Consider the following 144179-nt stretch of genomic DNA (forward strand, 5'->3'; position numbering starts at 1 on the left):
GGTAGAAATCAACGAGCTTTGCTTTCTGTTTGTACGTCCACTGTTGACATTTTTATCACTGTGGGACCATACAACGCTTGTCTTTTTATGGTCAACATATTTCACTCAGCATATTATTGTTAGGTGCCATCAAGTCCGTTCTGATTCATAGTGACCCAACTCGCATCAGAATGAAGCAATGCCAGTCCTGAACCATATTCAAAATTTTCATTATGTTTGAGTCCATTGTTGAAGCCATTATGTGAGTTCATCTTGTTGAGGATCTTCCTCCTTTGCACAGCCCTCTACTCTACCAAAAACGGTGATCGGTTCCAGGCATGGGTCTCCCGATAACAAGTCCAAAGTATGTGATACCAAGTCTTACTGCTAAGGAGGCTTTGGCTGTACTTCATCCAAAACAGGAATGTTTATTCTTTTGGCAGTCCATAGTACTTTCAATATTCTTCACCAAACCATAATTCAAATATTTCAATTCTTCTTCAGTTTTCCTTTTTCAAAGTCCAATGTTCACTTGTATTCAAGGCAATTGGGAATTCTGTGGAAACTGAAAATATTCAAGCACACCTTAGTCCTCAAAGTAACACCCTTGCTTGCCTTAACGAGGTCTTGTGTAGCAGATTTACACAATGCAATTCAATATTTCATAATCAGTTTATGATCATGAAGCAATGAAGTCATGCTCTCATTACTGCTACTTCCATGAGCATTAAATGTGGATCCAAGCAAGACAAGACCTTTTCCAACTTCAATTTTTCTCCATGTATTCTGCTGTTACATATTGGCCCATTTGTGAAGATTTTTATTTCCTTTACATTAAGTTGTAATCTATATTAAGGCTAGAGTCATTGATCTTCATCAGCAAGTCTTCAACCCTCTTCAATTTCAACAAGCAAAGTGTTGCCATCTGCATATTGTAGGTTGCAAATAAGTTTTCCTCCAACCCTGATGTGGCATTATTTTTCATATTATCCAGCGTCTTTTTTCTCAGCACACAGATTGAACATGTACTAAGTGAGAGAATATAATCCTGATAGACACTTTTCTTGATTATAAACTGCTGATGCTGAGTTTCTCTATTGTGTCTTCCCACAGATGTAGTGAATTTGATTTGTATGAATTCCATCTGGAGACATCCACAAGTATAGTCATCATTTATGTTATTGAAAAAGTGTTTTCAACGAAGAAGCCACTAGTCTTACAAAGTCCCATCATGCATATCATTAATTTAAAGCATGTAAAATAAAAAATTCAATCCCTATGTCATACTAACCACATAAAAAGTGCCTGATAGTCACATGTGGCTAGCAGATATGTTTCACAGTGCAGATGACTAATTAGCCTTTATTTAGAAAAGTTCTATTGAGCAGTGTTGTACAGCCACTTTGCTTAAGTATCTGACTGCTACCTGAAAGGACAGCTGCCCGAGTCCTCCAACCAGTCCCTGAGTAAAATCTAGTTGATGCTAATGGGTATGCATACACAAATCTGATGACCTGTTAAGTTTTGGACTCATTTTTCTATTATTTACTGGTAATGAAATTGTCACTTGGAGTCTAGTTACTTAACTAGGACAAATATTTGGGTTGTAGACTAGGCCAAACATAAATTTTTGCTATGTAAACCTAAAAAAATTGTTACATTAATATTGAGCTTCATTTCTATCACCAAAACCATATTTTACAACCACTATCGCTTCCATTTATTTCCAACGTTTGCATCCCTATCACCAATATTATCAATGCCTCATGGTTGTATGTTTGATCATTTCAGACTGAAGATGATTAAATTCTTCAATTTCTTCAGAACTAGCTTTAGCAATTAATGCATACATTTGAATAATAATTGTATTGACTAGATTTCCTTGTATGCAGATAGATATTTTTCTATTACAGCAGCTTTTTTACCTCAAGGCAGTTCTTGAAATGTCCTTTTTGACTGAATATGTTGCCAATCTTCTTGAATATGTCATTCCATATCCTGTAAGGCACATGACATCTAGATTTAAAATGGCCAATACCAGTTCATTTCAGCTCACTAATACCTAGGATATTGATATTTATGCTTTCTATCTCATTTTTGATGACCTCCAATTTTCCTAGATTCTTACTTCATACATCCCATGTCCGCTTATTAATAGATGTTCACATCTATTTCTTCTCATTTTTAGCCTGCCCCCTGAGAAAGTGAAGTTCCTGAAGACATTACTCATTCCATGTCATGATGGTCAAGTCTCCTGGGAAAGAGATCCTGCATCTCATGTGCTGAATGCCTTCTGACCTGGGAGGTTCATCTTCTGGCATTAGATTTGACAATATCCCACTGCAATACATAAGGTTTTCAGTGACTAATTTCTAGAGGAAGTTCTGCTGGAATCTGTTTGCTTTGTGTTGGCCCCACTAGTATTTGAAATGCCAATGACATAGCTTCATAGCCACAAACAAGCCATCACAGTATGACAAACTGACCAACACGTGGTGATCACTCAGCATCATACCTTCCTAATTCAATCATGCTGTAAGATGTTTCATAGACTCCTCATTACTCTTTATAATTACATTATGCTCCATTATATGTATGTAGCTCACTATTTATCCATTCATACACTCCTGGGCATTTAAGTTGTTTTCATCTTTGTTGTAGTGTGAATATTGCTTCAATGAACATGAACGTGCAGATATCCATTCATGGAATTGTGCTAATATCTCTGGAATATATACCTAGTAGTGGAATTTCTGGGTCATAGGGTATTTAGATTTCTAGCATTTTGTTTAACTATCTGAGGAAATATCATAAAGTTTTCCATAGGGTTTGTGCCATTGTACAATCCCATGAGCATTATGTGAAAGTTAAAATCCCTCATAACCTTGCTAGTATTTGTTGTGTTTTGTGTTTCCTTGCTTTGTGTTTTACATTTTATTGGGAGCTCTTACAGCTGTAACAATCGATAGTTCAATTAGATCAAACATAATAGTACAATTGCTGACACACTCATTTTCAAAACACTTTCTTTCTTCTTGAACTCTTTGATAGCAGATCCCCTTCATGCCCTCCCTCCCTGACCCTACCCCCGAAGAACCCTTGTTATTATATTATACATTATTTTATTCATTTATTCCTCTATCTATCTATCTATCTATCTATTTCGTATTTATTTAACCATATCTATTCCATCCAATATATCCATTGACCTACAAATCTGGTATTTGTTCTCCTTGAGTGGGGTTATATAGTCATCATTGCTATCAGTTGACCTTTCTCCCCGCCCTGACCCTCAGGAATCATTACTATCATTACTATTTCTGAAAGGTGTCTCTATCTTGGAGTTCATGCATCGAACGATCTTAATTATACACATGAACATACGCAGGTCTCATTAATGAGGTAAAACCAAGACCATAATGGTAAAGGGAGAAAATATTAAAGAAGTAGAGGACAGTTATGTTTCATGTGCACCCAGGATATATCATCCCTTCCACGTGCCCTTCTGTGAGGGATTAGGACTGATGTGGTACATCATAATTCTGATTCAATTTACACTACTCTAATGGTTACTGAAAGGATTCTTGGTAAGGCAGGGGGTTAGACACCAGGCAGTTCACTGTGATATGTGGGGTTCAAGCCTATACGCCGCTCAGAGGGAGGCAGATGAAGCTGGCTCCTTCAATAAAAGTGTACATCCTCAGAAACCTTCCAGAGCAGGACTAGTCTGTCCTATCAGGGTCGCGATGAGTAAGAAGAGACTTAAAAGCAGTGGTTTTATTGGTTCATGATAATGAGCATCGTTTTATGCATTGCTGGTTGCCTGAATATTCTTTTTGTTGAGGTATCTGTTTTTCTAGTTGTTCATTGTCGTTCAGTTGTTTTATATTTCCTATGGGTTTTAAAGATTAGACTTTTATCAGATGTAACTTTGCCAAATATTTTTTCCTAGCCTATAGATTCTATTTTTACTCTCTTGATAAAGCCTTTGATGAGCATTAAGTATTTCACTTTTAGGGGTTACCAGTTATCTAATTTATTTTCTTTCATTAATGCATTTTAGTTTAGTTTGATAGGCTACTGAAGTCAAAGATTAAGCACACTAGTTCTAACCCTATATTCATATTCTCTTTCAGAAACTGTATAGTCTGTGTGTCCATACGCATATGGATCTGTTCAAAGAGATGATTTATTCCTTACAGAGTGGATTTTGACTATTTGTTGACTACCAGCTGCCCATAGATGGATGAGTTGACTTCGGGGCCCTCAATTCTATTCTATAAATCCATGTGGTGCCAATGTACAAGTCCTAGATTGTTTTGATTACTGTGACTGTGTAGTAAGTTTCAAGATTTGAAAATGTGATGTTCCTAACTTTGTTCTTTCCCTTCAATATTGTGTTAGCTACTAGAGGGCTCCTTCCACTTCAAAATCGAGCCTTTGTGACAAGCAGACTTATTCTTTGGACAGTTAATAAAGCCAGTAGTTTAAATTCACCTTTATGCTCCCATGAAGATTCATAACCTCTGAAACCCTTATGGGGACACAATTAGTTAGAATTAACCCAAAAGCAGTGTGTTTGGTTTGGGTGTTGATCTTTTCCAAAATCATATGTAATGTGATATTTTGTTTTAACAAACTTCAGAGTGAATATAAACATGGATATTTACATCAGAAATTACCTGCCAAGGAACCTGAGTGTGCAAGTATCCAATGACATAACAGACAGAGACATGTTTACAATCAGAATATGTATTTGCATTATTTACCTACCCAGGGATAAAATCAACCACATTCTAAAGGAACCCACTTCTCTAGAATGGGAATTTGAATGAAATTAGTTAGGGTAAGTGCGGTAGTTACATAATCTGGTGTCAACTTGAGATTATTAAGAATGAAAGGGTGGGATTTAGCCTGTTAATCAGGTTGCAACTTGATGACCTCATTTGGGGGCATAAAGGAGATAAATAGCTCACTGGAGGCAGAACACACAGAGTCTCTCTGCTAGACAGTCCTGTTAACAAGCCACATGGAGCTATGCTGATTGCAGCCAGAGCTCTGGAACTGGAGGAGCCACATGGAGACCCATGTCAGTGCTTAGATGCTTCCACTACCACTTCCACCCACTGGCCTGTGATTGTCCTGCATTTGACATCATTGTATGGCCTATGTGAGTCTGTAGAAGAATTTATGGACTAGTATCAAACATATGGGCTAATATTGGATTTATGGGCTAATATAGAATTTATGGACTTTATTTTGACTGAGCCAGGATGTTTTCTTAATATACAATTGCTCATTTATATAAAGCCCTTTCTTATACATATATGAGTGTCTATGAATGTGTTTCTCTAGTCTACCTGGACTAACACAGACTCATGAAGCAGAAGTGTTTAATACTTCACCAATTCTAAAGAATGGTTTGGTTGTATTTCTTCTAAGATTGGGTTATTCACTGCTTTAGTAATGGCAATATAATCAATGTTCTTCATCAACACTGCAATTCAAATGCATCAATTCTTCTGTCTTCTCTTTATCCAGCTTTCACATAGATGTAAAGTGAGTGAAAATTATAATAATTATGTGTGCATGAAGTCACAATATCATAACCATGAGAATAACCATGTATCCTCTTCCTGCACCCAAAACAGAATTTTCCTTTCCTTTCAAAATACAATCATAAACTAGTTTTTAGTAGACTGAAGAAACATAATCTCTGAATAATAATATTAGTATTCTTTTGGGTTGGATTTGCACATTGTTTTCACAAAATAGTCACTTGCCAGGAATACTGGTGCATTACATTTTCCTGTTTTATAGATTTTTAAACTGAGATTCACCAAGGTGAGAACTGACATGACTCCAATAAAACAAGTAAGTGATAGAAATGGACTAGGACTCGCACATATGACAACTTCAAGATAAGAGCAGGTTATAACTAAGCACACATGCTATGCTTAAATATTTTCTATAGCACCATTCTAAAAACTGTGCCTGCTTGGGATTGAGACTGGGGGACTGAGACTGTATTATCACTTCTTCCAAAGAGATTCTAGTCCTGTAGTTATGATTCACTCCACTAAGATTTTTCAGATGTTCGATTGCAGACATCAGAAATATCAGCCAAGCTGGTAAACGGATTGCTTTACTTTTACTTTTAAGTGAAGTTAGTTTCCAGAATGAGTGTGGTACCTTTATCTTTATTTACCTAAAATCTCCTTGTCAGAAAAATGTTTACTGAACACAGAATTCTAGGTTGATTAAATAATAAAAGTTTATTTAGGGAAACAAAATTTGAATATTTGAAGAAAAGGAATTTGTTGAGTTTTTAGTTTAAGGTTTCCTCATTAAAGACCACAGAAAAATGAAGCCTGATGTTTTGCACAGTTCAAGCTTTGGGTAAGTTCAGAAATGGGATAGCTACCTGACTCTGCCATTGCCCACTTCATGGTTGGCACTCCAGTGAGGATGGTATAGATGAGGCCAGAACTGTTGCTTATGGTTGGCTTATTCCTAAAAGCCAGGCTGCAAACCTCAGATGGTTTATCTCAGCGAATACTCATGTATCCTAATAGACTTCATAAGAGTGGGTGGGTAGTTAAGATACTTGACAGCTAGATGAAAGGCTAGGGGTTCAAGTTTATCCCCAAGCACCTCAGGAGCAAGGCCTGGTGTTTCTGAAATACCAACCACTGCAAACCTATAGAGCACAGTTCGACTCTGACATGCATGGTTTGGGATGAACTGGAATCACCTGGGTTTTTAAAATACGCTTCATGATCATTTTTTGTCTTCAATAGATGAGAAAAGTGGTTCCCTTACACTTCATCCTCAATTTCTATATCTGTGTAGTGAATGTAGTAATGTCCAGCATCAGAACTTCTGTGAGAATTAAAAGCAACAAAGCCCAAAGTGACCTTTAAGGGGCCATCTGTGCTAAGTTGAGCTCTCGTGCAGATTTGAACTTCGGTAAACATTATGTTGCTGTGGACATTAGGGCAGGATTGAAGAGGCACTGATTTAAGAATTTGTTATAACAAAATTCAGAGGAAATTGGAAATCAACCACAAATGAGATCTTTATCTAAGCATAATTAAAACTTCCAAGTTGCAGTTAAAGATCATTTTTTAAAATGAATTTGAGGTAAGAAACTCATTATACAACATACAATCCTTTTTAGAAAGAAATAAGTATCATTTAACACATTTTCCCATGTGATATGGTTCCAGATTGTAAAATGACTTTTTCTGTATTGGAGTTCACTCAAATTCCATCTTGGGTGCAATGTGCTTACAGATCAAATTCTAAAAATATCCTTTTGTATTTTGAAACTTTAAACTAGTCTATCAAGTAGGGGGAGGGAGGGATTTAAAGTTTCTCATTCGCCTATTGTTCCTGTGTGAATTACTATGAAGTACATAATTTTTTATTGCTTTTCTGCTAGTTGGATAAAATTTGAAAGATTTGGGGAAAGTACTTGGTTGTACAGTAGTTTGAGGTTCATACTTCTGTGGGGCATCCTCCTCCCATATCTGCTAAAAGAGCAGATCTTTCACTTCTGAATAGATATCACAACCCTCCTGAAGTTTGTTTGGTTGTTTGCTTATTTTCCACTCAAACATTTGTTATGTTGCACACAATACTGTAGATGTTAAACCTAATGCCAGACTATGGAAAGTCCCATAGAATCAGCTGCTCTCCATAGAGTAATCAAATGGCCTTTTCCTGAAGCTGACTTAGATGAAAGTTTTGGAAAGCACTGTCACTTTGGATTTTCATGCAGGATGTTTCTTGCATATTTTACAGTACGTTAAGTAGAAAAATAAATCCTCTAGTGCCATGAAAGTGGCACTAAATTAAAACAAAGGACGTTCTCCTGTTCTGAAGACAACCTTAATTTGAAGAAACCACAGAACCAGCCAAGCCCAACAGACAACTCTATACCAATTCAAGCAGAGGAAGAGCTGATATTAGATTGATGCTCTTTGGGGTACCTACTTTGAATAATAGGATGCTCTTCGAAGAGAGAAACTTTGTTCCAAATGTAAAATTGGCAGAAAGAGAGGAGTAACCCTGTTCAATTGCCTACAATCGTCTTTCCATTGAAATTTCAAGAAAAGTTCTGAGCATAATATGGACTCCACTCCTTGCCTCTGAAAATCTGAGGTTAATATTCCCTGCTCTTCAACACAAGTAACTACTAAAATTTAAATAAAACAAAAATTAAAAGTTCTATTAAGAAATGTACAGCCACCTCGATTAAGCCCCTGAAAGTTCAGCTGTCCAAGCCCACCAGTCAGGCACTATGACTCATGATCAAGTTCATGTCGAGAAGTATGTATACACTGGGTCTGGTGACCTGTCAAGTTTGGGACTCATTTTTCTATTATTTCCTGATAACAAAATTTCTCTTGATGAAATTGTCACTTGAATGTCTATTTCTTCTCTGAGATCATTACATTGAGTTATAGTACAGTCAAAACAAAGGTTTTTTCTATGTAAAGCTATAGAGATTGGTACATAAATTAGTCTATCTTTTGTAATAAAGAAATCATCCTTGCAACAAAACTAACATATGTGGCACTGATTGAGCATTCAAGCTGTAGGCAGCAAGATAACCAGTACCAGACGGGAGACTGGAGGACCCCTTAATTCCAGGGACACATTTTAACACATGTATTATTCCCTTGAAAATTTGAAATGATAATAAATGTCTCCTGCACCAGAAACCAAGAAGTCTGTGGTCTATATTTTAGATGTTACTTACTGTCTCCCCTGAGCAAGGCTCTATAAGGAAAAATAAGTTCTCCTGAATGGTAGTTAGAGCAAGAATAGTGTGAGACCAAAAAAAGCTTTCGTGTGTCTATTCAGGGAGGGTGGGAAGATGTATGTGGCAGCTTAGGTGTGTAAAACCTGAGGTTCTAGGTTCAAATCAGTAAAACACAATCCAGAAATGCTTTAACGTATATTCATTAGAATTCAACACTGTCAAAAAGTAGAGTAGGAATGTAGTTGCCACTCAAGTTTTTAACTCAGAAAGATAGAAGGTAGCAAAATTAAGCTTAGATGGAGAGATGTGTGGGCCAGAAATATATATGCTTGAAAAAAATATGCATCGCTATAAGATAGTATAGTGGGTTATGAATTGTGCTGACAACTGCAAAGCCAGTCGTTTGACTGGAAAAAGACCCAGACATCTCCTCCTATAATGATTTACAGTCTTGGACACCCGAGGGACAGCTTCACTCTGCCCTGTAGAGCTCTGTGAGTTAGAATCAGCTTCGTGACACTGGGTTTGGCTTTCTGGTTAATTGCCGTGAAGAATGACAAGCTGGAAACTTATCCTTAAGAATTTTATGGTCAGAGAGATATGAGCGTGAACAATCGATCTGTAACGAATAAATACCTAAGTGATGCTAGCTGGCACCATTATGCTGGTTGCTAGGTGATGTTGAGGCAGTTCTGATCCATAGCAACTCAGTGCACAACAGAAGGAAACACTGCCTGATCCTGTGGCAGCCTCACAATTGTTCCTATGTTTGAGCCCATTCTTCTGTCTTCCATATTTATTGTACAGTAATATCATGTCTTGGGTCGGGCTGACCTCAGCCCCCAAGCCAATCTATTTGCTCTTTACCACTTTAAAGGTTCTTTGTAATAAACTTTACTAAAGCAATATGTCACTTGATGTGACTGCTGTTTGCATAAACTTTGATTTCATATCCACATAAAATATCAAAATGTTGACAGTATCAATCTTTTCTCCATTTGTCATGATGTTTATGGTTGAGGATTTTTGTCTTCTTGCTATTGAATTGTTATCAGTTGTGAATGCTGGGCTCCTTGATCTTCTTCAGTATGTGTTTTGAGATGTCTTGGCTTTCAGCAAGTAAGGTTGAGTCAACTGCATACAGTATGTTGTTATTGAACTTTTCTCAAATCATGAGAACAAGTTCTTCAAATAGTCCAGCTTGCTCTACACACAGAATATGTGTGCAAAAAACACAATGCTGTCCAAACCAAAACCAAGCTCACTGCTATCAAGTCTATTCTGTGAACAACTGCCTCTTGGTCTACATATAATTTCCAAATGAGCATAGTTGAGTTTTCTGGAAACTTAGATTTCTTCCTCCAGTATCATAGGTACTTGGACATATGCTAACTCTTAAACCAGTGGAGTGTTGACTAGTTCTTTATGATACAGTGACTCCGTGTTCCTGCCATTTTCTTCGGATGCTTCCTACATTGTTCAATACCTGGCCCATACAATCCATCAATAAGTTCTTTAGTTCTTTCAGCTTGCAATATGTTGAGTGTGTCGTTTGTTTTCTCACTCCAGGTCTTTGTACATTTCATTATAACACTTTACTTTGCCTTCTACAACTGTTCTTTGTAATTCACTTAGTTTCTTCCATTTGCATTAGCTACTCTATTTTTAAGAGCCAGTGTCAGATTCTCTTCTGACACCCACTTTGGTCTTTTTTCTATTTCTTGCCTTGTAAATGACATTTTGCTGTCTTCATGGATGATGTTCTTGAGGCCACTTAAAAGATTTTTAAATTTCCAACTCTATCCTTGAGATGCTCCCTAAAATCCAATGGGATGCACTCAAGTTTATATTTTTTCCTCCTGTCATCTTGATTGATATTTCTTCAATTTCATTCGGAGTTTGCATATGAACAATTAATGGTCTGTTCCACCATTGGCCTCTGGCTTTGTTTTAACTGATGATAATAAGCTTTTCCATTTTCTCTTTCCACAAATGTAAAATTGACTCCTGATTATTCTATCTGTGATTGTCCACTTGCACATCTATTGTTTATTTTGTTGAAATGGTATTTCCAATGAAGAAGTTTTTGGTTTTGCAAAATTCTATGAAATGATCTCCAACTTCAGTTCTATCACAAGGTCATGTTTTCCAACTTTTGCATTCCAATTACTAGTAATTATCGATGTACCTTGATTGCATGTGTGATCACTTTAGCACTTATAATTGTTCAGTGTCTTCATCACTTACTTTAGTAGTTGGTGTGCAAATTTAAGTAATAGTCATAGTAATTGATGTTCCTTGATTATATATAGATATTATTCTATCACAGACAGCATTATACTTAAATAATGAAATGTTATTTTTGATGCATATGATGTCATTCCTCTAAATTTTTCATTTCTAACCAAAAGGCTCTCTATTAGTTGGCATTTGCAAAACATTTAGTTCTTGGTTTTGGGCATAGTAAATTGTATGTATGTCTAATTCAAAAGGATCAACCCTAGTCTTGGCTCACTATTGCCTAGGGTATTTATCTTTATGCGTACTATATAATTTTTTACTACTTTAAATTTTCCTAATTTCCTATTTTGTATGTCCTATATTACAATTACATTTTATTTGGAGCTCTTACAGATATTATAACAATTCATAATTCAATTACATCAAGCAAAATTGGATAATTGCTGCCACCATCAGTTTCTTTTTTTTCTTTGTCTTGAACTCTTTGATATCAGCCTTCCTTTATCACCTCACTCCCCCATCCTATTCCCCAGGAACCCTTACTATTATGTTTTATATTATCATTGTTGCTGTTAATATTATTTTTATTTATATTACACTATTCAGTGTATCTATTTGCCGACAATTCCGTTATCTGTTCCCCTCGAGTGGGGTTATATAGTCATCATTGCTATCAGCTCCCTCTCCCTGCCCCCTTCCCCACCTCTGTTCCTGTACCCTCAAGGAATCATTACTTCTGTTACTGTTTCTGAAGGGTTATCTACCTTGGCTTTCATGCATGAAAGAACTTAGTTATACAAATGAATATATGCAGGTCTAACAAGATTAATAAGGTAAAACAAAGAATATGATCATACGGGGAGGAAATATTAAAGAACTAAAGGATAGTTATGTTAAATACTAAGGAATTAGAGGATAGTATCAACACTATACCACACCCTGGACATGCCATCCCTTCCTTGTGACCCTCCTGTGAGGGACGTCCGATTGTTTTTTTTACAGGTGGGTTTTTCCATGCTCCTTCACATCAATTTGATTGCTTGTTTTTGAACTTGTCCGAGGTCAGTGGCACTACATGCTACACCATAGTATTTATCTTTAAGTTAACTAACAGTGACACTACAATAAAGTGATGGTTCTTTTTTTTTTTTTTTTTCATTCAGCCTATTTTATTTAGACAGACCTGCGGAGATAATAACATGCACAAAAACAAGACAGAGCAAAACCAAGGAACAATATGCAACAACAAACCACTGACAAAGAACAAAACAAAACACAAGAAAGAAAAGCTTGTAGTTAGTTCAAGGATCGTTTGTTGGCCTTTAGGAGTGTTTTCCAGTCCAGTCTGTTGGGGCACCAGTCCCTGGCCCCAAAGTCCACCTTCAGCATTCCCTGGGGACCTTGCCTCTCCATTCCCTTGCTGTTCTGCTGCACTCCCCCAGTGCTTTGCCTCCGTGTGGCAGGATCAGGTCAGGTGCAATTACCACACTGTGTCTCTGGTGCTGTCCCCTGTAGGGCCATGGGTCAGTGAGGGGGCGTCATGTCTCATGGTGCTGTCCCCTGTAGGGCCATGGGTCAGTGAGGGGGCGTCATGTCTCATAGTGGGGATTGGCCATGTGGTCCTCTCTGTGGACTGGCTGCTCTAATTGGGGTCATTGTCCTCAAAGCCTGGTGGGCCAGGATGTGCTCCACTCTCTCCTACTCCCCCTTCATCTGCTCCTGTGTGTGCAGATCAGATATGTTCCTCTCCCGGAGCTGCAGAATCAATGTCGTCTTTTCTTTTTTTTTTTAAAAAAGTTCATCTTCAAATTTACTAATGGCTGTTTGAGGCTGTCTTCATTTTGAGTGATTCCCATAGCAAATGAAAGTTTGAGGAACTTCCTTCCTAATCACATCACTAAGGCTGACTTGCTTTGAGGTGTCAGCTCTTCCTCAGTCGTATTGTAAGTGCCACACAGCTTGAGAGGCTCTTCTTCTGACACCATATTAAACAAAGTTCTACTGATCTTCACCACATTTTTGGCAACTCATCTCCCAGTAGCAGACTGCATCTTTCTTGTTCCTAGTCTGTCTTAGTCGGCAATGTTCAATAGAACTTGTCCACCAGGTGTGATTCAGTCAGTATTTGAGGTACCCGTGGCAGTGGCATAGTTTCCAACATCACAGCAGAACAGTGGCAGCGGAAAAGAGTAGAGTGAAAATACTCTGGATGTCAGTGCCTCTGTCCTTCACCAATATTATCACCAACCGAGACATAAATGTTCACCATATTCAGCTGCTGAACTTTCAGGTTTTTCTTATTTGAGCCTTTGATTTTGCAATAGTTAGCCCACTCTAATTTTCTAAGAACTATGACTTCAAGTCCACTTGAAATTCAATTTGTCAAATATTCATCGTGCCAATGAGGATCATTTGACATAGGACCAGGGAACTAAACAGGAAATATTTTCCTCCCAGTCATACTAAGAATAGAAATTGTGAACCTACAATCCACCATATTGTTGTTCTCTAACTTTGTGTTTTATTTAAAAAGTAAAATCAAGATGGGATGATTTTTAAGTTAAAGGGCTTCAAGTAGTCTTTAGGAAGGTACTAGGTCTCCTAACAGTGCAAACAATTTGTAAACAACTACTAAAAGCAAACAGAAGTTACTGCGTTGCTGCCATCACGGCTGCTGGCGGAGCACTGCCAATGACTGAGACTGTCTGAATGAAACAGGAATCCCAGACACCCAGCACTGAGCTCTCGGGCACTGAGGAGGAGTGCTTTATCTCTCAGAGAGCAGGAACTAGATGTCACAACAGAACAGACGGTGTTGGGACATTGCATAAACAATTTTAAAGCGTGACACTGTAGCAAAACCAGAAATGATCGCTGCTCCCAAAGTCTGGAGTGATCCGTTCCTTCAATTCTCTCTCAGCAAGGCGAGATGAATGTATCTGCGCTGGGCATGTCCACATGCTTCCTGGAAATTTTTAGAAAAGGAAGAACCCCAAGAGAAAAGCATTAGGCTTTCTCCCAGTTTGGATGATGAAGCAATGAACTGATTTTAATTTGAAAATGTCAGGGCAACGGGGGTGCGGGGTCGGGGGGAAGATCATATTTGAAACCTCAGATGAGTGAAGTTTATGACACCTGGTATAATGAATAACATGCATGATATAAATGATGAAGTACTGCATCCGTGTGATTTTATGTAGTGGATCCTTATCTTCTTTGAATGAGGCAATGGAGGAAGAGAGGTGTTAGTCATATCCCGGTCAAGATCTCACAACATTTGTTTAGGTAGATGAACTTCACACCGGGTCTCTGAGTGCCGAGGTTGCTGTGGTCCTCAGCCCATGCATCCTGGGCTATACCGTGAGCTTAGGTCTCGGAGCATCCTTTATCTTCAGGTCCCTTAATAAAACCACCATTTTCTGGGTATTCACATGTTTCCAATTAGATGCTCTTGGATGTCATAATCGGCTATGCCCTGGCTTCTGGAACTTCTAAAGGACTCAGAGAAGGGGAGTGGCAATGTTCGCATTACACAATGGATCTCAATGCAACTTAGAGATTAATTTGGCATAAGTTGGCATCAATCATTATTTTAGACGTCTTCAAAAAGCTGCCGCAGTGCTCATATCTCTGGGAATGTGATGGGTTAGACATTGTGAATGCTTTTCATGCAAAAATAACTCCACTGCAGAAGACAACATTTAAAACAAAAGTTTCCAAGGGAATTATGAAACTGGAAAGAAAACCAAGAACCTACAGGGCTAAAAATAGCATAGAAGCAGAGATCTTCGGAGGTAAGCAAACACTAAGATTTATTTTTGCATAAAATCATAGATGGAAACCTTGGTAATGTAAATCTCTGCTCTAAGATGGCATAAGGTACAAAGAAAATAAATCATAGAACTCTCTAAAAGTGTCGGGAGAGATAGGGGATCATGACATAAAACTAGAGTCCCAGATAATTATACCTTTTCAGTAGGATGAATGAAAAATAATTACATCTCAAAGGCAAGGAAAGCAAGCAAGCATTCCCATATCAATATGGGTTTAAACGGAGAGCCTTCCTGCAAATGTCTCACAAGATGCCCTTCAAGAATACACATTGGCTTGCTAATGCCAGGTCATACTATTTCATGTGAGATAGTGTACAGGTTTGCTTTAGAATGTCCATCTATTTGTGCTCCCTCTTCCTCCTTGTGATGCCCACGTTGTTCTTCAAGAGCTTGTGAAGTTTTGACCTTGGCATGTTTTGAATATTTAAACATATTTAGCCTTTAAAATTGTTTTGAAAGTCTGTTTGCTAATTCCATCATCTTCGGTTCCTTGGTTGTTTCTGTGTTCATTTTTTATCTTCTGCTTATGTGTTATGCTTTTTGCATATTGACTAGGTTTTGATTGGATTCTGGGTATTATAAAGTAACTGACTTTACTGAGAGCTAGATTGTGTTTTCTTCTCTTAAAAGGTATTAGGCACTGTGTGAAAATGACTTGAGTTACTTCCAGTTTATCTGCATACTTTTAGAGCTTAAATTTAAGTTTTCTTGGGGGTGGTCTAGGTTACTCTTTATTCTAAGGTTAGTTCAGCCCTGCTAATCCATGAAGCTTCTGGGATCTCTACTGAATTACCCCGTGGGGCCCAGTGGACTGTTAATCTTACAGAGCTTTGGCACATCTCTCTCTGGCCTTATGGACTTCACTATAAGCACTTAAAGCATAATATCAGCCTCAGACTTTGGGAAATGTCCACACGGATCCCTAGTCTCTTTCTCTGTGTAGCTCTCTCCTCTTTCATTCAGCCTCCTGCCCTGAAAGTTTCTGCTGCTTCAGCCTCCCTGAATCACAACCCCTATCTTTTGAACTCAGCCAGCTTGCCATGTTTTACTTGATCCCCCAGATCAGCGCTGTTCCCATGACCCTGAAAATGACTCCAGGCAGGAAGTCAGGGCACTTAGAAGGCTTCTCTCACGTGTTTCTCTCATCCTGGGGATTAAATTCTGGGCTTGCTACTGCCAACAGACGACGGCTGGTTCATTAAGTGATATCATGATGTGTGCGGAGATACACAAAATAAAAACCTACTGAACTGCATAATGTAAAATGGGTGCATTTTGTGGTATTCAAATTATGACCCAATAAAATTGGTATCTTACCATATTAGAGGGCTTCAAAATGTTCAGAGAAAAATTCCATTGTCTTTGAATTCCATTTTTCCACAAACTTTCTGAAACTCTCTAGTGGACAAAAAATTCAGAGTAGATGAAGAACCTAGCTGTGCTAATTAAAACCATAAAATCTTCAGACGCAAATTGTAGGGCCTCACTGTTGGTACTAACTTTTAACAATGAATTGCCTACTCTAGTAATATGAGTACAAACAACAAAAGGCATTAAATAACTGAGATCTCACAAAAATGTAAAACTTTGGTCTCTCAAAAGGCTTAATCAAAAAAAGTAAGAAGACAAACTATCAATCTGAAAAATATTTTTTGAAAACATGTATCTCATAAGAATATAATACCTTCAAATATTTAAGATAAGTAGCCCAATCATAAAATAGGCAACATATTCAAGACATTTCACAAAGAGAACATTCACATGTCCACTAGCCACGTGCCAGGTGTTTACCACCATTCTTCATTAGACACGCAAATCAAAACCACCATGAGATATGATTCCACTCTCGCGAAGGTGGATTCGCAAAGTAGTTGTAAACATCATTTCAAACACAGCAATACTTGTGAGGGAAGCTCAGGACAGGACAGTGTTTCATGCAGAAAATGATAAATGTGGGTGATTTCATTGAAAGGGACCCATTGCTGGTGGCAATGAAAAGCAGCACAGCCAGCGTGAGAAACAGAGTGATGGTTCCTGAAAGGAATTCAACCTTGAACTAGCCTCAGGTCCATGCCTGCGTATAGACCCACAGACTTGAAAGCAGATTCTCATGGACCTGCCCACCGATGGTCTATGAGGCAGTATTCACAAGCGTCAAAGCGGGAGATAACACAAGTGCATGGCAACAGATGAGTAGTGAAGTAAGTGTGGTGTAGTATAATAGTCTGCAGAAGAAACTACCTCTGGGCTCAGGCCACATTCTGATGGACGCGTGAAACCATGATGGTGAGGTAAAGAAGCATATCACAAGGACAAATATGATATGACCTCACATATACCAAAGCACAAGAAAGAGCAAATGTAGAGTGGCTATAAGGGGAAGACAGAGATAGATGGTGACTGGAGAAATCACATTGAGCAAAGGTAGAGTAACAGTGGATTGTTATCATTGCTGTGAATTAATTATACATCTGTACAAATTTGAACTGGACAAAGATGGTCTATAGATACATTTGCAACAACAACAAAAACAACAACAACCAAAAAGGAATAATTGAGGCTGGTATACATTACATTACTAAACATTTCATGACTGATTCCTTCATGTAAAGGTTTAGGATGATGTTTCTGGAACATCATAGTTAACTTGCCTACCAGAGATCAATAGTAACACCTTCATTAATGAAGAATTATAAAACCAAGGTATGATGATCGACACAAACTTACAATTAGAGGTTATGAGGTGCATGGGCTTTCAGTATTTGAAAATGGTTCCACGCTATGCATAAGTTTGGAGCTGAAGAAGAATATCAAAAGTACCGTGGACTGATAGAAGGACAAAAGGGTCTGTATTGGAAGAAGTAAGGCCAGAGTGCTTCTTAGGGGCCAGGGTGGTGAGACTACATCTCACACACTTTTGGACATGTTGCCAGGAGAGACCGGTCCCTGGAGAAGGGCATCATGCTAGGTAAAGTGGAGGGGCAGTGACAAAGTGCAAGGCCTTCGACAAGATAGACTGACCCAGTGGCTGCATCAATGTGCCGGGGCATGGGAACAATGGTAAGGATGGTGCGGTACCAGGTCATGTTCATTCTGTTGTGCACACACAGGGTCACTGGGGGTCAGAGCTGACTCAACGGCACCTAACAACAACAACAACAACAATAGCTGCATGAGGTACAGAGTCAGAGCTATTGAGCTTCATTCCGAGAACTTCTAATGAATTGGTAATATTCCCTTTTAAAGCATGTTTCAGAAACATCAGATATTATATTACTGTGGATCCTTAAACTCTTTCAATATCAGAGAATCCTGTATTTATATAGTGGGGAAAGATTGAAAATGATAAAAATAATCTTAGATCAAGGAAAGCTGTTCATTTAGCGAAAAAGATGAAGTTCGCAAGCCAGATGGAGCAGTATAATTGTTGAAAAATTGGCTTCTCCTTGCAATTTTGTGTGTCACTTAATCGCTTATCCATCAGGCAGGAATGCTAATAAGCTAACAAATAGTTTTTATCCTTAGAGTCAACTGAAGTGATGATCTTGGAAATAAGTCACAAACAACAACGTTTTTTATACATTTAGAAACAACAACAACTGAAGGATTCTCATCGAATTGTTTCTGACTCAAAGCAACCCTACAGGACAGAGCAGAACAATCCCATGGGATTTCCGAATCTGTAGATCTTCAAAAGAAGCAGAGCGTTACAGCCTTTCTCCTACAGAGCAACTGGTAGGTTCAAACCACTAACCTCCCCGTTTGCAGCTAATTTCATTAACTACTGCGCCACAGGGCTCAGCCACCTTCTTTTTGGTCCCAGATTTTCATTCTACTCATTTCCCAGCGAGGCGATTAAATGACTAAAATATAACAGCGTTTGTCGGGTGTGCCAAGCTAGCTTAGCATTTAGCTTTAGTTCTAGAATGATGAACGGCGTAGACTTTACTTCACAAATATGCCCATTGTACCAAACTGTCCTATGAATAGCGGCAAAACCTAGAATCACGCAGCCGCTGATGCCTCGCACATACTCTGCTCCTCTCTGCTTAACCACGGTTTTCTTCGCCCGTGAGCGGAGGCGGCCTGTGTTCGAAATGCCCATGAAGAAAGAGACTATGCAGCCACAAGGCCAAGTTCATTGCAAGTAAATCTGTGTTTTCTTAAGTCTATCATCATAGTTTTAAATGGTGCATTAGCGATTCTTGACAATCAATTCTCAGAAAAGGTGAAAATGTGACCAACTTAACAAAATGTGAATGTATTGTGGGAAAAGCTGTGTTCAAGGGTGAGGTTGCTGGCTAGAATGATTTTGGGGTGGTTGTGGATTTAAGTACTTCTCGGCAAACAAGAAAAAGAAGACTGTATGTGTTGTCATAATGTGTGGCTTTGCAGAATAGACCCTTGAGAACATTATCTTATTATCAATTCAACTGCAGAGCTGAGCATTTATTTTTACTTTCTTTCTGAACTCTTCTCAGACTCTAACTATGTAGTTTCTGAGTCAGGCAGGATGCTTTGACCCGACCAATTTGGAATCCCCATTCATTTTGATCTACTGTGCTCTCAAAGTCAGCGCTCAATAGGCCAGATGGCGTTGGTTTGCTGGCTTATCTTATAAATAATCCTGCACAATGGTCACAGGATCATGGATGTTAGAAATTTGCGTGCTTTCCTCCCAGGTCCAGTCAGTCAGCACACGAAAGGTCATCAACCAAGGGTCATAGTTGAATGAAAACGCTGTCAAAATAGCACATTATATGCAATCAAACCCAAAGTAGGTATTCAATGACTTGACCATGATTGGAGCAATCCAGAGACTCCTTGCCAGAAGAGAACAAAAACACACATAATAACAGCCCTTAAAGGAAGAGAGACACCAAAATGAAGACATACCTGAAAATTGAGAAGATAATGTTGATGCAAGTAGGTAATGTGAAAGTAGTCTTCACTGTTCCATGGATTCGCTATGATGTGGATATGGATCCATTCTTTCAGCTAAATCGTAATAACATTTTCTAGGGTGCTGCAGAGCTGATTTCCCTTATAGAGACCCATGGGATAAAATAGAACTATGCGATATGGTTTAGTTTTCTAGACAGTAATCTTGATGAGGTGAGCAACTATGGGTGTGGTGGTCATTCCTCGGGCTGTAACTACAAGGTTAACCTTCAAAACCACCAGCCTCTCCAAGGGAGACAGACGAGGCTTTCTACCCCAGTAAAGAGTTACCCTCTCAGAAAGACATCGAGCAGTCCTACTCTGTGAGTCAGAATTGACTCTCTGGTAGGGAGTTGTTTTTTAGTCTTTGTGGAAGAATCACCATCTTTCTCTAAGGGGGCCATTGAGTGGATTCAAGTTGCCAACCTTCTCGTCAGCCACCAAGGGCTTAACCATTCCTCACCATGGTTTCTTGCAATAGCATTACTCGTTGAGAAACTAATCAAATCAAAATATCAAAGACAAAAACCAAAATTCTAAATTTCCTTAGTGGTTAAAAATAGTAGAGTATAAAATATTATTGCAGAATTTGTGCTTACAAAATTTTATATAGAAAATTGAGTCGGTGGAAATAATAGCCTTCACATAAGAATGCACATAGAAAAGCATATAAGAATTTCTAAAGATCAAAACTATTAATAAATTAAATGCTTATGGTAAAATGTATATTATAGATTCCAGTGAAATAATTTTAAGAAAATGAAAATTATTGGAAACAGGTGGAGTGACTTCTACAGAACACTGATAAAGATTTAAAAGGACATAATGGAATTTGTCCTGGGATATACAACCTCCATGAATATTCAGTGATATTGTAACCAGCAGCATTTGATCATTTTAGCTCAAATGTGGATTTTTTGGGAAACATCAAGATTGTCATAGGCGTATAATCTAACAAAATCTAAGTCAAAATGGTGGGGTCAAAAAAGTAGTGGTCAATAACAGAAATGATAAAAGAGATCCTTGAATATATGGGTTTAATAGCAAAGTGTGGTGAAGGAATTACATCAGCAGTTCTCAATCTTTGTATCATGACACCTTTGGAGGTCAAATGACCCCCTTTCACAGGGGTCGCCTAAGACATCAGAAAACATGTTATTTCCGATGGTATAGGAACCAAGACACTGCTCCTCTATCTGTCTCCAGGTGGGTCCACCCACAGGCAGATACACCCACATATGAGTACCCAGCATGAAGACTGTTACCCATGCTACACCGTGCTTCAAGATGAAGTTTTATTTATTTGTCATTAGAAATAAATATTTCACAATACATAGTTACATATTGTTTTTGTGATTAATCACTATGCTTACATTATGTTCAATTTGTGACAATGAAAATACATCCTGCATATCAGATATTTACATTATGATTCATAACAGTAGCAAAGTTACAGTTATGAGTAGCAACAAAAATAATTTTATCATTGGGGTCACCACAAAATGAGGAATTGTATTAAAGGGTCACAGCATTAGGAAGGTTGAAAACTACGGAATTAGATGGTCCCCAGCTATCAGAAAGAATAGTGTGTGGAGTCTTAAAAATTTCCCTTTAAACAAGCAGCCGCCTAAATGAGGTGACAGCTAAGTTGGACATGGAAGAAACACACCTGCCTCTGTGATCCAAGGATTGTAAATAATAAATCCAAATCCAAGATTGTAAAGAATCAAATCAAGCTTGTCACTAATAAAATTCAAATCCAAAAGAAGGTATGATATTACCTTAAATTCTAAACACCTGTTTTGCAGAAGACTCTAGATGACAGTGGAAACCCAAAATCTATGTGCATGGATAAAGCTTGGTGATTACCTCCAACCATAGTACAGGGATACGAATAGTCTTGCTACCTGAAAGAAAGCACTGTGAAGTGGATTATTGCAGATGTAAGAAGGTCAAAATGTAACACTTTGTCACTGGATCTCCTCTTTCACCCATTTTAAATTTGTTCCGGTTTTTCATATTTACTGCTTTCTATCTGACTGATGTTATACTCTATTGTATTGTTTTTTTGTACGTTTTTCTGTACAGGAAATCCAGGAGAGGTAAATCTATAGAGAAATAGTGGAATGCCCATCCCTGGATCCCTCACAGAGTAAGTGGGCCACTTTGTCATACTATACTCTGGTCACTCTTTTTTATCCCAAATAATTTAGGTTGGAGTCTCAATTAATTGCACAATGTTTCCGTAACACTTGAATAAACCATTTCATGCATTCACCTCTGTGGTTTTGTAAATATTATTCCCTAGAATTCTCTGAGCAAATAATCAAAGAAGATGGGGTATATAAAAGAGAATGTGACATCAGGATTGGAGGAAGGCGTATTAACAACCTGTGCTATGCAGATGACACAGCCTTGCTTGCTGAAAGCCAGGAGAACTTGAAGTACTTGCGATGAAGATCAAGAACTGCAGCTTTCAATATGGATGACAACTCACTGTGGAGAAGACCAAGATCCTCACCACAGGACCAATAGGTCACATCATGATAAATGGAGAAAAGATTGAAGTCGTCAAGGGTTTTGTCTCCAGTGGCTCTACCACCAACGCTCCTGAAAGAAGCAATTAAGACATGCCCTGCATTGGGTCACTCTGCTGCACAAGATGTCTTGAGAGTATTGAAATGCAAGGCTATTCCTTAAAGGACTAAGGTGTGCCTGACCCAAGTCATGATACTTTCCATTGTCTCAGATTCCTGTAAAAATTGGACATTGAAGAAGGAAGGCTGAAGAAGAATTGGTGCTTTTGAATTCTGCTGCTGGCGAAGAATATGGCAAGGATCTAGGCCGGCCAAAAGAGCAAACAACTCTGTTCCTCAGAAGGATGGTAAGAACTGGAATTACATGCTGTGGGGGTAGTTCAGACACTCACAGGCATCCTCCCTGAGGGCCATCAGTTGACAGACTGCAGTGGGCCCCACTCCCTGCTGTTAAACACAATGGACGCCTGCAGTCATCTATTTGGTTTCAGTAGGTGGGGTTTACAGCCTTCTGATAATGGTTCCTATGGAGATCTAGGGAATAGGTCAAAGTTAAACCATCCTAAACCTAGTATCCACCCATCTTGTCACATGTATACCCCTAATCCCTCCTCTTCCTATTGTGTATATGTCCTTAGACCACCCCCTCTCCTTACTGTATTACCTGTAGGACAGCCTCTTCCTGTGACATATGTCCTCACCTGTAATTAGAATATAAAAAGCCTGGGCTAGCATTAAAGATATCTCTCTCTCCCTCCACATGGACCATCGAGTGGGGCTGAGGTGAGCATGCAACCATGAATCATGTCTGACTACATTTATTTCAATACTTCACTTATCTCTCATGCTCTCTATAACTTTACTCTGATCTTTGCTTATTATCGCTGTACAATTGCGCCTACCAGAACCGTAATGATGTGTTAGGGGCTGGCTTCCCTTGACAACATGCCTTAGCCATGTTATCAGGAGAGCCCAGTTCCCGGAGGAGGACAGTGTGCTTGGTCGTGCAGAGAGCAGGGAAGACAGAAGGCCCTCCAGGAGATGGATCAAAACTGAGGCTGCATCCATGGACTGAAGCTTGGGACTGGCCAGTGTGCGTTCTCTTGTGCACAAGGACGTATGGATTGGAACCAGTTTGATGGCACCCAACAACAACCACAACCACCACCACGACAGATGCAGTCTTTCCCACATCTAGTCCTCCATTCTACATTACCTTCAAAAAGGGTTAAAAAGCATTTCATTTAGAAATATCATTTATTGTTCTGAGAATGATGAGGGCAACGAATGTACAAATGTGCTTTACACAATGGATACATGTATGGATTGTGATAGGGTTGTACCAGCCCCCAATAAAATGATTATAAAAAAAGAAATATCCATTTATTTATTTTTTCTAAGCAGCCTTACTGCTATATATACCCTCACACTATTTAGACCCCTTCCCATATATATAGATAGATACAGCAATATGCATACATGTATGCATATATATTCAAGGAATGTTTTCTAAATCTTAAAACACTTGGTTCTTTAAATTTCACCACATTATCACTTCAGCTGTTATAAAACCGAACCACTCTTAAAATGAATTCAGCTTGTAAATGCGTGGCATACCTAAATTGCACATTCAAAAAATATCTCTCCATTTTTTAAGAACCCATCTAAAAAGTATGAATTTAAATTTATAAAAGGTGTTCAAAACAACATGACAAATGCTTATTTTAAATAGTCTACCTTTCACTCCCAATTTCAATAACTATCCTAAGCATAAAAAAGAACACTCTAAGCCCATGCTTACCATATTCAACTCAAAACCCCCTGCCATCCTGTCAAAGCTGACTCATAGCAACCAGACAACCTAGGAGGAACTGCCCCTTGTGGGTTCCCAAGACTCTAACTCCTACTGGGGTAACAAGCCCAGTCTTTCATCCCCAACCACCTTCTTCAGAATCCTCATTTTCTGAAAGTATTTCCAAAACCTTTACAGTACTATTTTTTTTTTTAATTTCTAACATTTCTTCCTCGGGTTCTTAACATTCCCCTTCCAGTTTTTGGTTGTTGTTTTTTTTTAACCAGGATTTCCTAGTGTGTTACCTCTAGATTGTCACTGTAGAAAATGACTGCCCAGCGACTATCTTCAAACACATTGCCTCCCAGATTGGTTGAGCACACCCCAAGTATGCTTCACTGGTCCCTACTGCTCCCCATCTCACAAAGCTAAAAGCCAGGCAAGAGAGAGCTGGCTGGCCTCTAATCTGGAAGCTCTGGGGAGAATTCATCCCCAGCTACATTCAGATGATTGGCAAAATTCTGTTTCTTACAGTGGTACATTTGAGGTCCCTGTTTCCTGACTGGCTGTCACCTAGGAGCCTTTTCCCTTTGTTAGGATGCCCGGATTCCTCATCCATTTGCCTCCTTCAAACCAATAACAATCACGCACGTCCTTCTTATTCTTAGAATGGCTCCAACTTCTCCTTCTGCCAATCCCTTCTGCTGAGAACATGTGTTTCTCTTAAAGGTTTTTTATGATCTGATTGTGCTCACACTGAGAATCTGAATAATATATCTATTTCAAGGTCCTTCAAGTTATTTACATCTGCGAACCCCCTTTCCCATGTAACCTACCATAATGGAAGGTTCCAGGCACGAGGACATCTTTGGGGGCCATTCTGCTGGCCAGGCATGGTGTTCGCAACATCTAGCTTTTCTGTTGCTGAACCAAAGACTTCCTTCTGCAATCGCTCGGTGGCAAACAGTCCATAGTTTGTGCTGGTGCCGCCTGAACGTAAGCGAGAGAAGACGGTGTTTCTGTTTGAAGGAAGCATGCAAAGACCGGCCTTCTGCTTCTCTTTGAAAGGCGACTTGCATTTCAAGAAATGTTTACATGTGGTTGTCCCACTTCATATCACATCAGAGTTTGACAGGGCGATCACATGTAACAGTGTCTGGATTTACTTTCGGTAACTAGTACCAGTGGCCACGGAGCAGATTGTGAGTCAACACGAACCAGGGTATGCCCAAGTAGAGCTGTACCCAACAGGGCTTCAGGGATCACCAGCCCTTTCTTCAGAAGTGCTTCTCAGGCACTAGAACCTCCGACCAACCTTTCAATTAGCAGAGGAGTGAGCTCGCTATCTGCACCGAGCAGGGTTTCTTATGTTTTATTAATTAATATAAATCTCTGCTTCTTAAAAAGAAGTTTACACACCCCGCTAGTGGTCTGATCTTATGCTCAACAGTATGTCTGGGATCGAACACGCAAGAAGACAGCCGTTGCACTCATCCATTGCTGCAAAATCTACTGGCACAAAGTGCTTTTAAAAAAATCAAAGCTCTTTACATAATAGATGTTTACTTACTCTTTGACCTGAACCAGGGAAGAGGCCCAGGGGTATATAAGATAGAAGCTTCCTAGCTATCACCTTCACATTTCAAAAGTAAAACATCTTTGCATACTTTAGCCCACAAAAGCATGACCATGTTCCATGTTTACAGAGGCGGCCAATAGGTAAGAGTTCCTATTATGCAGTTGAGACATTAAGTCTCTGAAAGGTTGAGTTATCTCTTGTCATATAGCTTGAAATTCAACCCCAAATATCACTGGTTCCAAAGACAATGATCTTTTTATTAAGTCTTAGTGAAAAAGCAGACTAGCACAGTTGGAAGGGATGATAAATATGGATTCATTATTTCTGAATCTCCTCCTAAGTAGTCAAAGGAAAATACAAGTGGGAAGAGAGTTAAACCTCCATTTTAACTGCTTTGGTTCTAGAAAAACTAGACTGTTTGCAAGTCATTGAAACGTGGCTTATTGTGTTTCTCTCTCTCTCTCTCTCTCTCTCTCTCCTTTGTATATGTTTTATTTTTTCCTTAGAATTGAAAGGGTGTGGGAAAAGGCCTGCCGTGTTCTTGTTTATAGCAACAAAACACAGCTGCTGTTTAGTTAGCACGCATACATATAATATTTAGTTTTGTGATGTTCATCAGTAGCACCTATTTATTTTTAAGCAATTACATGTTCAAAAGTGTATACACATATGATGAGGTGCAAATTGGGGCTGAATTTTCCAATCCATCTATACTATGAAGCTACATTTGGTTTGATAATTATATTAATTGCCTAAACAGCCTGATCAGTAGTTGGCTATGTAAATCATTCCTTATTTTCCGGCTCAAGAGACAAACTATTTCTATTCCCACTCTTCTTTTCCCTCTTGTCCTGTAAACCTATGTTGCCACCAAAACCTTCTTCTGCCTCAACAAGGTCTCGGGATTTCTTCTTTGATACATCCGTAGTTACTGCTGGGGTCCACAGGCCATAAGATCAGGTGGATTGCTGAAAACACTGAGGCAGAATTCTCTAACTTTTAGTTATATAATTTTGGGTCTGCAACCTAGATCATAATACAGCCACCCCTACCCTGGATCCCTCTCTTTCTCACCTGAGTGCCATTTCAATAGTCTCCCTCCATCCCTAGAATATTCCGACCTGATTTTGCCTCTCACACCAACTCCAAATTCCTCAATTTAGAATTACAGGCTATTTCCACTGTTTCCTCTTTCCCTTCATGCTGTCAACTGTCCAGATCTTAGCTCTGAGTGAGCAGACTCTGGAAAATAACTGCCTTGACCCTGAAAAAATATATGAGTCTCAATTTATTACCCCATAAAGTGACCAGATTAACTATGATGCTCTTACATTCCTATTGAATCACTTTGATTCCTGTTGATTCTTTCAGCAACTAAATTACACTGAAATATAAATGTGCTTGACTATTTCATTGCCGAGAATAAATCTGAATAGATTTGTTTCGTATGGTTTTTTACAAACGTTTTTAGGAATATGGGAACATTTAAATACACAGGCCGAGAAAAGGATATAAATGCGTTCATCACTAAAGTCTCAGCAATTATCAACCCATGGATAATCTTATTTTGCTTAGATTCCCTATTTCATCTCTCTGGTTATTTGAAAGCAAATATCAGGCTTAATGCACAACCTAGGAATAATCAAAGGGGCAATGGGGCAACGGGAGTACAGTGAGAGAAGTGCTGGTCTGGCAACTCCCAATTCAGTGGTTCAAAGCGACCAGCCAATCCATAGATGAAAGCTAACACTGTCTAATTCCGTAAAGATGTATAGTCTTAGAAACACTAAGGAGAAGTTCTCCTTTGTCCTATAGGGCTTCTATGAGCCCAAATCTACTCTAAGGCAGTAGGCATAGGTTTGGGGGGTTCATAGGGCATTTAGGACACATATCTAAAAGGTAAGAAATGTTAAAATAATAACCATAATACCAATATAACATCCGAAAACAAATCCTTAATACAACCAACTATCTAGGACAGGGGTACTCAACCTTGACCCCTTTGAGAGTCTAACGACCCTTTCACAGGGGACGCCTGATTCATCACAGTAGCAAAATTACAGTTATGAAGTAGCAATGAAAATAATTTTATTGTTCGGGAGTCACCACCACATGCAGTGGGGTTGGAGGAAGCCTTATTAACAACCTACAATATGTTGATGACATCACCTTGCTCACTGAAAATGAAGAGGGCTTGAAGCACTTGGTGCTGATAAAGATCAAGGATGGCAGCCTTCTGTGTGGATGACAACTCTATATAAAGAAGACCAAAATGCTCACAACTGGACCATTGATAATGGAGAAAAGACTGGACTTGTCAAGGATTTTTGTCTCGCTTGTTTGCATAACCAACAATGGTACTTTGAAGACCAAGCCGGGGTATTTTCAATTGCTTCATATGTATGTGAAAGTTAGACACTGACTAAACGTATGAAGAATCAAAGCATTTGAATGAATGGTGGTTGTGGTGAAGAATACTGGATGTATCACAGACTGCCCCAAACAACCCAAAGCAAATTGGTCCTGGGAGGAGTACAGCCATAATGCTCATCAAAGGCAAGGAAAGCAACACTATGTCTCTTGTGCTTTGGGCACGTTCTCAGGAGAGACCAGTCACTGAAGGACATCATGCTTGGTTACCAGGACGATGAAAGAGAGGAAGACCTCATACAAGAACAATGGCCTGAAACACAAGAACAATTGTGAAGATGATGTAGGTCAGGGCCACGGTTGGTTCAGAGCCAACTCAATGGCACCTAACTACAGCAGCAACATACTCCTTCCAAGTCCCACATGGGCAGAGTAGCAGAGAAATTAGTGTGCACTGAAGATTAATCTACTAAAAAGTGTCCGTGAAGGTTTATTTTAGGGTGATTTACATTTTTTAAAGAAAGCAGTAAGAGAAACTATAGACCCAGATATAATTAAAAACAAATGATACAAATTGGAATAGAATCATTTCTAACACCATACTTGGTGTTGAAATTCCATGATTTTGATGAGGGTAGGAATTGTGTAACCAAGAAAACAGTCCAAATAAGAAAAAGAACAAATAGAGAATACTTGGTAAAACAGAAAGAACTGGGGATCTATTTCCAAATAATCAGCCATTGAAAATTCCCTGAAACACAATTCTACTCTGATTCACATGAAGTTACCAGAAGTCAGAATTGACACTAGCAGTGATTTGGGTCAATTTAGGGGTTGAATTAAACCCATAGATGGGTTTTTACTTGGCTCAGTCATTCCGTTCCTCAATAATTCACATAAGAGCTGCTTACTGTGCCAGATGGAGGTCTAGATGCTGGCAATACAGGGGGGAACAGAATTCAACAAAACAGTCCGCCCTTGGGAGCTTGTTCCTTGTGACAATTTGAATGTGGCCAGTGGACCTTGTTTCCTTAGAGCATTTCTCTTCTTATTATTCTATTATTACTTGAACGAGAAGGCATTTAGGCAAGGCATGTGATCTCCTAGGCTGGGTAACAAAGTACACTCGGGTTTTGTTGTTGTTGTTACTTTTTTCCCCATGCCAGAAAACTCTGAGTTCAAATAGAAATAAATACTTCAGTATAAACATATGTGTATGAACACATATAAGAAATACATGTGCAAATATAGATATACACAAGGGGGCTTCAAAACATTAATGGGGAAATAATAGAGATAATGGGGAAGAAAGTCTTAGTGGTACCCAGACACACCCTGTAGTTCTTCAAGGCTAGAACCGAACTCACTTCAAATTTTATATATATATATATATGTCATTTGCGTTTGTGATACCCAAAAAGCATTTGAGATTTTTGTAAAGCAGAATTATTTGCCATCAATTAAATTTAATAACTTGGGTTGTTATATATTTAATTATTTAATAGAAAATTTTCATCATCTTTGTGAAAAAACTTTTTAATCAAACATGTAATGACTGAGCCTCTAATTTATGCAAGGCTCTGGGCTGGAAACCAGAGATGCAAAGAACAGTAAGTCCTGGTCCCTGCTGCCCTAGAGCTCTGGGTGGTGTGTGGAAACCGACTCATAAGCATCACATGAATGTCCGATGACAGTTAGTACATGCCATATACAGAACATAGTGCAGAAAAGGACAAGGAAGCCTGTGGTCAAGGACATATATAGACAATGAAAAGAGCCTCTAGGCCAACACAGAAAATAGATCTAAAATAAACAGATAGTATATTTATACATGTGTTACTGATCAGTAAAATGTGTGCTTGAGAAAGCACTAGCTGTTTCTCAGCAGCCTGTTTCTCTGATTTCATGAAGTCCTTTGTTTTTCTGTAAGAGTGAAAATGTAATTTGTAGACCTACAAAACTCATGCTCTAGGTAATTATGAATTACAAGTGTACCTCTTTTGATTGTACTTCCTTGTGCTTCACAGAGACTTTTTGGTTTGGTTTTTAATCTACCTAAGAAATGGAAGGTTTGCTATGGAGCAGCCTGCAACCTGCGACAAGCAGGTTCTGTTGGCACCAGTGACCTACCAGCAGGGGCTCACTTCTCTCTCTGGTTCTCAGTTTGGTCGTTCCCAAATATTTCAAGCCTTTTCATAATCTATAAAATAATCGATAACAGTACAGTACAAGGATCACTTTTATGCTTCTAGGCTTTAGTCATTAGCTAACATAAAAAGACCCTCATGGTAAAATGAATATCTTACAATTTCATAATTGAAATGACGCCTGAAGCAGACAGAGTCCTGCTTGCAGTTGAGGTCATTCTTAAAGCACCCGAGATTGTTGGACATATGTCACCAGATCCCAAGACGTCTGTCTCACTGCTGGCCCTCCGTGGAAGCCCTTTGCAGCAGTTAACCGCAGTCATGGCAGGAGCATGCATCCTCCTGCTGACTAACCAAACGCTCTGTCATCGATGTAAAACTATTTTCTGCTCTTCTACACTCCGTGGAGAAAGAAAATTAGACAGCACTGTCCCATACAAATGTTGGTTGTTTTCACCAACTGTATGATGGCAAACATCTCAATGTAACTGACTGAGCATGGGTCTTCCCCAAATGCACTATCTTTGAGTCAATTTTGGCTCATAGTGACCAGTAAGAACAGGACAGAACTCTACAGCCTTTGGATTTCCAAAGCGTGACACCTTACCAGAGTAGAAAGTCTCTTCTTTCTCCAGAGGACCAGCTGGTGAGTTTACATTGCTGACCCTGCACTGCAAGGGCTCTTGAGTCTCGGGCACTGCAAACGGCTAGATGGCAATCAGTTTGTCTCCTGGATGCGATTTTTTTGCCAGATCAAGCTTCCTGGAATAATTGAGGGGTTTTTCAATTCTCTGTGGAATAGAACTGCCCTGCTTCGTTTCTGTGGACCTACTAAAATTCCCAAGTATTCTGTTTGAAGCACTGATTGCCACCAAGTCACATGTGACTCACAGCCACGTCACAGGACAGAGCAGATTGCACACATAGTTTTCCAGGGTACTCAATGTTCATCAAAGCAGACTGCCATATCTTTCACAGAGCAGTGCCCAAACTTCCGACCCATTAAACCATTCCACCACCAGTGCTTCTTCTTGTTTTGAAACAGGAAATTAAGTTTGGCCTCTTTATTGAAAGAATGGTTGTATGAATATTTTAGCAATTCAAGTACAAACTACCACAAATCGGAGTAATAGGCCTTTTGAAGAGGAGAAGTATTCGTTCCACCTTCTAGATGTGTTGTCCTTGTTGTTCAATGCTGGGGACAAAGACAAAGTGCCACATAGGGGTTACTAGGCTGTCATCGTCTCAGAGGGGCCCCTGATAGCACAATGGGTTAAGCATTGGACTGCTAACCCAAAGCTTGGCCATTCAAATCCACCAACAATTCCACTTTAAAATGATGAGGATGTAAATGTTTAGGGAATGATGATGGTAACTTGTGTACAAATATGCTTGATACAACTGATGTATGGATTCTTATAAGAGCTGTAAGAGCCCCCAGTGAAGTGATCTTAAAAAACAAACAAACAGATGAGGATGTCTGCTTTTATAAAGATTCACAGTCTAGGAAACCCTAAGGAGCAGATTGACTCTGTCCCATAGGGTGGCTGTGAATTGGGACAGACTCCAGGGCAGTGGTTTGGCTCTGGTTTGGGGAATTTTAGTTTTGCCTGGAGTAAACTGCCAGGTCTCTCCCCCAGCCCCATCCAGTCCCTGGGAGCTATGGAGATACCAATCTTTCAGAGAGTGCTAATTGTTTGAATGGGCTTCTGGTGAACATATAAACTGGGGTATCACACTCCCTCCACCTCATCTCCCGAGGGACCAACAATACCTGCTTCCCTTGATTCTACTTCTTTGTGTATCACCTATCTCTCCCCTCCTCTCTCTCTTTACTGTCACTGATCAAGTACAAATTTAGTTCTTTGGTTTGGTTTTTGCCTTGCATCTAAAAATCAATAACTAGTCAGGGCATTCTAGCTACTGGCCTGTCATCAAATTTACCTCCTGTATTTCATTGTCACTACAGAAATCGGAAACAAAATCTTTCCAAAAATTCAAGCGACGTAATGCCATTCCCTTGTTGAGAAATTACATCATAGCTCCATATCCCAACATGTGAGCACCGTGGCATGGCATACGAGGTCATACAAAACCTGTTTACCTTTTTATGTCCATATGCCACTGGCTCTTTTTGACAGTTAAGCCTCAGAAAAGCCAACCTACTCATGGTCTCCAAACCCACACTAGAGTTTTACCAGTTCATTCTGTGAAGTTCACTTTTCAGACCCTGCTTCATCCTCCATTGTCCCCTCCCATCTCCTACTGCTTTGGCCTGCCCTCGCCAACCTGTGGGCGCGCCTACAGCCCTGTGAAATCCCCACACAAGAGGCAAGAGTCCCTCATCTACCAAACGGAACTTACCCCCAGGCTCCATGTTGTAGCCCAAAGATGCAAACGCTCTTTCGATGTGTGCCCCGAAACAAGTCCTTTGTCTTCTTCCACTTGGCCTACGTCCCAGCCGCCATGCTGTTCGCTGCCCGAAACTGCACAGTCGAGTAACATAACACAGGAACAATCAACTGCTGAAAGTTTCACAACTTTCTGTCCCAAACCGGGTTGCCTCTGTGCTGTAGCCTGTCTCTACCCAAGTTCCCCAGGAGCGTTCTGGGTTTCACATGAACTGAGGGATGAAAGAATCTCTTTCTTATCTCCTCTACAGCCACGCTCACTCATCTGAAATGTTCATCCGCAGTTTAGCCTCATCCTGGGATGATTAATAGGGAGAAATGCCACTTTTCCTTTAGAGAATTCTCAGTCTCACTCACAGACAGGGATGGATCCTAAATCATAACTGGTATGTAAGCGGAATTCTTGTACGGCATGAGTTGCTGCTCAATGCCATGGAGTCAATTCTGATAGAGACCCGTGAGACAAGGTAGAATTGCCCCCAGTAGGCTTCCGAGGGGAATTCTTTAACAGGAGTAAAAAGCCTCATCTTTCTCCCTCTGAGCAGCTGCTGGTTGCCAATTGCTGACCCAGCTGTCAGCCGCCAATGCATAACCCACCGCCGCAAGGGCCCATTCGTTCTTAAATACCGCGAGCAAAATAGCAAGGGTGTTGCTGCAAAGCATTATGACCTCAGCTGGAAGATCAGGGTGAGAAAGGGAGTGCACAGTGGCTTTAATCATCTGCTCCAGGTCTGCTGTGAGCAGATGCATGAACACAATAACACATGGGGCTTATTTGCTTCCAAGAACAAGTAATAATGGGCCTGAATACCAAAGCATAGTTCAAGGAACTGGGTTTGCAGTTAGAAAATTCTTCCTGTTTTGAAAGATCCCGGTCTCTTCAAACTTTATTACAACTTTGGGAACAAGTTTTGTTTTGTTTTGTTTTGCTTTTTCATGCATTTGGTTAAATTGGCATTGTTTGTCGAGAACAATGGACTTGGAAGTTGCTTTATACTTGTAGAACATACAGATGTATTGTGCTTAAGATAAAATAGCCCTCTGTAAGGCTGTAAGCAATTCAGCCTTTGAATAATCTCTCATCTCCCCTCCTGGTTTTCTCCAGACTTTTGCCTGGGGGTCTTTCAGCTCCAGAAGAAGACTAGGAAGTTCAGGAATTCTTAGAAGAGCACTGCCTGAGACACAAGTTCTCTCCATCTCCCCCACTCACACCAAGACTCACCAACTCCAGGTCACCTTCTCAACCCTCTCTCCAGCTTCCCAAGCCAAACAAGGACTGTTTTCTTTAAGCCTGTGCATCTCCCAGCGAACTCCAGAAAAGCAGGAGCCGTGTCTTCTTGTTTGCCTGGTTCCAGTGTCTAGCATAAACTTAGTTAATATTTTTAAATAAAATACATTTCTTTGAATCATGGACTATTCTTACCCAAAGGTAAATGCTCTATTTCTTGATAGATTGAAAAAAGACCAAAAAAAAAATCTGGGTTAAAATTGTGGAATGGTAGGTATTTTCTTCATCCATCTGTACAGGTTTTAAATATTGGGGATGGGGGACTGTGGCTTATTTCAGTCAGAAGGTATTTTATTGTGTGTAATTAACAGATTTGTTTTCCCCATTTCAATCTCCTTTCCTGTCTGCCTTCCATTCCTGCACGCCTCCCTCCCACCTGTCAAAATCTTATCTCCCTGTCAAAGTTTATATCCAACGTCATCTCCTCCAGGAAGTTTCCCTTGATCTGATTCAACCACATATGTTTCTACCCATGTTTGGATGGAAATCCTGTAACATTTCTTTAAGGATACCACTGCATTGCACGGTGTATAATCACCGGCTGGGCTATTTTCTTCTTTCTTTCCTCGCTGCATTCGCTTATAAATTCATACTGGAACCTTTGCACCAAAGGGCAACGGAAAGCTTAAAAGGCGTGTGAGGTAATGAAGTAGACCGTAGTCCTAGAATAAGGTCAACTGAACTTGCAATGAGACTCACTGTATGACCTTAAAAAGTCTAGCACAGGGCTAGACTTCCATACCTGTAAACTCAGACTAGAATTACCTACCTCATAGAAGAGTGAGCACTGAATACAATCATGGTCATGACCTGCCAAGTACAAACATGGCTAGATGCACATAGACAGACATAGTGAAAAGTCAGGGGAATTGTGTTTTCTCCCATTTTCCTGGTCCTGGATGATAATTGGGATAAAGACCAGCTTTCTATGTCCTTGAAGAGTGATATTCTCAGAAACACAGGGGCAGTTCTACCTTGTTCTATAGGAATGCTATGAGTCACCATCTACTCAATAGCAGTGAGTTTTGAGGTTGTTTGATGCTAAGTATAAAACATTAAATTTGCATAAGATTTCTTTGCTTTGAAGATTAGGACATTCTGTTTCCAGCTTGAAATTCCTATTTCCAAAAATTAACAGAATATCAACATCAACACTAGCTGTCAGAAAATATGTTATTGCTACTACTATAGAATTATGACTCTGCTGCTTAGGTGAACTTGATACTGCATATTTATGTACTTGGTGCGTGTAACAGGCTGAGATGGGACAGGGATTTCTTCCCTGCAACTTCACCAGACACTTCCTTGACATAATCTCACCAATGGGTCTAGTCTGTTGGAAAAACGACAACTGTTTGCTTTGGGAGATGACAAACGATTAAGCAGTTATTTGTCACCTGAAATTCTCTGTAGTTTTGTGTTTGCTTTTCCTATTTTCACCTCTAACTTACAGACATTTTGTTTCATTTCCTCGATGGAGATGTCATCCAATTCCCAGTGTCCCTCCATGCCTTTCCCAGACCTTCTGGTTAAATCTATCCTGGACCAAAATGTTGTTCCTATCATCACTTCCTGTTCTCTCTGGAATTCCAGTCCCAACACAAATAATGTTTTTTTCAAGGAAAACCATGTCTCTGTTTTGAACCAATCATATATAAGTACATACAATGATGCATCCTATCATCAGATATAGTGCACATATGATTGCAATCAACAAGATGTCACAAACAACTACACTCTCATAAATTGTGTGTATCATGAAATTTAGTTTCTACAGTATTATAACCATTTTGGACACATCTTGATTTCCCCATCTCATTAAAAATAAACAAAATCACATTGAGTGTCTACTTGTTCATCCTAAATACTGCTTGAACAACTTTTATGAAACCAATCAGGATATTCAGTAATTATTTTTAAGTGGGTGAATTCACAGCTTGCTATCCAACATGGTGGCCATAAGGGCTATTTAAATTTTTTTAATTGAAAATCTTAGTTCTCCATCAGTTGACCCCATTTGGAAGACCCACTAGCCACAAAATCCTAGTAGTGACTTTATTAGGAAATTCCGTTAAGGGTATTTTTATTGTAACAGAAGGTTCTATTGAGCAGTCTTGGATTCTATGAATGAATGAATATATAAACAAATGAACATGCAACTTATCCATCCTCTCCACCTCTGTTTGACTTCTGACATTGTTTAGACTGTGTAACATGAACGTTTTGCCTAATGTGGGGATCAGCTTCCCAGTGAAAGCTTCACAGCTTGGCTTATTTAAAAAGAGCTCAAGAAAACAGTGAGACACATCTTGCAGGCGTGGCTGCTGCCTTTCCACAGAGCCATCAAACACATCGTGACAGGAGTGCTTTCCAGCCCCAATGTGTCTAATTCCCGACTATGACATTAACATCGGATGCTTGGCCAGAGTATGTCAGTCATCACCACAAAGTGTTATTTTTGCCTCCTCTCTTCTTCCAGAAATGAAAAGATTGATTTTTGGCGGGTAATCTTTTTGTGTATCCCTGCACACAGGCAGGCTGCAGCTGTTCCCAAATGCAACATCAATACATGTTTTATGAGTCAAACTCTTTCTAAAAAAATTTTTTGTACTGTGTGAAGCTCATCTTTTTGATTAGGACACAAAAAGCCTGACATCTTAATCTTGCAGTTGAGAGTGGCATCCTCTGAAATGTTTGTTGTTGCAGCTGAATGTTGAATCTCAATTTTCCAATTCAACTTCAGAGCAATAGGAGAGGGTGTGGGCACCCTTCACATGGGGCTATGGAGTTGTAGATTGAGTTATCATGGACCTAAAACACCTAAGATAATGTTTAATTCACTCCCATCAAGGACAAAATTGAAGTGCTCCAAAGATACTGGCAAGACTACAAACATTATAGAAGCAGAGAATCTCATTTTTCTCCCTCTGAGCAGCTGGTGGGTTAGAACCACTGCTCTGGCGGTTAGCAGTCCAATGCTTCATTTAGAGAGCCACCGGGCCTCCTTAAGAATTTTGAGAAGGTGGAAATCAGAGTGAGGAGAATGAATGGTAAAGAACATAAAGGCCAAAGGACATGTGATGCAGCTACATCATTCCACTTCACAATGAGTCTGGAAGCACAAAGGCAGCCCAAGCCACGTGGTCACTCAGCACAGACCTTTCCCAGAAAAACTGCAGCAAACATCTGTGCCTTGGAGAAGGACATCAGAGAACAGAAGGAGAGAGACTGATCTATTCGCTCCATGACGCATTAACACATTCTGTGGCAGTTATATCATCTCCTGTCAACTTGCGAAGGGGTGGGTTCTAGCCTGTCAATCAGGTCGCAGCTTGATGACTTCACTTGGGACGCACATATGGAGTAAATAGCTCACGGGACAAGACACATGGAACTACACTAATCCCTGGAGCTGGAGAAGCCACATGGAGACCCCTGCCAGCACTGAGATGCTTCCAATAACTGGTTCCACAAGACTTTCCATCCACTGGCCTGTGAGCTTCCTACATTTGGAATCATTGCTTGTTTTGCGTGAGTCTGAAGAGGACTCTACAGATTGGTATTGGACATATGGGCTAATGTCAGACTTATGGACTTGATTTGGACTGGGATAGGATGTTTTCTCAATATACAATTCCTCTTTGATACAAAGTCCTCTGTTACACAGATATGAGTGTTTCTGGATTTGTTTCTCTAGTCTACCCAGACTAACGCACCTCCACAACTCTGGGTTGCATCCCTGTAGCTTGGGGCACTTGATCCAAGCCATTGTCTGGGGTGTGAGATATACAACTGGAAGTAGGGAATCTCTCACTACAGATGATGCAATGTGTGAGGAGCACCGAGGGTGGACCATGAAAAGGGAGGCTTGGAGGTAAGGGGCAGGAAGTAGGTAATGCTTCAGGGAGGGGACACTCAAAGCGACACCTATTTCCTTGATTGATATAGCTTCTCTCTGTACACATTATAGGACTCAACTTTGGTTGTAGGAACTATTTAAAGGGGAAAATAAATCAATTTCCAGGTTCTTCAACGTTACACACTTCTGGGAGAATCAGACTTCCAAACTAACCCTTTGTTACAAGTCAGTTCAGACTTATAGTGACTTCACATGTCAAGAGTAACATAGCTCTGCAGGGATCTTTGGACTGCAATCATGCCAGAGGAGCGCTGGCAGTGAAGTGGTTACGTACTAGGCTTCTAAGCTCAGATCAATCATTAGAACCCACCACCACTTTGTGGGAGAAAGTTGTGTGGTACATGTCTATAAAAATTATAGCCTGGAAACCCTGTGGGGCAGTTCCACTTTATCCAGGAGAACCACTATCAGTCAGATCAACTTGACGGCAATAGTTCTGTTGTTTCTCTTCTGCGAGCATACCCAGACCCACCTGTCATGATGTTGCTGTGTGAGTCCAAGCAAACCTTCAGATTCGCAGCCAAGTACCAACTCTCTCCATCACCCAGTGATTCGAAAAGGCCTTCCCATGAGTATCAAATTATCCTCTTTTTGTGATGCATCTGGGGCCATTAACTAATAATGACAATAGCGATTCAGGATGTGGGAGAACTGAGTTCAAATCTGAACTGCCTCACTGACTGAAGTGAGCTAGTCCATTTTGCCCAACTTGGAAAAGTAACTTCAGTACTTGAGACCTTCTCTTTGTTCTCTGAAGAAAAGACAGACAGACAGAGAGAGAGAGAGAGAGAGAGAGAAATGCTATGTATTTAATGATTGGCAAATAAATTGGACACTTGAGAACAAAGCTCCAAACTTTGAAGAGTTCACTATGTTGGATCCCAGGAGACCTTGTACCTTGACATGGGTAAACCTTGAAGGCATGAAGTCCGGGATGGATGTGATTCTAGAGGATCTTCAGGTAGGTGAAGCTCAAAGCCTGCTGGCCTGGGAGTAGGGAGGTTGAACTATGTTCTCAACCATGCTCTAGAGACTAAGACCCATTTCTTTGGATAACTTAGAGTGAGAAAGAATCTCAAAGTGGTTCGGGATGAAGAGGGCCAAGTTCTGAGAGGGAAGTATGAGACCATTGTGGGAAATGAGCCTGAACAAAGAAGCTGATGAGTGCCAAATTGCTAACCAAACAGCCAGCGATTCTAATCCATCAGCCACCCTGTGGGAAAAAGGTGTGGAGCATGTGAGTCATCGCCAATTCATATGGCCCTTCTATCCTTGTGTAATGTATTGAAATTCTGGACTTGGTGCCTGTGGCTACAGTCCAATTGGAGGGCATTCTCTACTAACAAACAACAACCAAGTCTGTCTATGGTCCTTAGTCTCTCCCTCATGTGGTCCTTACCCCTCTGCCTCCATGAACCAGGAAGCCCACCTGTGACTCTGTCTCACAGTCCTCTAGTCTCAGTGCCTCTCCTCTGGATCCGTCCCACAATCTCCAGCACCTCTAGTCTCAGCTTCCACCACATCCGACAGAGATCTGGAATATCTATGTCTGTCTGTCTGTCTGTCTGTCTGTCTGTCTGTCTGTCTCTCTCTCTCTCTCTCTCTCTCTCTCTCTCTCTTTCTCTCTCTCTCTCTCCCCGCCTGTGTCAAAGATAGTTCATCATCATAGCGAAGAGGTAGGTAACTGAAATTGACCAACACCCTCTATTAGTATTACACATGACTTATTTTCATCACCCCACCCAATCATTTGGTGGGAGTTACAGTGACATGAGCAGAAGAGCCATATAAATACATTTCACCCCACCACATGGATGTAACTTCATCTGAGAACCGTAGGACCAGAATTGGTGAATTAAGGAATCTTAATTCAACCACCTAATTTTTCCCCAGTGGAAATTCATGGTCCCAAGTGGAAGGAGGACACACACAAAAGTATAATCTGAGTCTCCCAATTTTCCTACCAACTCCCAAAGCATCCAGGTTGTTTGCTGAGTGCACTTCATTTCCCACCACCCTAGAACTGGACAAGGAGGAGAACCCCTTCATGGGAACCAAAGGTCTCTGATCCCATTTACCTCCAATATTTTTTATAAACCCCTGTGACAAGTTGCTCCAGGCGGCTGTCTGGAAACAGGGGCAGCCTATACAAGCTGGATAAAACTTTCCATGCACTCAAATAAGAGCCCAAAGATGGCCATTCCCACCCTGGGGTTTCCCTCCAGGCACCACAGGTCTGCCCCAGTCTAAGTCAGCGGGACATTGAAGATCAGGTAGATTCCGAGTCACCAACTGATTAGGCATTGTCATCCCCCAACAGATAGAAGAAGCAAAAGATGAAATTGTCAGCAATCATTTTCTCCTTAGCAGATGGAACGCTGTCATCACTACTCAGAGCGTTGGCTAACACATGGTTTGGATGCAGTCAGCAGAGCGATCCCTTAAAACTACAACCCTGCAGCGGTGAGGGTTGGCGCTTCTGCTCCCCGCTGCCCTGGGCTGGAGCGCCCTCCACTGCACGTTCTCTCTCGGGCCTCAGAAGCACCACTTCTGTGCCTCGGTCTGCCTGCTCGGGGTAGTGGAGGAAGAGAACGCCACATCTAGGGTGAGGACCAAGGCCAACGTGCCCCCTCAAGTGTCTTCTGTACCTCACCCCAAGCAAGGAGCAAGAGGGCTGTGCCCAGGATGGAAGAGCTCCACCAAGGTGACCAACAGCAATAATGACTGTGATCATTATGACCACGGGCCAACTACACTAGCCATTCCCCTCTCTGTCCTCAGCATCCTTAGCCATTCCACAGCGAGAACCTGAAAGCAGTCGCCTTATCCAGACTAGGAGCTGCACTGATAAGATGGCCCTGTGATAACATCACTGACTAGAATAGTTCCTACTAGTTTGATCTTTGAACTTGTTCTGTGACCTCACTTGAAGAAAAACATTTTTGAGCCCTGCATGTCAAAGATACGACTTTCAAATTATGAATAATGATTTTAAAAAACTATCAGAGAAACTCAGTGACAGACCTCCCAGGTTTAAATCAAAACTCTCACAAAATAAACGAATTCTCCCAAAATGGTACACAGCCTAGGAGTTATCTGAAGGACAGGTCATGATTGATGTCACAGACCCTTGTAAGCACCACTGGAAACATTTTGGGAAATGCAGACAATGCTCTCCACTGCAGGCTCAACCTTCAAGGTGTTTAATGCTGAGCAAGGAAGGGAGCCAGAATGTCAGTAATCAGAATGTAAACTAGAAAGAGATGAAGATGGCAGGAGGCAGAGATACCTTAAGATAACTTCTCGAATCAGAAGGAGAAGACAGTTTCTGCAGGACGGTGTTTGTGATGTTCCTGTGGACTCGTGTTGAGGTTTGTCAGAAGGAGGTGGATATGTGTGACGTGCCAAGTCTGGAATTGGAAAATGAGGAGCCCACTGGAGAGAGAAGCGTGCCACAAGACCCCCAGCTCAAGGATGAGAGAATCGAATTGAGACTGAACGTGAAAGGTTAAATATTAATAGCTGAGAGACTGAACAGCAAACCGAGTGAGGATGCAAGTTCTCAAGGCAGGCAGTCTTGGATTACAGACTTGCTCTGCTGCTACCTAGAAATATGTCTTTGAGGATGCCACTTAGCCTTTCTGTGCTTCACCTGTAAACAAGTGATGGCATAACCTAGCCCAGTGGACTATAAAGTGCTAGATACAGAGGACGCATTCGTTAAGGTTTCATTATCACCATCTCGTCATTGCATGAGGGGTCAAACCAAAAGTTAGACTGAAGTACTAGTCGCTCAGGCCTCACCCAAACTTCGTGTAAACATCAGTCTTTCCAAGTCCACAGTACTCAAAAGTTGTTGGCCGAGTGTCCAGATTGTTGCTGTCCAAGGGAATTCTCTATAAAAATGGAAATGCTCTAGACCTTCCCTAGATTGGGACCAGAACCAATATCGGTCGCCATTTGAGGCTATTGATTACTTGAAGTATGACTGATGTGATTACTAAGAAGCTACTTATTTAATTTTAACAAATTAAAATTGAAATGCAGTGATTCAGTTATTTGAAAAATTTTAAATATGATGGGGAAAATGTGAGGATCTGAATTTACTTTTTCAATGGCAAATTTTATGACAACTAAATATAGATTAAATATTTCCAGTGAACATTTAGCACCTAAGTTGTGATGAACTGTAAATATAAATCACACACTGGATTTTGAAGATGTGGCATGAATACAGGAATGCCAAGTAGCTCATAAATAATTTTTATATAGATTTCATGTTAAAATGATAACATCTATGCTCTACTGTGTGAACAATTGTTTTTGTTGAAATTTTCACTTATATACTTTAAATCTTTATATCTAAATCTTCATTTGTACCTTGATTATATTGCTACTGAACACATTAAACTAGATCAATTAATTAAGTCAATGTAGTAAGTACGTTTCTTATTTTTGCATACAAATAAAACTCCAAGTTAAAGGAAAAATAATAACAATGTTGCAAAGATAGCATATAGTTTAAGATTGTTTTGCTAGTTAAGTTTTTATAAGTTACATCACGTAGTTTGATTCAAAAGTACTAGGGGGCTTCAAATAGTTCTTAGAAAATGGAATGAAAACTTAATGACATTTATCCATGATTTTTTAAATCCCTTTATATTCTCAAAGTTGTATCTTTAAGTGATTTTTCAAAGTATGCTTTGTCATTGTAGCTGCAAATAATCATTTGATCATATTCACCTCCAAAATTCTCTCCCCAGTCCAAATCAAAGTATTCTCAAATATTTGAACTCTGAGTGCCATTGGGTGAATTCTGACATATGGCGGCCCTCTAGGACAGGGGATTTCTGAGAATGTAGCTCTCAATGGAAGTTGAAAGCCTTAAATTTCTCCCAGGGAGCACATAGCGGCTTACCAGGGCTGGCATTGAGGTTAGCAGCCCAGCATGTGCCCATGACACCACTGATGCTCTTGTTGGTTGAGAAGAAGGATCTTTCGATTCTGAAAGGGAAAGACGTACGTAAAGTCAACTACCTACTTCTGTACCGTTCTTGGAGGTCATTCGCTGCTCTTCACAGGGTGATAATACTTGCTTTATACACAATTAGATCTACATTTTAACCCCAGACTCAATTCCCCTAGCTTTGTGGTCTTGGGATAAGTTACTTCACCCCTGGGTGTCCCCGTTTCCTCATTCATAAAGTAATAATATGCATATCAGGGTGAAGTTGAAAAGGTAATTATCAAATGTCTTCGATGTTTCTGGCACATAGGAGCAGATTCTAAGAACGCTTCCTTTATCCGGTCCTTGTGGAGGTGTGCATGTCGGACCAATAACTTAAATAAGATAAAGAGATTGAATGCCACTTCTTTGATTGTGTTACATAAGATTACATGTGCAAGGACTCTGATTTTTGTTAGCTTTGAAATAACAACTGCCATACTGCAAGCACATTTGATGAATTAGATGCCCTGTGGCCAACTGCCAGCAATAAATGAAGGCCCACAGCTCAGCAGCATGAATGCTGCCCACCAATGTATGGGCAGGAAAGAGGCCCCCTGCCCTGTCTGATACAGTGATTGAAACCTTGCAAAGGACGCAGGTATACCATGCCCTGACTCCTGATGCTCAGAACCCGTGAGATGACAAGTCTGTGTCCTTTTAAGTCACTAGGTGACTGGTAACATTGTTATGCATATAATAATATACATATACATTAGTGTCTTCATCTTGTGGTACCAGTTACAGGGCTCAGACGGTGCATGTGAAAGCGTCTACTGAATATCCCTGTCTTTCAACACACTATAGACGATTGCTAACTTTAAGTTTTGTAAATGGGTCTGTATGTATTGGGGGTGTGAGGAGGACAGACCAACACTCCATTTGATTCATGCAATCAACTATGCACAGAAGCAGCCTGTCTTCGGGGGTGCTAAGGACCAGTTCTCTTGCCTAGTCGGAATAAAGCTAGTGAGGTATGCCTGCTGTTTGGATTAGGTGTGCTTATGTACTGCTTACCTATGCTGCTTGTGTCGCTAGCATTTGAACTCAGTCAGCCTGGAGTCAGGATCAACACGGCGGCAGTGAGCGCTCGACTTGCTGACTGCCCAGGGTCTTTCCCAGGGTTCGAATACAAACTGTTCCGACTGCTCTAGTTCTGTTTCCATGGTGACTCGGCAGGCCTACAACAGTTATTCAAGAAGCCTCCTTCCAACAACTTTGTTCATCCTGCAAAGGCCCTCGGAATGACGACCGTGGGGACGGGTAGTTATTCACTATCATTGAGAGCATGCTGAATCACAGCATCCCTGTGGGACAGGGGGAACTGCCCATGCGGGTTTCTGAGATTCTCCCTCTTTACAGGAGTAGAAAGCCCAGTCTTTTCCCCAAGGACCAGCGGGTGGCTTTGAACTGCCGAACTTGTGGATCGCAGCCCAGTGGTAACCGCGACACCACCAGGGCTCCTCCAACTCCTCATTTTCTTGGTGAGAAGAAAGAGTTCTTTCTGAATGACTTACCTCTACTTCTCACCTGCCTCTATCTCTGTGGTTGTTTACAACTTCTCGTGTTCTTTTTGCTTGTTCTACTTTCAAACAAGTCTGGAACTTCAAGAGTCAGAGAGAAGTATCCTCTTTTTTTCTGACAAGACCTCCCTCTGGGCTAAGAAACCAGTTCATGAAAATTAGAAATAGTCTAAAGAACCCAGGGCGTATAGGGGGGTGTGCATTGGGCTACTAACCACAAAGTCAGCAGTTCAAAGCCACCAGTTTCTCTTCAAGAGAAAGATGAGGTTTTCCACTCCATAAAGTGTTACAGTACTATAGACTCACAGTGACAGATCTACCCTATGCTATAGGGTCGCCATGAGTTAGAATTGACTTGATGGCAGTGAGTGAGTAATGGACACAGTTTATGCATGCCTATTATTTGAATATGAAAAATGCACTGGAGTTCAGCATGTCTCTTGGGAACAGAGTAAGGATCAAGCATGCAAGTAAATACTGCAGCTTCCACACCGAGAATGAAAAAGTTCTTTATGGGAATCAGTGGTCTTACAAAGGACTCCAGATATGATGGGTATTGATGATACAGTGTTTAGCCCTTGCATTTAGTTCTCACAGAACATTTAAGTTCTCACAGAACTATATTGTTGGTGGTGCTGTTAAGTGCCAGCAAATTGGTTCTGACTCAGAGTGACCATATGTCCAATCAGACATGTGGCCTGAGCCGCCTTCACAGTGTTCAGGCCAATTGTTGCAGGCTCTCTATCCAGTACAGTATTCAATATTCATGTCATTGAGAGTCATCTTCTCTTTCTTTGGTTCTTTACCAAGCAAGATGGCCTTCTCCGTGAGCTCTCTGGAGTCCAGGATGTCTAGAATTCTGTGAGCATTGGCTGGTAATAGCAGAGCTGCTTCAAGTTCATATCAGTTTTTTCATCTGTAGAAAGATGAGACGTGGACCCTAAAACAAGGGAATTCCAGGCAACCTGCACTTTTTCTATGACTCTTTCTGTCAGTACGGTACACCAGGTTTTCATCATCCACTTTCACTGTCCGAACACACAGAAATGGAATCCAAACACAGGAAACAAGGTGTGTATGGAGTATTGAATGAAGCACTGCTCTGCTCTGTCAACCTTCATGATAAAAAGCTTTCTTAAAAAAGAATTGAGACTTCACTTTCAAATATTTTAAAAGTATACTAAAAGTATGTATGCTAAATGTTTAAAAAGTTATGCAGGATGCCAAAAATATGAGTGAACAATTATTCGGAAGAATTCAAAATTTATTCTGAACAATTCCTCTGTTGAAACATATAAAGTGCCTAAGAACTCAGCTTGACAATTATATCATGTCTGTAGCGTCTGCTCGTTTCTTTATTCTGAGCCTTTCTTCAAGCGATTTAAATGAAGTTTGAATTCTTGGAACACACTGAAGAACAGAACATTTCATATTTAATAGGTAAGTAGGTAATAACGGAACTGGGCCAGACCTGTTTTCATAGAAAATGTCAAAATGTTCATCAGGGTCTGGTTTGGCATTTTCCATTTGTGTTCCATACCGCAGAGAATCATGCACGCTCCCAACTTCCAGACTCACTGGATGAAACCAAGGCGATGCCGCTTGAAAAATGTTGGGGAGCTTGCTGAACGGGTTGGCTGGGGACCCTGACCTCTCCGCCATCACACTCTCTCTTCTATGACAGGTGAGAGTAACACAGAGAGCAAAGCGTAGGGAATTTGATGCCACTGTGACCAACCAGAATGGTGGCTGCTAGAGCCTATTCATGACAAGAGCAATGGTGCCCCGGCCTGTCCTGAGTCACCCTCACAAGTGTCCCTGTGCTTGAGCCCATGGTTGAAGCCATGGCATCCACCTATCTCCTGGAGGGCCTTGTTCTTTGTCTCTGCTCTTTTTAGCTGTTCTATGGTGGGGAGACATTGATGATCGAATATGTACAGAATTGGCACTGTCGACGATTTTCTCTTCATAGCGGTCCCCCTCCCCTATTGATTCTATCAGGTTGGATGTTAGTTTTTCTTAATAAAATGTATTGATGAAGTCTTTAAGTATTCTATTTTCACAATCATGGAACATAATGCATTGCTGCAATTCCAGCCTTAAGGAAGACTCATGCGGTTGCCCGGGCTCCGGGTCACTCTGGACCAGAGCAGACTCAACGGCACCTACTTACAACGAAGCCTGGCTGTGTGGGTCCTCCTTCGGAGTCCTATTTTCCTAAAGGATGAGATGTTCCTTATCTGGATCCACCATGCTTTCTCTTAGATGGAACTGTCTCTATCCACCTCACTTCTGTCTCTGTTCTGCAGTGGTCTTCTTACTCAGCAGGCTGCTGTCCACTGGCTTAGCTAAACCAGCTCTAAGATCACAAACATTTGTTCAAGGATGATCTGCACATCATTCGCATATCGATTCATTCCCCTTGTAAGGGTCGAAATTCTAACTGAAGCATATAAAAATCCTCCTATGACAAGCCACCTCGAAGAGCTGGAAAACATTCACCTGTCATCTCCTCAGAGTGTTGGAGTGCCCCCTTACAAGCCAGAGTCCATGGACGTGTTCGATGAATCAGTAAAAGAGGATGTTTTCTTTGGAAGGCCCCGCCATGATTACAAAGCCAAGACTTCGGGCTACACTTTCCTTTCCCTCAAGGGAAGAAACTCTTGTCCCGAGAAGATGCTGTCCTTTTCCAAGGTCAGGTGGTCAGTTAAAGGCAAAGGGCGAGCCAGGGAAAACAGGTGCCCTTCTTTGGAATGAGAATAGCAATATTCCAAAACTGGAAGGAAAGCTTGAAATAGGTTTTCTTCTGGTGAAAAGATGCTGGCTGCCAAGCCCGTCATCAGTGTGTGCTGTCACTGGGCCATCCTCCTGCTGCATGACACGGCAAACAAAAAAGGGGGATCCAAATGATTTATTGAGGAGCAGGTCAGGTGACAGTCAGATACTATAAAACGGATTACTGTCCCACCGACAGTGTCAGACCCCTGCACAGCCCCAAGACCGGCTTGCAGCAGGCTCTCCACGTTCTCCCTGACGAGGCAGTCGCTGAACCCTGCAGGCCTGAGCGGTGAGTGGGGTGACTCATCAGGCAGGTAACTGCAGAGCATCTCACAGCTCAGCTTTAGCTTCGAGGATCCTCTTGTGGACTTCAGGGTAAGTTCCCCTGGCGAGTCCTCCCCCAGCCTCAGAGCTCCTCTGTCAGCTGCCCAACACCACATGGCAGAGCAGGGCCAGGAAGGGAAGGAAACGGATGCTTTCCTGAAGCTTCCAGTCACTGGGTGTTAAATATATCCCTCCAGGGGAAGTGGCTCCACACCTGGACAGTAGGCTGAAGTTTTGAGCCCGACATTGTTTCCTGTTTTTCTGCTAGGTTCTGTTTTGCCTTATTTTGCACTCGTTCTGATTAAAATTTTTTAGCATGCTTCTGCCTTTCTTGCCCAACTGGACAAGCTTCATAATAAACGCGTACAGCCTGTAAAGAACTTTCACAAATAGCATTGTGGATGATCCTTATGACAACCATGTGAAGAATGTATTACTACAACGAGGAAACGGTCAGTCAGGCAGTGTCAGGGGCTTGCTCAAGGTCACTCCTTTATTTATTTATTTATTTAAATCTTTTTATTGGAGGCTCATATAACTCTTATCACAATCCATACATCAATTGAATCAGGCATGTTTGTACATATGTTGCCTTCATTCTTTTCTAGACATTTACTTTCTATTGAGCCCTTGGTACCAGCTCTTTCCCTCCCTTCCCCCACTATCACAACCCCCTGGTAGATTGTACATTTTTATTATTTGCATCTCTCACACTGACCACTATCTCCCTTCCCCCATGTTTTCTGTTTCCCCCCCCCCCCTGGAGAGGGGTGTATATTTATGTGTCCATCATTGCGATTGGTTCCCCCTACCTCTCCCCCACATCCCCCTACTCTTCTGGTATCCTGGATACCAGAATTCCCACTTCTGTTCCTGGATTCTGTGTGTCGTGAGCTCCCAACCCTTTCTATACCTGTATACATGTTCTGGTCTAGTCTGCATTGAGAAGCAGCACTGGGGTCATGGTAGTGGGGGGTGAGGAAGCCTCAAGGAACCAGAGGAAAATAGTGTGTTTCATCAATGCTTACTGCACCCTGGTTGAATAATCCCTTCCCTGTGGCTCTCTGTGGGGAGATTGTTCCACTGTCTACTGATGGGCTTTAGATCTCTGCTCCAGCCCGCCTCATTCTCAGCAATATGTTTTTGTTTGCTATGTGTCTGCTAATGCCTTTTACCCGGTCCCTATGACTCATGATCACACTGGTGGTGCACTTTTTCCATGCGGACTTATTGCTTCATTGCTGAATGACAGCTTGTGTAACTTCAAGCCTTTAAGACCCCAGGCACTACATATTTTAATAGCTTGGCACCATCTGCCTACTTCACCACATTTGTTTATGCACCCATTTTGTCTTCAGCGATAGTGTTGGGAGGGTGAACATCTCAGACTGCCGATTGGTTAGAACAAAATGTTCTTGTATTGAGGGAGGGTATGAGCAGAAGCCCAAAGTCTATCCCCTACCTCCCTTACTCATTTAATGCTGTGCCCTCATATGGGTGTCTGACCACAACCTCATCTCTCTTTTCTCTAGACATGGAGGCTTCAAATTTGAAGAGCTGGGTAGCCCCACCCCCTGCCTACTGACCTACCACCTCTTTGAATAGTTTCCTTATTTGGTTTCCATCCTGTTCTTTGCTTGAGATACTTCCATCATATCGGCATTTGTCTGTTACCAGTGTTCCCTAATAAGATGACTGTCATATCTCAGACTTCATTCACTGAGCTTGTATGTTGCCACCTCTCTTGCATCAGTCTATGGAGGTGTGGAAGGCCCACCATATGCCAGGACCAGGGCAGGGAGCAGCCAAAGAGAAGGCAAAATAGTCCACAGCAGGTCTGGGCTCAAGTGACAGAATAGGAGATAGTATTTTCTCTTTCCTCTAAAGAATTTGTGAAAATTAGAGGAGAAATGTGGAACATAGGAGGAAAAGCAGTGTCCACATGACGACATCAGTTCAGGGCAGGTGGTGAAAACTAACAGGACAGGAGCTGGTCCAGCTGCAAAATGACACAGCCCTGGTGAGTGCCCAGCCGTAATCCGAGAGGTGGGCAGTTGCATGATGTTACTGTGGCAACGAGAATGCTGACCATGGGTGCTTCTGAATGTGAAAGAGCAGCGCAGTCATATTTCCCTGTGAAGGAGCTCATAGGGGTGAGGGCATGGATGAGTCCTTTCTTTGTGTGGAAGCTTGAGTCCACCAGATAGTTCAACCCCACACCGCCGGGAAACATAATACCTTTATAAAAACCAGCAGAACCCAAAATTGCTCTCCATGGAAACTGCCCAGTTTCTGGCAGTAACAACATGAAGCAGAGGGTGCTGTGGAGCCTCTATTGCTACGTTTGCTACTAAAGAGAAGAGAGTCCCTTTCATTAAATGTGGGCCCAGTCAAGGTAGCAACATGGTTACCTGCAATGTCTTCAGCTTGATTAATCAACAAAATTAAGTCTAGGAGACATATATATGTTTCCTTTCAAAAGTTGTAATTATAGTAACTCATTTAATTTTTTTAATTTCATAGAAGAGTTTTATTAAGAAAAACTAATCTGTTGGTAGAATAAATTGGTTGGGATTGTGCAAATAAATCTTTGGCAGTGTCCTTTATCTTCTTTATTAGACTCTCTCATTAGAAAAAAAAATACTTGATTTTATTAAGAAATGACACCTCCACATCACTTTTTTTCTCTTCTTGCATCTTGCTTGTATTTTCTTTCTTCACATTTTTATGTGAAAAACACCTTGTGATATAGATAGAATAGTAAGATAATTCAGTCTATGATCTAACTTGATTGATGAGCTTTAAGAACAGTTCTTATACTGGGAATGCATAACACTTACAACTGTACATATGCATATATGAATATATTCTTTATATTATAGTTACAGATCTGTGTTTTACGAAGACACAAATGCTAATGTACCTATTTCATAGTCCCATGAACTGACGATTGTATCTGTATTTATATTCAGGGCTTTGCATAATAGACCATGTATCCAAGGAGAGAGCAAAGTTCCAGCCTAACCAAGGCAGAAAAGCCCGAAGGTGACCTTGCAATAGGTACCAGAGGGAGAAGTAAAGAGGCCTGTTGAGGCCGTTGGCTGTACGTTGAATTGCTAACCAGAAGAGCTCCATGGGAGACAGGGGAAGCTCTCTGTTCCTATAAAGGTTTCTGAAACCCCGTGACTCATAATGAACTCCCTGGCAACAGGCATGTTTTAGCTCTTGTCGAGCCGGTACAATGGTTAAAGCTCTCAGCAACCAACCATGAAGTTGGTGCTTCCAACCTGCCAGCCATTCCTCAAGAGACGGATATGCTTCCATAAAGAGGAGCGCCTTAAAACACTGGGAAGCAGCCATAGTCTCTCCTGCACGGTTTGGGGTTCAGAATCAAACCATCAGCAATGAGTGAGCTAGCAAGCTAATCTCTTGCCTCCTTCTTAGCAAAGTCAATTAATGGACCCACATCTGCCATGCAGTCAGTCTCAATTCACACAGTGTTTTGGACCTGTCTGAGGTCAGAATGCTCTTATAGTTTCTTATCTTCCTGAATAACGCCTTCCAACTTTAAACACTTAGCTCAATCATACCCTTCTGATCACTGCAGACTAGCTTAGTTGTTACTGTATCATATCCTAATATTTTTCTAGGTTTGCTTTCCTCTATTAACCCAAATGAAATCTGTTGCTTTCAAGTTGGCTCTGCCCTTTGGTGACTCCCTGTGGGTCAGGGTAGAATCGAGCTCCCAAGGATTTTCTTTTCTTTCATTTATTTTTCAAAACCATTTTATTGGAAGCCAATACAGATATCATATCATGCCAGAGTTCACTCGCATCACGCAGTACTATATAATTGCTGTAACAATCAGTCTCAAACACTCTCCTCCTTCTTGAACTCCTCGATATCAGCTCCCCTTGGCACACACACCTCCTCTAATCCATCCCCTAGGCACCCTTACTCCACTTGTCTCCTCGGTTTCCTCTACCAAAAAACAGAGGAACCTAACAGAAATTCACGAGGGCTACCCACAACAACAAAATACATCAGAGACAAACCTCAGTATCAACCCTGCCACCACACACACACAGAAAATGTTGAAAACCAGATCAGGCCCAACATGTATGGGTGTGGGGGAATCAAGTGACAAGGTTTTAACCGTTCAGGTCAGTGACAAGGTTTTAACCTGTAGTCATATGCCCGGTACTGTCTGCTTGGTAACCAGTGTCTTCCCATCTCTCCACGGAGGCTATGGCTGAGTTTTCAGTAGGAGATCACTGGGACTTTCTACTCGGGTGCCTCTGAGAAGACTCAAGGCTCCAGCCTTCCAGTCAGCGTCAAGCATGTTAAATGGGTTCCCTCTATTCCAGCCTTCAAGGTGTGGCTGCCTGTGTTTCATACTAGAACTTCAAGTCCAGACCCAGCAACATGCTTAGGTCCTCTCTAATTCCTCACTGACTTGCATTATGCTCAGAATATGTTAGGTGGAATAAATGAGTAGAAGGTTTGTTTTTTAGTTTAGTTCCTCAATTTTACATATAGACAGTAATCGTATCTAAAAGCATCTAGCTTAGTTGCCGTGGTAGTTAGATAATTTCATGTTAACTTGATCAAACAGTGAAGGGGTGGAATCTAGCCCGTCAATCAGGTCATGGCTGGATGATCCTTCTTTGTGGGCGTAGCCTTCTCCTAAGGATTCTGCGAAAGCTCTCCCTCCTTCATATCCCTGTTGATAAGCCACATGGAGCCATGTTGATGGCACCCAGAGCCATGAAGAAATGTTTACTACCATTGGATCCCTGGGACTTTCCACCCCCCAGCCTGTGAGCTTCCTGCACTTGGCATCATTGCATGTGCTGCAGGAGTCTGAAGAGGAATTTATGGTCTAATATAAAACTTATGGATTTGATCTGGACCAGTCTGGGATTTGTTCTCAATATACAATTGCTCTTTGATATAAAGCTCTCTCTTGCACACATATGAGTATCTCTGGATTTGTTTCTCTAGCCCACCCAGACTAACACAGTTTCTGCCACATACTAAGCACTGGATATTTTGTGAGTAAATGGATAAATAAATGAATAAATTTCAAGCAAGACTGGAGAGATGTGTTGGCATCAGATCACAGGAGCCCGTAAATGTCAGGTAATGCCACCTGAGTTGTGAGTGTGGATGCGACAATGGGGAGCACTTTAAAAGTCTTGGGGAGGAAAGTGAGATGAAAACCGTTTTGAGAAAATGAAGCATGCTATTCCGATGTTCGGAACTGATGGCCTAGTTAAATAAGCCGCCGAAGAACATGAAGGATCCAGGCTGAACGGACCTCTAAGAAGTGTTTTGCTCAAGTAGCTGCCCATCAATCTGCTTACAGCCAATGTGCAAGTAATTTCATCCACAGATAGGGTCATATCAGGCATGGAAACTAATGGAACTTAATTATCAGTGCCCCTCACAACACAGACTACTCCCACAACCAGGGGGTGTCTGTTTTAAAAGAAACACTTGTATAAACAGACTGCTTCTTGGAAGCAAGAAGATCAAAACTTTGCCTTGTTTATTTCAGAAACATCATCAGGAATGACACATTCCTGGAAATTGATTTCAATTTTGGCGACGTCCTACAGACCCAAACCAGATCAAACTCCATGCCTTCGAGTTCAGACTCACTCATGGTGACATAGAAATGCTCCTGTGAGATCCCAAGACTGTGACTCTTTACAAGTAGAAGCCCCGTTTTTGCAAAAGCAAGGAAACTTTCAGTGAGATGGGTTGATGCTGTAGCCTCGGCTACAATAGACTCACGCATAGCAATGCTTCTGAATATAGTGAATAAGTAACCAACATTTGATTCTGTTGCATCTAAGATTAACTTGAGCTTGAGCCTATGCGAAAGCAACTATCAACCAACAACATGTTAACATGCTTCTGTGTGTCCTTGAGTCTGTGCTAACTCACCAGGACCCTGGGGAACCAAGTGGAACGGCCCCATAGGCTTTCTAGGCTGAGTGCATCACCACACCTTTTCTCCCTTGAAGTGGCTGGGAAACTTGAACCGTTGCCCTTTTCTTGACAGCCAAGCGCTTAACCATCATACTACCAGGGAGCCTATGCATAGTCTTATGTTACTTCTTTATGTGAAGCACAAGTTAGTGCAACTGTCATTGGTAAGACCATCATCCCTTTCCAGACCAATTTCCCTGAGTCCTTGGACTGAGGACTGTTGGAATGGCTGCAGATGCCTTCAGATCTACTGAGGTGTGAATTGATGGGGCATGCAACCTGTTGAGGACATGTGAGGCATACTTATGTGGTCAACAACCACTATTGCCCATAATTAATATAGGGCCAATCATCTAAATGTATTAATATTTCCCACTATTATTCCTGCCCATTCTGCTGAAACACCTGCTATTAAGGTAAAACGTACAGGTCTGAGTTCATATTGTTAACTCACATCAACTAGTATCATATCACCAACACGGGATAGTACGGAAGTAGTTTAGGAATGTAAGGAGCAGTAAAACTAATCTATGTGCAATTATTTCTACAGTGAGGCAAGAAAAATTTTAAGTGGAGAATTTTGTTTTCATGATACCTAGGCAAACAGAGTTTTCTCCTTACAGGGAAATACCAGAGTACCTTATACGTTTTATGGGGAGAAAAAAACAAACATATATATATATATATATATATATATTTGCCAGTTTTAGGCATTGCCAGCTACCAATAGCATTTTAAAAGCTGATGACTGTGCTAGAACACCGGCTGAGTTATATTGCGATTCGCTCTTTACAACAGTGTTTTTCACATAAAAAGTGAAGAAGTAAATATGGTGGCTTCAAAAGTTCACGGAACATCCCACTGTCTGAATTCCACCCCCGAGCTTTGTGATGTCGTGATACACAAGTGCCTGCCATTCGTTATGTAATTTTCTGAGTTTTTGGATATTTAACAACTTCTTAAAATGTGCCATTTATATTGATTTATCTTGTTATTCTAGATAAATATTCACTACTTCATTTACTTTCTTTTTGTATTTATATCTATAAAGTAATTTGAGAAGAACTGAGATTATTAACCGTATTTAGTCATCCAACCAATGAGTCCAGTGTATTTCTCAATTTACTTAAGTATTCCTTAATTTCTTTGAATAAAATTTTGAATTTCCAGTGTAAATATCCTGCATACATTTTGTAAATTTATGCTCAAGAATTTCATGCATTGTGCATATTTAAATGGAAACATTAGGTGCTTTTATTCTTTGCTGCTCTTACTGTCACCCTGTCATACTTTCTGTCCCACTCATCATGGCCTTACAGCTAGAAAGTCTCCTCTTCCTCCCATGGACTGGTTGCTTGGTTTGAACTGCTGACTTTGTGGTTTGAAGCCCAACACGTAATCACTATGCCACCAGGGCTCCATATTTGCACTGTATTTGGTAAACTTGATGAACATATATATAGATAGTAATAAAGACTATTTTATTTACGCTGCTCCAATCTGAAGATGTATGACATTTAGATCTCTGAGTGCACTCTCTAAGACTACCATTACAATATTAGCTACATGATAGAAGAACATGTATCTTTGCATTTTTCCTGACCTTAGTATAGAGCATTCCGTTGTTTTTATTGTTTGCTTGTTTGCCATTCAGAATGTTATCAGTAATCTGTTCCCATTGGTTAGTTTGATGAAGGTTTTGCAAGTCTTACTGTGCTTAAATTTTTATTAAAAAGCAGGTGTGGTTGATTTGGGGGGTTTTGTTTTTTGCCAATTGAGTTTTCTGCTTGTACTGAAATGACCATATAGATTTTTAAAATTTGTTAATATTGTGTGGTATATTGATTGTTAAATAACAAACCAACCTTTGATGCCAGGATAACCCTCCACTTAATCATCTGTAGGATCCTATTCAATTTATTGTTGGATTTGTTCTGCCAAAATTACTTTAAAATTCTTACATCTTTATGTGTGGGGAACATTAGACTATAGTGCTATTTTTGTGAAACGTCTTCGTCTAGTTTTGCTATCAGAGTAAAGCTGATCTCATAAAATAATATGGGAAATATTCCCTTATATTACTGGTAGAGTTTATGAATATTTGTGTAGGGGCAATGAGTTATTGCATTTGGCTCTTCTAGCCAAGGTCTCTCACTCCCATGACAGAGCCTTATCCTGCATGGGTCTGGTAAGAAGATGAGGGAATATACTGATTGGATTCATGGGTGAGTAATTGTGAATATAATTCCCTGGAATGCCATCCTGCCATATGTAAAATGAACCCTCCCAGAAGCAGGAGTGGGGATCTCACTATCAGCAAAAGCCAGAACTGGAGCAAATCTTCTGGACCCTGAGCACTGAATGCCCTGGATCCAGAAAACATCTACAAGATCAGAGAAGTAGCCTCAGAGCTAGGATCCAGAGCATAGAGCCAAAGAGGGCCCTTCCCAGTCTGTGGAGCAAGTACCATGGAGTGCTTTAGAGTCGGGGGCTGACTTGCAGAGTGAGGTGCCTCTGAGCACCTACTTGGGAAAGTTAAGCTTGCTTGACCCAGGACGTGGAGCTAGTGCCTCCTGGTTGAGGCTTACAGTGGGATGGAGTACCTCGGAGCATCTATTAGCACATGTTAAAGAACTTTGTGACGTGGCTGATAAATAACACTCTCGCCGGCATTATAACTTAACTTCCTTTAAAAAAATCCTTCAGTCACAAAATTTGTCATTCTGTATAGCCACTGCAGTGGATATTAGAACCTAGAGCAGCAAAATGGCTATCATAGCTAATAAGATTATTTTTTAATGAATAAATCTGCCCTTGCCTTTTTTGGGGACCACATCTTAGAAAAACCCTCAAGGTTGTATTTCCATGGTTATCACTCAGTCTCCAAACTAATAAAACCTGTATCAGTTGTCCGCATGATTCAGCCTTTATTGCTTAACTGTATTTCAAATCGATAGTAACTGAATATGTGTTATTGCTGCTTTTCTCTTGTGCTGACAGTAGTTTGGGAAGAGGCTAAAAAGGTGAGCGCCATTTGTCTTCCCTTCAGTGATTGTTAGGCGCCCTCATGGCAGAGAGGTTACACACCGGCTTGCTAACCACAAGGTCAGTCACTCAAAACCACCAGCTGCACTGAGGGGGAAAGAATTACAGTCTTGCAACCTCACCCTCAATGGCAGTGAGGTGGGGGTTTCTTTGGTCAGTGACCCTTTACAGTTAAAAGTGAATATCTATGGTTGGATAGACCCAATTGTAACATAATTAAACAGGCAACAATACACAGGTATTTAATATTGATATGAGAAAAATTGGAAAATAGAGTGAGCATCAACTTAATGGCAATGGGCTTGGCTTTTATGATTTGGAGTTGGTGAAAAGTCTTTGTAGGGCCCAGAAGTTACAGAAAATAAAGCCAACTAGGTGATTTTAATAATATTTATTTAATTTGCTTTATGTCGAACATTCTTCTGGGGACTGGTAAACTATAATCAATAAGGTACAGAATCCCATTCTTTCAAAGAATTGGTATTATATTGGACTAGGCTTGATTAAAATAATTTTTTGAAATCAACAACGACACATCTCACGGTTGCTGAATCCATCCCTATCATAGCGACCCCATAGGACAAAATCAATAATTCCACCCATAAAAATATACCAAGTTTCTTGAATTATCAGGATAATGGAGGAAGAACTCTGTGCTACACATATTGAGAAGTATATGCCGCCAATGACTACCACATAGCTGAAAGCCCTTAAGAAGGCATGAATTACGGTAATTCACATCTGCATAAATAGAGCAATCTAGAGTCCTGGTGGTGGTGTGGGGCTGCTATCCAAGAGTTCAGCAGTTGGAAACTACTTGTCACTTGTCTGTAGAAAGATGTAGCTTTCTACTCCCGTAAGGAGTTACAATCCTCACAGGGATAGTTCTACCCTGTCTTATATGGTCACTCTCACCCGGAGTTCTTTTCTTTTTCTTTAAGTTCCTGGATAGAAGACATGGCTGTTCAGCTCAGTTGACACAAAGGATGTCTGTCCCTTTTAGGACTTGGTAGATATCCTAAATTTGAGCAAAATCAGTGTACCTGAAGGTCTTACATACCCTTCATCAGTTCATACTTATAAGATATAGAATATACACCTGACACCATTAAGATTGTACTTAAACTTATTTAAATATCATCATCTTACTCTACATTTCAAGAAAGTTTGGGTTTATGTATGCTCTTTATAGAACTAAGAATAAGCTGTATCCTAACATAGTCCATGAAATAAAATATCTGAGTAATTAATAAAGGAGCATTGGGATTCCGATTCTTGTTAGTGGATTCAAATCAGGTCCAGCCCATAGTGACCCACATGTACAACAGAACGAAATAGTCAGGTCCTGCACCCTCCGCAAATTGTTCCTATGCTCCAGCCCATTGTTGCCACCACTGTGCCCATCCATCTTGTGGAGGGTCTTCCTCATTTTCACGGCCTCTCCACTTTACCAAGCATTTACTCATCTTTTGCCAGGATGAGTCTCTCCTGATACCATTTCCCAAGACCTTTTGTTGAATTCACAGAGTCACTATGAGTCAGAAGAGAGTCAATAGCACCTAATGACAGCATCTTTTTTTGTTGTTTGAAAAAGTCTTGCTATCCTTGCTTTTTGTTTTTAATTCTTTTATAGAGGGCTCTTATAGCTCTTACCACAATCCATACATTCATCCAGTATGTCAAGCAACTTTGCACATATGTCATCATCATCTTCAAAACATTCTCTTCCCACTTGAGCCCCTGATATCATCTCCCCATTTCTTTCCCTGCCCTCCCCCAATATCCTTGCTTTTAAGGCACATCCTCATTGTACTTCTTCCTAGACAGGTTTGTTTCTTTGGCAGTCCACGTACTTTCAGCATTCTTTACTACACCATAATTCAAAAGTATTGTTTCTTCTTCATTCCTTATTCAATGTTCAACTTTCCAATGCAAATGAGGCTACTAAAAATACCAACCTGGCTTCAGACACACCTTAGTCCTCCAAGTGACATATTTGTTTGGCATCCCTTAAAAGTGGTCGCATGCACCAGATGTATCCAATGCAGTGCATTGTTTAATCTCCTTAACTGCTGCTTCCGTGAGCATTGATTGTGCACCCAAGCAAGTTGAAACCCTGCACAACTTCAATCTTCTCTCTGTTTATCATCATGCTACTTATTCGTCCAGTGGTGAAGGGTTTTATTTTCTTTACAGTGAGTGGTAACCCTACTGAAGGAAGCAATCTTTGGTCTTCACTGCAACTGTTTCAAGTCCTCCTTCCTTCTAGTAAGCCAGGTTGTGTCATCTGCATATTGCAGTTTTTAAAAATTATTTTATTGGGGCTCATACAACTCTTATCAAAATCCATACATACATCAATTGTGTAAAGCACAATTATACATTCATTGCCCTCATCATCCTCAAAATTCACTTTCCGCTTGGGTTCCTGGAATCAGCTCCTCATTTTCCATTTTAACCTCCCTCACCCTCCCCGCTAACCTCTCCCTCCTTCATGAACTCTTAATAATTTATAAATTATTATTTTATCTTATCTTACACTGTCTGGCGTCTCCCTTCACCCACTTTTCTGTTGCCCATCCCCCAGAGAGGAGGTTGGATGTAGATCCTTGTGATAGGTTCCCCCTTTCTACCCCTTGCCTTCCTTCCTGGTGTCACCACTCTCACCGCTGGTCCTGAGGGCTTCATCTGTCCTAGATTCCCCGGGTTTCCAGTTCCCATCTGTAGCAGTGTACATCCTCTGGTCTAACCAGGTTTCCCAGGTAGAATTGGGACCACGATAGAAGCCTAAATACAGACATGTAAATATATTTATGATTAGGGGGAAATAGACCTATGTGCATATATTTATAAGTTTAATAGTAGGGTAGCAAGTGGACATTGGGCCTACTCACATGCATTCTCTTAATACAAGAGCAGCTTGCTCAGCTAAACAGTCATTTCATGATACCCTCCTTCCTGACATGATTGCTGAAGACAGATGTGTGTATAAGCAAACGTGGTGAAGAAAGCTGATGGTACCCAGCTATCAAAAGATATAGCATCTGAGGTCTTAAAGGCTGGAAGGCAAACAAGTGGCCATCTAGTTCAGAAGCAACAAAGCCCACATGGAAGCAGCACACCAACATGTGTGATCATGAAGGGACTAGGGGATCAGGTCTCAAGCACCAAAAGCAGGGGCTGGAGGGAAGAAATCATATCATCGTGAACGAGGGGAGCGCATGATGGGGACCCAATACCCATCTGTAGGCAATTGGACATCCCTTGCAAAGGGGTAGTGGGGAGGAGATGAGTCACTCAGGGTTCATTGTAGCAATAATGAAACTCACAACCTTCCTCTAGGTCTTAAACGCTTCCTCCCCCCAACTCTCATGGTCCCATATTGCAGTTTTTAAAGCCGTCTTCCAATCCTGTTACCAAGTTCTTCTTTGTATAAACCAGCTTCTAGGATACTTTGTTTATCACACAGATTAAATCAGTATGGTAAAAGAATATAACCATAACATACACCTCCTGATTTCAAATTATGAAACGGTCCTTTGTTCTGTTTCCACTACCATTTCGATTCATGTACCAGTTATGCATGAGCACAATGACATGTTCTAGAATTTCCATTCTTCTCACTGATATCTGTACTTTATGATGATCCACACAGTTGAATACTTTTGAATAGTCAATAAAACACAAGTAAACACTTTCTAGTACTCTCTGCTTTTGGCCAAGTTCCACCTTACATCAGCCACGATATCCCTTGTTCCATCACTTCTTCTGAAACCAGTCTGAATGTCTGGCAGCTCCTTGCCGATGTACTGCTGCAATCATTACTGGAGCGTCCCTGGTAAGATCTTACTTGCCTGTGATATCAGTGATATTGTTCTATTGTTTGAGCATTCTGTCAGGTAGCCTTTCTTTGGAATGGGCACAAATCTGGATCTCTTCCAGTCAGTTAGCCAGGTAACACTCTTCTAGATTTCTTGAGGTAGAAGAGTGAGGCTTCCAGTGTCTCCTCAGCTCGTTGAAAGATTTTATGGGTGTTCCATCAATTCCTAGAGTCTTGTTTTTATTGAATGCATTCAGTACAGTTTGGACTTCTTCCTTCAATACCATTGATTCTTTATCATGTGCTACCTCTTGAAATGGTTGAATGTTACCTGGTTCTCTTTGGTACCGTGACTCTCTATTCTTTCCAGCTACTTTTGATGATTGTTCCAACCTTCAATATTTTGCATATAGTATTTCACTATTATGACTCAGGACTTGAATTTTTCCTTCAGTTTAAGATATGCTGAGCATGCTCTTTCTTTTTGTGTTTTTTAACTCTAGATCTGTGTGCATGTCATTATAAAAGTTGGTTGTCTCAAGCTGCCTTTTGAAATTTTCCGTTTGGCTTCTTTACTTCATCATTTCTTCCCCTTGCCTTAACTGGCCTGATTTTAGCTGTCAATATTGTCTCTCCCCACAGATACAGCTAATTTCATTTCTGGGTGTTCCATCTGGAGAAATCCATATGTATAGATGCCTTTTGGACTGTTTAAAAGGGGTATTTTCAATGAAGAATTACTTGGTCTTGCAAATTTCTGTTATACTGTGACACTCCTTAATTCATTGCCCTTATGAATTGATCACTAAAGATACGGGTGCTAGAGCAAAGTCTGCTGAAGAAATCAGATGGTGCTCGGCTACCAGAAAGAATAGCATCTGGACTCTTAAATGCTTGTGCTGAAACAAGCAGCCATCTCCATTAGGTGTCAGCTAGTCTAAATGTAGGAGCATACCATCCCATGTGATCCAAGGATTGCAAATTAAATATATATGCATATATGTGTGTATGTGTATATGTATATGTGTGTGTGTGTGTGTGTGTGTGTATCAGCGGAGGGAATTATAATAGAGCTTAAACTCTGCACATTCGGTTTGCAGAAGACTGTGCATGACAGTGAAAGCTCAAAATTCATTAACAAAGTCCCCATACCGATTAAGCCTCCATTGACCAGATGGAGTTCCCATGCAGATTAAGCATCCTTGAACAATTGACCAGAGATTTGAATAGTCTTGACCTCAGACAGAAAGCAAGTGGATTCCTGGGATGTAATTAGGTTAAAATTATCATATGTTTTCTCTTTTGCCCCATGTTTAATTTACTCTAGTTTCTAGTGTCTTCTGTTCTTTCTTGGATTCAGGTTTTTTATGGAGTTGCCATTATTGGGATATTTTTGGTATGATTTTCTTTCTATAAACTCTGGGATAGGTAAATATATAGACATGGTAATTAGAATATCAGTTCCTTGGGGTCATAGCAGGGCAGGTTGGGGTGGAGGTGGGAGGCAATGAGGAGTTAATAATAATGGGTACAAAGTGAAGAAAGTGTTTTAAAACTGATTGTGATGATGCTTGCACAGTATGTTAGAATATATTTAAATCATTTAATTCAATAAAATTGTTTGTTTTTTTTCATTCTACCTAACCCAATTCTATCTCACAAATCCAGCTAGACCAGAGCATGTACACTGGTACAGATAAGAGCTCACAACACAGGTAATCCAGGATAGACAAACCCCTCAGAACCAATAATGAGAGTAACGATACCAGAAGGGGAAAGGGAAGGTGGCGGGGGGGGGGGGGACTGCTAATCCTCCCAGGGGGACAGGCAACAGAAATGGGGATGAAGGGAAACAGCAGTCCGTTTATGAGGGAGGGAGGGAGGGAGGGAGGGAAGGAAGGAGGGGTAGGGTGGAGAAGGAGGGAAAAATGAGCTGATACCAAGGGCTCAAGTAGAGAGAAAATGTTTTGAAAATGAGGATGACAACAAATGTACAAATGTGCTTGACACAATGGCTGCATGTCTGGATTGTTATAAGAGCTATATTAAAAAGAAAATGAAAAATTCTATTATGCAATCTCAAAATTTGATTCTATCACTAGGTCATATATTCCAATGACTGTGTCTTCCTTTCTGTTTCCTACATTTGCATTTCAATCTCCAATGATTGTCAATGAACCTGGATTGCGTGTGTGATTAATTTCAGATTGAAGACCTTGGTAGAATTCTTTAATTTCTTCATCACTAGCTTCAGCGGTTGGTGCATAAATTTGAATAATACTTGAATTGACTAGATTTCCCTGTATATGGATAGATATTTTCCTATCACAGATAGTCTTGCACATCAAGATAGCTCACCTTGAATCTGTCATTCCCTGCATAATAAAGCTTATGATTGTCTGAGTCAACATGGCATTTCCTCCCCCCCTGCTGCCTCCACTTTACCAAGCATGATGTCCTTCTCCTGGGACTGGTCTCTCCTGACAATACATCCAAAGTGTGGGCAGCAAAAAAGTCGAAGGCCCTCTGTGAGATGGATTGACCCAGGGGCGGCAACAATGGTCTCAGGCCTGGGAGCAGTTGTGGGGATGGCACAGGACCGGGCAGTGGGTTATTCTGTTGTGCACAAGGTTGCTCTGAGTTGTAACTGACTCAATGACACCTATCAACAGCAGCAGTCCATTTTAGCTCCCTAGAGCCCAGGATATTGATCTTATGTGTTCCATATAAGTTTTGAAAACTTCCTGTTTTCCTAGATGCACTCTTTTTACATTCCAAGTTCCAATTATTAATACATGTTCGCAGTTGTTTCTACTCATTTTGAGTGGTGCCCAATCAGCAGCAACTGAAGGTCCCAAAGGCTTCACTCTAAATGAGTCCTTCTGTTCCACTCTCCATTGAGACGGCAGCTCATCTTCGGCCATAGTTTGATTGCCTTCTGGCCTGAGTGTGTCCTCTTCTAGCACTGCCTCTGACAAGGCTTCACTGCTAGCCCTGCCCAACGTTTTCAGTGGCTACTTCCTTTGAAGGAGACAGCATATTACGTCTTCGTAGTTTGTTCTTTGTCTGGAAGTTCTGCAGAAACCTGTTGACTTTGGATGACCTTGTTCTGAAATGCCAATGTCATAGCACCAAAAGTCATAGCAAGACATAAGCATCCACAATATGACAGACAGACATGCAGTGATTACATATCATGTATAGATGCTATACATTTAAGATATCAAATTTAACATAGCCTACAATTAATATGTGATCTTTTGTTTTAAAACTCAACAGTTAGGAAACCATAAAAATAAAGTTATTATCTTCATGAGGATGATTACTGATAGCCTGGATTTTAATAATTTATCACTGTGTTTCTTTACAATAAGTTACAACTTTTGTTTTTAATTCATATTCTTAAATGTTACCAAAAAACTCTTGGGAAAATCATGAAATTATCCATACATTAATGTTATTTTAGTTATTCTAATATAAATGATTATTGAGCTTTTGTAGATTGAATGCAAGTGTAAAATAAAATTAATGCAAGAAATGGATTCTGAGGCAGACTATTTTTCATTAATATTTAATTGGTTGCAAATTTTGCTGTCTCAAAAAGTTTCTGCTCTCTGCTTCATTAAATAAGTTCTGTCATTGTTCAGTGTAATTATAGCTTTAGGGGGAAAAATCCAATAAAAGCTAAGAAGGAAAAAAAGAAGTGAAGCATAACAATTAATGATAAAAGCTTAGTTAATAGTTTCAGCTCACAGACCTTTCTTTAGAGTTCTGATCTGTGTAAGTTCTGTGACATATTCAGGTGGGTTAGATGAATGTTCATAATTGATTTAGACAAGAAAGACAACGTCAGGAAAGCAAACAGATTTTTTTTCTCAGCTTAACAATTTTCTTAAATATCTAAGTATTTCCTGAACTCTAAGTTTCACTCAACTGCTTAATATATATGGGGAATATGGAAAACATCTGCAGCTTTTCTGCAAGTTCCCCAAATACTGTTTAAAACCCCCAAATATGTTTCACTCTGGATCCATGTAAGGAACATCCACTTTTGATCTACTTAGATCTAATTTTGATACAGCCTCTCAATCCTTGACAATATTTGGGTCTGTCTATTGGGTTCCCAACTACAGTTCCGCAATTTCAGTTCATTTATCTGCAAGACCTTCAGTAACTACAGGATCCATTAACCCACTTCATCTTTCAGAAAGTGTCCTTCTCTTAGGTGTTTCTATCTATCGACCACATAGCAGCGCAACAAGACCCGCAACATGCCAATGTGATCTTCCTAGAGCTTGGACACACAACCCCTGGGTTGCTACTACTGATATCTCAGTCTCCATTTCAGGGGGGATGAAACTCAACCCCATGTGAGAAGAACAGATGTTTCTCATGAGGCTGGGCAAAGCAGATGGGTCAAATCATTTATCATTTTGCATTCTTGATCATCCTTTTTGAATTCTCGTGGCAGAGTTCTCAAGTAAACAGAATGCTTATCCTTTCAGAGGGGAGGAAGTTAAGACTTAGAAAGATTAAAGGTCTCACCCAGTCAAGTCAGGAACTAAAGAAGGACTTCTGCCTCTGTTCAGAGTACTTTTCCTCCTGAACAAGTATCCCCTGGACACCTTAGCATATGTAGCATCTTCATTCTGGATGTAATAATGTTATATTAGGAAAGAGGGAGGTATCTCTCAAATGAGGTTCTGGTCCATTAATAACAAGAAATGCCAAAGACGCTGCCACCTAATGATTAAATCTCCACCTTTCATTGCCTGCCAAGCTTCGAAAATAAAAAACAGTTTCTTCTTCCAGCTAAGACACCCAAACTCCCTATTAGAGATAAAAATTAAAATCTGTGTATAGTAATAAATTAGCTTATTATCCTCTGAGAGTCTAAATAAGCATTGTTGCATTTTTCTCATTCATCCAATCATGGAACAAACATCAAGTGAGCTGATGTTTTCCTTCCAGATATTAACTGAACTTTGTTGAGCAAACTCATGAATCCAGTATAACTTATGGAAATAGAATGATTTTATCTTCTAAGGTAGGAGGATCAAGAACGCTATGACCTGCAGACCACGTCTGGCCTAACACTTCTTTCATGGAACAGCGCTCTCCTCAGCCCCTTACATAATTCTTACGGATTTTTTTTTTGCAGTACAATAGCAAAACTGAATACTTGCTGTCAGAAATCCTATATGCTACAATGCCTGAAATAATTACTATCAGGATCTGTACAGAAAAGTTGGCCCAAATGCCCGAGGCCACGCCTTTTAGAGCAACATCAGAGTTGTCACCATTTTCAGCATTCTCTTCTCATTTTACAAGTGGCTCACTTGGATGCAGCACTCACAATTAGATTCAATGGTAACACGAATTAGAGTTGACTCCATAGCCACTGATGTTGGGAGTCCTCAATGGTACAAATGGTTAACGTGCTTGACTGCCTCCCAAAAGGTTGGAAGTTCAACTCTGGCCCAAGGTATCTTGGCAGAAAGCCATGGAAACGTACTACAAACAAACAAGAAAACATCCATTGACAATCCTGTGGAGCATAGTCCTACTCTGACCATGTCGAGAGTCAACTTGTCAGCACCTGTTTTTTATATTAGCCCAGTTCCAGAGTAACATAGCTTATACAAAAATTAATCTCTCTCTTTTTCCCCTCCCTCATGTAAAAATATGGGGAAGGTAGTCTAGTTCTTTCAACTCACTCCAAAGAATTGATCAAGGCCTCAGGCACTTTTGAACTCTTCTCTGGGTCATCCCCAATTGTGGTCCTCATCCTGGATTAAACATGGTGTCCAGAACTTCAGCCGCCACTTCCAGAGGGGGAAGGATACAAAGAAAGAGGCAAAGGGACACACAGCTGCTACTTTGGAGTCTCTGGGAAATGACCACACAACAATTTGAATTCCATCCCACTGGCCAGAACTTAGTGACATGGCCTTATCCAGACGTATAGGTAACGGGGAATTGTAGACTCTACCCCAACCAAACTCAGGGGCTTCGGGCTTTCTATAGTGTGGATTTTAGCTAACAAGTGACAGTCCCTGCCAAACGTCATTCCCCAACTTCTAGTGAGCTTAGAAGGAACCATGTCATCAATGGATCATGAAATGAGATAAAGTAGGTATGTCTAGACCAAAGTACCACAGAAGCAGATGTACCCTCTCCACACTCACTTTCCATGCCTGTTTTAGGACCGCCCAGGTGAAGTTGTAAGCCAAGGGTGAGCCAAACGATGATCTCTAGATGACTGATGAGAGCATGTCCACTGCTGGTTGACACACACATCTCAGACAGATGGGTTCTGTATATTTTTCCCTCTCTAAATTATGATGATTGGTTTTCATCAGTGTCCCAAATTAATGAATACAACATTCCAAATTCTCAGAAAAATAACCACGCCCCCAATGTCTACTACATCATTTGTTGGCATAGTATGTGTAGAATAAATGGTGGATGGAGTAATAGAGACAGTCAAGATATTATATGAACAGAGGTAATTTTATTTAATTTTGGCTGGCAACATTCTATTTTATTTTCATTCCAGAACTATATGTGTCAGAAGTTGAATGGTACATGAAGTATGAATATTCCATTGGATATATTTTCTAGCTGGTTTTACACAGAGCTTTATTTCTCTCCTGAGTTGTTCTTTTGGATAGGTTTTTGTCTGTGTGGCCTTGATAGACACCTAGTATATTCAAAAGTATACACTATGTTTTACATACTTGGGAAGAATTTATGAAGAGTGACTTCAAGGAGAAAGATCATCTTACAGGCATCAGGGGCTCTCTTTCAGACACGAGATGGTGATTTCATGCAGAACACAGAGGCTTTCTTCAAGCTGTCTCTTTAAAATATCAACACCCGATCGCTATGGAAGCCAAAAGCTTCCCCACCAGTATGGAAAGCTGCAGTGTTGATCATTTTAATGACAAGGGGAATTTCCAAATAGAGCTTTTCTTCATAAATGGAATGTGTACATGGAAACCTGGCTCAGCCTGCCACCTGGTCATTTTACGACATGCTTTTTCTTTTAGCCAAACTTTGCTGTCCTTGCACATAAAAATCTAAGTTGTTTCTACCATTCTCTGTGTTGCTGTTAGGTGCCGCCAAGTCAGCTGTGAGGCAACGTGACCTCAAAACAAAACGCTGGCCTGCCGTGGTCCTCAGCCGGCCTCTGCATAGTGCGCGGGGCGGAGCCCACTCCTACATCCACTGTGTCGGTCCGTCTCACGGAGGGTCTTCCTCCTCCTCACCAGCTCCCTGCTTTGACAAGGGCGATGCCTTTCTGCAAGGAATGGCTCCTCCTGAAAACATGTCCAAAGAGAGATGTGTCTCACTTCCAACGAGCATCTGGCTCTACTTGCTCCAAGACAAGATTGCTGGTGCTAGCATTCTCTTGAGCACTTTGCCCTGTGCTTATGTACATTTCAATGCCCATCTCTTTTCCTATGATAGAGTAAATACCGTATTATTATTTGTTAATGCAGACTGCATCAGTTAGTCTGGAAATGGCAGGAAACTGAAGGGATTGGGGGCTGGGAGACTCTAATCCTGGGATAGAAAAAGGGATCCATTAAGAGCAAAAGCTTTGGGAAAAGAAAATGACTCTTGGAAGTACAGCAGAGTGAAACAAGTTCTGGACTGAAAGGCAAGAGGCTGTGCTCTGGTCCCAAGCCGGCCACTAACTGAGCGACAATAGACAAACTAACTGACTTCTCTTTGTCTCAAGACCTTTTGTTTGAAAACTTATTGTGCTAGAGGAGATGACTTTTGCAGGCCTCTCCTGACCTGAAATCCTCTTCTTGAGAGGTAAGGCTGTAATTGAACCCAAGAGGGCCCTTGCCTGGTACACAGGTACATCCACTTTATAGACAGCACACTTGGAAGAAGATAAATTTCATGGAGGAGAGCTGCATGAGAAGTCAGGGGGATGGTTCCCCAGATCTGACTACTGATTTGCTGGGGTTTAACACATTCTGAAAATTTCTTCAAAATGCCCATGTTTATGTACTTGGAGCAGATCAGGGTGTGCATGCAGCAGTCACGAATCTCGTGTGTAACAACGGTGTCCTTAGCGTGAGCAGCAGGGAGGTTCCCATGAGAGAGATGTCATCGGGTCATCTTCAGGGCATGGCTGGGGAAGTGCTTAGGCTCAGCGTGCCACAAGGAAGGAGATACAGTTTGTGGTAGTCAGAACAGCTACATTTCTGCAAAACAATTTGGAGTGAGCCCACTTTTTTTTATTACCAGAAGTGGGTTTCACCTCATGTGGGTGGAGTTCAAGGCCACCGTTGAAAACAAGGCAGGGCCAGCCACCACTGCTGTCGCCTGTGCTCCATTTCACTGAATTGTTTTATTTTGTTTAGTAGGAGCAATGAAGGGGAGCCTCCTAAGACGAGGTTAATCATCAGTAACTGGGGCAAGGAGTGATCAACCCACTGTGACTCTGAATATGACCGTTCCAGGCACCACGAGGAAGAGAGATGAAGAAGAGAAGAGAGTGAAGCCCATCACAAACGCAGTGCTTCTGAGCTTTCCATTCCTGTCAAAGTTACAGTCCCAGAAACTCATGGGGCATTGCTAGGAGTCAGCATTGACTCGGCGGCAGGGAGAGTTTATGGAGAAATGTGTTGCTCCAGCCGAGATTAGCAATTCTATCTGCACAGATTTGGACAGTCTTGACAGATGTCAGAGGACAGGACGGGCCACAGTAAAGGATAAGTCAGTAGGCTGCAATCCCACTTGGCTAGTCCTTTCTGAACTCCATGAGCATCAAGAATTCCTGAAACATCCAGGGAAGGGAAAGAGCTCAAGAGAGCCACGTGCATTTCCTTGGCATTCCTCCAACACACAGACGTGATCCTGCCTTAGGACTTCTACTCTGTTCTTTCCTTCTTCCATCTGGAATGCTTTCCCATGCCATTCCACTTGATCATGCATTCTCCAATTGAACCTTCTGAGTAAGGCCCACCCTTATCACATACTAACTAGCCCAACCTGGCCATATTTGCCTCCATCTTCACATCATGTTCTTTAACTCATTTGAGTGTTATATTATTTTATATTTTTATGTAGAACTTACCACTTTATGAGTCAGAATATACTCACTGTCAAGGAGTAGAATTTAGCTACATATGTTCAATAATTCTTCTGAGAATGCATATTCTCTAGGAGTGAGGAGCTTTACCTGGCTCACCTATGCTCAAATATTTTAAGCACCTAGGACAGAGACTGGCACAAAGGAGGCTCTCAAGACTGGGTGAGTGAATGGCTGAATGGAAGGGCTTATTAGGAACTTCCATTGTGTTTTTTTTAACATTACTTGATAAAAGAAAAACGATTCAGTAGCATTTACTAAGGAGCCCTGATTGTGCTGTGCATTCAGTGTTGGGCTGCCAGCTGCAAGGTTGGTGGCTTGATGCCATCAGCTTCTCTCCAGGAGAAAGATGAGCCTATCAAGTCCCATAAAGCTTTGGGGTCTAGAAAACTTTTAGAGAGTCACGATGAGCCAGAATCAACCTGATGGCAGTGGGATTTTTTTTGGGGGGGTGGGGGTAATACTAGCCAATCCGGGGAAATTGATCATGAGGAAGATCTAGGTAACAGGTAAATTCTAAACCGAAAATTGAAAGATAAAGTACTCATATTCATGTAGTCACATTCCATTAGGTGTTTTTTCAGGACAGTCTTTGGAACAGAAGATTAACATTGTCCCCATTTTATAGGCAAGACAATTAACAAGTCCCTGGACATTCTGGCAAGATGTTCATTGACCCGTGCTTTAGAATCTATTGTTCTGGCTGCTATACTGAACATCGTAGAAAATGGTTTCCAACATTTTTGCTTTTCACTTTGTCAGTTTTTCTTTAACTTCCACAGCAATGGTGGTGCTTACCCAAAATCATCTGGTGATTCATATTTGCATGATCCTACTATTTTTGACATTTCTATTTAGTGACACCTTCGGGGTCAGAGCAGAGGCAATATAACATCGCAGCTGTGACCAACCCAACCAGGGCATGGACCATGCATGGGTTAATCATCTGTGACAGTTTGTTTTCATGAAAGTAGAGGGTGGGTTCCAGCAGCTTGTCTACAGTTTGCAATGATAGCAGTATGTCAGGTCAACTAGAAGGGGCTGGGCTTCCTTCTTTCCCCAGGAAGAAGGTCTGCTGCCCTTTTATCCAGAACAACAAGTAATCCAAACAACAAGACACAGCCCAGTTGCCATCAAGTATACGCGCACTCCCAGTGATTCCACGTGTTCCAGAGTAGAACTCTTCCCAAAGGTCTTCAGAGCTTGACCTTTCTGAAGGAGCTCAGCAAGTGCTCCTTCCAAGGTGCCTCTCTGGTGGATTCAAAAGACTAGCTTTTCAATCTAGTGCTTAGCTTTTTCCACCACCAGGGACTCCTCTTTTCACCACCAAACAATACCAAACTCCCGGCCATTTAGTCACTCACCCCCTAGCAGCCCAATAGGAGAGAGTTGGTTTCCCCTGCAAGGCTCCCGAGGGTGCCCAGCTTTACAAAAGCAGGGTGCTCCATCTTTCTCCCACAGGGCAGCAGGTGCTGACAAGCACCAACCTTTGGATCCACAACTCAGTACTAAATCCCTATGCTATTGGGACATCACCCTTTTACCACGGGGGTTAGTAATGACCCAGACATGGAGCAGGGCCTACTCCAGATCACGTGTCATTTGATTATTGTGATCAGTTAGACCACGTTCTCTAAATAATAGCTTTGGTCATGTGGTCAGTGCCCAGAATGATGTTAGTGTTAGAAATGAAGTACCCAGTGACGTCAGCAGGGGTCCTGGCCAGGAGACAGGGACCAGAAATAAGATTTGTAAGGGGGAACTGTCTTCTCACAAACTACAGAAGATCAAAAACTGTAGAAACATATTCTAAATGAGTTATTTTTTTGAAAATCACACAAATGGAAAGAAAAAGACATACAAAATAAGTTTTTATTTTAATATATTCTAGTCACAGATTCAATAGATGTACATTTGATCTGTCAGGCTGCTTTTAATTTAGTCTAAATTCTCCCTAATTTCTGTACCTATTTTCTTGCAGACTAGTAACCCATTTTGAGTAGCAACACTGGATGCTTGGGGCAGCCCTGGGAGCAATCCTGAGTGACAATGAGACAAAGCCTTTGAAACATTTGCATTTAAAGAACAGAAAAGAAGCCAGTGTGAAGCCAGTGCAAGAGGTTACCTCAGTTTAGTGACTCCAACAGAGAAGTGGAGCAAAGCAATGTGTTATTTTTTATAAAACTTTTATTACGAATTGGATGGAGGCGTTCAGTAATTCATGCACGCTTTGTTCATCTCATTCGGTGCAATCCTCCCAGGGCACCACCCCGGATCCCGGGTCTTCCTGTTTCCTGCTTCCTTTGCTCCTCCTCTCCTCTCCTTTCTCCACTTTGTCCTCCGGTGAGGATTTCAAGTGGTTGGTTCTTCTAAGGTGTGCGTACTTCCGTCGTGTCGTCATGTCCCTTGTAGACATCTCTAGTAGTGTTTGGTTAAAAACTAAGCGGCCGGATTGAATGCAGTTCCAGACCAGAAGGGGGACTAATGACCAGTTTCAGGAGTTCCCTCAGTCTCTGAGGGACCAGTTACCTTGGTCTCTTTCGTGATGCTGTGTCTTGTTCCAGGACCTGCTAATGTGATCCTTTTCAGAGAAGTTGGTAGTGGTTGCCAAGCACCATCTAATTCTTCTGGTCTCAGGACTGTGGAACCAGATATTTAGTTGCAGTCCACTCGCCTGCTGGACTGTGTCTTTGATTTCTCTCACATCTCTTTCTTCCAGATGGGGAGACTAGTTCCACCTTAGGTAGCTGCTTGGTATCAAGTGTCATTGAACTTGTTTTTTAAACGTAGTAAACCGTGTGATGGAGTAGACGCAAGATTCAAACAAGCAGAAAGCAAAGAGAAGAAAGAGAATGAATGAGCGGGCTAAGAGCATCCCATTATCAGGTCACTATAGCAGTATCTGATCAGAGGACTCATTATATTGAGCTATATGTTTAGCATACCATTAAACACAGCTGTAGGATGAGCTCAGGGGTCTGTGAGTTCAGGGGAAGTAGGCATGATGCCATTTTTCCCCTCCACCTTCCCATCCTGTGGCATAGGGTGAGGTACTTGTGGCATATGCTGGAATATGTGACTCTCGTGTAACCAGCCCAGTTTTAATGGGAAACCAGAAGAGGGGACATCCGTTTTGGAAAGAATGATTTCAAAAATGCCTTGAGTGGTCGTCCAGTATTCTGATGAAGCAAAAAGAACCCCGCACCAAACAGATCCGATCTCAGCTCATGGCAGTTCCACGTATCAGAGTGGAACTGTCCCCTGGGAATTTCAGGACTGCAGTCTTTTCAGATGAAGGCTGCTTCTACTGTTTCCCTCAGAGTGACTGGTCAGTCTCAACGGCCAACTTTTGGTTGGCTGTCCATTGCTTGCTTAACCTTGCCCTGCCTGCTGAGACTCCTATGGGCAGGTACAGGTCTTCAAACTCTTATCCACAACACTTGGAGCCAGGTGCATTGCAAAATACAGAGTATTTTTAGATTTTAATAAAGGACTATGGTGCTTAGGCACTCTGATATGCAGAGGGATCTGGAGAGCAGGTCATAATCCTATTAATATTTAAGCAGCAAAATATATGAAAAATTTAACCAGCAGGCTAAGTAAGCACCATAACTAACTGAAGTACATATCCAGTTATATTTCCAAATCTGTTCAGGTCAGTTATGGGTTACAAAGAAGCTTTCTATTTTCAAACTTTTTGGAATTGTAAACTATGGATAAAGGGTTCATGAATCAGTACTTGGCCTATGAGAACATTAATCTTTCTGCTGGAAGAGCAAGGCATTCTTTCCTCCTGCATGTTGTAGGCTACCACGGCCAACCCCCTGAGACATGGAGCAATGCCCATCCAGTGGTGTCTGCTAGCAAAGTCAAGGGCAAAGCCCAGGTAAGAGCACCGAGTAGGAATCCATATTGAATCTGTCAGCATTTAAACTACACACACCCTCAGACCCTCCTAAAGTCATCTAGATGCAGGGTCTGATCAAGTTCAGAAGTTGGGTTCCGGGAGAAGGTGGAGGCAAGTAGCCAAATTGCTTCAGAGAAAAATACACTCTTAATGCCCCCTTTCGGCTCCTCATGCTGGGTGAGCATTTCCCCGCTGAGGGGACACTATTACATCTCTGGAGAACATCATTCTGGAAATGGGCACTAGACCAGTGGCTCTCAACCTTCCTAATGCCGTGACCCTTTAGTACACTTTCTGACATTGTGGTGACCCCAACCATAAAATTATTTTCGTTGCTACTTCATAACTAATTTTGCTACTGTTCAGAATCATCGTGTAAATATCTTATATGTAGGATGTATTTTCATTGCTACAAATTGAACATAATTAAAGCATCGTGATTAATCACAAAAACAATATGTAATTATACATCGTGAAATATTTGTTTCTAATTACAAATAAATGAAATTTTGTCTTGAAGTGTGGTGTAGCATGGGTAACAGTCTTCATGCTCGGTACTCGTACGTGGGCGTGTGTGCATGTGGGCAGACCCGCCTGGAGGCAGATAGAGGAGCTCTGTCCCCATTCCTAAAACCATCAGAAATATGTGTTTTCACATATTTCCGATGGTCTTAGGCTACTCCTGTGAAAAGGTCATTCGACCCCCCAAAGGGGTCTCGACCCACAGGTTGAGAACTGCTATCCTCGACTTGAAGAGCAAGTCATTCCAAGCCTCACCATTGATGTAGACAGTTAGATGTGTGCGGGCACCGCGACTTCCTTTTCACCTGTCAGGGAGACCTGGTATTACAGGCCTTGGTGCAAAATTTGGGGATGAAACGTTGCATACATCAGAACAATCAATCAAAACCACCTGTCAATCTATTCCCTCATGTCACAGGACAAAGGGGTCCTAGTCAAAGCCAATCCAAAGCATTGACTGAGTATGGGGCCACCTGTCACCAGAGGCTTCACAAGAAGGCATGCAGAAAAGATGGGGATGCTTTTATGGGTCAAGAAGGGTTGGCTGAAGAGTCAAGGTCTGATATAAGTGGCAAGTGTTCAGTTGGAATATAATCGTCTACAAGACCATAGAGGTTTATGATTACTTAAGATATTCTTTTTGAGCCTGTTCTAGAAGAGGTAGTTAAGTGTAGTGGTCATACACTTGGTCTCTGGGGCAGCCTGCCTAGGTTTGCTGCTTCAACTCCATTGCTTGCTAGGTATGTGACCCTTTGCTTGTTACATCAGCTCTCTGAGATTCAGTTTGCTGGCATGTGAAAGAAGAAAATTAAAAAGGACCTCTTTCAGAGATTTTATAAAGGACGAAACGAGCTAACTTACATCAACATCTGAGAGGAGCACAGAGTAACAATCTGTGTTCACTGTTATCATATTCTTAATCCAGCTCCTAATTCTGGTCAAAGTGGAACTGAAAATCATTCCCAGTTGATGACATTCTCTTGAGAATGGAAGCCCATCCAGCACAGAGAGAGAGCCCTGTCAGCTCTTAGGCAAGGTCCTCTCAGAACCAAACTCACTCCCACTGGGCTGATGCTGACCCATAGTGACCCTGGTGGCATAGTGGCTTACACACTGCACTGCTAACCGCAGTCTACCGCAGTTGAAAACCCCACTCTATGGGAGAAAAATGGGGCTTTCTCCTCCCACAAAGATGTATAGCCTCATCAACCTATGGGGGCAGTTCGATTCTGTCATCGGGGTTGCTATGAGAAAGATACTGACCGAAGGAGGTTCCCTTCTAATCCGAGGCTCTGCACTAGACTGTTCACTCATTGATCTATTAAGGTAGGCATTGATTTTCCCCCTTATGGAAAATGATGCCTGGTGAACATCACAATTGCTCAGAAAGAGCAGTGGCGGATATCAGTTATACAACAATTGTCAGTATGTTGCCACTAGAAAAAAAATGTCAGCCAAATATGGAAAGGGTATACACTCACAATAAAAGAATGGGCCTTGAATTGCATACAGTCAGCTCTCTTGGAAACGCAGTTTCATCCTGATTTGGGAACCACCTCAAGCGGTCTGCACAGGTTACACCAGTGAATGAGGCACAGCGGTCTAGTTCTGGCAGACACTCAAGAGTCCCACAAGACTCAGGTCTCCGTTGGGCAAAGAAAGGAAAGGGTTCTTCCTTGTAAGAGTTTTAAAAAATTCTGCTTACAGCCCAAAGGAGGTATGTTTGGGGCCATGTGTGGCCTAGCCTACGTGGGAAGAAACAACGCCTTTCCAACCACTGGGGAGAGTATGCAGCTCTCTCTTCATTGTGTCCACAGCGGCCTCTCGTCAGCTGGGCAAGGACACAGAAGCAGCATTGCTGGGCAAAGGGCTCCCTAACAGCCTATACCCTGCCTGGTCCTCGGTGCCAGAATCCAGAAAGGTGGCCACAAAGGAATGCCCTAGCTTTCAGCAGAGTTCCAGGTTGAAAAGAATCACTTAAAAAGTGGCCATGATGTCCGTGCAGGAAAGAGACATTCCCGGGGTCATTCTGAATTCATCTTTGCAGAGACATCTATTCTAATTACACTTCACTAAACCCAATAAGTGGGTGACGCTCCCTGGGGCCTCCTATCAAGCTGCCCAAAGGGTGTTTGCGTGGAGAATAATGCATTTTGGTAACAAATGCCCCCACGTTTCTGCAAATGTTAAATTAGAGGCAGAACAGGTGGCACTGAGGTGCCAAGGAGGGCACGTGGCTGAGCTCATGGCCTTTCTCTGGCTGCTGCGGGCTCTGGAGGAGCAGGGCTGAGGTGACAGTGGGGACTTAATGAAACAGCATCCCTGACTCCAGGCCGGGCGATGACTCACCAGCTGGGACCTCATTAGCACAGGGTCACCCAGGGACTGCGCACCTCCTTTCAGAATAGGGAGGCACAGCCCCCCAGGTGCTTTGATGCATTTCCATAACTCTCTGTGAACAAGGCAAAAGGAACTTTGAAGGCTGGTGCTACAAGACCAAGAGTTTATCGTCTCCAAGGGGAGATTTATAGCAGCTAATGAGGGAGCGTTTGTGTGATCTCTAATGAGATCTGGGGAATTAAAAAACTTGGAATTTTCAGTTGACAGTTAAAGTTTTCCTATTTCCTTCTTTCTTGGGTCTGAAATGCTGACTGCTGTGCCTCACATGTATGCACAACTTTCCATCTAAATCTTCATGCAGGGACCTGAGCATCAGCACACAAGCCTCAAGCCCTGTTATGTGAAATCACAATTCACACTGGGAACTGCTTAGTGGTCTATTTCCAAGTGTTGTTTTGTTTGGGTTTGTTTGTTTGTTTTAAAGCTAAGGGTCATTGGAAACATCATGTAGAATAATAATAATAAAAGACACAATTCTAATAACAATAAAAGACAAGATTCAACAGTCTCATTCACTCAAACTCTCCCTGCCACTGAGAGGATTACAACTCACAATGACCCTGTAGGACAGGGTGGAAAGGCTGCCTGTGGGTTTCTAACTCGTTAAGGGAGTAGGAAATCTTATTTTCCTCCCAAGGAGCAGCTGGGGGAACTTTGAACTTCTGACCTTGCAAGTCTTCTACTGTCTATATTAGAGTTTAAATTCTGAGCACTTGTTTACTATGGAAATCCTAAATCCATGTTGAGTCTCCACATCTATCCAGCCTCCACAGGGTTCTTTTTGACCATCGACTGGCCATGTGAAAAGATTTCATTTCAGGCAAGGAGTGTTTGCTGTGAGAAAGGCAGTCCAGGGAGAGGCCTGAGCATGGCCTTCATGGACATTGGGGACTCAGATCGCAGGTTATGAGTCATGCCTACCAAGATGGTCAGAGGTTCTCAGAGCCAATCCCATAAAGTTTTCCAGTCTGCAATAGTGTACATTCCCCAATCGTGGTCCCTTTCCCGCCTCTATAGTCCCCCATTGCTTGTGATGACTTGATCTGCCATCAATCGTGCTGTTGGAACAATTTTCTTTGTTTAGGTGCCTTATTAAAATCACCATATGGCTGGGAGTTCTGTGGACACCATTATGACCTCATGCTGATCGTTTCCCCCATCTGGAGAATTACTTTTTGTTTGGGTCTGGTCTTTGTCCTGTTTAAGACTTGAGAGAAACGTGGGGTCTGTTTTTCCCTCCAAACACCTCTAGCCTTGTTGCTGATGTTAGAAGCGGATGAGTTGGGCACTGGTTCGCTATCACCCTATGGACAGCAAAACAAATGCTGACCACCTTGTGCCAGCCCATGATGGGTGATAGTTCTGACTGTAGTGACCTGTCACGTTTTCAGTGGCTGATTTTTGAAGTGAAGTAGAGGACCAGTCTTGGCGTGGACTCCCTATCGGAACATGCTCTATCATCACAGCAACACCCAACGATCCACTGACAAGGGGAGGGTGGGACATCCTTCTAAGTGGCAAATGGACCAGATATCAAATTAAACTCAGGTCTCCCACATGGAAGTTGAGAATTCTACCAGTCACCACTGCCATATCTTTAGCCTTATGCCCATCTAAATTCCCTTTGGAACTTTATAAAATGCAAAAATATCTGATCCTGCTAGGTCCTATTTAACACTCACTGGGGGTATCCTGTGACCTGAGGCAGCCATCGCAAACAGAGCAGACTTATCTACATACAAACACTTGCAAACAGATGTCATTCTAGCCTTGTTATCTGCTGCTCCATGGGTTGCTACGCCACAGCCTCATGCTCACAGCAGTACCTGCTTACAGCTAATGTTGCAAGCAAGTCATGTGCAACGACTTAATTACTAGTTGTGTTAGTCTGGGTAGACTAGAGAAACAAATCCATGGACACACATGTGTATAAGAAAGAGATTTATATACAAGAGCAATTGAACATTGAGGAAACATCCCAGCCCAGTCCAGATCAAGTCCATAAGTCTGATATTAGCCCATATTTCTGGTATCAATTTATAAAGTCCTCATCAGACTCATGAGACACATGCAATGATGCTGAAAGCAGAAGATCACAGGCCAGTGGGTAGAAAGTCTTTGAATCCAGTGTCATTGAAAACATCTCAGCACTGGCAGGGGTCTCTCTGTGGCTTCTCCGGCTTCCGGGGTCTGGTTGCATCAATGTGGCTTGACTTCTAAAATGTCTCCCAGGGAGTAGCAGAGAGAGAGAGGTATCTTCTGCCTCCAAGGAGAAAGTACCAGATTTCCCAGAATCCTTAGGAGAAGGCTATGCCCACACAGAAGTCTCATTGGCTAACTCCAGATTGACAGCCCAGACTCCACCCCTACACTCTTAATCCTTAAATTGACACCAGATTAGGTGACTACCACACTAGTGTCCCAAATTAACAGGTACCTTTTTCTGAACCTGAATGAAATACAGTCCCCTTCTTCATATTTTCTCCAATTTCAAGCGAATAAGCTTTAGTGCTCCCACCTATCTTAACTTCTGCTGATGCTTTGTTTTAATGATCTGGGACATTAGCAGGAGGGTACTTGGGATCCACCAGTGACTCCTGTGGGATCATCTCAATGCTGACATTTCCATATTCTGAGGTCCTCCGCTCACCCTCTGGGCTTTGGCTTCCCATTTTATAAACAGGGGGAGGTGCACCTTAAGTGATGAGCGAAGTTCTTCCCATCTCTGATTTTGTGTATATATATAAATACATACACACACACATATATGCATATATATATAATGAAAATGGCTTACTTAAATTGTTTAGCCACCTAGTGCTGCTGTAACAAAACCTCAAACAACTGAGTGACTTTAGAGAATAGAAATTTATTGTCTTCCAGTTTGGGGTGTTGTTGCTGTTGTTGTTAGCTGCCATCTAGTCCAGTGGTTCTCAACCTGGGGGTCGTGACCTCTTTGGGAGTCAAATGACCCTTTTATAGGGATCACCCAATTCATAACAGTAGCAAAATGACCGTGATGAAGTAGCAATGAGAATAACTTCATGGTTATGGGGTCACCACCACATGAGGCACTGTCTGAAAGGGCCGTGGCATTAGGAAGGTTGAGAACCACTGGTCTTGTCAGTCACGCTTCACGTAAAGGATTGGTCTGTGTGTAAGCTCATTGTTACAGCTGTGGTGGAAAACCCTGCCAGTGAGGCTCTTCCCCCTTTTCGCTGACCCTGTACATTCCCGCCCATGATGTTCCTTTCCAGAGACTTCTCTTTTGCCAACCTGTTCAAAGTATGTGAGACCAACTCTCCATCCTCACTTTTAAGGAGCACTGTGGCCATAAGTCTTCCAAAACAGATCTGCTTGTTTCTGAGTGTTTAAATCTGGGAGCTAAGTGTGTGGATGGCTACAGATGCCAGTGATAGCTTTAAATCCGCTTTCAGTCTCTGTGGTAGTTATATAATTTCATGTCAGCTTGGAGAAATAGGTCAAGGGGTGGAGTCTAACCTATCAATCAGGTCACAGCCCGATGATACCTCCCTGTCAGTGTGGCTTTCTCTTGAGGATCCTAGAAACTTCCTCCCTTTCTCCCTGGAGGTGGGTCACCCTCTCTCTCTCTCTGCTTCACCTTCCACTTGAGGAGCCACAATCTGAGAGCTGGAGGAGCCAGCACTGAGATGCTTTCACAGTTACTGGGGCCAAGGGACTTATCTCTCACAAGCCAGTGATCTTCTTGCACTCGGTGCCATTGCATGTGTCTAAATGAATCTGAAGAGGTATTTATGGACTAGGATCAGACATATGGGCTAAAATCAGACTCATGGACTTGATCTGGCCTGGGTAGGGATGTCTTCTCAATGTACAATTTCCCTTTGATATAAAACTCTAAATTATACATATATGAGTATCTCTGGATTTGTTTCTCTAGTCAACCTGATCTAGCACAGTCTCATTGGATTAAACCTCCACTGAATTCTGTCTGGCCACTCCCCCACATATGAGAATATTTTCCCTAGGCTGTGCTTGAAAGTGGCTTCCTACACTTCTCTAGCCAGGTCAGAGAGAGGTAAGTTCTCCCTCAGAAACTTGTCTAGTTGTATCCTTCATGGAACTTGGGGTTCTTGGGTAACATAGTCATGAGTCATATTCCACCAGCCTGGGTTGGAGAACCCCTGAACCAATCCGGTAAGCAGTTCTAGCTAACATATTGTAAGTGTCTCAAACGTGGACACATTCCTGCTTCCATCATTCCCTCTGCAACCATTCCATATCGCTCTGTCACCAATCATGCTAGTGTGAGAGTTTCCTATAAAGTATCCACATTTCTGTAACTCCCTAGATGCCATTAGGGCCTCACACTGATGGTCTCCCCCATCCGTAAACCTCATAAAGATTTATAGCCTCGGAACTTGTATAGGGGGGCCCTGATGTATCAGAACTGTCTTGATGGAAGTAGGCTTCGGATCTTTGCTTCTGCCCCTCTTTGGTTATCCAGACAGGAAGAGACTGGGAGAGAGTCCTGCGAGATGTGGCTACTCTGGCACTCTTCTAATGGCCATCTTCCTTGTTCTTTTCTTTCTAAAGTGAGAGGGGAAATTTTCAAAATGAGAAAGGAAGGGGAATATAGGTCATGAGAGGAGGCTGTTAGAGAGATGTAAAAAGATCCATTTCTCTCCGGGAAGGAGTTTCCATGGAGATGAAATTCCCCTGAAGTTTGGGTCTGTATTCTTGCTCAGCGTATTTCTCACCACAGCAGTTACAAGGCCCCCGGCGGTCGGTACAGTCTCCCCTTCCCTTTCAGTGTCTTGAGCGGGGGAAACATGAACAACGCACTGTGTGTTCTCATTAGCCTTCATTGATAGCTGACTAGGTGAGGTTCTCAAATATTTGCCAGCTCTTGAGTTTCGGAGTGTTTATGCTTAAGTATGGTTGGCCAGCCTCTCCCCCTTCCTGAAAGGAGAATAGAACTTCTCATAGGCAGAAGTCTTGGATGGAGAGAATCTAGATGGTGGAGCGGTCTGAGTCTACAGAGGCCCTCAACTGACACCACCGCCTCTTGAGGGTTTCCTGGGGAATGAATGAATAGATAAATAAAAAAATAAAATTATGCTCTGCCTAAAAGACAAAAAACTTGCTGCTGCAGGACAGAAGGGGAGTGTCCTCGTGTTCTAGGGTTGCCATATATAACATGGCAGCTCCAACTGAATGACTCAAAAGTGCTGTCTCTGTAGAGTCTAGGGAAATCTTCCTTAACCCTTTCAGCTTCTGGTGACTCGAAACCTCCCCCAGGTGTGTCAGCCTAACTTCCTTCTCTTTCTCCACCTTCATACAGCCGCATTTTCTTTCTGTGCGTCTTATATTATCTTCTTTTTATAAGGGCGCCAGTCTATAGATTGAAAGTACACCCAGCAGCAGTGTGTTGTCTGAAGACCCGTAACTAACTGCGCGGACAGAGATGATTTCCGAAGATGCTCTCATTCATGGGTATCTGACATTAGGGCTTGCATAGGTCCTTGGGAAGATGCGATTTGCCTTTGTTATCTCATGCTACTATAGGATCCATACCCCAGGTGGTAGTTTTAAAGAAGAGAATTTATTTTCTCAGAGTTTTGTAGGCTAAACTCCAAATCGGGGTGTCAGCGAAATGGATTGCTTCCTTGTCCGTAGTTCCCAGCATCTCCTGGGCCCTTAGAGACATTCATAGGGAACTGGATTCTGTTTTCCCTGGGTGTCTGTGTCTGTGTCTAATCTGCTCTTTTTGCAAGTGAGGAGTGATTATACTTAAGACCCACCTACTTGGGCATGATCTGATTAGAATACCCAAATATCCTATTTCTCTGCCTAGAAATAGGATATTTCTGTGGAATGATATGCACAGACATCAGTATAGGGATTAGACTTACGACAAATATTTTGGGGTAGGCGTGGGAACACAATTCGATCTACAGATCATCATTTAAACCTTTGTAGATATTATCACAAATTAAAAACTCACTTTGTTGACTGATCCAGGTCTTGGTACAGGAGCCAGGAAGAGGAAAATAGAGAGTACATCAGACTGAGAGGTCCATGCTTTGGCCCCAGGGACAGCCCCAGCTGCCCCTTACCCTCACTCTCCTTTGAGAGTTCTGGACACTATCACCAACCTAGGCAGGGTCATGCCTGGTTTCAAGGACAGCATGGTCAGAGAAAGTGAATTCCTGAGGTTTTTCTGTCTAAGCCACCATCAATTTTTGAGCTAAATCATCTTCAGATCCATAGACTACGAGCATGGCAGAGAGCGGCCAGGATAGGAGAAGCTACCCAGAAACAGAGGTGATAATACGGGATAGCATTCTCTTCTCCCTTGGTAAGAACAGAAACGCCACCGCCTCAGAGAAGAGCTGGGGAGATATGAGGAGATGGGCAGGAGACAATGAAACCGCCTTTGGCAGTGAACAAAGACTATTATGTAAAGAGATGATTGAAAGGACTTCATCCGACATGATTTTAATCCCATTGGATTACACGTGAAGTTTCCTACAGTTGTAGGGCATACTGTCTTGTCTTCACATAGTCGTGTCTAGCGAAAGCAGTGGGAAATGGAAAGGAACTGAGGTTAAAAAGATTTTAAGTTTTGACCCGCTTAAAAATGGGATGCTCTGGAGCCAATCTTTTTTTTTTTTTTTAAGTTGTCCTAGTTTCCTCCTTCTTAAATGTAAATGTTAATGACTCGTGTTAGCTGCTCTCGTTAGCATCATTCGTTACTCACAGCCCATCTCTCACCTCGGTTCACTGGTTCCAGTCCCGCCACCTTCCACCTGCCCCACGCGCACGCCACCTCCAGGTTCAGAAGCCCTGTGATGCACGCACACAGTGAAGCATCTGACTGCTAGCCCCAAAGTGGGTAGGTTTGAACTTTGGGAGACGGACTTAGGGAAAGACTGCTCTCTCAGACATGACAACTCAGAAAGGTCTTTGGAGTAGCTGGTTCTTGCTGAAAGTGAAATCCCCTCCTCCTACTTCGCAGGGGGCACGTTTTGTACCTGGGAAGATGCCACTTGCCTTGTACCTTGTGAACAGTTCCTCACAGGTGAATTGATCAGCATTTTTCCTACCTTCTTACCCAAACCCATGTGAGAAATGGTCTTTGGGTGGGAGTTAGAGAGACTTTGGCTGAAAGAGCCACATCATAAAGCTTGCTGCCCTTTCCGGTACATGTAAAATACTAGAAATGTACAGGATGTCGCCGCATTTCACCATGACAGCCTCCAATGTTGGCTGGTTACCCGTTCCAGGCCCTAGAATCACCCTGCGGTAATACGTCTCTGCTGTAACAGAAGTTACGTAAGGGAATCCCCGAGGTTGCATGGGGACCGTTGTTAGGGTGATGATATCAGCAAACAATAAGTGATATACAATCGGGTACATCTATAAAATCTTAATCTTCACTGCAGCTCTTACTGACTCTATGCTTCACAGGTGACAAGAGCCGGAGAGAGTTGAACAAATGTTCCCACGGCCTACAAATGCCGTCCACAATGCATATTCTCTGAAGGCGATTCCTCATTGCACCATGGGCTGCCTGGCAAGGGAGACTGGGATTTATGCATTAAATGCTGCACCAAGCATGAGCATACAGCTGGTGCTCAATAAAGGTCTGACTTGCTGAAACACCCACTACTCCTAGCTATAAGAACAGCGGGGCACTTAACTATTCTCTGATGAGGCATCTCCTTCCTTCTGTGTCCCACTATCCTTTACACCTGTCCTCCTCCTCCTCCTCTTCTTCTTCCTCCCCGCCTCCTTCTTATTGCCTGTAAATCCCATATATGAAATCTCATAACAAATGGTTGTCAACATCAGATCCACTGTTACCTCTTCCCAGCCTCTAGTCATTAACCCAGCCTATCCCTATGTGTGTTATCGTTGTTACAGTGATGGTAGATGCAACATCTTAACTTTATCTTTACCCAAAACACGATACAGCACTAAAACTACCCTGTCTATCTCTAAGCAAAACACCAATTTCAACTCAAGATAATCCCTAATTCTAACCATTTATTAAATGTAAATATAACCCTAATGGCTAAAGCTAGCCATGACCTTAACCCTAACTCTAACCCTGAGCCTAGCTATGTTCTTTTCAATATACATATATATATGTTATTTTTTAAATTTATCTTAGATTTTTCTTTTATATCAGTGAATAATATAATATCTATCTTTATGTGATTGACTAACTTTGGTTAGCTTAAGATCTTCCAAATCTATCCATGTCATGAGGTCCTTGATGGCTTCCTCAATATTGCTTAGCAATGTGTAGATTCCATGATATGTCTGGACCAATGTTGATTTTTCTATTTCTCTACCAGTGGGCATATGAGTTCATTCTTCTGGTTGCTACTGGGAATATGTATCTGCTTGCATGTGCTCCTTATTTCTTTAGAGTATATACAAACTAGAGAGATGACTGGGTCATCCGGGGCTTCTGGAATGTTTGTTGGAAGAGGGGCCAAACCCCCTTGCACAGAGCAGTGCACCAAGTTTCTCATCACTCCATAGTCTCTCGAACACTGGTTACGTTCTGTTTGGGTTGGTTGGTTACATTTCTCTGACTTTGCTTTCAGAATGAGGTGATATCTCATCAGTGTTCACATTTGCCTCTTGAATGGCTAGTGATCCGAGCCTTTTTTCCTGCTTGTTGGCCGGGTGGGCATCCTCACTGATGGACTTTCTTTCTATTCATTCCTTTATCCACTTTTGAAATTGCATTATGCATCATGTTTTTTTTCCTTTTAGGGTGTTTTCATTTTATATAGATTTGGGAGATTAGTCCCTTATCAGCACACTACTCTACAATTGCTCCTGTCACACACCTGGTGGCACTGCGGTTGAACACTCAACCACTAAAGGTGACTGGTTCCCACCCACCAGCTGCTGTGCAGGGAAAAGGTGTGGCCATTTGCTTCCAGAAAGATTGACATTTTGACAGTCTTCCCTGGTCACTGAGCCAGAATCAACCAGAGAGTAAGCAATCTGAATCTCTTTTAGCTTTGCACACACTTGGGACGTCATTTGTTTACTTCAGTGGGCTCTCCCAGAAGGCTGCTCTTGGAGACGGAGGAGGGGGTAGATGTAATCTTTTGGAGAATTTAAGACTTTGCAATGTGAGGGAACCTTTCTCCTAGATACATATTTTACAAAAACAGATGGGCATGTGGATGTGCTACTTGGTCCTCCCTGGGCCTAGGAAGGAGCCGGTGTGGGGAGGGGTCCTGAAACATAAGCGTCCTTAGTCTCCTAGAAGACCTGCTGCTGGCCTGGCCGGGATCTCATCCCTCCCTGGCATCTGGCTCCCAGTGTCCATTCTGAACCTGTTCAGTGAGTACCGCAGAGATTAGTGGTTCAGCCACAAGCTGACACCAATAAGAAAGAGTAAGGCATTTCTTAACCTCACATTGAAAAGATGGTCTGAATCCTTCCGTGTAGATGACAAGAGCTCTCCCGCCCCTCCCCCCCTGCCCCCACCTCAAGGCTCTGACCTCACTGGCTATTTTTGCCTGAGTCCCTGAAGTGGGATTTGGAGGGATTTATAGCTGTGATGACTACGTCTAAACACACACAGAAGCGAGTGAATTTGGTCCTCTGCTATTTGCAACCAGATTAGGAAAATCCCTTGAGGAACGTGTGTTTTCATTTGTTTTCAAGTTAGATCACAAAAGAGCCAGGAGAGTAGAGCTAAAATGCAAGTCTCGGGCACATTCTCAAGTGTACGGGTTTGGAAGGTCCTTGTCTGTGTGCCAAGAGCCTTCTCTCGATGGCGACTCCACGTCACTAGGTTGTCTCGGTGCTTTCTGAGCTTTTAGAAAACAAGAGGCCGGGCTTTGGCACCGTCCCCAGCATCAGCAAACTTGTTCCAAAGCCCCTCAGGTCACAGATGCCAACATGAGTTGTAGAACTTCTGGGACTCAGGCCTCTCTTCCTTTCTTGCAGCCCTGAAACCAGCCCAGAAGCAACTGAGAGGTGATCACGTGAGCTGGAGTCACACAGACTTGGGCCCTGCTTTCCTGACAGCCACCCACCGACGGGATGTGCATCCATAGGCCTCCAATCCTCATTAATTTATTCATAAGCTCAAGCACGCACACGATAAGACCCATCCTCGTGGTACCCGGCCGAGCTTGTTTTATTTAAAGTGGAACGCCAGGATTTTGACCTTGAGGAGGTGAAGAGTGAAGTCTGTAAAATTGTTTGCAATCCTGATGACCTTCTATCTCTACTTTTGTGCTAAGATTCTACCGGCAAGAGGACAAAGACAGAAACGTCTCTGTCTGACTCAGGAACTTAAGCTTCTTGGGGGGTACTGAGAACCCCTGGAATGTTGTGATGGATGGAGAGGTCATCCGAGAGTGCATCATTAAGAGATGGACATCATGCAAAGACAAACTTGAGCAGGTCAGACAATGAAATAAAGAGATGGGATGCAAGATGAATACATATCTCCCTATGGAAATGTGAGGCTCATTTGCCTCTGGGGTATTAGCAACTCATCTTGCGGCTCGAAAGGAAATGAGCTTCTTGGAAGTTCCTGGTCCTTTCTCTCATCCCTGCCTCTGAGTCTCTTCTCCTCCGGGCAGAGCTGATGAAATGGTCCTTTGTGCCAGGACCTCAGGGAGCTCAGGCCAGGCTGCAGCTCTCGTTTCACAGCAGGAGGGCTGGGTGTGTTTCAATTATTTTCACAAGACTATGACGTCATCCTGGACCTCAAGCAGCTGATTCAAAATAATCACATTCCATTTTAAGAGAATGTGAGTATTAAGCAGAATGATAGAAAAATAAGAAATCAAAATCTAATGTTTCTCTAGGATCCACTACAGGCGAGGACCCATGCTCCTGTTTTCCCCATCTTACTTCCTGATCTTAACATTCCCACTTCAGAGATACGACAAGTGCAGTTCCAGGAGCTGTTATAATTTACTTAAAGCCATAAAAATGGTAGAGACAGACAGAGTATAATTCTGAACCTGGATCCATTTCCCTTCAAACCTCACTCTCTTCCTTAAACCCAGCTGCAAGCGGGTAGATAAGGAGAGAGACATCATGGCATAAATTTCACTTTCTCCTTTATGGACTTGCTCTATTCTTCTACTCTTTGGACCTGATCTTTGGGAGGCATACATGTGATGGTGTCCTGGTGTGACTGGGCAGAGCTGACAGCAACTGTCACACAAAGTGCCCACAGACATAGACTGAACCCCCAGTGCAGAGCCAAATTATGAGGCGGTCATGCCTAAATATAGGGGAGTAAAACTCAGCCAAGGTAACCGGGGTTTTCAAACTAGAAGTTATCTAAAAGTTATCTATATCACTCAAATCGCTAAAAGATAGCTGTCCTCTCATTTTTCTTAGAGGCAGTATATGATGATTCATATACCACTTCTTGTATTTTTCAATCTATTTGGTTTCTTGAATAAGTTTTCCAAAGCAGATAGACACAGATTTTCACATATTCAACCCCAAAGTCCACTTTGGGGTTCAGTGTTTCTACCACACTTTTTTCTGGTGTCTATGCCTTCTCTGTGCACTGCCTTTCCCCCCCATCTTCCCACCTCCAAATAATTATCATTCCAGATGGCACAAGTTGGCCTCCCTGCAAACTCCTGTGGTAACTTCAGCTGGGTCGGACTTCCTTCTCCCTGACCTGTCTTAGCTGCCATCACAGTGGTACCGCCACATTGCCCCGTGCTCTCTGCGTAGTCTAATACACATTGATCATCTCCTTGTCTCTTGTTCCTGTATCTCTCAGGATTCATTCATATTCTGCTTGATGTAATAGGGAAATCAAGGACTATGGATCTAGAACAATTCGACTTCAGTGTTCAACTTTGTGAGAGTTGGTGAACCTTTCTGAGTGCTTCACTCAGTGTGTGCAAATGCTGACCTCTTAGGGGTCATCGTAGAATCGATTTTGTCCTTTGGATATGAACATGTATGTGCAATGACCACTTGCTTACTGCCAATCATGATCCTTAGAATACAGTAGGTGTTCTAATCCTCCTTGGGGCACAATGGGGTCCTATCTTCTCAGAAAAGGACACACTCTAAGCCCCAAGGCAGTGAGTAGATGGAGACCTACAGGTTAGTGTTGGTGGGATCCATGGCCAACAGTTCTTCTAAGCCTTGGGGATTTTAGGAGTGGATTTTCTCCTGGAATCAGAAGAACCAAAGCATACTAGCTAAACAAACAACAAAAAAAGAGGAACCTAGAGCAACTATTTCAGCTTAAGCTGAAGAACAATACTTGTAGCCTTAGATTCTCCCTGGCGTGTCTCATCCTGATCTTTTCCCCCATAACAAATTCACTACTATTGCATGAATTCTGACTCAAGATGGTCCTATATAGGGTTTCTGAGTTTATCAATCTTTGCAAGCAGATAACCTCCTCTTTTTTCCATAGAGAAGCTGATGGGTTTGAAGCACCGACCTTGAGGTTAGCAGTCCAACCATTACCCAACTAGGATTCCAGGTCTCCTTCTACAAGATGATTGAAATACACTAGACATCAGGAGCACACTTGGGGAACTCGGGGACAGCAAGGGTGCTAAGGACATTATAGTTCAGGATCACACAGAGATAACACGTTATTAACAAAGAAAGGTGACTTCTGTTGACTCACCAGCAACTTATTGTGATGAATGTACCAATTTTATGACCAATGCTTACAGTTTATAATAGGCTGTGTTAGGCTGGGTTGTCCAGAGAAACAAATCCAGTGTGACTCATCTATGTATAAAAAAAGTGCTTTATATTAAGAAGTTAATTATTTATATCAAGAAGTCATCCCAGCCCAGTTCAACTCAAGTCCATGGATCTGATGGCAGTCTCTCAGTCTCTCCTCAAACTCACACAGCTTCTGGCCAGAGACGCAGAACATTGACCTTGAAAGCCGGAAGGTCACAGGCCGGTAGTTGAAGGGTTGTGTGGATCCAGGTTTGGTAGGAAAATGGCAGGGTGCTGGCAGCTAGCTCTCAGGACAGGGTAGCTCCCATGGATCTACCCCTGGAAGCAAGCAGGGACCCGGCAGACAGGAAGGTGGAGGGGCAGAGGGAGAAGTGCCCAGCTCCTTCCCTACAAAAAGGCCCCCCCCACTCCTCATCCCCGGGAAGCATCATCAACCTGCAAGCTGACTGACAGTTTGGACATCACGCTTCCATACACGGAAGCTGACATAAAAACATCCAATTACCACGCATGGTGTGGCTTTCACGACCACAGCTATCAGTCTGCGCATTCTTTATTTCAGGTTTATTAACCTTTCCCACAAAAGAGAGTTCCCTATGTTTCGTTCTAAATGACTAACAACTAACACATGATTAATATCCACACACTGTGATTCGGAAAGGGGGGAGGCTGCTTCTATTTGACACCTGAGGAGAATTCAAGCACAAGGATCACTCATTCACCCAGAGTCACGCGCTCAGAGTCACGCTCGAGTCAGCCAGCAACAGCACCCGGACTGAAGCACGGTGCCTCTGACTTCAGCTACTGTGTCCTCTCCACCACGTGAAACATCACTGGCTATTCTTGTAAAATATCGTTTGTCCTCAGAGTCCTTTGCATATTCTCGAAATAACCCTAAGGAACGGTGTCCTGCCGATTCCAGTTTGTAGGCTCAGGATGCAGCAGAAGGTGCCTGTAAGCAGGAGATGCTCTGTTCGTTGTCCTGTTTCCAGGGCTCAGATAGTCACTGAAAATAGAAGTTGGTCAGTATTTTATGAATGAAAAGAGGGCCGAGTATAAAGAGACTATTCATCATCTGCCTCGCATTACATAGCCTGCTGGGAGCTAAAGATTTGAGGCAGTCCTGGTATCGTGATGTATGTCTAACGATGTTCCCAATCAATACTTAGTTTAATGCATTGATTCCAAAACCAGCTACCCACGACTATTAGAAGCCTCGGCCACCTTTACACATTTCCTCAAGTGAACGAAGTCAGCAAGCTAAAATGAGGTGAGTGCTTGCACACCCTCTCCATTCTCTCCAACATCGCTCCTCGGGGAGAGAGCCCTTTCTATACAGACAAGCAGTGTGCATCATACGGATATTATCTTGCCTACATCCACAATCCATCTGTCGGCTTGTCAGATCGTGTTGGGTTGCATGTTGCTGTGATGCCAGAGAGCAGACCACCGGCATTTCAAACACCATCAGGGTGAACCATGGTGGGCAGGTTTCCCAAGAATTTCCTGAAAACAGACAACTAAGAAGAAGCTGGCAGTCTACAGAAGACATCATTACCAGTGAAAGCCATAAGAATTGCAGCAGAGAATAATCTGATGTTGTATCCCAAGAGGAACCCTCAGATTGAAAGCTCTCAAAAGATGACTGGGGCAGAGGTGACTTCTCAAAGCAGAACCAACTTTCACGACGTGGATGGAGTCAAGTCCCCTGAAGTACAGTGCGGTCAGGGATAGAATATTATCTAGATGCCTACACGGGACATTAATTAACTTTACTCAAATTCACACATCAATCATGAATGCCAAAGTTGAAGAATTTGAGGCATTTTTTAACCAACTTCTGCAGTCTGAAATTGGTCAAATGACTGTAATGTAACAGCTGAAAAGAAAGTGGAAAATATGGCACTGGGGATGGACACAGCATGGGGAGCACACAATAGAAGTCTGAAAGAACAATCATGTGTGCCTCGAAATATCTTTTTCAACAACACCAGCATGGTGCTCACTGGAGGGACCACACAAGGATCAAAGGAGCCACACCTATGGAAAGACGTAATGAAGAAGCAAATATCTGTCAGAGCAAAACGATCATCTGAAATACAAACCCCACTTTGTTCACCATAAAAAAATTTTTATTCTTCCCTACTAGATAGCTGCTTGTTTATATTCAAGCCTTTAAGACCTATATCTTTCAATCACCGGGCACCATCAGGTCTCTTCTGTGAGCATCACAGAATGCCAGGTTATTAGAACAGTGTTCTTGCATTGAGGGAGTACTTGACTAGAGAGCCAATGTCTTTCTGCTATGTTACTACTTAACTTTTAAATATGTGTACATAGGCCTATATCCTATCATTACATATTAATATATTTATATATACACATGTCTATATTTATACCTCTATAAATGTCTTTTGCCTCCTGGTTCTTTCCTCTATTTCTTCTTAATTTCTTCCCATCTCACTATCATGTTCGACTTTTATTTGCACTTTCAGTAATTTCTGTAGGCTACATTGCACTTGATCAAACCCCACCAGACATTCTATTCCCTCCTCACCATTGATTTTAGATCAACAAAGCCCACATGGAAGAAAAACATCAGGCTGTGTGATCACAAGGTGTTGACAGGATCAGGGTATCAGGCATCAGGCATCAGAACAATCATACTGATGTGAACTAATGGGGACCAGGGTGGAGACCCAAAGCCCACCTGTAGGCAATTGGACATCCCCTCAGAAAGGATCATCAGGAAGGAATGAGTTGGCCAGAGTGCAGCACAGAACTGATGAAACACACAACATTCCTCTAGTTCTTTAATGCTGTCCCACCACCACTATCATGACCCCAGTTCTACCTTTCAAAGCTGGCTAGGCCAGAGCATATACACTGGTGCACATAAGAGCTCTCAACACACAGAATCCAGGACAGATGGACCTTTCAGAGCACTAATGGGACTAGCAACGCCATGGGGGTAGAGGGAACGTGGGTTGGTGTAGGGAGAAGGGGGGAAATTGGGAACCAATCATAGTGATTGACATATAACACCCCCAGGGGTGACAAACACAGAAGCGTGGATGAAGGGAGACAGCGGACAGTGTAAGAAATGAAAATAATAATTTATAATTTATCAAGGGGTCACATGGGTGGGAGGGTGGGAGGGGAGGAGAGGAAAAAGAGGAGCTGATAACAAGGGCTCAAATAAAAATAAAATGTTTTGAAAATGATGATGGCAACACGTGTGCAAATGTGCTTGATACAATGGATGTATGGATTGTTATATGAGCTGTAAGAGCCCCCCAAAAGTGATTTATTTAAAAACAAAAGACGAAGCAAGAACATTTTTAAAAGTATTTTTTTAAAGAGCAGATTTGGTACATTGGACACTAACTAGTACCTGAAGCCTGGATAGGCTGTGGGGGACGTCAAAGACAACAGAAATGAGGAAGGAAAGGAAGAGGGTGGTGTCAGAGTGAATGTCAGGAGAGACGCTGAAAGGAACTTTTCAGTGGAACCCGCAGCCAACTACCATTAAGGCGATCGTGACACGTAGCTGCCTAATCTAGGCTTTCTGGGGCTGCTGATCTTTATAAGGAATAGAAAGCCTCGTCTTTCTCCACAGAGGGACTGTTGGGTTTGAACCTTGCACCATGCAGCTACCAGTCAACCCTTCCTTGACAGAGCCAGTGAGTACCTTCACTGGAAGGTAAAGGAGCGAGCAATCCCAAACCACACCCACTGCCACCAAGCCCATTGCAACCCACAGCAACTCAAAAAATGGAGGTTTTACGATCCTATAAGTTTCTACAGCATCAGACAAGTTCATGGTTATCCTATGAAGTAGTTGGTGGGTTTGAACTACTGACCTTGTGGTTAGCAACTCAACATCTAACCCATAGCATACTCAGGGCATCCTCTATTACTAAAGATGGAAGGAGAAGATTATCATGTAAAACGCCATAGCAGATTACAAAATGTGGCTGGGGGGAAAATGGTAAAGTAAGAGAATGAAATGTGCAAAGATCTGGAGGTAGAAAACCAAATAGGAAGCACATGCTTAGAATTTTTTAAGCTGGAAAAAAAGGACGGGAAAATTTAAGCCTTGAGTTACAATCATTCCAGGAGACTAGCAATTGTTTGAAAAGAACAGGGGACACGCTATGGTTTGTGTGGGTGAAGACTGTTGAGAGTGCCATGAACTGCTAAAAGAACAGACAAGTCTGTCTTGAAAGAAGTCTATCCAGAGCCTCCAGAGAGGCTAGGATGGTGAGACTGTGTCTTCCATGCTTTGGACATGCTGTCGGGAGACACCAGTCCCGGGAGAAGGATGTCATGCTTGGTAAAGTCGAGGAGCAGTGATACGTTTTGGCACAGTGGCTGCAACAATGAGCACAAAGCATCACAGCAATTGTGAGGCTGGCATAGGTGGGAGCGGTGTTTTGTCCTGTTGTGCACACCCGACAAGAACAGCAAGAAAATCAGGGCAGATGTGTGCCTGGGTTTTATGGTTTCACCCTATTCATTCACTCCGTATGCTCAGGAAATAATCTGAGAAGCTAGACTAGAAGAAGATACGTGTGGCATTCGGTTTGGGTGAAGACTCATTAACAATCCTGGATATGCAGATGATAAAACTTTGCTTGCTTCAAGAGGACATGAAGCACTTGTTGAAGATCAAGGATGACAGCCTTCCATAGGAATGACACATGCACACCAGGAAAGCAGAGTCTTCACAACTGTACCAGTAAACACCATCATGATAAACAGAAAGTATTGACGGTGTTCAGCATTTCCTTTTACTTTCATCTGCAGTCACCACCCACAGAAACAGTAGCCCAAGAACCAAGATGATGTATTGTATTGGACACATCTTCTGCAATGGCCTCTGTAAAATGTTAAGGAGCAAATAATATACTCTGAGGACTAAGGCTGCCTGGTCTGAGTAAGGATCTTTTCACTGCACCATCAGCAATTGACAACTGAGGGAGGATACATGTGAATTCTGGTGTTGGTAGACCATATTGAATATAATATGTACTTGCAGAAGAATAAAGACAGACCACAGAATAAGGAATACTCAGGGAGAAATGAAACATTTGAATTATGGTGTTGGTGAAGCATATTGAATATAACATGTACTTCCAGAAGAATAAAGAAATCTGTCTCGGAGAAAGCACAGCCATAATGTTTCTTTGAAGAGAGGTTAGTGAGACTTGGTCTCAGGTACCTTGGGCATAGCACCAAGAGCACCCAGTCTCTGGAGAAGGACATCCTTCTAGGTAAAGAAGAGGGGCAGGAAAGACCATCCAGGGGATGGGTTGGCACAGTGGCTGCAACACAGCACTGATTGTGACCATGGCATATGACCAAGCAATGTTCCATGCTCTTATGGTCCCCCTGACTCAGAACTGATTCCACGGTACCCAGCAGTAGCAACAAGGTGTCAATGAAGCAAAACACATCCATCAGGAGCCCTGGTTGCCATGGTGTCCATGGCGGCTACGATGATAATGAGACAGAGAGGGCGAGTGTGAAGTTCTCAGAAACTGTCGGGGTTCTACGATGGTGATGGTCTTTGTGCCACTTGGTTTCATCATTCCAAAAGAGTGATTAACAGATTGGACAGGAAGACCAGTCGGAGCAAACAATTAGAGAAACAGAAACCAGTGCACACACGTTCGTGATTGAAGGACTCGTGCGACATTGAACCTAGGAGCACCATGTTGATTCAAGAAAGTGGGAAACCCCAGAGGTGTGCGGTGCATAGTGAATGGTTTGCAGAGACCACGGGGTTTAAAGGCTATTCCTGACGAATAATGAACAGTCTCCACTCACTACATGGCAACATTATGCAAATAACCTCATTTACCCTCTGCAAATTATGGCTGATAAAAGGCTGCTTTATAGATCCGTGTGAGGAGTAAATGAGATAATCGTAGAGAATGCTCAGGAAAGTCTCTGGTGGACAGTAAGGACTCAATAGGTGTTAGCCTGAAAACAATAATCCTAAACTAGTTGCTCCAGAGCCAAATCCATCTCATGGTGAGTCCATGTGTATCAAGAGTAGAACCATGTTTCAGTGGATAGTTTTTCCCCAAACGTTGATTGGTAGGCCTTCTCCTGAGGCACAGGACAGACTCAGGCCTCTAACTTTTGGGTTAGCAGGCAAGTTTGTCAACCGTTCATGTCATCTAGGTGTTCCAAGAATAATAATGGCACCGGACAGTCATCACTCCAGGTTGGGATCTAAGATCTTTGTTCTGCCTCTATCAATAGCACGTCTTTGTTTGTGTGCTTGTATGAATACGTTCCTGATCACAGCAGAGAAGCATGAGGAATATACAAGGAGCATGGGTAACACGGTCAAGTAAGCTGCAGACTGCTTAACCACAGTTGGTGGTTCAAACACATGAGTGATTCAGAAGGACAGCAATGAGTCTGTCTGCTCTCAGAGAGATTTACAACTGGAAACTCCTACACACGCTTCATGTGAATCAGAATAGTCTTAACGGCAGTAGGTTCACTTTGGGCCTTTTGGTTCAAGTTGCATGTACCTCTACTGGTACTGGGCTCCCTTCAGAGACTCTGCCCCATCTAAGGGCCTTCTTTCCTGGCAGAACACATGTTATGGATCTGTCAGCATAGACTCTGATACAGTTTAAGGGCTCAGAAATATACAGAGAAGTCAAAGATAAGTAAGAAGATAGACCATAATGTTACATAATACACGATGTAATATTTAGATTATCTAAATGGAGATTTATTTTTAAAATATCCATTGACCAACTACCAGAAGGATACACAGGGTGCTCAAATTATGGGTCTATAAGGATAAATAAACCATTTCTGCCTTTAATAAGAAAAAGCTGAAAAAGCATAATCTAATGGATGGGCCAAGAAGTAAACCAATATTGACATGACACTATAGAGTTACTGATCTTCCAAATATTCAAATCTCCTACCAGCAGAATCCAAACAGACCCAGAAGGCATGGATCGTTTCATGCATTTCCTCTGACTGCCCTCAGTTTGCCCAGGGGCCCTGGCAGCCTACTGAGCTTGAAAAGCCACAAATTGCACCTTCAGACAAGGAGATGGTAACACAGGCTGACCAAGGCATCACAGAAATTCCAGGCCCAAGGTCAGACCTATGAGCCAAAGCATGCCAGTATGTGAACTGATGTCCTCTGCTAAGATAAGGACAATAAGGTGTCCAGATGACAACGGGCAGACAGGAACAAGCATTTCTCCTGCAGTGTAGCCAAGAGCCAGGCTAAACTAGAGTAAGCGGTGTAGACACGTACAGAGACATATCTATCCAGTCAAACCTGTGAAAAGCAGGAAGCTGCGTAGTCAGAAAAGGAAAAACCAAATAGTTCCCACTAAATGGAGAGCGGTAGAACAGTAGTGACTGCATCCCGTCAGAGGCAGAAAACCTCTGAGACCTGGATTCACAGCAGACCAGCCCGGTCGTGGCTCTCACACACCTCGCTGCACGGTCTTTTCCCTTCCTGTGCCTTTTGTCTCACGGTGTCTGTGTTGGATTGGATTGTCTTCTCTGACACGAGGCAGTGGAATCTGAGCCTCTCCATCCATGGAAGCAATTCCATTAGGGACGAGGGTCTTCTTAGTTCTGGTATTCGGCCCTACAATTGTAGAGGGTGACCTAACTTCATCCCTTCTGAGGGATGTACTACAAATAGTAAAACTCACGGCCACCGAGCTGACAGAGCTACACAGAGAGAAGTAAGCACAATTCAGGGAAGATCAGCAGGGAACTGAGGGATGCTAGGAAAGACTTGGACCTACCCTGCCTCTCCATCCAGTAAACTTGGAGGTCAACCAAAGTAGGTCAGGGTTACCCAGCCATCCAGAGCAAGCAGTCACCACTGTTTATTCCACAAGTAGGACCCACATCCTCTGATAAGGATAGTAGTTGTCTGTTTCCTTGTAGGAGACTGCAGAGAGGTCAAGCCCACCCAAGGGTGACCAAGGTTAGGCTAGGGTCTGCCCATCTTGTCACATGTATACCTCTAGTCCCTCCTATTCCTATGTGCACACCCCTAGCTCATCCCCTTCCTGTCACCCTTATGCCTATTTTACTGCCCCTTCCTGTGACGTGTAGTTACCTGTAATCACACCCTCCCCTAAGTAATGATAAGTCTTGGTTAGCAATAAAGTTGCCCCCCTGCTTTCGCTCCCGGGGGATCTCTTAGGGCTGAGGTGAGCATGCTACCATGAATTGTGTCTGAGTCCATTACTTTAATCTCTCTTCTATGTCTCATGCTCTCTATGACTTCACTATAATGTTTACTTATTAACGCCGTACAATTGCGCCTACCACACCCATGATGATTTCTTGGGGGCCCTTTATTCCCCCACAGAAACCAATGTCTTGGATCTAGGCTTCTACCACCCTAAATGGTGTGGAAATAAATGTATTTTGTTGAAGGGATCCACTTGCAGTATTTTGGCTAAAGAAGAAGAAGTCCCAGTAAAGCCAAGCCCATATTGATTGGGCACACAGCCGGCTGAGGGGCAGAGCCTTGTGGATCCAGTGACGTGCATGGCCCTTGCTCCTGCCGCTCTGGGAATGGCTCAGCGCACCAGTGTGGTTCTGCTCCTGAGTGGCTCACCGAGGGTGAAAAGTTGATCATGGGGTAAAATGGGATGCCCATCATACGGGGGGGCCCCGTTCAACGAGCCATGGCTATAAGAAGGTAGGATAGTGGTTACCTGCTGGGCTGTGGACCACAAGGACAGCAGTTCAAAACCACCAGCAGCTGCACAGGAGAAGGTGGAGGCTTGCTACTCTGTGTAGAGTTAAGGTCTAAGAATCCCACAGAGGCATTTCCAGTCTGACCTGGAGGGCTGTGCAGAGTCAGAAGCAGCTCAATGGCAGAGAGTTTAGACTTTGTGGAGTGACGTGAAGGCAGGAGGTGGCAGAGAGTGAGAGACTCGGTGGAGAAGGTATCGGAAGCATGAGGTAGAAGAATATAAAGATGCTTGCCACAGCAAGAGGAGGAGGAGGGTACAGAGACCCTGAAGAGGAAAAGGGAGTAAGACCATCAAGGGCTTAAGGATGTGAGCAAAACACGGGACAAAGAGAGATGGGTGGCTAGCCCTCTGGTCTGCCGGTCCTCTCAACCAGTCACTCCTCAGGAGAAAGACGGGGCTTACTGCTCCCATTAAGATTTATAGCCTTGGAACCCACAAGGGCAAGTTCTACTATGTCCTGTAGGTTCACGATGAGCTCGACACTCGAGGGCTGACGGAGGCAAGTGCGCATCCCGACTGCAGTGTGGAGCTGGCTCTGAAGGCAGCAACAAGACATCAGAGTAGCAGCATCCCAAGCCTGGTTGAGATGATCCTGGTGCTATCTGCCACGATTTACTTTCTCCTACAAGGGCCCCAATGCTGGTCCTAATACGATACACAGTTTACTTTACCCTCTCTGTTGATTTTTATTTGTCTGTCTTAAGTGACTCCAAATAAGTAAGTCCCATGAGAGTTTCATTTGGTGATAAGTCCCAAGTTCCTGACACATAGTACATATTCAACAAGAATGCAGAATAAATATATTCTAAAGAGTTAGCTGCATGCCAATGTATGGTAAGCGCTCTTAAATATACCTACTATTAGCTGTTCATTCAAATAGAACCTATTTTGTGTGTGTGTGATCCTCAGATGAATGATTGAGCTGTTTGGGGGAAAATAAGAAAACCTGAAGACATGGCCATTCTGATTTCATTTCACTTTTAATTTATCTTCAAGTTATTTTCATTAATATCTTCTGTTCTTTCTCTCCTCTCCCTCCTCCTTACCCCTCCCCAATTCATGTCTTTGGAGCAAGAGTAAACCCTGATACCAAGTTCATTGTCATATGAAAACCCCCTGTTCTAGGGCATATGAGGAGAACGAATCCATGGAAAGTCAATAGAAATATTTATCTCAAGCTTCCTGCATGTCAGGCGATGACAGCTTGCCTTCTGTCTCAAACACTATGTTCATGTCAATAAATCTGCTCAACTCCTCCACCAACCTGCTCTCTCTTCCCAAAGCGGAGAAGCTGTGAAGAACGGTTGTTCTGCCTTAAAAAGAAAAAGAAATCAACTTAGCGCTACGCTCCAAGGCACATGTGCAGTGCACCTTGGTGGGAACTATGACTTTGGGAACTTTATCAAGCTCTAGCTGTGCTCACTGCCTGCGTTTACCCCACATGAAACACCTATCATGTGCAAGAGACTGGCTTCCGTTTGCCCATTTTCTCAGACGTTATCATCTTTGTAATAACATTGCATAGAGAGGAGGGGAGTTTTTCCTTTGCCAAGGTCACAGGATAAGGATGAGCCTAAATGGCTTCCTCAGTTCTGCATAATTTGGCGATCCTGCTCTTCTGTCTGGTGGAAGTCCTCATATTAGAAAAGATAACAAAACTCTCCGGGGGCGGAAAGCATCAACCTGGGAAATACTTAGAGTGGAAGTCAAATTTCAGCTTTCTCCTTCATGTGTGTGAGATTCAGCATGTTACTCAACTTCTTTGTCCTAATTTGGTCTGTCTATAGACACAGGGTCACTCCGAGTCATAACTGATTCACAGCAGTGAGTTTGGTTGGATGTAAACTTAGGAAAGCAGCCCTGGTGATGTAGGGGGTTATACGATGGACTGCCGACATCAAGGTCAGCAGTTCAAAACCACTAGTCTTGTCCTCAAGACAGAGATGAGATTTTCTACTCATAAAAATTCAAAGCCTCTGTCATATTGGGTAGCTGTGAGTGGTCATTGACTCAATGGCAGTGAGTTTGGTTACAGAATTAGGACAGTGTTAGGAAGAAGATTGTGAACTTTGAGAAAACGGAAAGACTGGAGTCAGTGTCTGGCATATAATAGGTATTTCACACAATGAACAGAGAACTCTTCTATTTATTTGACTATATTACATGCTTGAGACACAAGCATATACTAAGGTCATAATGCCTATATTATTTTAACTCTCATTGGTGGTGGTTAGAGGACACTGATAGACTCAAGAAAAGAAGAAGGAGAAAGGACCATATGTGCTATTTACTATTTTCTAGAGTTAAAGTTTCCTTTGTGTGTGTTGGGGTGGGGGGTGGGGGGGATTCAATTGATAGCTACTGCTATAAGATCCCACCTGAAACTGTGCGTGGCACATTTTAAATGCTCAAAAATACAATAATAAATCAAAGTGCATGGACTTATTAATGAAATAAACATGCTTCAGTAGAATAAGAGAGTAAAGCTAGCAGCTTCATCATCTCCCAACAATGACTAAACAACCCAGAATCCCTCAGTCTCTCACTTCAACTCTGTTCCTTGTTCAATCAGAAACTCAAAACTCACTGCCACTGAGTCAGGTCTGACTAATGTCGATCCTACAGGACAGGGTAGACCGACCTGCCCCTGTGGCTCTCAGAGATTTTAACTCTTTACCTTTCTCCCAGGAGCACCTGGTGGTTTCAAACTGCCAACCTTGTGGATCGTAGGCCAACTCATAACCGCTATACTACCATGGCTCCTGTTCAACCAGAGTAGTGTGAGATTGCTAATGATGTGTTTTGTTACCACACAAGCAGCTCACTTGTTTCCCGTTGCCAGTTACAGAGCTAAAGAAACAAAGAGAAACATTGATGCCACTGGGTTGAGATCTAGGTCTTGTTTGAAGTAACAGTAATCCAATAGACCAGAGAGAGAATAAACTTGTCCTCTAAGGAGGAATTTCAGGGAATTATATGAAGTGAGAAAGCTATGATTTGCCTTAATAAGCTTCTATATCCTGGGTTGACCACACAGATGGTGTACATGTGTAGCAGAGACCAGAGTAAGGTCAGACCACCTACACATTCCTGGCCTTCAGAGAGGACATGCTAACATGTACAGAGACATCAGAGGTGCCAAAACATGAATAAAGAATAACCTGGGCTGAGTTGGTCATGGACTAAACACAGAATGCACATGAATCCTTCTGTAAAATAGGCCATACGCTGGACCACAAAACAAGTCTCAGTTCATTTAAAAAGAATGAAATAATATAAATTATATCCTTTGACCATAATGAATTAAATTAGAGACTGACAAAAATAAAGATATCTGGGAAAATGCCCAATATTAGAAAATCAAATGAAACCATTTTCTAAAACCCATGGGTCAAAATTATATTACAAAGGAAATTGAAAAATATTTTTAAACTGAATGAAAACAAAATACATTTCAAAACATATGTGAAGTCATAAAGCATTGCTTCAGGGTAAATTTATTGCTTTAAATGCCTATTTCGGGAAAAAATATATAGATTCTCATATAAACCAAGTTTTCATTTTAAGAAACAAGGCAAAAGAGAATAAACTAATCTAAAGCAAGCAGAAGCAAGGAAATTATAACTATTGAAAGACTGGGTTGGAAATCAATAACAGAAAGAGAAAACAAGAGAGAAAAATCAATGAAAACAAAAATTGGACTTTGATGTGAGCAACAAAATTCAAAAGTCTTTAGCAAAACTAAAATAATCAAAAGACACCAATTCCCAAAACCAAGAACAAAAGAAGGTACAGTTTTCATTACAATAATGGAAATTTCCTGCCAACAAATTAAATAAATGAAATGGTTATATTCCTAGAAAGACACAAAGCATCCCAAAAATGACAACAAGAAATTTAAAAACATATATATAATAAGCAAAAAATTGAATTTGAATTTTTCCCACAAAGAAAATCCTAAACTCATTTGGTTTTACTCATGAACCAATTACTTAAAGGAAAAAAATATGGCACTTATCTTTCAAAATTATGCTGGAGAATAAAAGAGGACTATTTCCTAACTAGTTCTATTCTCTTGATAAATCAAAGTCAGACAAATACATTCAAAGAAAAGAACATTAAAACCAATAGTCCATGAACACAGATGCAAAATTGTTAACAAAATTTTAGAAACTGAATTAAGCAACCTATAATAAGGATTAAACACCCTGACCAAGTGTGATTTCCCCCAAATATGAAGTTGGTTTAGCATCACAATTGAAAAACCTGAAATCATTGTGGGGGGGGGGGACAGAAATCTAACACTCTATTGATTGTTTTTAAAAGAATCAAAGCATTTTGAGATAATTGGTGGCTTAGTGGATTGTGCACTGGGCTGCTAACTGAAAGGTCAGCAGTTTGAAACTACCAGCTGTGCCATAGGAGACAGAGGAGGCTCTCTGATCCCTTATATAGAGTATCATAAAAGCCACAAGGGCAATTCTTCTCTCTCCTATCAGGTCACTAGTGGAGCAGGTGCAGAAGGTATTCCATTGGCAGTGAGTTTGTTTTGAGGCATAGAATAACATGTATTTATCCTGATGAACCACATCTAAGAAAAATCTGCTGCTCACAACTTAATTAGAAAAATAAAATTTTCCCCTTAAGATCAGAACTCAGATAGGGATGTGTATTTTTTCAACTTTTTTTAAAGCATTGTACTAAGAGAAAAATGTAGAAAGAGAGGAAAGAAAGAAGTTAAACTCTTTATTCACAGGTAACATGAGTCGATATGTAGACAATCCTAAGGAATCAACAACAAAACTACCAGAACTAATATATGAGGTCAGTAATTTTGTACAATATTCTACAAAAATATGAAATAAAAAATATTAAATTCACAATAGTATCAAAAAGATTAAAGCAGAAAAGGTGTAACAAAAGGAAGTATCTGATTTACACTTTGATCACTACAAAACATTGTTACTGAGAGAAATCAAAGAAGAGTCAAATACTTGAATGAAACATTGCATGTTCATGAATTAAAAGATTTAATACTATGGATACAGTGCTTCTTTCTGGATTGATTTATAGATTCAGCACAGTGGCTATTACCAACCTATCCTACTTTTAAAAAGGAATTTGACAGGTTAAGCAATATTTTTATGAAAATAGTAAATCAATTCAGAAAACTAAAATGAATGTTGGAGAACACCACTCAATTTCAAAATTTACTATAATGATGTATTAATCAAGAAACTACAGGACTGGTCGAAAGATGGGTATATTGGTTAATGAAACAAAATTGGTATCCAGGAACAAATCTGTCCATTTACCAAGTGAGTTTTAATACAGAAATTATTTTAGTTATTAAATAATTTTTATATAGCAAATGGTTGTCTTTAAATAATAGAAATCAATTTTCTCTTAATTCAGAAGGCTAGAAGTACTAATTCATAATGTAGCTCTAAGGGGGATGCACTTCTAGTCTACTTCACCATAGAGTCGCTGCTAGCAATACTTGAAATGCTCTGGAGTTCCTTAGAGACTATCCTCCCCCACAGCATGTCTATATGTATGATGCTCTTCTTCCAACTCAGAAAGGATTAGGTTTAGGACCCAACCTACTCTGGTATGCTCTCATTAACATAAGAAAACTTTCTAAGCAGGGTCACAACCACAGGAGAAGCAGTTAGAAGTTCACCATATATTTTGGGGAGGCCCATTTAATCCATGACAGATGCCAAGACAAGTCAATGGAGAAAGGGTGATCATTTTAACAAATACTATTGGAGAAATTTGATATTAATATACAAGATAACTTGATAACCTTGATCCCGATTTCATATAATGCAGAAAAACGAATGTCAAATGGATATCCTACATTAATTTTTGGTGTTGGGCGCTACTGAGTCTATGCCAACTCAGAAAACTCTATAGCACGGAGTAGACCTGCCTATGGGATTCCTAAGCTTTACTATTTATAGGAACAGATTGCCAGGTCTTTTCTCCTGTGGGCCTAACTGCTGGTGGATCCTGACAGCCAGACTTTCTTTTAGGCAGCAAGCCCTTAACTACTGTTCCATTAAAGATCCTTATATGTCATATAGAAAGGGAACTTTACCAAATGCATGAATCATAAAAGCAATAAAAAGAGAGAAAGAGAAATAAAGGAACTCTATTAAGATGAAAAACTTTTGAATTTCAAATAGAAGCACTAATAAAAATGTAAAAATAAAAACCAGTCTACCCATTGGTTGATCATATTTGCAAGTCATGTACTTGATGGAGAACTTGAATCTAGAATATGTAAAAATTCCTACAACTCAATGATAACACGCCAAGCAACGCCCCCCCTCAAAAAAATGGACAAAAATCTTGAAAAGACATTTTTTTTAAAGAAGACACATGAAGGAGATACAAAAATGCTGTGAAAAGTAGAATTTAAAAGTAATGGAAATTGTCCACAAACTTTTTGAAGTACCCTGTCCAAGTGGCAAATAAAAATGTGAAAGAGTTTTGATCACCATCTTTAAGCAAACTGCACACCCATTAGGATGCCTGGAATGGAAAAGGCAGATTGCTTCAAGAGTTGACAGGGAGAGGGAGTAATCTGAACTCTCGAATGATTCTGGTTGTAATGTAATATGGTACAACTACTTTGGATAACAATTTACAACTTTCTTAAAATTTAAACCACTAACTGACCATGAAATCCAGCAACTCTATACCTAGAATTCTACTCCAGAGAAATTAAAAACATGTACTCATACAAAATCTTATATGTGAATGTATAAGCATCTTTATTCATAATATCCACTGAACAGTATAATTGTCCAATATGGATAAATAAATATGCAAAAAAGTACAATTCAGCAATTATGAGGAACAGAATGCTGATACATGTTGTGACGTGGATGAACCTCAGAAATATGCTGAATGTAAAGAAGATAAAAAAGAAGACTAAATGCACTTCCATTGATAAGAATATTAATATTAACATTTGTTAATATTAATATTATTAATATGATGTTATATGATAATGAATGTAGATTCATTTTTATCACTACTATTTAATCTAAATAAATAAATCTTGATTCATCTAAAATATTAATTTATAGCAATCAAAAGCAGATTAATTTTTGCATAGAGTTAAGTTTTGAATGAGGCCTGACTACAAATGAGCTTGAGTGAACTTTGGGGGATGGTAAAAATAACTAATGGTAGATTTTAATGATGGCTGCACAACTCTATTAACTGCCTAAAACTTGGTGAACTGTCCACCTGTAATACATTTTATGGAAGGTGAACTATAATCCCCACCCAAAAAAGACAACTAAACTCTGCCATGCAGTCTGTGCCAACTCATAAGACCCTAGAGGACCAGTTAGAACTGCCCTTGTGGGTTTCTGAGACAGTAACACTTTAACGGAGTAGAAAGCCCCATCCTTCAAGAAGAAGCTAGTGGTATCGATCTGCTAACCTTACAGTTAGGGCCCTATGCATAACAACTCTAAATAAAGCTTAAATAAGAAAGCAGGTCAAGATGCCTGAACAAAAAGCCAGGAGAGAAAGAGAGTGTGAGGAACAATCAGAAAGAAAGAAAACAAAAGAAAGGGGGTGAGAGGAAAGGAAGCAAGAAAGAGGAAGAATAAGAAAGGAAACGAAGAGACCAGAAAAGCCTGGCTGCCACCAGCCATACTGAACGTGCGGTGGGGAATGCAATGTGCAGCTGAGACACTGGGTCCCCAGGTCATTCTGCAGATTTCACAGCGGCAAGAAGACCCCGTGCTTAGATTCCCCTGAATTTGGTTCTTCCATTATTAGTCAATACTTACAGCTTCTTTTGCAACCTGTAATTTATACATACATTCCAAGACCATTCTTTGCACTCGCCTCTTTCCTCCAGCCAGATACCAACTGAGCACATTCTCAGATTTACCTACACAATTGCTATTGAATTGTCCAATGTCTTAAACTCTCTTTTAATCCAAAAGACATGCTTACAGAAGAGTTACCCTTTCTGCTATAAAATTTACCATTTAAATTGCATTCATTTGACCCAATTTATAAGACAAGAAAACACTTTGGAATGTTCCAATAAAGCTTTTATTCTTGGCAGCCGCAAAGTTGATTTTTCCATTTCAAAAAACCACCCTCTAGGCAAGGAAACATCTCTGCAGAGCAGCTCCCTTAGAATTGAGTTGAATTCCAGCTGACTTGAAATGACCTTGAACTCAGATTCATCACGAGTCACTGCTTTGTAAGTAAAGAAGCCCATTCTCTGGCTCAGTGTATGTGCTGACACGCTGAGCAGTGCTGCGGTCTGGAGACGTTACAGTGCCACCATGGGGGAAGAGTCAGGTACTAAGTGACAGGTCTGGGTTTGATCCCATCAGTTAATTCTAGAGAAAGTACACTGCACTCAACATTGACAGCCTTGGAAACATGGAGCAGCTCTGCCTGTAGGATCTTGTAGGATCATTGTGAGTCACAATCAACTTCATGCTGCTGGGTTTAATTTGAATATGGTACTGCTTTCGGGAGGATGTTCAACCCTGAGAATGGACTTTGTTCATAAGGGGTGGGGGGGAGCTAGACCTCATTGCAGGAATCTGAGTAGGTCGTATCTTCTAAACATCCAGTATGTTCAGCACGTGGCGCAAACTAGCAAAGTGATACCTGGCTGAGGCTTATTGGCAGAGATCGACATGCTAATCTGATCATCTGCTTGACATGAAAAGGATATTATTTTACGTTCAAATGGATGTCTCTATCCTGCTTTGTATTCAAGAATAAATCCTGGTTTCCTCTTTAAGCCAAAGCAAAGAGACTCTAAAGTAGAAGTCATTCCGCTCAAATCATACTCTGCACTTGACATCTGCCCCCACCCTCCAGGACAGTACCTCGGGTGCAACTCATTTGGCAAACTTTCCAGGCTTACTCCAGACCCATGTTTAGGCTTCCTTTTTAAGTCCATTCGCCTTAGAGCCAAAAGAGTCTCTTGGAAACAGAATTGTGATAGTTAATTTTATGTGTCAACTTGGCTAGGCTACGATTGTTAGTGCTTTGGCAGAGACTACGATGATTGCTGTGTGATATTTTGATTTAATGTGATCACTTTCTAGTATGTGATGTGAAGTGATTCACTGATCGGTTTAAAGAGTAGTTGCTTCACAAATGGATATTTTATTGAAATCCCTCTCTTGTACTTTGATCTATAGATCATGGGCACACACACACACCCCACTTGTTCTGTTTCTCTAGAAACCTAAGACAATACCTATTTTCCGTGATTTTTGAGGGTCCTTCTTCCTGCCTTTGGAGGAAACTCTAAAGATTTACACATGGTATCCGGCACATATTTACATTTTCACTAGGTTCAGATCTTCTCAGACAACCAACCACTGAGGGTCAAAGGACTTGCCTAAATAAGCAACACTTTTCCATGGGTCTCAGGCCTGCTTCTGAAAGCATCTCTTCCATCTTCAAGCCTCACCTACACTATATGCTCCTCCCTGAAAACTACCGATTGCTTTCCACCCCCAAACTATTCCCTCGCTTGTCTTTTCCCCCTTAGAACGTTCCCTGGGAACAACTCTCCAAGCATTGACTTTCCCATGTGTTCAATCAGATTACATGCCACCAGGTCTGGCACATTGTCTTACTTCCTTGGTGTCATCCATTGAAGAAAATAGGGAGGAAGTAGCAACAAATCAGGAAGAACATTGGGGAAGAATAACTTAGTCCCAATTACTTTAAGTCGTATACATGGAAGGCAGCAAACAGAGATAAAAATGCAAATATAGAGAAGGCTTTGGGAAGCAATGGGAATAAGTGTATTAGTAATATGTGCTACACAGAGGGAGGGTCGGTGGTCATCCAAGTGGGATTGTCAATCAAAAAGTTGTATGTGTGAGTCTGAAGCTCAGGAGATAGGTCAATTTAGAAGTAAAAACTTGGGGGGTTACTGAAGCTATGAAGTTCATAAGACCATAGTTTGGAAGTCTATGGAGAGCGGGTATAGATGATTTTGAAACCCTGAGATCTCAAGGATTTGAAATGGACACAGAAGAATAAAAGCCAATGAAGGGCCAAAATAGACAAGGGATGGTGGTACTTGAAGATAGGAAAGGAGGCAGTTCCCTCTGATTACTTTTTTCCAGAAAATAATCTTGTAAAGCTCCCCCACTTAGGAGATAAGAGAGCAATTGTTTGTGTTCTAGATCTGGGTGTCTAACTGCCTCTTATACAGTCTTTCAACATGTCCTCTGGTTTTTACTTCCATTTTTACCTATTCTTTGAGAAATAGCTAATATGCCAATTCAAGATAATTTCTATGATGCTGAAGAGCATTTTGGGGGGTATTTTTGGCTTTTTATTTTCCATTTCTTCAGTAGGATTAAGATTTTTCAAGTCTGCTAAAGTCAATTCTCACTTGTCTATCATCTTCTCAGTTTCCAAAATCTGCTATAATCTCCTTTCTCATTCTGCTACTGCTGATTAATGTCATCTTAGTGCTGCTTCGGGAGCAAAGAGAGGTAAAGCCCTATATGGAAAATACGACCTTCAATGGGAATCCAATGGGTCTCTTCAGTTCCTCACAGGGTCACAAGTAGTTGTTTCAAGTACTGGATTTTATTCAAACCCCACAGAGCTTTTCATTCTGAAATTACTATAGACACACCTGAAAATAGACTTAGTATATAATCCAGATTACTTATTTCTAGCCAAGCACCTCACTACTACTATGAATATTCAATATATTCTTTTTCCCCTTTCTTTTCTTTTCTTTTTTTAAATCATTTAATTGGGGGCTCGTACAACTCATCACAATCCATACATACATTCATTGTGTGCCAAGCACATTTGTACATTTGTTGCCATCATCATTCTCAAAATATTTGCTTTCTACTTGAGCCCTTGGTATCAGCTCCTCATTTTCCCTCCCCCTCCGCTCTTCCCTAGCTCATGAGCCCTTGATAATTTATAAATTATTATTATATGTCATATTTTACACTGTCCAACATTTCCCTTCACTAACTTTTCTGTTGTCCATCCCCCAGGGAGGAGGTTATATGTAGATCCTTGTAATCAGTCCCCCTTTCCACTCCACCCTCTCTCCACCCTCGCAGTATCGCCACTCTCACTACTGGTCCTTAAGGGGTCATCTGCCCTGGATTCCCTGTGTTTCCAGTTCCTGTCTGTACTAGTGTACATCCTCTGGTCTAGCCAGATTTGTAAGGTAGAATTGGGAGCATGATAACAAAACTGTTATTGCTTCATCCCCAGCAGACAGACAAATCTTAAGAGGGCGCAGTGGCAATCATTCCTCCTCTGTCTAATAATAACTATGATTTTGAGAGACTATGCCTTTTTATTTAAGTGATCTTCATATATCATGTCATTTAATAGTAAGAGCAATTATATATAAAAGTATTAACCCCATGAACAGCTGAGGAAATAATAGAAATGATTGTCCTGCGATTACACACCTAACAGGTGGCAAATCGGATACCAGGAAGCAGTATTTATTTCTCAGCAATAACATGTGATCATCGATCAGCAATTAGAGAGAACAGTCTTTCTGTGACTATGGGAGTGTCAATTATATTTGTGCACAGTCTCTAGGTTGTACTTTGTGATGTACTGTGTTTATAACAGGGACAAAGCGACTCCTCTAGTGAAGTCTGTCCAGAAGGACAGGTCGTTCTCAGCTACTGTCCTCAGACTGGTCACTTGGAAGTTATGACGACCATTCAGTCTAGCACTGAGTGAAAGTGACTGGTGTGAGCAACATTTTAGAAATTGGCTTTGTCATTTGTCTACTTTGGGTGTGGTATTTTGGCAGTAGCTAATGAATCTGATGAATGATGGAAATTATAATTTCTGAGGGACCGACCCTAGGTAAGAAAAAAAATCACAAGGTAAATCAATGAAGAATTTCCCCACATGGACTTTCTATCCTGTTGGAGTAAGATCACACACACACACACACACACACACACACACACACACACACACACACACACACTGCCACTGACTCTCTCTCCCTTGTGGCCCCTGTAGAAGGTTTCCAAGACCATCGCTCTTTCCTGGAGCAGAGAGGCTCACCTTTCTCCCACTGAGCGACTGGGAGTTTGGGCCACTGACCTTGCAGTTACCAACCCCACAGGTAACCCATGGAGCCACAGAATGATAAGACATTCAGAGGGTGGAAAGTCAGGCAAAGCAGCTTAGTTATACTCAATTAATATGGCCTTTCCAGCCACAAAACCTTATGTGATATATTACTATTCTGGATTTCATATGTCCCGTTTTGGACAGCATTATCTGCTAACAAACAGGAGTCAGAGGAAATCAAGTAGATTTGAAATTAGTAGAGTGTGTGGATTGGCCCTGACTCGTTGTTGAACAGTGGTCTTGATTACTGTTACTTGCAGTGGATGTAAGGAATGATATGCGTTAGCTGAGGGAATGAAAGACGCTTCGGGAGTGGCCTGGGAGGAAAGCCTGGCTGATTAAGATGAGTAGGAGCCCAATGCCTACCCAGAACATCCTGTCAGGTGCTGCAGGTCATGTATGCATAGATAAGCTATAGTGCAGGGAGGGAGAATAAATCATTACATTTGCATGAAGCATTATATGTTAATTTGATTGCATCATGGATACTCAATGTAACTCCCACCAAATGGCCTCTCCCTGCATGGGTCTGTCTGTTAAGAAGGTAGGGGAAATAGAGACAGAATTGGCCTGTGGGCAATTATGAACAGGATCCCGGCAATGCCATCCTGCTGCTTATAAAATGAACTCGCTGAGAAGCAGGGGGTGTGAGCTCATCACTGGCAAAAGCCCTTAGTGAAGCTGCAGCCAGAGCATCCATCAGAGAAAATGTTATTTCAGGTGATGTGGGGAAGTACTGTACTGGGGCACCGGCATCCTCTCTCATCCTGTCTTTCCCAGCCCCTCCTGAGGAATGTAGGAATCTATCCAACGGTGGTCCTCGGTAGTCTTCCTCATGTTGAGTGTGAGCACACACTCAGGAAGGCATGAAGGCCAGCCCCTCGTGCCTTTGTTTCCCCCACACACACCTCCCACCCCCATTTTCAATAACCAAATGTCAACTGTCCATCCCAACCATTACTCTGAGGGTGATATGCAACATGGTATGTCCATTTACTATGATATTTCTTGGCTCGCTACTGCATTCTGTGGGCCACAAAGCACGTTCCTTGGTCTGAAAAGATCTAACTTGGTGCCCTCAACCTGCACAGAATCTTTTGTTGCAACATCTTGATGGCGTTTTTAACATCTGCATGTGTGTTGGCATATGCACAGCCCAGCCTGGCATCAATGTCTGCATTCCTGTGAGGATCCATCCATAGCCACCTGATTCGACTGGTATCATTTGTCTAATATAATTGGTTTTCCAGCCATGTGCAGGACCTTCACCCTGGAGAAATTGGCCTCATAGCCACCTACAACATCTGCTGTTCCTATTGGCAGACAGAGTAAGCCTTACTGGCACTTAATGCCTTAAAGAATGTAAGAGGGATGTGCCAGGATTCAGCCCATCCCGGCCTTGCTGTAGCTCCCTGTCCACTCACCCCAATTGGCCACCTCAAGGGAGCATATGGACATGTCAACCTGCTGGTTCCCATCACCTCCTGTTCCATGAAGGTGGCTCCCTTAGTGGGCATGAGCATCTCCTATTCTTATGTGCCCTTTAAGTTCCAGTCGTGCTTTCCATAGGTCTTTGCTCCCCGCGGGAGTTCCTTTCACAGTCCAGTTTCCCATTGTCCATCTGCTTGACCACATACCCAGGCCATTGGCACTGCCCATGGGTGGTAGTTACATCATTTCACATCAACTTGAAAATATAGAAAAGTGTAAGGGTGGAGTTTAGCCTGTCAATCAGGTCCCAACCTGATGGTGGCTCCTTGTGGGTATGACCTCATGAGGAGGGCCCTGGGAACCTGCCCTTCTCGCTGTGCCTTCACCTTCCTGCTGGCTGACCCTGATTGCTTCCAGAACCCTGTGACGCTTCCACCACCATTGGATCCACATGACTTTGCACCCACCAGCCTGTGAGTTGCCTACAGTCTGTATCATTGCATGTGGCTGCATGAGTCTGAAGAGGTTCTTATGAACTACTATCAGACTTATGGACTTGAGTTGGATTGGGCTGGGATGTTTTCTCTCTATATAACTACCTCTTGATATAAATCTTTCTTATACTTATATGGTTGCCTCTGGATTTATTTCTCTCATCAACACAGCCTCACACACTGTGAATCAGTAAAAATGCAAACATAGACTCTCACCACAGTCCAATATTGCCATCACAGCTAGAAAAGCAGCACACAGCTCAGTCCATTGAACTCACCTGTTCTTAGCTTTCCACATCAGATGGTGTCCCTGAAACTGCCATCTGCAGCCAAGTTACCCTCTGCTGTTCAGTAGAAAGCTGTTCAGTGGGCATTGGCCATGTGGCAATAGGATCTAGAGCAGCGATTCTCAAATTGTGGGTTGCAATCCCTTTGGGGGTCGAACGATCCTTTCTCAGGGGTCACCAGATTTATAACAGTTTGAAAATTACAGTTATGAAGTTGCAACGAAAATAATTTTATGTTTGGGGGGGTCACCACCACATGAGGAACTGTATTAAAGGGTCGTGGCATTAGGAAGGTTGCAAACCACTGATCTAGAAGCTTCTCAAAGAGTTCCAGAGAAGGACCTCGAAAGAAGGAAGTTACCTGTTGGTGAATGTGGTGAGTGCCACCCAGCATTCCTCCAGGAGCTTTCCCTGTATGAACCATTTCCATTTGGTTATGGAACCACTTTGGCCAGCACCTTCATTGTGTGACTGGTTCTCCAACATGATCAAAGACATTATAAATCTCTCAGGACTCATGATGATTCTAGGTCCTTCTGTCATTGAAGCAGCCTCAGTCAATGTCCAGTAGCATGCAAGTAATTGTCTTTAAACTGCTGTGTAGCATGTTGGAGCTTCTGGAAACTTCCAATCCAGAGTCCCAACGGTCATCATAGGGCAGTGTTTTCAGGGCCTTCACCCATACGCTCCAGTCTGAATAAGCAAGGGTTGCAGACACGTTAAAATTTATGTCTGAATGTGTGTCATAAGGGCCTAAAGGCAAGGAGAACTACTTTCTGTAGCTTCAACATAGCCTACCCTTGCTCAGGCCGCCATCTAAATGCAGTTTTCTTCTCAGTAGATTTATGGATAGGAGCTAGCAATATTCCCAGGTGCCAACCATGAGCCCTCCAAAATCCAAATTGATCAAGAAAACACTGGTCTCCTGCTTAATCTTGGGAGAAGAAAATGACAGTAACTTGTTCTTGATTGCCTTGGAAATGCCACAAGTGGTCCCTGCCCAAATTATTCCCAAGATTTCACCAATTGGGCGGGGCCCTGGATTTTTGCTAGATTTATTCACCAGCATCCAGTGGTCACGTGAGTCATCGCTGTTTCCCCATCTTCCCCAGCCTTCTTTCGGTGTGCGACATTAAGATGAGACCATCAATGTATCAAGTGTATCATTACATTCAATATTGGCACCCAATCCAAGTCTCTCCTAACCAAACGGTGACAGATTGGTGAAGCATTTAAGCAACGGTGGGCGAATGGTGAAAGTGTGTGGTGATCCTTGCCATGTGAAAGCTAACTGGTTAAATCTTCTCAGAATTAGGATGGAGAACAAGACAAGTGAAAGATCAATCAATCACTTGAGTATCAATGGCCTTGAGCCTGCTGTGTTTTCTGCTCACACATCATGCCAGGAACGACTGCAGTGACAGCTGGTACTACTTGATGTCAACCTCAGTAATTACTGCCAATCTCCAAGAGCTACCTGTCTCAAAGGCCATACAGGACCAACAATCTAGCATTTAGTAGGTCTTTTTATTTTTAAGTGTTTCACAAAGAGTATTTTATTGAGAGACTCTTAGGAAGGAAAAAAACCTTTCTAGCAGCATGGCTGCTTTCAGTATTTTCTTAATTTCCTATTGTAACACAGAAGCTCTTAAGCTTTCACTTTGGGAAAATTCCTCTGGTAGAGGGGGAACTTCTGCTGGGGCTTCTGGGAAATGTAGTCCCAAAATGTTGCATAAATTATGTGCATGTTGTTCAAATCCCTGCCTTTGCTCTCATACCCAGTCTTATGCCCCCACCGGCCCCTGAGAGATGGCATACACATAAATTTGTTGTGAGATCAGGGTTGGAGGTCTCCCCTTCTGTTGCTACTTCCCACTTATACGGGGCATCATCACCCTGCACCTGTGAGTACAAATCTCTCCCAATCTACTCTATATTAAGGGAGCACGCTCTTTCTTCTGGGAATGCTGGGTCACTCATAGGTACTGGTCCACAGTCTATAGCCTTCAAAACTGACTGGGTCTGGGTTCTTTGGGTTTGTTTGTTTGTTTCGGCAAATTCCACTCACAAGTCATACAAAAAGGCTGTTCTAGGGGAAGGTCTGCATTGTAATGAGACGAAGGGAAAGAGGTGAGGAACAAATCGGAACCTATCAATGCCGTGCCTGCCTAAGAGTAAAACTGAAAGCACATTTCCCTCATCCCTCTGCACTATTAAAGACTTCCAAGTGTTGCTACAAAAAGAGCGAAGAAGAAGGCGTTGCTTTATCAAACAGGCTTAAATGAACGGACAAAAAAGGAAACCCGCTTTGTCTACATTCCAGCTCTGAGTCCTTCTGTGTGTGTGTGTGTGTGTGTGTGTGTGTGTTGCTCGGTAAGCACCTTCTTTCTCTCTGCTTTTTCTATAATTTGCCATGGCCACTTGCACAGAGTAGAGGTAAGAAATACGTGTGCTGATAGGGTGGATTGATTTAAGACATAGGAGGGAAGCCTGGCTCTGTGCATAGACTGCAGCTTCCTGCAGACCAGGTGCCTTTCAGCTTCTGGCACTGATTTATTCCTCCTGATTAGAAATGGAAGACAGCACACTGATAATTCACCTAGGCTTTGTCTGGGCTCACGATGGCCACAGCAGGCTCTCTCAATTCACAGCGCAGGTATTCCACCGGGTACCCTTTTGTCTGTCTTCGCCAAGTAACTTCGCAGTGTTGATCAAAGCCTGTGTTCATCACCTTGGCTCAAGCTGTTCATTTTCCTCTAATACACATGAGGCAGCGGTGAGAAATAATAAATACTATGAGTGGAATGCAGATGCAATTATCACTGTCCCTGATAAAGCTGCCCTACCTTATGTGCTTATTTCTGTCCCTGATAAAGCTGCCCTACCTTATGTGCTACTCAAATATGAGCTGTTATAATGTGTAAGAGAACAACAAGAGATCTAAAATTTATAATGTGTGTGTGGGGGGGGTGTTATACTTCCTGGTGGGGTTTGATCAAGTGCAACATATCCAAGAGGAGTTACTGATTGTTAAATGCAGGGTGAGCGTGATAGTTGGACAGGAGGAAGCTGAAGGGAAATAAAGGAAAGAAGTAGGAGGTAAAAGCTATTTATAGAGGTATAGTTATAGGCATGTATATACATAAATATATATATTATAATGAAAGGGATAGAGGCCAATGTACATATATTTATATGCTAAATATTAAGATAACCTCTGCTCCAGGTTTCCCTAAACACAAGAACATTTTGTTCCAATAACCTGGCACGCTTTGATACTCGCCTTACCGACATGATCCCGGAAGCCAAAAGGCACATAGCAAATGTAGTGAAGAAAACTCATGGTTCCTGACTATCAAAAGATATAGTGCCTGGGGTCTTAAAGGTTTTAAGTTTAAAAAGCAGCCATCTAGTGGGGAAGCAAATAAGCTCACATGGAAGAAGCACAACAGCCTGTGTGATCATGAGGTATCGATGGGATCAGTTATCAGGTATCAAAAGATCCCAAAACAAACAATTTTATCCATGTGAAAGAATGAGGTTGGAGTGGAGACCTAAAACCAGTCTGTAGACAATTAGACATCCCCCCACAGAAGGGTTACAAGGTAGGGACAATTCAACCAGGGTGCAGTATGGCACCAATGAAACACAAATCTAGTTCCTTAATATGTCCTCCCTCCACTACCGTGACAGTTCTACCTTATAAGTCCGCCTAGCCCGGAGTATACACACTGGTACAGATCAGATAAAATCTCTCAACACATGGAATTCAGGACAGATAATCCACTAAGGAACAGTAGTGAGAGTAGCAATATCATGAGGGTAGGGAGATGGTGGGGAGGTGGGAAGGGGGAGCCCATCACAAGGTTGGATGTATAGCCCACCTCCCAAGGGGGCCGAATAACAGAAATGTGAGTAAAGGGAGACAATGGACAGTGTAAGACACAAAATAACAACAATAATATAAACATAATGGATCAAGGATTCATGAGGGTGGGAGGATGGGGGTGGGTGATGAAAAAAGAGTACCTGATACCTAGGGCTCAAGTAGAAAGAAGACTTCTCAGCAATGTTGATGGCAACATACTTGCAAGTGTGCTTGATACAATTGAGTGATAAATTGTTATAAGATTTATAAGAGCCCCCCCAATAAAATCATGAATTAAAAAATAAATAATATCTAAGCTTTGTGGCCCAATGCCCAGTTCACTGTACGCCTTCTTCTCCCTCCCCTGCATTATCTCTGGATGTGCCACAAGGCGAACTGATGGCCATACAGATTCTCACTGGAAGGGCTGGGAAGAATCAAGTTCGGAGCTGCTGTCTTTGAAGGCTCTCGTTGGCCAAAGGGTGTAAGCACTGTTGCCATGGTCTTAACCCTCGTGATGATTGGTCAGTTTCTTAAAGATTGCTTCCACCCATATATAGCATGACCAAGGTCGTGTTAAGGTTCTTACAATTCAACAATTTCAACCTGACTGATGGACGGATGAAGAGGTTTCTTTTTCAGTCTCATTTTGCAACATGGAGTGCGATCGTTTCAAGTTTTGTCAAAACATTCTTGCTAGCACGCACTGTAGTAGGTACTGAATCAGCGGAGTGATGTATGTTTGTCCCTCTGCTATCATCTACAGTTCCAGACCTGAGTAGGCTCTGGCAATTCTAATGGTTCCTATGTAGCACGTGGACTATTTTGGTCATCCAATGCTATTCACAGTAGCGGAGGGGAACATGAGTCCTCAGAGGCAACAATGTAGTTATCCTCGGAGCATATGAGGAAGAGAAGGAAGAAAGGTTAAATATCCCTTAAGCATGTTTTCAACCAATAACCAGTAAATTAGATGACACGCATGTTTTTGGTGTACAGTTTTATTTTCTTATAGACATAAGAAGAGGCGCACCCTGTGTGTGAGAGCAGCGCTGTGCTCCTTGGCATTTCCAGTGGCTGATTTTTCAGAAGGAGGTCACTAGCTCTTTATTCTAAGACACCTGTGCCAAGAAATTTGGAAGACGACTACATGCCCAACTGGAAGAGATCCAGATTTGTGCCCATTCCAAAGAAAGATGACCCAACAGGATGCTCAATTATAGAACAATGTGATTAATGTCACATGCAAGCAAGATGTCGCTGAAGACCATCCAACAAAGGTTTTAGCAGTACCTTAGCAGGGAGCTGCCAAAGGTTTAGGCTGTTTTCAGAAGATATAGAATAAGGGAGATCATTGCTGATGTCAGATGAATCTTTGCTCAGTGCAGATAATTCCAGAAATATGTTTATTTGTGTTTTATTTGCTGTGCCAAGGCATTTGTGTGTGTATCATAATTAACTATAGATAATCCTGGGAAGAAGGGGAATTCCAGAACACTGCATTGTGCTCATGCTGAACTTGTACATGCATCAAGAGGCCGTCATTTAAATGGAACAAGGGAATACTGTATGGTTTAAAATCAGGAAAGGTGGGGGGCAGGGTTGTATTCTCTCACCATACTTATTCCGTCTTTAAGCTGAGCAGATATTCAGAGAAGCCGTCTTATATAAAGAAGAATCTAGCATCAGGATTGGAGGAAGACTTATGAATAACTTGTGATATGCAGATGACACAACTTTGTTTGCTGAGAGCAAGGAAGACGTAAAGCACTTGCTGATGAAGTTCCAGGACTGCAGCCTTTAGTCTGGTTTGCACTTTAATGTAAAGAAGACCAAAATCCTCCCAACTGGATCAACAGGTAACATCATGTTAAATGGAGAAAAGGTTGAAGTGGTCAAGGATTTTGTCTTGCTTGGATCCATTATCAATGCTCACGGAAGCGGCAGCCAAGAGATTCAAAAGACACATTGTATTAGGTAACTGCCGCACGCGACCTCGTTAGAGTCCTGAAAAAGATCTTACTTTGAGAACTAAGGTGCCCCTGACCCAAGCCATGATATTTTCAATTGCTTCATATGCATGTGAAAGTTGGGTATTGAATAAAGAAAACTGAAGATGAAACATTGATGCATTTGACTTGTGGTGTTGGAAGTACCACGGACTGCTGAAAGGACAAGCAGATCTGTCTTGGAAGAAGTGTGGTGCAGGTGCTTTTTCGAGGCAGTCGTGGGGAGATGTCGTCTTATATACTTTGGACATGCTTCCAGGAGAGAACCGTCTCTGGGAAAAGACAGTATGTTTGGCACAGGAGCCGCGCAGCACAGGCCGTCCAGGAGCTGGATGGACAGCATCGCTGCAACAATGTGCTCAGGAATCGGAGCATTAGTGGGGATGGCGCTGGACCAGGGAGTGTTTCCTTTTCATTGTGCATAAGGTTGCCACGGATCAGAGCTGCCTCGACGGAACCTAACAACAGCAGCAACATCTCTGTGGAGCATGGATTTTATTGAACCAAAAGCAATTTCAATTAAAGAACCTTATATTTAAATACATAGGGTTGTATTGTAGAAAAGTGGGCAAAAATCCACTGCGATGCCTTTAAAGATGAAAGGAATAATTTCAAAGACAATTTTGATAAGCAGTGAATCCTGGAAGCTCAGCCGCTAATTCAGTTCACCCTGCCTGTAAGACAGTGCTTGATCTAGTCATGTTCCCATCATTGAAACGTTATCAGGCACCTGATCATATTGAGCACTGAGGATACGGCAGTGACTAAGAATGGTGAGTGCCCTGCTCTCAAGCTTGCACCACCTGCCTTGTGGTTAGCAGCCCAGCACCTCACACAGAGGGTAACCAGGCTCTCGTGGTTAGATAGCAACAGGGCATAAAGTCAGGCAAGGTAGGTTGTTGAACAACTGAGCAGAACGTGCTGATGACGGGAGAGCACAGAACTAGCATCTGAGCAAAGGGGAGGCTTCTTTACAAAGGCAGGGTTGGGAAGTGCCTGCAAGAAGTCCTTGGAGCCAAGCCTGCATAGTAAGAGGAAGCCAACTAGGTGAAGATTTAGAGAGTGAGTCTCCTGGGCAAAGAGCCAAGCAAGCAAAATCCATCGAGAAAGAAATGACCTTGGCTATTCTCAGGGACAGAAAACAGAGCAGTGGTCGTCATACTTAGAGGACAAGGAACAAAGAGGAGCCAAGGAATCTGACTTCACTCGTCCCCTAGACAAAAAGTTCAGACTCACCTCCTCCACATGCCTGTCAGTTGGCCATTCAGGGATGACCAGTGGGTTGCTCTTGTGCTAAGAGTCTTGCTATCAGCAGGACCACTCACGATAGTTTCAACAGAGTTTCTGGACTAACACAGACCAGGAAGAAAGACAGGAATAGTTGCCAATGGAAATCCTATAGATGAAAACAGTGTTATCCTGTATAAACTCCTCTGTTGAATGACACTGGAAATGCACAGTGCCCACAACACTGAACATGGGCAGACCAGCTCTGATGCACTGCTTAGTTCTGTGGTCCAGGGAGACGCCGTAAGTTAGATCGATTTGACGGCAACTATCACTTCTCTCAGCATCCACTAGTGGGAAAAAAACACACATGCTTCCTTTGTGCTCCAGGCCTCGAGCACATCTGGCAGATGTTTCAGGTCCCCGCTCAGCAATCCCCTTCTCCACCTGCATCCCCGAGCCCGCGTGGTGCACTGAAGTAAGCATTGCTCTGTTCGTTGAAAAGTCAGAGGTCCAAACTTAGCAGCCGCTCTATGGCGGAATGGTGAGGTGATGAGCACTTGTAGAGATGTCTAGCCTGGCAAACCCTCTAGGAGTCAGGGGTGGCGGGAAAGTTTTACTGTGTCCTGTAATATCAGAAATCAACTCCATGAAGGTGCATTCGTTTTCTTGATTTTACCTCCCCTCCTGCCCCAACCTCTGCCCCTCTTCCCACTCTCCCCAGGACTTTCAGTGCCCACACTCTGCATACTCAACGCATCCACACAAAATTCAAGAACGCTGTTTTGAAGAAATGTAAGTTGAAACATTGTGAAACATGGCAGTGCCAACCAAGATGAACTTGCTTGGGAGTTCCTGTAATGATCAGCTCTTGTTACGAAAAAATAAAAACCAAACAAACATGATTATCCTCCCAAAGCAAGACCATCCTAACCTCTCTTTGTCCTGTTCTGCACTCCTCAGGCGATACAGAGAAGGAGATTCACCTGTAAAACACGGGCGGGGCCGTGCTAGTCTCGCTAAAGAGCAGACCCCTGTTGTATCTCTACCCTGCTGTGGCAGCCTGGAGTTAGTTGGATTTTTCATAAGGAAGAAGGAAATGCCGGGCCTTGATTGGCTAACAGCTGTTCCTGTGAATTAACTGTCTCTGAATTTAGAAAATCGCCGTGTTCCACCAGACTCTCTTCCCAGCTGGTGAAATGAAGACAAACAGAGACAATTATTATAATTGTGTGCAGTTGTGGGACTTTTCTCCTGCAAAAGTTAGAGTATTTCTATATTTTTTACATTAGCGATAAAAAGAGATGAATGACTTCAATTTGCTCAGAACTTCAATTACAGGGCTTGAATCGTCCCAGAAAGGGGGAAGAAGCTGAGAATTCCAAAGTCAGAGCCAACCTGTTAAAGGTGGTCTCCTGGATGGGCCTGTGAGCACCACGGCAGGAAGCTCAGCTTCGCTCTGGTTTGTAACCACCTTAGTAGGTGCTTGTTGACAACTGCCGCCCGATTGGAATGAGGGTTGTCCCTGGAATCAGCTAGAGTACACGCTTTAATACTGAGTGGGGTTGTGATTTACACAGGGAATCCAAAGCTGCCTAGGACCCGCTCCCTGTATCCTTCACCGACCTGAGGAGAAACGAAGGAATGGGAATCAGTTGTCGGGACCCAGAAGGAGAGGAATTGATGAAACTTCTGACCACAATAGCTACTGTTCGCGGAGCATCTTCGCAATTTAGATAGTGCATGCTCTGAGGTTATTTATCCCACTGGTCTTCACAATGACCCTGGGAGGCTAAGCGTACTTTGAAGAGGAAACTGAGTTTAAGAGAGATTAAAGATGTCCCCAGAGGATGGGAATTGCCTGCATTTGTATTATCAAACGGATGTTTATGTTCCATGACACATTGCACTTCACACAGATACACTAAAAACAAATAGCCCCATGCAGGGAGCCCTACGGTGGAAGTCAGGCCTGGGTCTTCAGTGAGGACTCTCATTTGGAATTCCCCTCTATGGTGCCCATTATTCAGGATGAGCAGGCTCAGATGAGATGATTTCATTTAGAACAAACTGATTCTGTGTGAAAGGACATGAGGGTACGTGCTCTTCGGGAAAATTCTGGATTAGGTTCCTGTAAACCTCAAATCACAACATGTTCATCAACCAATGAATGCACAAGGTGATTCGATGTGTGTTCAAAGGTACTTTATGTGACGTGTGCTGTTGACGCACTAACAGCGACCTCACAGCCGGCAGCACTGTGACTCATGATGGAAGAAAGCTTACCCAGCACACACAGGCACCCCGTGGCAGGTCGCAGCCTTCTTGTACTCAGGAATACTGTCCTTGTTCATTGTGGTCGAAGCCCCACCGACCCCCACGAGACAAGCAGACCTGCTCCAAAGGGTTTCCATGGCCGTGGCCTGTTTCAAGACATTTCTGGGTGGGTTTGAACAGGCAACCTTGTCAGTAGTAGTTTAGCATTTAACCGTTTGCACCACCCTAGACAGCACATTCATACTGCACCCAGGGGCGGGGTGTTGCATTTTAAACTTCTAAATCACCAACAAAATGCAAAAAGTGGGGCACTCACTAGGCTGAAAAGGACATTGATTCACAGTATGAAATCTGAGAAAATAAGGCCAGTCATCGTGTTTGATATCAGCTAGGAAGAGGCGCACTGGGAGAGTCAAAATCCCTGCATTGCTTTGCGCCTATTTATAAGACCACCAGGAATGTTGACTCGGCGTCAAAAAATAAATATCAAAAGGTGGGTCAATTTTCATAGAATTCACACATAATGAGGATCAACTTGACCTTATCTTTCTAATACGTGGAGTTCCCGAGTGCTCACCCACAGTTGGAGAGGATGGCCAGAGCAATGGGATTCCACCTCTGAAGCTGGTCACAGAGATTCACAGTGAGAATGAGCTGGTTGTCGCCGGGTCAACCCTGACTCACCCTGTCTGTGTGCTTAGCGTGTGATTTCTGGGGGTTGAAACGAATCAACAGCCCCTCTTTGGAGGTTCTGCTCTGGACTTGGACCTCCACGCTTTCGTTCCATCAGCAGACAAACACTTCATCGCTTGCACCCCCCGGAACCCCAGGGGCTCCACAGCCATCTGATTGTAACTCACATCCACACTAACGCTCGTTTATTGTAAGTTTCACAAGAATACTTTAGGGCCTATTGGCTCTCGCTCAGCGCCCAGCTGTTTTCATCTGTGCGGAGGCACCAACGTTGCCTGACCCAGCAGAAAGCGGCGAGTAGGGAGCCAGCAGCAAGCAGAGTCTGAGGAGTAACACTCCTCTGAGGTCAGTGTTCCTTGTGCTTACGACTGTATGCCCTGCCTCAACAAAGTGGGTCAGAGAAACGCTACTCCTGGGCATCCCCAGCAAAGACCCTTCAGAACAGCGTTCTCAGCCTGTGGGTCGCAATCCCTTTGGGGGTGGAACCACCCTTTCACAGGGGTTGCCCGATTCATAACAGTAGCAAAATTACAGTTACGAGTAGCCACAAAAATAATTTTATGATTGGGTGGATCACCACAACTTGAGGAACTGTATTAAAGGGTCACGGCATTAGGAAGGTTGAGAACCACTGCTTCAGAAGGAAGAAGCTTGCGAAGTACTATATGAGGAGATAGGATTGGAAGCATTCTGCTGAAGAACCTTCACCAGGAAGGACAGAAACAGGTTCGTTATTTTCATTGCCCCTTTAAACCCTTCATTTTAATTCCTGGGTTTTACAATATGTCCTTTCCCCTTAGTTTCGATAGTAGACAAGGACTGAGACATGGATCCAGAAAATTCCCATGACCTGCTAGGAGTCAGATGCTGGGTGAGGGACCTTTGAGATAGAGCCCTGACATTTCTAACGGAAAGGCCATGCCCCTTCTGGTACGGGGGGCTCTCCGGGTGCAGGCATTCCCGGCTCTGAGGCACAGGGTCACGAGGTGGACACAGTCAAGTGGCTGGTGAACCCTGAGCAGGTTCGCTGCAAAGGCTGCACATCTTGGGGACAAGGGCTCATTTGAGGATTCCCCCAACTGCCGAAAATACCAAAAACACTGGTCAGAGTGGAAAGGGGATTTCTTGTTTTGGTGTTGTTTTCAATATATCCTCAGTCCTCGCCCAGTTAAGACAGACTAACCTAAGTATATCGACCACCAGGGACTCCGCTGGCTCCCCTCCAGGGCTCCAGAGAGAGGCACAGACGTGGCCTTGGCATTGGATGGTCTTTGCCATGGTGTTCTTGTTCACTGCTCTGGGCTCCTTTCCTAGCTCCCGCCCAACCCCAGCCTGCAGTCTCACCACTCACTGCTTTCCCGTTTTCAAGTTTGAAAAACTTTCTGAGGCCCCCAGTCCCTTACACCAGGGTCGTCTCATGTCTCTGTCTATCCCAGTCAAATAATAACTCGTTGTAAAACTTATTTCCTCAATGACAATGTCTGATTCTCCCCAAAAGTGGGGGTGGGAGGAGAGGGAGCGATTCCCTGCTTACGCCTTCCTGTTGCGGTAAATAACTAGGTTTTGTAGAACCCTTGTATGCATGCGTTTGCTGCCCTCTCAGTGGCTTGGGTATATATTCGGATCGCATGCGGTTTTAAATAAAGCTGTGAATGAAGGACGAGACTCCCATGGTATAGGAGGTCTGACATTCCAGCAAAGACCAAGAGAGCATTGCTTTCACCTTCTCTTCCCCCTCCTTCAAGGAAGAAGGTGCTCAGCAGGGATGTTTCTCTGTGAAAGTGAAGCATCCTTCCAACAGCAACCAGAGGAGCCTGGGCCTGCTGGCACTTGTGAAATTCCCAATTGTCTAAGGGCCAGAAGATTTGGAGAGCTTAACTTTTCTGTCCCTCACCCCTGGAATGCTCACAGCGGGCCCAGATACCAGCCAGCCACTGTTGCTCTGTGATGCCATCCTCCGGTTGAGTAGGATTTATAGCAACCCTACCTTACAGAGGAGACCTGCCCAACTTCCTGGGCGGTAGCCTTGACGGACAGGGGAAACTCTCCAGCTGTTTTCTCTGAGGGAGCCAATGGGTGACCTTGCTTAGAACCCAGCCCAGCATTTAAGGGCCGCATACAGAAGCCCTGGCATCAGAAGATGAAGTGAGAAGACAAGATATACAAAGTCTTGGATGAATATCAAAAAACTGAAGAAATTCTTCCCCAGGGAGGAAGAGTAGCTTGGCAGAAGCATTGCTGAGCATGGGCCTGTGAGCGGCGTGGGCGAGGCAGAAAAGAGAGAGAGACAAGTTCTATGTCTGCACCACTGAAGGGCCCATGTCTCTGCTGGGGTGTCTCAGGAGGATCAGACATATCATTGGAAACGACACCCCCTTCCTTTGCCACTTGCACTTAGCGAAGCACATGCCTTTCGAAGAAATATGTGAACAATATTTAGAGGTCTTCAGGAAAGGAAAATGGCTTGGCCCACGGAGAAAACCATGTCCCCTGACACACAAAGGACGGCGTTTGATTGTTGGCGTGTTGGTATATGGGTGTGTTAAGTGGCGATGTTTGATCTTCTGGGTATTTGTATGTGTTTATAGATATAGTATGCCATGGAAGAGCAATGACAATTGAAGCATTTCACCTGGAGGATGAAAGTCTCAGTACATGTAGGGCGCTGGATGGCTAATGCCGTCCTTCGAAGGGATCAGGAAGCACATAAAATAATTGCCTAACAGCCACATTCCCTGACAATCAGTTGGGTCGACATTCATAGATTCCAATGTTTCTGACAGTCGCTGGATCTGACAGTCCAGGTCGTCCTAAGAAATATTTTTTTGCTTATTTCCATCCAAATAGCACTTTATTTTATTTTTAATTTTAAAAATCATTTTATTGGGGGCTCATACAGAAATATTTTTATGACAGATTACCTGATACATGAAAATATCTTTATTTATAGATTTTATCTGCATACTTATAAATCTAGGGCTAAACTAATGTGCAATGTAAATTATGAAGAATTCAAAAACTGGAATATTCTTAAAATGAGAGGAAGCAGAAGTAAGTAGTATATTTTACCCTAATTTGTTCATTAATAAAGTTAAAATGACTTCATAGACAAACGCACACACTAAGATACTTAAAATATATTGCTACCAAGTTATGGAAGCCACTACTGAAAACACTGAAATTTGAAACAATTGAGTTTTTTCCGCAGGAAGCCTCCCATCGAGGCCAGACCTTTGGAAAGGCGGTGTCCCTGCGGTTTAGCCTTTCTTGGAATGTTCTGTATTCTCTGATTGATACCATGTCAAAATGGCTGTGCTGGCCTTCTCGTAGGACCCAAATCATCTTCCTGTTACGTGTTCTTTGAGTTTGGGTTGGAGGATGGGTGATGGAAGGTTTCTCGATGCCCTGGCTGCCTGCCAAGCAGGGGCAAGCACTTTGTCCTGAGAGAGAAAAAGATGTTCCTTGTTGCAGCGCCCCTCGTCTCCTTCTCACCAGTGCGATGTCCGATTTTCCTAGGATGTCCTCCTAGCGTGCGTGCGCACACCACACACACACACCAGACAGCACACACCACACACCACACATACCAGAAAGCACACAACACACACCACACACACCACACACACACACCACACACACACACCACACACCACACACACCATACACCACAAACACAACACACCACACACCACACACACACCACACACCACACACACACCACACACCACACACACACACACCACACACACCACACACATACCATACACGCACCACACACACACACCACACACACCACACACCACACACACACACACACACCACACAGCACACACCACACACACACCACACACGCATACCACATATACAAACCACACCACACACACACCACACACCCCACACACACACCACACACACCGCACATACACCACACATACATCACACACACACACCACACACACACACCACACACACTGCACATACACCACACACACATCACACACACACACACCACACACACACACACACCACACACACACCCCGAGCCTGTCTGTGTCTTGTGAGGACATTTATCAAGATCGCTGCTTTGGAATCTCAAAAACACAGAAAAACAGTCTCCTTAGCCTTCTGAATGGACCTCTGTATCTTGAGCTACTAACAGGCCCAGAGGATGTTTTCGGAAGCCATATTTGGGCAGAAGGCACCTGGAGAAGACCCAGACCATTGTGTCACCGAGTGACTTGTGTGCACCCAAGCACTCATCCCAGAGACATGTTTAAATCAGTTTTATTTAGAATAAATCCTTGTGGATAAACTGGAACCTCAATAGCAATGCTTTTGGCCTTTCCGTGTCCATAAGAAGAATATGACCTTTTAAGATTAGTTTTAGTTTTCCTACTGAATTTGAAGAGTTATTTCCATTTCGATTCATTTAAATCCTTGACTTTACTGGTTGCCATAGATAAAAAAGAAAAAATATGATTAAATCAAGGCCTGGTGGCACTGTCAGGCAAGCGGTGAGCTGCTGTTAGCCATAAACGGGGGGGGGGTCAACATGAATATATGTCTGGATTGTGATTAGAGCTGTAAGAGCCCCTCAATAAAGCAAAAACTTTTAAAATGGTGGTTCAAACCCAGCAGCCTCTGTTCTCCGCTGGAGTAAGATGAGGCTCTCTTTGCCCAGGAAGATTCATAGCTTTGGAAAACTTAGTGAACGTCACTATTGGTCAGAATTGACTCCATGGAAGGGGTTTGGTTGGGAATTTTTGATAAATGAAAAAGGTAACAAAAAATATATGTAAAGCACAGAAACACGTTGTCACCTGTGTTTAAAAGATCATGTGGTTTAGTTTTCAGTCCTTTGCACGGATCACTCTGACTTCACTGAAACAACTGTCGGCCTTCCATAGTTATTGCAAAATTTGATGGGTGATGGGAACTGCCATATTTCTGGGTGTGTCTGTGGCAAATGAGTCCAAACCTCACTTCTGAACTTCATGGGGGGGGGGAGGCAAGTTTTAACATGGTGTTAAATTCTGCTAAGTTCTATATTCAATGACTCATCGACGTTAGCAACAAGATCACAAAACACTGAAAGCCTATCCAACCGTGCATGTTTACAAGTCTTCCCTTATCGATGATCTCTTGCAAACCTCAGCATCTCAGTTTGAATCACCATCATCCCTGCATTGAAAGTACACATTGTTGCTGCAGTGCATTCCAGCGTGTCTGCCCAGAGTCGGTTAGGTTCCCAGCAGGGCCGTAGGACAGACGGCAACTGCTCCGTGGTGTTGTCTGGGCCATGTGGCATCTTTACAGGAGCACATGGATAGATCCTTTATCCCGTGGGCAGTATGTATGTTACCTAACTACTGGCCTGTCCATTCACAGCCAGGCACTTCACGCTGATCCCATCAGACTTCTTATTATGCATTACCAACACCACACAGCTGCAGCGGCAGCCCCAGGGGAAGACAGCGTGGAAGAGGTACACGAGCTGCGAATAATGTCATCTGTCCTCTCACACACAGTCAGAGAACTTGGGACATGCACTGTGTTCTTGTTTTGCCAGAAACACGCACCTGTAAATTCTAATAGATATTTCCGTTCTTTACCAGAAGACAACCATGACATGAAAGGCTCAAAGGGCCGTCCTCATCTCAGTGCAAAGTGTGAGGACGATGACGCCCAAGTGCTGCCTTCATTAGTCCACCACGGCAGGAGGATGCCGTATCTCCCATCAGCTGCGATTCACTGTGACCCTCTGCAAAGTGGGTGGCCCGGGGCGGTGTCAGCCCTCCTGCTTCCCTAAACACACGTCCCTAAGGAGGTGCTAAGAGAAAAGTGAAGGGCTGAAAACATAAGGCCTGTATTGTCACCCCATATACTGAAATATTTGTAAAGCTTGACTTATGTATCCATTTTTCTAGGACACAGTGCATGTGAACAGAAGTCCCCATGCATCACCCCAGGCCCCGGGGACCATCTTAGACTCTTTTTGGAGTGATCGCACCCCACTTGGAGAGCTCTGTGTACTTAATTGATGCTTCCAAATACACTATAGTCCCATGACTGCCCATGGATACTTAGAACCCACTCTCTGGCCCTGGTGGTGTGGTGGGTGAAGCGTCGGTCTGCTATCCCCTCACAAAAGGGCCACAAGGAAGGGATGATTCAACCAGGGTGCAGTATAGCGCCAACAGAACGCACGTTCCTCTAGTTCCTGGATGCCTCCTCTCCCACAACCATGACCCAATTCCACCTCCCAAACCTGGCTAGACCAGACTACACACACTCGTACAGAAAAGAGCTACCAATACATGGAATCCAAGACAGATAAACCCCTCAGGAACAGTAGTGGGGGTAGCGATACCAGGAGGGGAAGGGAAGGCAGGGGAGAGGAAAAAAAGGGGAACTGATTACAAGGTTGCATATATGTACCACCACCCCTCAGGGGGGGTGAATAAAAAATGTGGGTGAAGGGAGATAACAGATGGTGTAAGATATGAAGTAACAATAATAATATATAATTAATCACAAGGGTGGGAGGATGGGGGAGGAAGGGGGATAAAGAGAAGCTGATACTAAGGGCTCAAGTAGAGAGAAGATGTTTTGGAAATGATGATGGCAACATATGTTCATGTGTGCTTAATACAAGTGAATGATGGGTCGTTACAAGATTTGTAGGAGCCACACACGTACACACACACACACACACACACACACACTATCCCACTCTTCTGTAGAACATAAAGTACAAGTACACTCAGTCTTAAATGACCCAATGGTGTCAAATGTCATACCAATGTCTTGAGAAAGAGAAGCCCCTATTCCTTAACGCAAACATAAAGACGTCAAAACAACTGGGCTAAGTCAGAGGCAAGAACTCCAGAAATAGAACGTACACTGAGAGCAACATCTTCCCGGGTCCATTAGTTTTCCCATATTTTGACAAACAGAGAAGATGAAACCGCTATATCTAATCTTGTTTTCATTTCCAATGTATTATATTTCAAGCAGAAAATCACATATTAAGTATTACTGATCAGATGAAAATTTGAAGGCAGCATTAATATTTTAGTCTATTTCTAAAAGGAAGGAAACAGCATTTTCGGGCACTATGGGAGCATATACGGAGTGAGGAGCCTACGCTGGGTGCCGAAGGATACAGAACTGCGTGAATGCATTTTTTTAAAAGAGGGATTTGCATGTTAGCAGGAGGAGGAAGGAGTGGGGCAGAGGATGCATTCTAAGGGGCACAAGTCTGGCACCAATCCCAAATTCTGGGCCACCCCTCTCCATTTGTGATAATTTTGAGAGAGGGGTCAATTGCAGATCTCTTTGGGCCTGGGAGCACCCGGTGGCCTGCTCTGTGACACGCTGTGCTGCTGACTGTCAACAGCAGTTCAAACCCACCAGCCTCTCCTCGGGAGGAAGAGGGAGTCATTCTGTTTCCACAACTTTGGAAAGCCTCAAATCCAAAGGGTCAGTTCTACTCTGCCCTCAAGATTCACAGGGACCTGAATCCACCCCCTTGCAACGGGGTTAAGTTTTCAGTTCAGGTGGGTGTGGCAGTTCCATATTTTTACATCAACTTGAAGATACATAAAAGTGTAGGGGTGGTAGCCAAGCGGTCAATTAGGTCACAGCCTGAATGCAATTCCTGTGAGCATGGCCTTCTCACAAAGAGGGCCCAGGGAACCTCCCCCCCCTCTCTGTTTTGACTTTCCTGCCTGCTGGCCATGCTAAGAACTGCTGGCACCCTGCCCAGTGTGCGCCCAGTTCAGCTCCACATGACTGTGCATAGGGCGGCTGGTGCTCTCCCTGCATGCTGCTCCACTGCATGTGGCCTGAAGAGAGACTTAGGCTTTAGTATTGGACTTAGGGACTTGGCCTTAGGGACCGGGCCAGGATGTTTTCTTGATCTACAATGACATCTTGATATCAAGCTCTTTCTTGCACACCACCTGTGAGTGTCATGGAATTTGTTTCTCTCGCCAGCCCAGCCTCACTCAGTGGGTTTGTGGGGATACTTGGCGGGGCAGGCGATTGCTGAACAGAATGTCTCTGTTTCCAGCACCCCAGTCCTGTCACAGGAGAGTGATCTACTGCCAGAGAGTTTTACAGCCTGGGAAACCCTCTGGCCCAGTTCTATTGTGTCCTATAAGGTCCCATAGAAGTCACAATTAACTCCTTGGCAGTGTCTTTTTGTTTCATTTTGGGGGACGTAGGGGGGTTGGTGGACTTATGGAAACTGTGAGCAGGCTCCTGGCCAAGCTCATTTTCCTGTATGTAATAGCTTTCAACACTCTCTCCTCAACCCACACTCCCCCCTGCCCCACCCTACCCCACCCCTGTGACGCAGAGTTTGAGCCCCAGGCACCAACAGTGCTTGCCTGATCATTTGTTCTAATTTGGCTTTATCTTCCTAACTGAGGCAGTTGGACAGAAACTAGTATTCCCAGAAGGTTCTCTCAACTAAACTCTTAGACCTACAAGGGCAAAATGCAGGGGCCCCAGGGATGCCTGGGAAGGTCTTTGTAGCTTCTATGAATCTGTAAGAAAATGATCAAAGCAAGGACATGTACACATGCTGTCCCTGACTACGCAGCAGCACTGCCACAGCACCAGGTGGCAAACTAGCAAGAAGCGGTGGGGGGGGGGGGGGGAACAGGAGAAAGCGACAGTCCCCTGGGGCCCATGAAATACATCCGGAAGGAGATCAGGTGGTTTCTACTCACAAGCCCCCTTTATATGGGGAGTCTTCATGCACAAATGTGGATGCATGAAGGTCCCTTTGGTGAAGCAGTGGCCCCTGTCCCAGGAATCCAGATGTCAATCACCCCCTGGCCATGTTTGGTAAGGAAACTAGGTGGTGCTAAACTCCCTAAAATTTTTATCTCTAAATTTCAAAACAGTGCAGCATGCTATTTTCCCCCATGATGCCCCTGAGGAGACAACGATCAGGGAGGTTAGAAACCCCATAATCACTTGACTTTAAGTGACCGATCCAGGATTTGAATTTAGATCCATCTTCTAAGCTTACTGGCCGACCACCCAAGTAGCCTGTTTCTCTAGGACTTAATATTGGTAGATGATCGATGGACAGAATTCCAGAAAGACAAAGAGAGGGAGGATGAAGGGAGGGGGAGAAGGAGAGAGGAAATGTATTGATAGATGATAGGGAGGATGGAGGAAAAGAAAGAAAGAAGAGGGGTCAAGAAGAAACACAGAACATTGAGTCCAGAAGGATGTGTGACCTCAGAGTAAAGCTGTGTGGTGTGCCATAGGGCCCCCAAGTCCCTCTGGTTGAACGAAACCTTTCACACTTATAATTAGCAGCCATGCCCATTAATCCATGGAATAGCTGGTGGACTCTAATAAAAAGTTTGCATTATCCTCGAATGGTATTGTTCCCATCTCTTGTTTGAGCATCTCAGAGCCTGCAATACCAGTCTCACCCAGCCATCATTTCTGGGGGTCCCCCGGGGAGTGTCTTGTATGCTCAGGAATGTGCTATTTTACTTAGCACACCGTCTGCCTTTCCCCCTTCTCGGGCCCTTCCCTGTGCAGGCATCACCACTAGGAGGTCCAGGAACCGGGGTCCTCCTGGGGACATGCGCACCAGGTCCCACTTAGCACAAGGGGCACGGAAGCAGAACTCCTCATGCACAGTGTCCTACTGATGTTGTCATGAAAACCGCTCTTTCTCTTTGGAAACCATCTGAGTGACGCGCACCCCTTCCTAGAAGGTATATTAAATATGCCGTTATGCTTAATACATGTCTTCCCGCCCAGGCTTTACTGGTTACCTACATCTGTCTGAAGCTGCTGCTTCTCACGGGCAGTCTTTTCGGCAGGAAGGTTCAGGCAGCCCTGGTGTGTCGGACATGTGCGGGCATGCAGTGTGGGTGTTCAGGCTGGTCACTGGATCTCCTCGCTGCACTCACACACCCATGGCCAAGCACACCTGAATGCACACTGCTCCACGTGAGCACCTCCTCTCTGCAAAGTGGCGGCTTTCCGTGCTTGGCGTCATAGGGACTGACATCTCTACGTGGCCCGTGCTTATCAATGCAGTCAGCATGCAAGTTGAGTCTGGGCAGCTCTACAGCCTCTTCCAAAGGAAGCTGGCATATCTCAAGCTTTGCCTGACACCCCAGTCGTGGGATAAGCAAAGAAGGAAATGAGAGAGAAACAGAGAGAAAAAGAGAGAGAACAGAACACAGCATTCAAACTGTGCAGAGAATCTTAATGAATGTGTCCTTTGTGGATAGACTAAGACTCTGTGTGGGGGGAGAGAAAGAGGGAAAGAGAGGTATTGAGGATAGAGTCACTCCACTGGAAGTCTATAGCCCCAGGGGCTCCAACTTATCTCCTCCGTTATGCTATGCCAAGCAGCCAGAGGACAACGCACCCCAAGGTTTACAGTGTTGGAACAGGGAGCATTCTGTCCACCTATCAGGATTGACTGCTGGAGCACTGGAAGGGACGTGTGCAGGTCTGGCTGTCTGGAGACTTCAGAATGCCCAGAGCTACCCCTTGCTCCTGGGCTGACCGTTCCCAGCCGATAGTCTTCACAATTCTTTCTCCTGCCTCTTCGAACCCCCTTTCTCTGTAGCAGTGTCCAGAGTTCACATACACACGAGCCTTTCATTCTTCATGAGATGCTCAACACGTGCTCCGTGGAACACATACCCTCTGCCAGACACTCTTGTTCCATGTCAGGAACACAGAAGTACATAAAATCGGCAAAGTAGCCTGCACCACCGAGTGTCTGTCTTGCTGGGGAGGGACAGGTGGTAAATTACGGGAGCAGGAGGTAAGATAGGGGACATGGCAGAAAGTGAGGGATGCTATCCAAGGGAGGGAAGATAGGAAATGGAAGGTTCTATGGGGAAGCAACTTAGAGAGGCGAACCAGGAAAGACTGCCATGAAGCAGGGGCAGGCGCGTGTACACCCGCAGGATGAAGTCGTGAAGTGGGAAGACCCTACCTGGAATAGCGAGAGAACAGCAAGAGAGCCAGCAGGACTGTAGCAGAGGAGTACGAGGTGAGGCAGTTGAAGAAGAAACAGCCAGCAGACCACAGGGGGTCATGTAAACTATTGACAGGGACTAGGGTATGGCCTTGGTAGGCGGTTATTTCAGAGTTTTAGCAGGAATATCCTAATCCAACTTCCTTTAAATCGCCATGGCAACTGTGTCGGGAATGGATGAACGGACACAAGGTCAGAAGCAGGGTCATTCGCTATGCGCAGGAATCCAGGTGAGAGGCAGCAGTAGGGTAGCTTGGTTGTTAGTCACGATGATGCTGAGAACTGCTGTTTCTGGATGTTCTTGTATTTCGAAGGCAACCACGAGATTTACTGGTCGGTTATAGTCAAGATTAACTGTGAGTTTATTAACCAGAGAATTTCAAAGAATGAAAATGTCATTTGGGGGGACGTGGAAAAAAATGAAAGGATGGCTTTAGGGGAAAGGAGTAAAAATTTAGTCTTATACATATCTGGTTTTGAATTCCCAATATAAATGGAGATGGCAGACAAGATGCTGGATATAGGAATCTGAAGGCCAGGAGACAGAAGCGTGCTATGAACATGAAGTTGGATATTGCCAATGCAGGCAATTAGTATGATCACTGTCGATGCCAGCATAGATAGAAAAGAGAAGTGTTTCGGTGGCTGGGGCCGGGGACCTGCAGCCTGTATGGAGACAGAATCAGCACAATGAAGGCCAAAAGGGCGAGAGTACAATAGAAGGAAATATGCAGACAGTGGATCCACCTGTAGAAATTACCTTGGAGACAAGGGAAGTGCCCAACTGTGTCCAAGGGCACTGGCAGGTCAAGTACAATAAGAACTGAAAACTGGCCATTGGATTTAGCAATGGTTGTCACTGATGACCCCAGCAAGGGGAGTTTCAGGGATCCAGTGAGAGCAACAGCCTGAGAAGAGTTGTTCACTGTCCTCATTGCCTCCTCCTGAACATAAAAGTCAGCTGTGGCTGTTCCTACCCAGTTCTTCATGATCAACCTGGCCACATGTTGAACCTGACCTCAGTTATACTATCCTTCCAAAGGCCAGTCATGCTACCACTAAAGTGAAACCATGGTATATATGAATCTTAGATATATTAATGGATTCTGAGGTCTCACTCAACTGCAGGTCCTCATGTAAGAACGGTCAGTTATTAGGCTGCTTATTACCTTCATGAGGGAGCATTAAAAGTGCAATCGTGAACTGTGATGAAGAATTCAGAAGATGCTTGGCTATCAGAAAAGACAGCATCTGAGACTGAAGCTTGTCTAAAATAAGCAGCCATCAAAGTGAAGTAAGAGCTAAGCCCACATGGAAGAAGTACATCAGCTGTGTGATCCAAGGATTGTAAGTAACAGCAACAACAAGCAAGATCAGAAGAGGGAAATGTATTAGAGCTTAAATTCTGAGCACCTGGTTTGCGGGGGGTGGGGGGGTGGTAGGAGTGATGGTGAAAGCCCAAAATTCATTTACAGAGACCTTGTGAAGAAGAAGCCTCCATTGAACACCATGAGACCATTGACCAGGGTTATGCAACGTCCTGCCCACAGACAGGGTGCATCAGAGAGTGAATTCTTGCAGATCTTGTTAGGTTAAAAGTTAACATCTTATCGTTGTATTCCCTTTTGACTCATTCTAAATGTGTTCTATTCTTTATTTTCTGCTTTCTTTTGTATTAAGAAATGTAAACATTATTGAATAAGCTGTATAGAAATAGTTAAATGAGAACCAAAGCATCTGTGAAAGTTTAAGGGAAGGGGAGGGGAGAGAAGGGAAGGGAAGGGAAAGGAAGGGGAGGGGAGGGGAGGAAGGAGAGGAGGGGAGGGGATGGAAGGAGAGGAGGGCTGGTGGGGAAAGTAGAAAGGGAGGAAGGACCACCACGTGTCCACGAAGTTTGATGGGATCCTGCCACTGATTGGATGAGATGAGCCACACAGAAGCAACTGCATAGTATGGGTTTTCCTTTGTTTGCACCATATTCCATAGTCAAGTCAAAAGGGAAATATATAGATTTATAGATACATATGCATAAATAAAACAAACAAGCTATAAAGTTGCCCTTTGAACAGGAGAGAGAGAAAGGCCACAGCTTTTTAAAGCCTCCAGACTCCTTACCCATCATTCTAAAGCCTGGTCTGAGGGACCCCAAGAAGAGGCGGAGGAAGTGTGCCACTGTCTGGGAATCTGTGGTGACAAGTTCGTGGCAAACGAAACCAAGACTATCCTGACTGACGACTGTCGCCTGAGCATTTCTCAGCTAAATGCTAGCCTGTGAACCTCCCCAGTAAAACCCCATCATGCGCATCATCTGTGAGTTCTGTGAACTATGGAACCTAGCCACAGAAGTGCCATCGGGGGCGGGGGAGGGGGGGCAGTTGGTGTCAGAATAAGGTCGAAATGGATGTAGGGCAGAGACTGTAAGGCTTAGGACCAGAAGGAAGAAAGAGGGGCCCCCGCCTGACTGCATTACCCTGCATTTCTGGACTCTGCTCATTTTTATTTTCCTTTAGACTTTGGCCAGATCTTCAGGGAGCTCATCGTTTTCTTCTAATCCCTTTCGCAGGCAGGCACCCACAGTTTCCAATAATAACATTTTTCTTTCCAAATGCATAGTAGACCAATAATGCTCAGTCGACTTGGAACTCTGTCTAACGTTTTACTGTCTCAGAATACGGGTCTCTCTCTCTCCGGAGATGTGTATTTGTTCCTGCATGTCTGAAACGCCCCCACTAGGCCAATGTAGCTGTGTTTAGTGTTTAGCTACAGCACCACTGGTGTCCCTTTCTGCATTCACTGGGACACATAGACTATCTGCCGTCACAGCCTCCAGACCGCAGTGATTTGGTAAAGTCAGGGTTGATCCCATTCCATTTTCTGAGCGGCATTTTCAATCTCAGACACAGGACATGACCAGGAATGATACGTGCTAGTTTGCCAGCTCCAGGGAGACCCAGCGAAGAAAACTCCCATGCTCTCCCACTTTGTCTCTTTCCCTTGGTGGTGCTCATCCGGTGCATCGTGAAGATGGCATTGCCATATCATGGAAGAAGGCCCAGGAGAGGCCGTTCATGACTAGCAAACTACTACTATGCGTGAGACAAATACATACTTATCATTGATTTCACTGTAGTAATTCATTCCAGCTTATTTCTCCTGCGAGTAGGATCAGGGTGATAAAAACAAAAACAAAATCGCTCCCATGGAATCAATGCCGACTCACAGTGACGCCACAGGTCAGAACAGAACCGCCCTGTGAGTTTCTGAGCCTCCGAAAAGGAATAGAGAGTCGTGCCTTTCTCCCAAGGAGCAGCTGGTGGTTTCCAACTGCTGACCTTGCGGGGAGCAGCCACGACATGCCCAGGGCTCCCGTGAGGTCCACAAAACGTAAAGTAAGGAAACTGGACACAGTTTCCTCCGGGTGGTTTCCCTGAAGATCTTGGTATCTAAAGCAAGGATAAATGATAGCTTAAGAGAGAAGGTTAGAGAGAGGATTTCCGTCCATTGATTCATGTTTTGTGATGGGAAAGGACTTCATGTCTGCGTGCTTATTGGAAGGACCCATGCAAAAGCAGAAGTAGTGCAGAAGCAGCATCCTTTGGTGGAGAAGAAACCTGGACGGGAAGAGAGAAGTCGTGCAGAAGCAGCATCCCGTGGCAGGATCCTTTGGTAGGAGGTGGAACCTGGGCATCCAGAATGGAATTGACATGAAGCACACACACACAAATTATCCCTGCAGCAGGGTAGGAAGTGTCAGAGATGGGTGCGAATACAGGGTGGTGAATGGATGAACTGGTGGTGGTCTTTAGAGTTCTCCCCTGACAAGTTACACTTTCTCCAGAAGCTGAGGTTGAAGATGGGAGAGCGGGGTTAAGGAGGAGAAGAAGATGAAGGTGAATGAAACAATCATCTAGGAGAGTGTGAGAGTGAAAAGACAGAAGAATCATGACAATGCTTGTTTGCTTGCTTGTGGGCCCACTTGAACTTGTTGCTATTTTTAGCTGCTGCTAAAAGTGGAGTTGGCTCCTGACTCAGGAAGACCTAATACACAAAGGACTCAGACCATTGTGAGCCCTACCGTTTTCATTGACCTATTTTCTGGATGTAGATCTACAAGCTTGATGTCGATCATCAAGGCCTTCTGACTGTCCGAGGCCATCTCAGTCTGACAGTGCGGACGAGACCTACTCCACGTCCTCGCACAGGCAAGCCTCCACTGACAGCCAGGTGCTGGCTGCTCAGGAGGTGCAGGGGCTGGGAGTAGAAGCCAGGCCTCCCTCGCGGAAAGGGAGACTTCTAGCCCTAGACACCGTGCTTCGCTGCATTCGAAATGAAAGACGAACACTCTATCATAAGGCCGGCCTTTCCTCCTCAGCGAAATCCAGTTGCCGGGCGGCTATCATAGTAGTAATGGGACTTCAAATGTGTAATTGGAGCGATGAGGCGATGAGAGGGCAAATGACCGTGGAAAGATCCAGGATGGGATTTGGAGATGGCGGTTAGAGCGGTTGTTGGAGTGAGGGACCCCAGAGGGCAGGAGCTGAGAAAGGGTCAAAGTGTAAAGATGCTTGCAATTGTTGTTATGGAGATGTTATTGTTATTATGGGGTGGGGAAATGTTTAACACTGAGCTAATGCTCAGTTTGAACGTTTGAGTCTACTCGAAGATACCCTATAACAAAGGCCTGACGATTTCTGAGAAAGTCACCATTGAAGAGCATAGAGAGGACAGCTTTACTCTGACACACCTGAGGCAGCGTGAGTTGGGATTGACGAAATAGGTTAGGTTTAAATTATGATCGTTACTTTTAGTGATGATATCTTGTATAAAGCAATGGAAGTGAAGGGTGCAGACAAAGGAAGAGAGGAAGTCAAAGAATTGGGAGGCCTGAGTGGGAGAAGAAGAGCGCTGGTAACACTGGAGACAATGCTTGGCCGTACCTGAAAGGTGAGCAGTTCAAAGCTATAAGTTCATCTGTGGGGAAGAGATGTGTTAGTTTGTTTCCGAAAGGATGCATGATTTTATAAAGCTAAGAGACGCTTCTACTTGGGCCCATTGAGTCACTGTGAGTTGGATTCTACTTGACGGCAATGGGTTTGGGTTGGGATCTTAGCAGAATCAGCTGGATGTAGCCTAAGACCATGGCAAGGTGTCATGCATTAACAGTGGATAGAGAGCTAAAGTGTCACCGTGGGGGAATCACGTGGTGGTCAGCAGGTGAGGTCAACAAGGAGGAGGAGTGGGTGGCATAAGCTGATGACATAGATGCAGAGCTCCGGCTGGGTTAGGGGAACAAAAGGAAAGGTCTGAAAGCTGCAGGGAGACTAAATCCAAAGGTTTGTGAGGTGGGTAGGAAAAACGACGTCTGGGAGGAGAGGTGTGTCCCTGTGGGACCTCCAAGCTTAGGTCTGAACAAAAGGTAAAGAGAACAATCAGAAAGGGGAGGCTAGACGGGTTCTTTTGATGGCCAACTATACATTCTGTGTCGATCCATTTTGTTGAGGGTCTTCCTCTTTTGGGATAATGCTCTACTGGACTGGGCATAATTTCTTTTTCCAAGAGCTTATCTCTCTTTATAACATGTCCAAGTTATGTAAGACAAAGTCTTGCCATCCTGGACTGTACTTCCTCCAAGATACATTTGTTTGCTCTTCTGGCAGCCAGTGGTACTTACAATAATCTTTGCCAACACCGTCATTCCAATGCATCAAGTCTGCTGAGGGCTTCCTTATGCGTTGACTAACTTTCTCATGCAGAGGAGCCCATTGAAAATACCATGGCTCGGGTCAATCGCACCTTTGCTTTAAAATGACGTCCTTGCTCCACAATGCACTAAAGAGGTTTTATGCAGCACATTTACCCAGTGCGATATGCCATTCGATTTCCTGATTTCTGCATCCATAGGCAATGATTGTGGATCCAAGCAAAACAAAATCCTTGAAAAGTTAAATCCTCTCTCCCTTTATTACAATATTTATCTATTGGTCCAGTTGTAGCAATTTAGGTTTTCTGTACATTGAGTTGTAATTAACATTGAAGGTTGCAGTCCTTGATGTTCATTAGCAAGTACTTCAAGTTCTCCTGGCTTTCAACAAGCAAGGCTGTGCCATCTGCCTATTGCAGGTCATGGTAGGCCTTCCCCCCAATCCTGATGTCATGTTCTGCATCGATCCCAGCTTCACAAATCATTTGCTCGGCACTCAGATTGAGTAAGTGTGGTGAGAGGATGACACTCTAAAGTATGTTCGTACAGATTTTGAACTGCATGGCATTCCCTCATTCGACTTGAACCGCTGCCTCTTGATTATGTAAAGGTTCTGAATGTTCTGTAAATTCAAGTCTTCTCAATGCTATCCAGATTTGGTTTTGTTCCACATAGTTGAATGCTTTTGCATAGTCAATTAAACACAAATAAACCTCTTTCTGGTAGTCTCTGCTTTCAGCCAAGATCCAGTACTGGTATCTTTTGTACCACATCCTTTCTTGAATCTGGTTTGAGTTTCTAGTAGGCCACCCTTGTAAATGTTATTAAATTGTCTTCAGCAAAATTTTACTTTCTATGATATTAATGATATGATTTTAAAATTTCCACATTCTGGTCTCCTTTCTTCGGAATGGCCACAACAGTGGATCTCTTTCATTCGGTTGGTAATACAGCTGTCTATCAAATTGCTTGGCATAGGCAACAAGTCCCTCCAGTGCTTTTCAGTTTGTTGAAACATTTCTATTTGTATTCCATAAATACAAATATAGGGAATAAATTTCCTGCATCCTTGTTTTGGTTAATGCCTTCAACAGACTTATTTCAGTATCGTCAGGTCTTGATCATACACAACCTCTTAAAAGGGTTGAATGTTGATCAGTTCCTTTTGGCACAATGGCTTTGCTCACTTCAATTTTTTTTAATTTAATATTTTTTTGGGGGGAACTCTTCCAGATATCACAACAATACACAGTTCAATCACACCTAGCAGGACAACTGCTACCACCATCAGTTTCAACACGTTTTCTTTCTTCTTAAACTGCTTGATATCAGTTCCCCTTTATCCCCTCCCATCCCCACTCCACCCCCAAGGAGTCTTGTTATTTTTCCCTATAGTCGTTTGGGGTTTTTTTGGGGGGGGGAAGGGGGTTGCCGTATCTTACATGATCCAATATATCCATTCACATACAATTCTGTTGCTCTTTCCCATCAAGTGTGGTTCTACAGTCATCAACACTATCAGGTCCTATTCCCCCCTTCCCCGCCCCTCCCCCAACCTCATTCAGTTCTTTCTGGTAGAGATAGTCTGAGCATGTCCTTCCTATTTTGCTTTCTAACTCCAGGCCTTAGCATATGTCATTATGATACTTACATTGTCTTTGACTTGTCTGCCCTTTGAATTTTTTGGTTCAGCTGCTTTCCGTCATCTCTCTTCCATCTGTTTGAGCTGGTCTGCACTCAGGAGCATGTGCCAGCGTCTCCTCTGACACCCACTCTGATATTTTCTTTATCCCTGTATTTTTAAGGAGAGTTTTCTTTCTACATGTATGATGTTCTTGATGTCGTCCCACAGCCGGTCAGGTCTTCTGTTATGAGTGTTCAAAACATCCAGTCTGTTCTTGAAATTCAGTCGGGATATACACAAGGTCATATTTTGGCTCTTATGGGCCTGTTTCATTTCTCCTCAGCTGAGCTTACAAGTGAGAAATTGACGTTCTGTTCTAGTAGACCCCCTCCCCCAGGCCTCATTTCAGCAGCCAATATTGAGCTTCTCTGTCGTCTCTTTCCCCAACTGTTGTCACCGTGGCTGCAACAAGGCTCAAACCTAACAGTGGTGGGGCTGGCACGGGAATCAGGGGTGTTCACTCTGTTGTTCATAATGGCACCTAACAACCACCACCCTATATTCTGGAGCTCTCGGGGAAAGAGGCACAGGAGTGGTGGCAGGCAGAGAGAAGTCAGAAAGCAGCACTATAGACATGTATGTACATGTATGGAAACTCGAGTCCAGGGATGAGAGCTGGCCAAGAAAAGCTGACTGTTTGTCATGACTGCCATCGGCAGGAGACAGGGGCTTGAAGGAAGTGATGGAGAAGTGTTGGATGTAGACAAATAAAGGGTTGAGCTCTTGTCCAGAGCACTCAAGAGTTTCGGGGCTCACTCTGGATCCTGCTAGAAACCACTAGGCAGATTAAAATGAAACCAAACCAAACAAAAACCATCCCCCTCAATTTTGCTAACTCTCAAGTATGCCATGATGAATGAATGCATATGTCAATCAGCTCATTTAAGTCCTTAATGTTAAATGGGAGGAAACTTAGGGCACCAAGTGATAAAGTCATTACTGCACATCACACAGTAAGTTAGGGTGTGCATCCGTTAGCCCCAGGGGGTGATGAGAGCACAGATCCTGCAGATATCCCTTCGGCTTTAATAGGACCTCACACACACTGGGCATTTTCTGAGCTTCAAGGACCCTCAACTTCCTCGTTTGTAAAAGTGTGTGCATGAAATCACTTCACTTAGCCATTTTACATTGTAGGGGGGCTGGGACAGAGTTAATAAATTCTTGGAATAACATCTGGCATATAAGACATCAGCTTTAAGAGTGAGCTTTGACTTTTAATGCTGAACCCACAGTCCCAGATTTCTAAGCCATAGAATTATTCAAATACAATGGGCTGAGCTGTCTTTCCCCAGAAGGAGGAAATTTGGCGTGCACATGCACACACACACACACACACACACATCCCCAAGGACGTTCTGGCACTTACTCTCTGGTGCTCACCCTGGATTCACCCCCCTGCTTCCTGGGAAATCAAGCCTGGTCATCTCATTTCCAAAGCCTGCTGGGCTTCTCCACTCATGCCAGTCCCGGCAAGTGCGCAGCCTCCTGGGCCTGGGTCTTTCCAGAGCGCCTCCTAAGCAAAGGCTATGCTCGGAGTCAGCTGTGCTGAATATTCAGGCACACTGCATTTCTTCACAAGCATTCATACTACACATGATAGCACTCACCTGCTTCTCTCCTCCTTGAGAAGTAGTCTGTTATCAGAGAGGTGATCAGCTTTGAATAGATGTGGCCTCCTCTTAGAAACAACATTGTGTCGCTCTTCTTTTTTTCCCATTCTTTCCTTTGCCTGCGCCTGCCCTACTTTCTGTCACTCCCACCCTGGCCCTGTCTCTCGCACGCAGGCAACGCAAACACAGCCATATGGAGTCATCGGTCCACTCAGCCTTCCTCAGTGTGGGGAAGACCAGAGCCCTGCAAATCCCTACTCTGTTTTGCAGCTCAATTTCCTCGCTTCATTGCAATGCTAGACTCGGTTCTCCTTCTTATTTTGTGGCCCACTTTTCTAAATCGAAACAATTGGTGGACCCATTAACGCAAGTGTTCTTTTTTGGCACGTTAAAGCTCAACACAGGGCATCCTTGACCAAACAAGTGGGTGATGGACTGCAGTTCAGTCGCCAGCTTCACCTCGGCTGTTAGAAACCACTAGTTCCTACCCAGATGGAACTTGGCTTCTACAAGGATAAAAGCCTTGGGAACATGCAGGAGACCGTTCTCCATCCTATAGGGTCAGTATGAGCCAAAAGTCAAAGAAACTATGAGGAAAAATTTTCAGGGAAAAAGCAAAGAGCGCCAGCTCTGGAGAGATGGCAGTTGTTGAGAGAGAGACTGGGAAGGGAGGGAGCAGAGCTGTCATCTAGAACAAGCTCTTCTGTCTCCCAGCTAATTAAGTGTGAATGTGAGACGCTGTGCTCTGATTGCAGGTGACACAATAGAAGGTACCGACTGAGGCAGCTCCTTTTTAAGTCTTAAAAAGAGAAAGAAAATCCTGTTGGTGAAAACCCAAACAGAATTCAATTTATTCTTCATCATCTCTGGCTCTATGCACAGCAGCAATAAATCCTGATATTAAAAATTAACCATGCCCCAATGCCTATCTCAGATCCAATTACCTATCCTCTTGCTAGCTGAAATAGTAATGTCCACCTGTCTTCAAACAGAGCCTCTGAACTTGAGGTGGGGGTCTAAAAGCCATGAAGGTAAGAGTCCACCAGCACCCCCCCCCGCAGGACACCCTGGAATTGGGGTGTCAAAAGGCAACATCCTAGCCTAGAATTCATCAAGTCTCCATGTTCAAAGAAACTAGACTTAATAATTTCCAAAACCTCTTATTAACTGACTACTCTGAGTTTTTGTTACCTAGACATGTCTTCAAAGAGATGACATTTTTTTTCTGAATGTTCTAAAAATGGATGCCATGCATCAGCTAAAAATATGATAATTAACCAGTGTGCTTTGAATCATATAATAGAGGATGTCATTTTGCTGTGAGATCGGAGTGTTCATCAGAAGCACGAAGTTCATCAGAAACGGTCCAAGCCTCACGGGAGCGTCTCTGACTGCAGTCTGCTGGGACAACCAGCCCTGAGAGCGCTGGGCCAGGTGTCCTGGGGTGGCTTAAGGGACTTTACCGAACCTGCTCTCGGGACTGGTCATGCATGCAGCTATCTAGGCATGAGGAGATAACCGGCCAACCGAGGGGACTTCAAAAAGTCTGTGGGGAAATTGCATGATCTTCAATTCTGTGAATATTTGGAAGTCCCCACCCCCCATCTCCCCAGGGCTGCGTGAAGATTGACAGAGGGTAGAGAAAGAAACAAAACTAAAGCAGACACCGCTGCGGTGCTTTATTTCTGCAAGAAGCTTTGACACACAGTGCAAAGCTAGGAGGGTTTGCCCTCGTCAGCCCGGTGGCATTCCATGGGTGGATGATGCTGCCTGGCATATTTCTTTGTGGATGAAAAGCAGGAAATACATGCAAAAATGGAAGCCAGTGGTAAATGGAGTGTCTCTTCTCATTCATTCATTCATTCAGCTGTCATTCACTCATTTGGTTTCATTCACAAAAAGCACTGCCGTAAAGTTGATCCCAGCTCATGATCTGAGTGTCCCGAGACTGCACAGTGTTAAGA

This window comes from Tenrec ecaudatus, chromosome 8, assembly GCF_050624435.1.
Source record: "Tenrec ecaudatus isolate mTenEca1 chromosome 8, mTenEca1.hap1, whole genome shotgun sequence".
NCBI classification, from domain to species: Eukaryota; Metazoa; Chordata; class Mammalia; order Afrosoricida; family Tenrecidae; genus Tenrec; species Tenrec ecaudatus.